Below are 115,076 nucleotides of genomic sequence, written 5' to 3' on the forward strand. Positions count from 1 at the left end.
GTCCTGGTCACACCGGCCTATTTAAGCTATCCTGTGATAGGATGGCGCGCTCCTACTTAGCTAGACCAGCTAGCCACACGTTAAGCGTCATGTTTGTGGCTTTGTGATCACCATTGTGCTGCGTTAAACTCATTATGGGATCTGCTGCTTCTCCACAGGTGAATGTGCCGCGGACACCCTATTATAGGACACTTGTGAAGCTTCTGAAAATAATCAGGTTGCCGCCTTTCCCTGCTATATAATTGTTGTTCTTGGGGGAAATAAAGAAGACTCGAAAACAAAACCTTTTAAGCCTTTATTTACAAAAGCTCTAAAAACAAATATCCTTTGTTTGCAAACATTTTGTCTTTTATGCATTAAAAAGGATCACGCCGTTACACCATTGTAACTTATCTGGAAAAACAAAATCATGATATTACAAAGTATAAAGGTAAGTAGGTCAGAATGACAGATTTCCTCACACTTTACAGAGGTTATGTGACTAAAAAAATGCTAATCAGCCATTAACCCCCCACAAAATCATAACCCTATGTCTATGCACTTCCGGGATGACTGAGAAGTACTTCTGGATCTATACTGACAATATAAAATTATATGTCAAAAGTAACAGCATCAACAAGAGCTGCAATATTGTTCAAATACCTTAAGGATGGGAGACATTGGATGGAATCACATCATGGTGTATTACATGCACAGCTGGTGCGCTGATAAATGCCCGTCCTCAAGCTAACACTTTCTTTTTTGTTGTCGCAACAAATAATTCGACTTCTGTGGCAAATACAAAAGAAAGTTGCATTTGTCCAGTGTCTAATCCAATGCAGACTTTTGATTTGTTGAGCGATTGTATTTTATTTTTGCATTTTATTTTTTTCTTGCACGAGGCCTTGTTTTTTTCCAACAATTTATTATAGGTATCCAAAAATTGAGCACCAAATAAATATAATATCATAAAAATAAAAAAAGTGACTGAATAAGTAAACATTGAATTAGGAATAAAAAGTTCAGGGTTCAAATTCATTAGAGTGCAAAAAAGCAACAAAAACAATTGAATGGGGCAGCCAGCCACCTAAAGCCCTGTGCTCACCCAGACAGGAGATGTTCTGCATGAGTCAGTGTGTTGAGGTTCAGAACAGGACATGGTCTTAGAGGCACTGTAGACATACATTTTATAGCAGTTAATAATGAAAAAAAATCACAGCCCCTCAAACCAATGTGTGGATTTGCTCTTTAAGGCCCAAAGAGAGGAAGGGGGAAGGTATCAAGACGCATAAAGTAGAAATCTGAAACCAATGCCTGTACATAAGTGCCATCAATTTGTTGGTAAATGTCTCAAGAGGAACGCAGTTGGTGACTTTTTGCAGAGCTACAAACAGCAGCCAATCATAAACTAAACATCTCTCAATACCCAATAATTTATAAATATTTACAATGACAGACGAGGCAAACGTTGGGCTGAATGGTTAGCATAGATGAGATCTACTATAGCTAAGGCAAATGGGAAACACCAATCTGTTTCAAGGCTAAGTATTTCCATATTGGTGCAGCAAGGCAAAACAATGGTTTTGAGTCGATGCCCAAGTAATATGGCCGGAGATAAAACATGTAGTAACTGACTGAGCTTGGCAATAAAAAGTGCTAGCTGTCTCTTCTAGGTAATCATGACGGCGTGCTGGCTTCCTCTTCATAGGCATTCCCTGTGCCGTTTTGTACATAGGATGACCCAGATCCAAGCCCGTACAAATGGCCACAATATTTAGCATCGTCTATATGATCTTCAAAGAACATCTGGCAGAGGGAATAGAATACAGCAGGTTAGAATGAGCCAAAATTCTGGATGCTTTGCCACATGGAAACATCAGTAGGAGAGAGATCATAGACATTTGGTTATACAGCCCCCGCACCTTTAAAGGAACAAGATCACCAAAATAATGAATAATAACTGTCAACATTCCACACCGCACTTAGGGCCTGATTCAGCAAGGATCGCTATTGCGCTTATGTATACAATGGTCCGATGGTTGCGTTCTGCGCATGCATATGCATCACAGTGCGAAGACGCCACTGCAATTGTAGTAACTATACAGACCTATAGCAGAGTGATTGACAGGAAGCGCCGTTTGGGGGGGGAGGGAAGCGGCGAAACGCAGGCGTGCCAGTGCAGGGGCGTGCGTAAATAAGCCACTGTGATGCCATACGCAGCTTTGGCTCTCGCTGCGTGTGATGAGGTTAGCAATTCCTGAGTAAGGTCAGACCTTGTGCAAGTGTGCGTGAGGCTGCGATTGTACTCCATGTTACCGATGGTTTCACAGTCTTGCCAAGTATTACAGATGTGTGTAATGTAAAGTGGGCGTCCTTATGTTAGGCTGCGTATGGCATTGTGATTGCAATCATTAGCATCTCTTCGCAATGATACTGCGAGCGTAATCACTATTGCGATGGTAGTAGCGATCCTTGCTGAATCAGGCCCCAAGTGTGGCTTAGCTACATCTGTATACCTATTTGATTAAATGTGTTTATTGATATATTCTTTCTAGAAGACTTTACATATCATAGTTATAACTGTTACTCTTCCCACATACATTTTCTCTGCAACAAGTTCTCTACTTTATAACACTTAGAATTAGAATGAAGACCACCATGTTTGCTATGGATTCTAGGGGGGCGAGTGATCAGCCGGCAGCTATTTATTTGAGTGGCCTGACTAAACAATTCAATTATTGCTCTGTCTGAGAGTGATAGGCGCCGGCATTTCTGCTCACACTCTCACAAGGGTGCGAGAAACCTGTAGTTAGGGCGTTTTATGCGGCTAAACCCAGTCTAAAAAGGCGTGAAGAGGGCGATAATTAATGAGCACCCAGATTGAATTGCAAAACTAGGAGCTCACTAATTATCACCACCCACTCAACAATTGAAATGGCCCCCTAGGTGTACTCGAGCTGTCTGTGTGTGAGAACAATATGGAGGTGATGAGACTAAAGCACTAGATTAGGATTGCCCACATGAGCAGAACATGATGGCAGTACCACTGGGGTAAATACTGTCTGTAAGCGAGTTATGCAGATAGCATTTGCTTGTAATCACTTCTGTACTGATTATATCATTGCATCCAAGTGTACTAAATTAAATCAATATCTGGTGGTATACTTTGACATATCACCCATAGATATTTATATAGGGAGAAGTCCATTAGTACCCCACTCAAACACTATATGGGTGGAATTGGGCTATATGGGTGGACTTCATTTGAACCAATTTGTATATTCTAATAATAGGGAGTATCAACTCCTGCTGTCATAATTATCCCCATACATTTGGGTTTGGTGAATATCAATACAATTTGGTTAATAATAATGTGGCAGTGTAATAATTAGCCACTAGGTATCTCACTTATACCCCTTTTCCACTGCTGCAATTACCCAGGATTTCGCGGGTCTACCCAGGTAGCAGCTCAGTGGAGAAGGGTCCCTGAAAAATTACCCGTGTCAAGTAGCTACCAGGGTCAGACCCAGGATGGAGCCTGTAATGGTGCAGTGTAAATAGCACGACCCAGGTTAACTGACCTGGGTATTGCCTAAAATTAGCTGATTCGTGGTTGTGGAGCAGTCACCTCCCACTTTTTATGACGTCACAAGTTTAGCAGGGCAGACTCGGGTTCCGTATGAATGGGGTCGGCCTGGGTCTTCTTGGTGGAAAAGGGGTATTAGAGAGAAAAAAGTCCCATAATACCCTACTTCGTATGGGTGGACTTATCAAACTTACCATTTATTATCATAACATGGAGTCTTAACTCCTGCTGTCAGACTTCTCTCCATAAGCTGAAGAATATCAGTACATATCAATTATCATAGATGTGTCAATTTGAACTAATTAGCCACTACATCAGGCATGCCAAACTCAAAATACCAACAGGGCTGAATATTCAAGGTCTTAAGATTGTGTGGGCCGCAAAAAAATAATATTAATAAAAAAACAATGCAGTGCCCCCTTTAGTAGTGCCCCTTATGCAATGCCCCATGAATTTGTGCCCATTATGCAATGCCCCAGTAATGCCCCCAGTAATATCCCTAGTAGTGCCCCTTATGCAGAGCCCCCAGTAATGTTCCTAGTAGTGCCTCCAGTAATGCCCCTTATGCAGAGCCCCCAGTAATGTCCCTAGTAGTGCCCCTTATGCAGAGCCCCCAGTAATGTTCCTAGTAGTGCCCATTATACAGAGCCCCCAGTAATGTCCCTAGTAGTGCCCATTATACAGAGCCCCCCAATAAAGTCCCTAGTAGTGCCCATTATACAGAGCCCCCAGTAATGCCCCTAGTAGTGCCCATTATAGAGCCCCCAGTAATATCCCTAGTAGTACCCCTTATGCAGAGCCCCCAGTAATGCCCCTTATGCAGAGCCTCCACTAATGCAGCGCCCCCAGTTGTGCCCCTAATGCAGCGCCCCCAGTTGTGCCCCTAATGCAGCGCCCCCAGTTATGCCCCTTATGCAGAGCCCCCAATAATGCCCCTAATGCAGAGCCCCTTATGTTGTGCCCCTAGTAATGCCCCTTATGCTGTGCCTCCTCCCAGTATAGAACAGACCCCACTCACCCGTGCAGTACTTACCTTTCTTCACAATGGTCGCTGGGCACCGCTCCAGTCCACGCCGTCTTCACTCCCACTGTCCCGCGTAGATTCTGCCTAGATCCAATTAGATCCAGAACGGCAGACGCAGGCTCCTCTCATCGCAGGAGACGTCATGACGTTACCCGCGCGCTGCATCACTGGCATCTGAAGAGATCAGAGGCTTCTGCTCGCCTCAGAGACCAGCGTTGCCAGCTTTAAATAGAGTAAACACTGCCCAATCTGAGCTTCGATCGTGGCAGGGGTGTGGGCCGCATAATATATATATATATATATATATATATATATATATATATATATATATATATATATATATATATATATATATTATAGGCCCACACTGTCGGGCCTCATAAAATGTTTATTCGGGCCGCATGTGTGACATGCCTGCACTAGTTGTTTCTCCATCTAATGTGAGATTTACCACAGTGTCTAAGTATGAAAATCTGAAGAGGACAATTATGATTAGTGTTCAATGGTCCTTACGCTCCTAAAAATAGTGAATAAAAGTTTCTTTATAGATGAATCATTTTGTTGATCACATATTATTAAGGATTAATCCCCATGTGCACTACCAACAAGCATATTATATTCTGTCATTATACAGAACACATAGTAGTAAGAGTAATATGTTCTCTTATATGAATCACTGGTAGAAACTGTGAATCATGGGTAGAGGGTTATGTAAATTGTTCCTAGGCCTGGTTTTAATAATTTGTTATATTAATAAAGATATAATAAAAGTTATGTTTTAAATTACAAATGTGAATCACACACGACACATTCTTTTCCTTCTGTGCACTATAATATGTCATAGCTGTCCGTGGTAGCACCGTCCTATTAATACTAATCAAAAGAGGACTATATTGATATATAAAGAGGCATTCTTCAGTACATTCTAAGACAAACCTATATCCTCTGCGATTGGTCAAAACAATACTATATAGAGTTGATTACTGAACGAGCGAAGCACTGAAGTCAATGGGTGACCTTTTAAATTGAGCAGTTTGGCAGCACCCTCTAATATGTTATTATATTTGTTGCACTTTTATAATAATGGTGCTTATAAACACCAACCCCGAGAACAGATTTCTTATACTGGACTTTACAAAGTTGTTAGCATAAAGAATCACTGTAATGCAGGCACCTCTGGGCAGCGAGTTTCTCCCAGACCACTAGGGTCTACTAGCTGGAAGAAGGGATGTAGGATGGAGTTTTGTCTAATTATTTTCCTTTATTTACTTATGCAATCAGGATAGAACTGGCCACAGGGGTAAAGGGAAAATCCTGGTGAAGCCCACTTCTTGAGGGACCAACCCGTCCTCTAGGGGCCCCCTATCATATGTACAGTACATGGTATATATAGACAGGGTCACCATCATGTGCTTTATTATTATTATACATATGTTACATTATCCTGCATTCCCAGGACTATGGTGTATTCACTACAGTGTACTGCGGTTATCAATCTGGTACATTATCCTGCCTGCACCATCAGTATTTACTATATATATTTATAACGGGGCTCAGACCACGCACTGTCTAACGATTAGCCACGCCTCTGTGCTAGATGACCACACCCCTTAAGCATGGGTCCTTACTGCTGCATTTCCCCCGGTAGGCTCTTCACGCCCCAGTGTGACACAGGTTGTAATTTATACCTCTCAGTGTTAACCTCATCTATGAACGCAAAAGCCTGTTCCATGAAATGCGTTGGGTCCTAGGTAGCCTTTCATGGTGGGACAGCCATTAAATGTCTAAAGCTTCTATAATCTGCCAAAAATTGTAAACATCTTTTGTCTTTTACAGTAAAACAACATTGCTTCATCTGTGAGGCTTCATTAATCTAGCACTCTCCATATTGTTACACATTTGTCCATTTATAACACGTTAATAACTTACTTCTCTCATCTTGAAGAACGCCATTCCCGTCAGTAAAGAATCAGAGCCTGCTTGATGCGGAGGTCCTATCCGCTCCAACTCCAGCTGGTCAGCAACTTCTTGCAATCCACCCTGACAAGAGATACAAAGATTTGCTTCATAGAAAAAACAGACGCAGACCCCTATTGAAATGCCATCATTTCATTATATACACAGATTGCACGCTGACAATGAGAAGCATCCCGCTTTGAGAAATATACAGTTGTTTTTAAACAACAGCAGGAAGACCAACAAGTAGTCAGCTGTGCGGACTCGCTATACAGCTTACTCAGCCGGGGGTGGATTCTTCTACTGGATCCATTTTACTATCGTGTGACTGCCACCAGCACCAGCCGGGCACAGGGAGCCAAGCAGTAAATGATGGCTATACTGAAAACGAGATTAGTTCCCTGCAGAGTAAGTGAATGGTTGAAGATTTATCATTACAACCAATATATATGCTTCTCATTGTGAGTATATTGATAGAAGTGCACTAGGGACCTCATTCAGACCCGCTCGCAAGCGGGTTGATGGTGAGACCCTGCGCACGCGCAGCGGCCGCAGTGTGCATGCGCTAGCTCCGAAGCGAATGGCAAATTAATTTGCTCCGGGGCTCGCTACAAAAGGGGCATCTGTCGATGATGATCAACAGCTCGCCCTGTTTTGTAGGCGGGGAGGGGGGGGTGGGGCTCTGTTAGAGCAGGAAGCTACCTGGGGCTTGCGACAGACGAGACCCAACCCCAAGGGTCTCGTCGCAAGCCCTGATAGTCACGATGGTCTCAACCATCGCGACCATCACCTGGTCACTCGCTAAAGCTGTGGGTGGTCACCCACAGCTTAGCGAGCGGCCAGGAGGCCAGATTTTAAAGAGGAAATGGCCACCCTCATTCAGAGCGAGCACTCGCATTTTGCGAGCGACTCTGAATGAGGCCCTAGGTTTGTTTGCACTTGGTGTACTGCATCCTCATACAGTCACTAGTAAACCTGGATATTTTACAAGAACAAAAGTACACAGCAACAACTACTGCAACAAACCACAGACAAGTGCTGTAGGTGGAGCACAGACTTCTAAAATTCAAATAACTCAGTGAAAATCTCTGAAACACGTGGCCCATCAGTCTTGTCTAGGAATACTGGTAGACATGGATTCTATTTAAGTAGCAGAAGTGTCATCCAATCAGGTGATGTTATTCATTTTCACACCTGGTTTGGAACTCCTGCCTCACCACCCAGAGAACGTATAGTACTGTTCACCCTTGAATGGTGAAGAATGATGGGAGGACCACAACTAGCAATCTGTAAGTAAGTAAGGGACGGAGATTTATAGTAGTCCCTTTATGGGTCAACTGGGCAGCGCTGGGAAAAAAAATACATCTATACATACCTTTAAATTTTTGCAGCTTTTCATAAGATATTTGACATCATATATTACTGGGAAAAACAGTCGAAGAATTTCAAAGAAGTCCAACTCAACCTCGGGCAAGTTTGAATTAGTCAGTATCTTTATTAGATAGCCAAAGTCATACCCACTGTAATTAAACCAGTAAAATACATTAGTCCATCAAGAGAAATCTCCTTTTTAATCAGAAGATACAACAATAAAAACACATTAGTTTGAGGTAAACATGTTTTTACGCCATTGCTTAACTCTTTAGCAGCCATAGATAACAGAATGGCATTTCTGGCCCCACCACCACTTTCTGCCATGACTTCACCGGGACTGAATTTTCTGCTGTATCCAAATGAATATTCTATAATTTTGTAGACTGAAAAGGCTTTAGTTCGGCAACAAAGTCATATAAATGTGTTACCTATTTATTGTAATTCTTCTTTAAATTACTTTCAGGAACCCCTTATTTTATTTTGTGACTTATAACGTTTACAGTTATACCAAATATATGTACTTTATTAGAGGTTTGGCTTGCATTTTGGGCATCAACAATATACTGTATATGTAAATATTATAATGTACATCTTGAAAAATTTGCTGAATTATAAATAACTAACAATTTATGAGCCTTTAGTAAAACACTTGTGAATTATGGTGTTATTCTATTTTTTTTTTTTTTTTTAAATATCAGCTTGTAACTTAAGTTACCCCTCTCATTCAGTTTACTGAGTCCTTCAAATTTCTTTGCGACTGCTCAAATATAAATGTAAATAAAACATGGTGTAATTTTCGTGCTTAGATCTATAAACAAAAAAATGAATACTAAAATTAAAACTCACCTAAAAAAACGGTGAGAAATGTGCTTCATATAATGAGATTCCAATCAATCTTCACAATGGACAAACTGTTCCCATATTCATGCAGAATTGTGTACAGAAAAGACAAAATTCCGAAATCCTTCCTGAAGAAGTGAGGAGATCCTCATGAAACGCGTTGAAAGGAAAGGAAAGCACTGGATCATAAGGAGAAATTTATTAGACATTGTTTTACTTGTTATCATAGGTGCAGTAATTCTTCATATGAATTTGTATTATTAAACAGTACTATGCTATGGTTATTTGAATAGCTTAGAAGTGGTCATTTATTTGGCACTTTGATGTCTTCCTAGACATTTTGATAGGAGGCTTCTCAATCATAGCTCAGTGCATTTGTTTGTGTCCATTATGAAGATTACTTGGAATCTCGTTGTTATCTGAAGCACATTTCTCACCTTTTGTAGGGAAGTTTAAATCTAGTATTCACATTTACTTTTTATATATAAGCACGTAGAGAGCACAATGTTGTTGTTTTTTTATATTTGAGCACAGTCGCATGGAACTTTGGTAGCTTCAAGATCACATTAAATGAGAGATCACTTCATAAGCCACAAGATGATCTCTTTGAAAAAAAGAAGGAAAATACTAATATACTGTGTGTGTATATATATATATATATATATATATATATATATATATATATATATATATATAGATATATACATACAAGATTCTGCACAAGTGAACAAATGCCAGTTCTCAGAGTGCTATTATGATGCATGTGCATAGTGATATCTCTGATCCTCTATGTATCTAGGTAGGGATTAAATAAACAAAAGGATACCCAATCAGTAATTACTTGTGAGTCAGTGGGAGCTAGTGCTGGCCAAGGTAGGCTATGTGCCAGTGGCCTACTAATTGTTGAGCAGGCTCTAATGTGGATTGTATAGCAGTGGCACATGTATAGTACTTCTGAAAGATCACACATCAATAGTACAGCCAGAATGAAAGTATTATTATAATGTACTACTATGGGCACATACACAAGTCTAGAGAATAGGGTGGATTCTGAGTCGCACACAAGTCAGTGGCTGTAATTGTGGAAAGCTGCGGGAGCCAGATTCACTACTTTATGCTCCTGCGAATTTCCGTTCATCTAAAGTGGAGGATAATGTGTGTGCAGGTGGAAACTTGTGCTTCCCATTGGCTTTACACCGGCTGCTGCAACCATCACTGGTATCGGCAATTGCACATGCCCCATGTCAGGAGAGAGCCGTGCAACGCAGTAGTTCACACAAAAAGCTTATAGCAGTGTTTCTCAAACCGGACCTCATGGAACCCTAATGCTAGGTACACACTGGGATGATGTTGTTACAATTTGGCGATCTGAACAAACTAACGACATATCATGTATATCGTGCAGTGTGAATGCTCGATATGCACGCTCCCACGGTCGCATACGACGTTGTCAGGTCTGATGTGCTGCATATCAAATCTGACGATATCGCATGCGGGCCCATTGATGTTAATGAAGGACGGAACGAATGATCGTTCCGTTGTTCGTTACGTCGTTCTGATGTGTACCCGCTGTACGATATGTCAGGCCGACATATCTTCCCCGGTATGCATCGTCCAGTGCGTACCCACCTTAACAGTGCTTGGTTTCCAGATCATCTAACTGGAGCACGGGTGTGTTAATTGACGCCTACAGGTGCTACTAATTATGCCTGCGGATACCTTGAAAACATGCACTGTTATGTTCCATGAGGTCAGAGTTCAAAGCAGTGTATAGAAATTATACACTGTAAAAGTAATATAATTGTTTATATGTTGTCTAGTCAGATATCTGATTAATGTACAGTTATGTGAAAGTTGGTTATTTCACACCAATCTGCCACATACAGATACACATATTCTTGCAAAAGTATTCCCACCCCGTGGCTTTTTACCTTTTTTGTTACATTGCAACCTGTAATTTATTTTATTTTTTTAATCTGAATTTTATGTGATGGATCTGCACAAAATAGTCTAATTTGGTGAAGTTAAATGTCAAAAATATATATAAAAAAAGAATCTTTATAAATAAAATTCTGAAATTGGCATGTGCATATGTAATCCCTTCCTTTGCTATGAAGGCCCTTAAAAGTTCTGGTGCATCCAATTACCTTCAGAAGTCACATAATTAGTGAAATGAAGTCCACCTGTGTGAAATCTAAGTGTCACATGATCTGTCAGTATAAACACACCTTTTCTGAAAGGCCCCAGAGGCTACAACACCACTAAGCAAGAGGCATCACACCATGAAGACCAAGGAGCTCTCCAAACAAGTCGGGGACAAAGCTGTTGAGAAGTCCAATTCTGGGTTGGGTTATAATAAAATATCCAAATCTTTGATGATCCCCCGGAGCACCATCAAATCTATCATCAAATGGAAAAAACATGGTACCACAACAAACCTGCCAAGAGAGCCACCCCCACCAATACTCATAGACCGGGCATGGAGGGCATTAATCAGAGAGGCAGCACACAGACCAAAGGTAACCCTGAAGGAGCTGCAGAGTTCCACAGCAGAGACTGGTGTATCTGTGCATGAGACCACAATAAGCCGTACACTCCATAGAGCTGGGCTTTATGGAAGAGTGTCCAGAAAAAAGCCATTACTTAGTGATAAAAATAAGAAGACACTATTTGAGTTTGCCAAAAGGCATGTGGGCGACTCCCCAAATGTATGGAGGAAGGTGCTCTGGTCAGATGAGACTAAAATTGTACTTTTCATCCGTCAAGGAAAATGCTATGCCTGGCGCAAACCCAACACATCCCATCACCCCAAGAACACCATCCCCACAGTGAAACATGGTGGTGGCAGCATCATGCTGTGGGAATGTTTTTCAGAAGCAGGGACTGGGAAACTGATACGAGACGAAGGAAAGATGGATGGTGCTAAATACAGGGATATTCTTGAGCAAAACCTGTTTCAGTCTGCCTGTGATTTGAGACTGGGACGTAGGTTCACCTTCCAGCAGGACAATGACCCGAAGCATACTGCTAAAGCAACACTCGAGTGGTTTAAGGAGAAACATTTAAATGTGTTGGAACACCCTAGTCAAAGCCCAGATCTCAATCCAATTGAGAATCTGTGGTCAGACTTGAAGATTGCTGTTCACAAGCGGAAACCATCCAACATAAACGAGTTGGAACAGTTTTGCCTTGAGGAATGGGCAAAAATCCCAGGGGCAAGATGTGGCAAGCTCATAGAGGCTTATCCAAAGCAACTTGCAGCTGTAATTGCCGCAAAAGGTGGCTCGACAAAGTACTGACTTTAGGGGGGTGAATAGTTATGCACGCTGAAGTTTTCTGTTATGTTGTCCTAAATGTTGTTTGATTCACAACATATAAACAAAAACACAACTTCACAGTTGTAGGCATGTTCTGTGAATGAAACGATGCACACCTTCAAACGGTATGCAGTCGGGAAGCAGGCAAACCTAATCCAGACAGCCGGCTTCCTGACTGCTTAATCCCGGCGAGGGATAAATGACAGGCGTCTAAATATAGACGCCTGACATTTTACCGACGCCGGGAGACCGGCGCCCGGTATCCCGATCGAAGGGTTGCCGGGCACGGATAGCCGTGTGGGGGGGGGGGGGGTTTCGGGTCCTGGGGGGACCTTAGGGTTAGGCACCCCCCCGGGAGGTTAGGTTTAGACTAGGGGAAGGGGGGTTTAGGGTTAGGCACCCCGGTGGGGGACTTAGGTTTAGGCACTTAGAGGGTGGATTAGGGTTAGGCACCCCTAAGGGAAGGTTAGGGGAGGGAATTAGGTTAGTCAATACTTACCTTAGGGACGATCAGGATTTTCACCCATGTCGGGCAGCCGCTGTGAGGATTCCAACCGCAGAAATCATACCGATTCCCCTTCAAACAATCCATTTTAATTCCAGGTTGTGAGGCAACAAAACATGAAAAATGCAAAAGGGGGTGAACACTTTTGCAAGGCACTGTAGGTTTTATTAAGGGCATGTGGACAGACAGACCAATTATGTGCAAATGAATACGTCTTTCAGCTTTGTCTGCACAAACCAGGAAATACGATCACTAAACAAACTTCCACCAATTTTTATTTGGATTTTTTTTTTTTGAATGACACACAATTGTGAATTGCTCTATGTAAGCTAGAATGTGTATATTCTATATAACTTTTGTGCACACTGCAGTTCTAATGCAAAGACCAAGTTGCAGGTTTAGTGTTTACTCTCTGTAGCCATGTGCCATAAATGCCCACGTGTAAATCGGAAGGATTACAGATTTTTGGCTTTGTAATCCGTCTGATGATCCCGTTCAGTCAAAGAAGATTAAACTGAAGTAATTTAACAAGACTGGAAGCACATGGAAAAGGGGACAGCAGGGAGAAAACAACCAGCCTCAGAGAGCTAAGAAATAATGCTGAATATTAGGCCGGTCACACAGCACTACATGGAAATCAATGGTAAAAGATACAAAATATGCTCTTCACTTCTCATGTGGGTTAAAGGATTATTACCGGATTTCCATTTGTCGGTTACCTTCTCTTGGACATGGCAGCACAGCTATTCACCTATTCACCATCCCATGGCCTGGGGAAAGTCTGATCAGGGTCAGTAAGAGATTACAGAACACCCCCAGGTACTTCCAATACAGCGCTCTCTGCCGCTGTAACCAGCACATCTCTAGCAGCTGATTAATGGAGCGGCCTGACATGCAAACCTTCCTGAAGCCAAACTGCAATGCCAGGCACACCAATAAGGTGACATTACATGGGGCCTGGTAGGCTTATTATAACATGTGTATGGGGGAGGGGTAAGACACCAAATGTAGCAAACAGGTTTAGTGAATAAAGAGCACCAGAGAGTAATAAAACAAGACCACATTGTGCAATTATATTGTAAGAGTATGAGAGAAATGAGCACTCAAATAAGTTAGGATGTCACCTATGACTTATACACAATGGGGGAAATGAATCAAACCTGTTACACAAAGGAAGGCAATGCAATCCCTGGCACGCATAGTAACTAATTGTCATTTCAAAATGAATACATAGCAGTGAATTAAATGTATTATTGCACTTGTAGAATAAATCATGACAGTTCTGGAAAGTGTCTACAGCCATGGTGAGGTGCATGACAGGGTTCCCAAGCTGTCAGTGGTGCAGAGACTGCAGACAGGGTTCCCAAGCTGTCAGTGGTGCACATACTACAGACAGGGTTCCCAAGCTGTCAGTGGTGCAGAGACTGCAGACAGGGTTCCCAAGCTGTCAGTGGTGCAGAGACTGCAGACAGGGTTCCCAAGCTGTCAGTGGTGCAGAGACTGCAGACAGGGGATCCAAGCTGTCAGTGGTGCAGAGACTGCAGACAGGGTTCCCAAGCTGTCAGTGGTGCACAGACTGCAGACAGGGGATCCAAGCTGTCAGTGGTGCAGAGACTGCAGACAGGGTATCCAAGCTGTCAGTGGTGCAGAGACTGCAGACAGGGTATCCAAGCTGTCAGTGGTGCAGAGACTGCAGACAGGGTATCCAAGCTGTCAGTGGTGCAGAGACTGCAGACAGGGTATCCAAGCTGTCAGTGGTGCAGAGACTGCAGACAGGGTTCCCAAGCTGTCAGTGGTGCAGAGACTGCAGACGAGCCCAATAAGTTATAATATTAGGGCCATGTCTGAATGGAAAATGGTGCAGTACTGAGGTCATGCACAATACCTAGCTGAGCATATCAGTACTTACCTGTGGAAAGAAAGCCACTTTACTCCTTCACAAAGCACCACTCCAGAGGTCATAAACAACTCTGCAAAATATTGAGTTTCAATGCCCTCGTCCTCATGTTTCTTAAACTGGATGCCAGATGAGGTGAGCAGCTCTATGGAGTCCTGCGCATACATGTCTTCCCTGGACAGAAAAGCATGCAATAAACCATGGGGACAAGAAATGCCCCCACCCTTTATAGACTATACCTCCTATGCATTACATGCAGTCACATAACCTGTACTGTACATAGAAACAAAGTGAAAAAGCTACAAAACATATTTACTAAAGTGAGAGTTTTTAGAAGTGGAGATGTTGCCCATAGCAACCAATCAGATTCTAGCTATTATCTTTTTGAAGGTGCTAGATAAATGTTAAGTAGAATCTGACTGGTTGCTATGGGAAACATCTCCACTTCTAAAAACTCTCACTTTTGTAAATACACCCCAAACTGTCAAAATACTAACAGGACTTGCTGTCGTTAACCAGTATATTACGCAGTGCTTTATAAATCATTGACATAAGTCCCTACCCCAGGGGTTTTCAGTCTATATTCTTGTCACACAAACATTAACCTACAAGTATGTTTTTAGACTATGGGAGAACATCTATTTTTTATAACAGAGAAGCAAACTGATCTGCTTTTTGACTAACGTGAAGCAGTATTGTAAGAATAGCAGATAAAAGTATTTATTATAGTCATATAGTATAAAATATCTATACACACACCCATACATATGTACACACATGCACAACATGGGCAAAAGTATATAGATGCCCCTAATATTTAGCATATTTGGCCATTTCAGCCATACCCATTGCTAACAAGTGCATAAACTCATGCAGACAGTCATAGATATAGTTACGATTAGCAGTCAAATGGGTCATACTGAAGAGCTCAGTGACTTCCACCATGTTCCTGACACAGGATGCCACCTTCCAAACAAGTCAGTCCAGAAAATGTCTCCATGCTAGAGCAGCCCCAGGCAGCTGCAAGTGTTGTTATTGTGTAGTGGAAACATCTATGAGTAACAAGAGTTGAGCCACGAAGCAGTAGGCCACACAAACTCACAGAACAGAACTGCCAAGTGCTGAGGCAAATAAAATCATCTGTGGTTATTCTTTGCAACACTCACTACTGAGTTCCAAACTGCACTCACTACTGGAGTTCCAAACTGCACTCACTACTGGAGTTCCAAACTGCACTCACTACTGGAGTTCCAAACTGCACTCACTACTGGAGTTCCAAACTGCACTCACTACTGGAGTTCCAAACTGCACTCACTACTGGAGTTCCAAACTGCACTCACTACTGGAGTTCCAAACTGCACTCACTACTGGAGTTCCAAACTGCACTCACTACTGGAGTTCCAAACTGCACTCACTACTGGAGTTCCAAACTGCACTCACTACTGGAGTTCCAAACTGCACTCACTACTGGAGTTCCAAACTGCACTCACTACTGGAGTTCCAAACTGCACTCACTACTGGAGTTCCAAACTGCACTCACTACTGGAGTTCCAAACTGCACTCACTACTGGAGTTCCAAACTGCACTCACTACTGGAGTTCCAAACTGCACTCACTACTGGAGTTCCAAACTGCACTCACTACTGGAGTTCCAAACTGCACTCACTACTGGAGTTCCAAACTGCACTCACTACTGGAGTTCCAAACTGCACTCACTACTGGAGTTCCAAACTGCACTCACTACTGGAGTTCCAAACTGCACTCACTACTGGAGTTCCAAATTGCACTCACTACTGGAGTTCCAAACTGCACTCACTACTGGAGTTCCAAACTGCACTCACTACTGGAGTTCCAAACTGCACTCACTACTGAGTTCCAAACTGCCTCTGGAAGCAACATCAGCATAAGTTTAATAGATTGTGTTTCCATGGCCCAGCAGCCAATCAGGAGTCTCAGATCACCATGCGTAATGCCAAACATCGTCTGGAGCAGTGTAAAGCACGCCACTGTTGTACTATTGAGCAGTGGTGAAACATCCTCTCTAGTGATCAATCACGCTTTGGTTGACGCCAAACAAAGTTTGCTGGAGGAGGAATAATGGTTTGGGCTGGGCCCTTTAGTTCCAATAAAGGGAAACATTATTCTTAGAGCATACAATGACATTCTAGAGAATTGTCTAATTCCAACTTGGCAAGAAGACCTGTGGTAACGAGATTGGTGAATGCCCTTTCCTGTTTCAGCATGACAATGGTTTGCCTAGTTTGGTGCTGATGACCACGAATGGCCTGCAGAACCCCTTTGGGATGAATTGGAATGCTGACTGCGAGACAGCCTTTTCTAATGCTCTTGTGGCTGAATGGATGCAAAGCCACACAGTTATGCTCCAAAACTAGTGAGGAGCCTTCCCAGAGGAGTGGATTCTGTTATAGCAGCAAAGGGAGGCTAACTCCAGATTTAACGCCTATGATTTTGGAATGAGATATTTAACAAGCACATATGACCATGATGTTAGGGTGTAAACATTTTTGGCTTTGCATGATGATTTCATTTTCTTTTTTAATAACTCCACTACAGCCCTGACTTAAAAGGTTAATCTGCCATCTGGTGTTGACCTATTAACTGTCTATCTAGACACTGTGGATCTTCCATCCCTGTACCCTGCGAACCATAAGGGGCAAAGCCAAAATGGAAGCAACTTCTGCTACTTATTTTTAGGGTTCTTGCAGAACTTGAGGGAGTGAGAATGTTGTGGCGCAAGTGGTATGTGGTAAGGCATGCAATAGTTTTGTTCCTTATTCTATCGCCCTGAAGGAGGAACATACAAAAATGTTTTATCTGTCTGCAACCCACCAGGAATTTTGGAGGCTTCGATATTCCTTGAAAATCTACCCTCTCTTTTTGGAACGGACTGCCAGAACGGTAACTTCTGACACTTGAACTGTTGCCTCAAATTATATTTTTATTTACCAACTGTGACTGATGTCATCTACAGTATTTTCAGTACCATCTTCAAAGGAGAGTCATGAATGCAGCCATAGGGTTCTCCTAGCCACCAATGTGGATGGTATACCTTATAGCTGCATGTATCATAGTATTCATTGAGGCTTGACAGAGGAAGTCATCTCCTTTCCTTAAAATCTCACATATTTTTTAGAAGGTCTTGTCTACTTCCTTTCTTTTGAGTATATTAAATTGTCTGGAGACTGAAGCCATAGCTAACACTGGGTTTAATGGTCATACCTATGGAAACATGCCACTTGGTAAAACATGTATCCATCTTTCTACACATAGCCCCAACTTGGGTTCTCAGTGAAACAACTAATAATCAGTTTGTTCTTACTAAAACCATTTACTGCCTTAGCCAGCAAATGCGAGTTGAATGTAGAAAGTGAATCTTGTATACCCATTATTTTATTAATGTATTTAATTAATAAATATAGTATTTTGGGGTTAAATGTTCAGGGTTCTTCTTCCTTTATTTCCCCTTAATCATCAGATGAGCCTCCACATGACTCAGTAGACCCTTCTGAGGGAATCATCTTGTACATTAGCCAGATCTATGCCTAGCTGCGATCTTGTCCTTTGAATTCTTTCAGTTGTCTACAACTCTTCTCAGCTATAAAAGGCATTTAATATTACAGTAAATTATTTACATTGTTCTGGAGCTCGTACATGATGACCATACAGTCCACACATAATGCTTCTTTGAAATCCTTATCACAAGCATGGTTATGTGCCTTGTTGGTTTTCTTTCCATCTACAGGTACTGTAAGCATAATAAAAATGGAGACAGAAACACAAAAAAAAAAACTGCACCTAACAAGCAAACAGCCTTTAGTAGAGGCTTGCCTGAAACTGGTTTCCATGGGCTGCTTGCGGTCAGACAGTTGTAATACTAAGCAATATAGCAGACCAGAAGCAAGTCCAGCTGCGCCTTTTTGTGCACGGGCTTGTACGTATGACACAGCTGCACAAGTCACGTTCTGCGCCGGAGAATGGGCTTTTTAAAATGAGAAGGTACCTAATTACAGTGTCTACTCTTGGTGTTTTCAGGGGTGGGCAGGGGTCAGCCTTGGCACTCTGACCGGTTTGCAGCTACGAAGCACCATACGTAAACAGCTGCAATGCACTGTGTATTCTGACAACTCTTTATCATAGCCATCATTACCTTGTTCAGCAGTTTGCACTACAGTAGATCTTCTGTGGGATTTAACTAGACAGGCTAACCTTCGCTACCTACGCGCATCAATGAGTCTTGGGCGCCCATGATCCTGTCACCGATTCACTGGTTGTCCTTCATTAAATTACTTTTGGCAGGTACTAACCACTGCATACCAGGAACACCCCACACAAGACCTGCGGTTCTGGAGATGCTCTCACCCAGTCACCTAGTCATCACAATTTCTCCCTTGTCAATGTCGCGCAGAGCATCACACTTGCCCATTTTTACTGCTTTCAGCACATTAACTTCAAAAATTGAGTGTGCACTTACTGCATGATATATCTCACCCCTTGTCAGGTGCCATTAAAGCTCGAAGAATAAAGGGGGTGCCACGCAATGCATTATGTGGTGAACAGAGACTGTTAAATGGCATCAATAACTGTTTTGTGAGTGTGCCTATAAAATATATATATATATACACACACACACATACATACATACATACATATATATATATATACACACACACACACACACACACACACACATATACAAACACACACTGGTGGCCAAGATTGCGGACACGTTTTGAAATTTGAATGTTTTTCAACTTTGAATGCTTCTAAAAACTGTTTCACGTCACGCAGTGCAATGATTCATATAACAAATTAAAGGAAATTTAATGCTGAATTCAACACAATAAACAGAGGTCAAATATTTGCATTACAAGGGAAGTTATGCTACTTTCAGTCAGACAAAGAAGCACAGATGTGTTAGATTCAAGAAGCGGATTGTAGTAACAGCTACTACCAGCCAATCGGAATCGTCATTCTGAGGACCAATCAGCTGTCGTTTATGAGTAGATGCAAGGTCATGTTCAAAGGTGGGAAAGGTCAGTTTGGCTGTTTCATTTTGCAGAATAAAGTTGGTTACTGAAGTGCAATTATGGTTGGATGTTTGTGTGTATTGTTTAGTGCTAACAAAGGTGTAAAAAAATAAATACAACAATCTCGTCCAGGCAAAGTGGTGACTGGTCACCCAGGAAGAGATCCAGGATTGTGGTGTTACGTGAAAATGGTCTTTCGTATGCAGCAATTGCGAGAGAAGTTGGTGGGAATCATCAGGAGTACGAAAGTTTTGTTTACGCTATCAGGAAACACAATCTATACAAAACAAAGAAAGAAAAGTCCGGAAAAAGTGCACAACAGCTGTTGATGATAGGAGAATAAAACAAGTTTGTGTCAGAGACAGATGGATGTCATCTGCAGCCATTAGCAGTGAACTGAGTGCAACTAGTATTTTGTCAATGCAAGAACGGAACGGAGAAGACTAACGGAGGTTGGCCTAAAAGGTAGGATTCCCTGAAAAAAGCCATTGCTGAATAAAAAGCAGCTGCAGAAACAAATACAGTGGGCAAAAGAACACATTGTATGGACAGAAGGTCAATGGAAACAAGTGATATGGAGTGACGAAACTAAGATATCAATATTTGGTAGTGATGGGAGAAAATATGTGAGACGCCGCATCAGGGAAGAGGTACATCCAGATTGCATTCAAGCAACAACAAAGAATCCTACAAGTGTTATGATCTGGGCATGTATGACAGCAGATGCTGTAGGCTGCCTTTATATCATAGATGGCACACTGAACAGCAGAAAGTACATTGACACCATCCTACAACCAAAACTTCTACCTTCTATCAGGGATCTTTTTCAAGATAATGCCCCATTTTTTTTTCCAGCAGGATTCAGCCCCCTGCCACACTGCACGGATATGCAAACAGTGGTTCATGGAGAATGACATACAGGTGCTGGGATGGCCAGGAAACAGCTAGTATATAGGGGATGTGAGCTCCTAAATAAGACAATAATAGAAAAAGAAGAAATACCAGCTCTAGTCTATGTATCTAAATAAAAAGAGGACAGTTGATTAAAAATAAAAAGATATCATTTAATAATCAACAATCAATAAAACTTCATAAATGCATGAAAAATAAAAAAAATAAATAATGAATAATAAAGGAAAATAAAATAAAATCAATATTGGTGTTATACACCTGGGGTGAATTCCTGAATAAGCACTCCCTCCAAAAACATAAGCTTGATTGATGGAAATGTCTTATAAATGTCCCTTAGGCGATAGTATTACCGGTATACATCAGGGAATAGTCTCAGTCCTGGGCAGCATGCAGCCGCCATAATGGTAATTTTCAGGACTGAATGTTTCCACCGGGAGATCGTGATACCGCCAAAGTAAACAGGGATGAATGGATCCAATAGATAAGTAATACCAGCAAAATGGAAGGAGTGAAGTCAGTTCTGAAAGCTCAACGCATTTCGCTGGCTATGGATACGTCCAGCTTCCTCAGGAGCATGTCCATAAGTGATCCAAAGTGGCATTTATATATGCTTCTTAATTAAGGCAACGAGTGGCACATGTATCAATCAGCAATCATATTAATTCTAATACATAAATAAACAATAATCAACTGTCCCCAATTGAATATGTATATAAAAATAGATCTAATCCTACATGTTACATCATATAAACCTAAAAACTTAGTAAAATACCTTAGACGTATATATGCTTACTGCATTGACTGAGCCCCGCGTCACATGACAAATCACGTGACGCGGATGTCCGTTCGGAATATAGAAGCGTATAAAACAAGATTCATACTGAGTTCTCACAACAAACGCTACTCAATGTTCCATTCTAAGTGGACCTTAATAAGTAGAGATTAAGCTTAAGGAGCTCAACTCCATCGGAACATCAAACATTTCGCTTCTAAGTATGAGACTACATATCCCATAAGTCTCTAAGCTGGTCATGTGAGATATGAAAAACAGCTGATTGAGACTAAACAGAAGAAATTCAGGAGACTTGACAGGTTATGATAGTAATTCGGTCAGAACTTATAGATCCAAACCCAAAGAGAAACAAATGTGAAACGATAGAATGTAGCAGGACAAAACTCAAACGGAATTAGATAGACAGTCTAATTTCAGTTAGGAGTAGGAAGTATAGCTCTGAATTTAGCCAGTTTGTTCACCATAATAATAGGTATAGTCCATTGATAACCAGAAAGAAAGATTCTCCTAAATATAAATATTCTAAATATACTCGACAGCAGGTCAAACTTAATACCCATCCTATGGAACTATCAGGAATACATTCCACTAAGGAAAGTCAATCCTGGAACTTTTTTAGGAGCCAGACCAAAACACAACAGAGACAGGATATACCATCTAAATTCATATCATTCGGGCCTCCGAAAAAGGAGAAGAGATTCAAGTCCAGAGGCAGGAGAGGAGGGAAGATTAATAAGGGACAACGTAAAAAGACCGGATTAAATACACGATCAGATGTCATCCCTAAATCCACTCAGAATGAAAAGAACAGTATTTTTAATATTTCTTCTATTCAACTGATTCACAACTATTATTACTTACTTAAAAAAGGTCTTAAATTTTCACCCACCAGTGAACCTAATATATTTGATTTGTATGTGGATCTTAATCGCTATGTTCATACCTTGTGTCGCAAAAGATACTTTGCTAATAAAGAGCTTATTCGATCTAGAGATGCCGCAGTACCAATTACATTAAATGAGACAGATAACCAATCCTTGTCCATGTTGGAGGAATTATGGTTAGAGGGTAATGTTGTTGATGTGGATGAAGACATGAATAAAGAGGTTAAAGTTTTTGATAATACTAGGTTGAGAGACCCATTTAAGAGAAAATCGGAATTTTTCCCGATGAGTGCAAGGAGTAATCATATTGACATGTTCTACAAGATCACATTAGAGGATCTCAAAACCCTTTGTAGCGTAAAACAGGGAAGCTCTAGGTATATTTCAAATCTAACTAGGGAGGAGAAAAGAGCAATAAAAAAAGCTAACCAAAGACACATCGATTATTATTAAAGAGGCCGATAAAGGCAGTGGCCTAGTTATAATGGATCGTCTGTATTATGAAACCGAGGCTCTCAGACAACTACAAGATATCAACTTTTATTCTGTTATCTAGAAGGACCCTACTAGTGATTTTTTACTTGCCTTTAAGAGTTTGTTGGATTCAGCCAAGACTTTAGGAGTTATTTCCAAGGATATTAATAGTTTTTTGTTACCGTCTTTTCCTGTCACTCCGACTTTTTATTTTTTACCTAAAATTCACAAGTCCCTCACCTCACCTCCTGGTCGCCCTATTGTGTCAGGTATTAATTCTCTCATGTCTAATTTGTCATTTTACGTTGATTCTTTTCTTCGACCACGGGTGAGCACCTTAAAATCACATCTGGCTGACACAACACATTTTCTGAATAAAATAAAGGATATTGAGTGGCATGATTCGTATACCTTTCGAACCCTGGATGTAGCTGCATTGTATACACACATTCCACACTTTAAATTGGCTGAAGTCATTAGGGAAAGATTGATGAATGATGGAGATCTCTCTGTAGAACATGAGCACTTTCTTTTGGATCGTATTAATTTTATATTATCACATAATTATTTTTTGTTTCTTAACACTTTCTATTTGCAAGTCACAGGCACGGCCATGGGGACCAGGTTTGCACCTAGCTATGCCAACCTATACATGGTTGCTTTTGAGGAGACCCATGTGTGGGGAGGTGGCTGGGAGGCGAACATGGTCTTCTATGGCCGGTATATAAATGATTTATTTTTCATTTGGAATCGGGACATTACTTCTGCCACTCTTTGTGTTGATTCACTGAACATCAATGTATTTAATTTATCCTTCACGTTTAATAAATATAAGATAGATTTTTTAGACATCTCCTTGGAGATTAAAGAAAATAAGATTTGTAATTCCAACTTCAATAAGTCTGTCAATACCCACTCTTATTTGCATTTTCAGAGTGCTCATTTTGCCCCTTGGAAAGTCAACATTCCCAAGAGTCAATTGATGCGACTTCGTCGCAATTGCAGTAGTTCGGATGTTTTTTTCCAAACAAGCATCAGATATGATCGTAGCGTTCAAAGAACGTGGATATCCCAACTCATTATTAATTAATTCCTATAAGGAAGTTTTGGATGTGGACAGTAATGCTCTTTTAGATAAAAAAAATTTACCAGACAAGAAAGGTTTAACATCAAAGAAAATAGAGAAATAGCTTTTATATGTAAATACACCAACAGTTTCAGGGAAATCAGAAATATAATTTCACGGAACTATCAATTATTGAGGCAGGATAATATCCTGAAGGATATTCTGCCCGACAAACCAGGTGTTATCTTTAGGAAATATAAGACTCTCAAAACCATTTTAGCACCCAGCCATTTTAGGATGCAGAAAAATCATGATCAGAAGGGTTCAGATTGGCTGATTGTAAAACCATCTGGTGTTTTTAGGTGTGGGAAAACACGTTGCACTATGTACACTCATATCCCTAGATGTATGAAAGAGGTTATTTTACCCAAGTGTGATGATACATATAAAATTGTCTCATTAATAAACTGTGACTCTAAATATATTATCTATGTACTATTTTGTCCATGTAAGATATATTATATTGGGAGAACGACATGATCTTTAAAAACTCGGTTAATGGAACACCGTAGAAACATTATTAATGAAAATTCCCTTCATAGTGTTTCACGTAATTTCATGGACAAACATTTAAGCGATCCTACCCAATTATCGATTGTCGGATTGGAATATATCCCCCATTCAGATCGGGGGGGGGGGGGTAATAGATATAATAAGTTATGTTGCAGAGAGATTTTCTGCATGCTGAAATATAATTCACTTTTCCCTGATGGCCTCAATGAGGCAATATAACTTAATGTAGTGATTTGATATGCATTAATCTTTTTTATTATTACCATTTTCATCTCTCTCTTAGTTGAAGTAATCATAGCTTGTTTATGTTTTTATTATTATTTTTTTTTTTTTGGGTGTCTGATAGATATTTATTGATACAATATTAATTTATTGTCAGGTAATATCCATTATGGACAAGGTATCAATTTATCATTTTTGAATGGTCACGCGACCAGAGACGAGTACTCAGATCTCTGGGATATGTAGTTTGATTGTATATATATATATATATATATATACACACATACACATACATATGCATATACATACATATGCATATACATACATACACACTACTGTTAAGGTGTTATAATAACATACCTTTGGTATTTAATTATATATATATATATATATATATATACACACACACACACACACACACACATACATACATACATACCTATATACATACATGTAGAGGGGCACTCGCATTATCATGTTCAAATGCCGGGGTGCCATCCATGAAGTTAAGTATACACCAGAAGACCCCTATACCCCAGGGACCAGGCGGCACTCAGCGGACTTCCAAAGTAACAAACAGATTTTAATCCATAGATCGACGTTTCAAGACCTATGCGGTCTTTTCATCAGGATATACATTACATGAATAAAGTAAAACTAAACTCACCTATATACCCAAGTGTATCAAAGAAACAACTAACACCAGCTGCTTTCCGTGACCAGCGTCGTCTCGTGGAGCACAGGGTCCGTGACCTCATCACACTGCGTCTAGACCGGCAGGGGATCCCAGCGTTGTCTGGGAAACAGTAACTAGGCAATGGTAAACAACTTGACTCCAAAACAGAGTATGCGATGCCCAGGACCGCAGACCACTGTTGCTCACCGCAGTGGGATGAAACGTCGATCTATGGATTAAAATCTGTTTGTTACTTTGGAAGTCCGCTGAGTGCCGCCTGGTCCCTGGGGTATAGGGGTCTTCTGGTTATATATATATATATATATATATATAAATATATATATATATATATATATGTATGAGGTTTCATATTGGAATCTATGACAGGGACTGAATTGAGATCATACACTTGGTTTTATATTTTAAATTGAATCCTTTAAGTTTCTGAGCTATGCATTCCCACACTGTCGTAGAGATTCATGGGATATGTGGTCTCGCAGACAGCATTTAGATATAAACAGAGACAAATTGGTTTCTTCATTCATACAGTCCCGGTCATGTGACAAGAAAATATCTCACGTGACCAGCTTAAAGACTTATGGGATATGTAGTCTCATACTTAGAAGCAAAATTTTGATGTTCCGATGGAGTTGAGCACCTTAAGATTAATCTCTACTTATTAAGGTCCACTTAGAATGGAACATTGAGTAGCATTTCTTGTGAGAACTAAGTATGAATCATATTTTATACGCTTCTATATTCCGAACAGACTTCTGCGTCACGTGATTTGTCATGTGACGCGGGGCTCCGTCGGAGCAATAAGCATATACATCTAAGGTATTTTACTCATTTTTTAGGTTTATATGATGTGACATGTAGGATTAGATTTATTTTTATATACATATTCAATTGGGGACAGTTGATTATTGTTTATTTATGTATTAGAATTAATATGATTGATTGCTGATTGATACATGTACCACTTGTTGCTTTAATTAAGAAGCATATATAAATACCACTTTGGATCACTTATGGATATGCTCCTGGAGGAAGCTGGACAAATCCATAGCCGGCGAAACGCTTTGAGCTTTCAGAACTGACTTCACTCCTTCCATTTTGCTGGTATTACTTACCTATTGGATCCATTCATCCCTGTTTACTCTGGCGGTATCACGATCTCCCGGTGGAAACATTCAGCCCTGAAAATTACCATTATGGCGGCTGCATGCTGCCCAGGACTGTGACTATTCCCTGATGTATACCGGTAATACCATCGCCTAAGGGACATTTATAAGACATTTCCATCAATCAAGCTTATGTTATTGGAGGGAGTGCTTATTCAGGAATTCACCCCAGGTGTATAACACCAATATTTGTGGCTTATTGATTTTATTTTCCTTTATTATTCATTATTATTTTTTTTTTTTTAATGCATTTATGATGTTTTATTGATTGTTGATTATTAAATTATATCTTCTTATTTTTAATCAACTGTCCTCTTTATATTTAGATACATAGACTAGCGCTGGTATTTCTTCTTTTCTGAACCCCATAGAACATTTGTGGTTCCGTTTGAAAAAACTGGTACATCTGAGGCGTCCATCCAATAAAAGACAATTAATGGAGGCTATAATTGTCTCATGGCACCACATAATAAAGAAGGAAGAGCTGAAAACATTGGTTGGCTCAATGCTACGTCACTGTGCAGCTGTCTTGAACAATAAAGGATACCCAACAAAATAATGATAGGACAGTAACATCATAAGTACACAGGGATTTTCACCCTAAGTGATGTTTTCACAGCATAACTTCCCTTGTAATGCAAATATTTGACCTCTGTTTATTGTGTTGAATTCAGAATTAAATGTACTTTCAATTGATATATGAATCATTGCACTGCATGAAGTGTAACAGTTTTTATAAGCATTTGAAGCTGAAAAACATAAAAATTAAAAAAAAGTGTCCGCAATTTTGGCCACACGTGTGTGTGTATATATATATATATATATATATATATATATATATATAAATAAATACAGAAAACCCAGCACTCACCATGTTTAAACACTCACAATGATGTATAAATATATATATATATATATATATATATATATATATTTATGCGGTTAATTTTTATTAACCTTTTGTGATCATAGCTTTCTCATGCACCCCATGTGCAAACTCGTTTATATTAACCAGTGTCAGCTGTCTTTTTGGTAGTGTGATAGAAGCTATGTCAGGTGACTGCCTTACCTTTAAAAGCCATTAGCTGTTAAAAGCCATTAGCTGTTAAACCAGGTAACATTAGCTGTTAAAAGCCATTAGCTGTTAAACCAGGTAACATTTTTTCAGTCTAAACTATGTGTTAGCAGCTAACAGGTTTCCATCAGTGTGTGACGGATAGTGTAGGACCTGCAGAAAGTGGGGTCCCGTGATGTGGGCTGCGGGCTTAAATGCATTGATCAATCCATGAACTAAATCCCCATTATTTATTTACTTATTTATACATCATTGTGAGTGTTTAAACATGGTGAGTGCTGGGTTTTCTGTTCTTATTTATTTAAGCAATGTGGTCACAGGCCACTTGCACCCCAGTCCTGGGAATGGCGAGTGCAGGTCTGCACCCCAAATCTGGGAATGGCGAGTGCAGGTCTGCACCCCAAATCTAGGAGTGGCGAGTGCAGTGGATTTCTGAAAAAAAAAAAAAAAAAAATATATATATATATATATATATATATATATATATATATATATACACACACACACACACACACACACATATACATACACACACAGTCAGGTGCATAAATATTGGGACATTGACAGAATTTTCATATTTTGGCCTCTATTCACCACCACAATGGCTTTTAAATGAAACAAACAAGATGTGCTTTAACTTCAGACTTTCAGATTTAATTTGAGGGTAATTACATCCAAATCAGGTGAACGGTGTGGGAATTACAACAGTTTCTATATGTGCCTCCCACTTTTTAAGGGGCCAAAAGTAATGTATCAACTCAAAAGCTATTTCATGTATCAACTCAAAAGCTATTTCATGGACAGGTGTGGGCTATTCCCTCGCTATTTCATTATCAATTAAGCAGGTAAAAGGTCTGGAGTTGATTCTAGGTGTGACATTTGCATTTGGAATCAGCTGCTGTCGACTCTCAATATGAGATCCAAAAAGCTGTCACTATCAGTGAAGCAAGCCATCATTAGGCTGAAAAATTAAAACAAACCCATCAGAGAGATAGCAAAAACATTAGGTGTGGCCAAATCAACTGTTTGGAACATTCTTAAAAAGAAAGAACGTACCAGAGAGCTCAGCAACACCAAAAGACCCGGAAGACCACGGAAAACAACTGTGGTGGATGACAGAAGAATTATTTCCCTGGTGAAGAAAAACCCCTTCACAACAGTTGGCCAAATCAAGAACACTCTCCAGGAGGTAGGTGTATATGTGTCAAAGTCAACAATCAAGAGAAGACTTCACAAGAGTGAATACAGAGGGCTCACCACAAGAAGTAAACCATTGGTGAGCCACAAAAACAGGAAGACCAGATTAGAGTTTGCCAAACAACATCTAAAAAAGCCATTACAGTTCTAGAACAACATCCTATGAACAGAGGAGACAAATATCAACTTGTACCAGAGTGATGGGAAGAGAAGAGTATGGAGAACGAAAGGAACTGCTCATGATCCAAAACATACCATCTCATCAGTGAAGCATGGTGGTGGTAGTGTCATGGCGTGGGCATGTATGGCTGCCAATGGAACTGGTTCCCTTGTATTTATTGATGATGTGACTGCTGACAAAAGCAGCAGAATGAATTCTGAAGTGTTTCGGGCAATATTATATGCTCATATTCAGTCAAATGCTTCAGAACTCATTGGACGGCGCTTCACAGTGCAGATGGACAATGACCCGAAGCAACCTGCAAAAGCAACCAAAGAGTTTTTTAAGGCTAAAAAGTGGAATGTTATGCAATGGCCAAGTCAATCCCCTGACCTGAATTTGATTGAGCATGCTTTTCACTTGATGAAGACAAAACTGAAGGGAAAATGCCCCAAGAACAAGCAGGAACTGAAGACATTTGCAGTAGAGGCCTGGCAGAGCATCACCAGGGATGAAACCCAGCGTCTGGAAATGTCTATGCGTTCCAGACTTCATCCTGTAATTGCCTGCAAAGGATTTGCAACAAAATATTAAAAGGTGAAAGTTAGATTTAGGATTGTTTAGTTTGTCCCATTACTTTTGGCCCCTTAAAAAGTGGGAGGCACATATAGAAACCGTTGTAATTCCTACACCGTTCACCTGATTTGGATGCAATTACCCTCAAATTAAATCTGAAAGTCTGCAGTTAAAGCACATCTTGTTTGTTTCATTTCAAATCCATTGTGGTGGTGAATAGAGGCCAAAATCTGAAAATTATGTCAATGTCCCAATATTTATGCACCTGACTGTATGTGTATGTATATATATATATATATATATATATATATATATATATACATATACACACACACACACACACAGCATATAGATAGATACTGTATATTTACAAAAATACATACACACACACGCAAAAGGATTACCAGAAGCGCCAAACCTTGAAGGCAAAATTAGTTTCCATAATAAGAGTTGATATAGATAGGTATCAAAACATACCAATATCAATACGGGCTCATCAAAACTACTGTACGTATGACTTCAGAGTATGATCCAGCAAGTAATCTTCCAAGGGACACTATTTAAACTAGGGATGTGCAGGCTCGGATAGGTTCGAGTTTGCACGTTGAGTTCGGATTTTTCCCTCCAAAAAAATGGAACTCAGAAAGAGGCTAAACGTCATCTTACATGGACGAACATCATCATTCCTGGACAAAAGTCCAGGAATGATGATGTTTGTCCATGTAAGATGACGTTTAGCCTCTTTCTGAGTTCCGTTTTTTTGGAGGGAAAAATCCGAACTCAACGTGCAAACTCGAACCTATCCGAGCCTGCACATCCCTAATTTAAACATACAATATGCCCATAAAGAAATAAAAACATATATAAGCAGGTCTGAAATGCGTGTGTTACAGTATAAGGCCAGTATAGAGGGCAATGGCCAGAAAGAGCATGCTGGCTGGGGTGTGCAGCATGATGATTAATAAACACAATACTAGATCTGCCAGCTTCTACAGGTAATACAGAAATAGTATCCAAAATTAACCAAAGCACTTACGTTAAATTAAATTTAAAATTAAATTGCCACGTTGAGGTTCCTGGTGGGTATTCTCCTTGTTCATTCATAAATGTTAGCCCAAGTTGAATTATCTTTAGTAAGTCCACATTACAGCGTAGGAGTTGGTACTGATAGTCAGCGTTGCTCCTGAACTCGCCTATGGGTCTCGCAACTACCCCTGGAAACTCTGTGTCCTGGAGGATGGAAATATAAAAAAAAGGAAGGCAAAATATGAAGATGCTTAATAATAAATCAAATACAACCATATGGCCACTGCATGTATGTATAACACAATCTACACAAGAATGGTGCCTTATAAAGGATCTGACCACAGTGGTTTTGTGCTTTTCTTACTAATGTTCAAGTATGTTTGCTTCTTCAGTCTCTGGGAATGTGTAAAACTGATGCAGATATCATTAGTAAGCAATGCTGTGCACATTTGTTTGGGTGCATGCTCTTTTGTTTCCATAAAATTCCATGGGGTACAAGCAGGGCCGGACTGACCATCGGGGCACTTCTGGCAAATGCCAGAAGGGCCGATCTGTCCGTCTACATGGATACAATACTATTGAAATTGTCTCTCCCAAAATGGCCGCCACCTCATAGGAGACATAGTAGCACATTGACATTTGAGAGGTCTTCATTTGCCATGTTCTGCTGCCAGATGCTAGAGGACCAGCTGTACCTCTAGTAACAGGGAACAGCTAGTTCAGCAAAATCCCGGGCAAGACCTGCATGCTGCCTCCCCCCCTGCCTTTCAGTTAAGTGTTTTTTTGTTTTTTTTTCCATTATGTGTGTCTGTCTACTGGGGGGTGGAACTACTGTGGGGGATTACTACTAGGGGGACTACTACTACAAGGAGGGGGACAACTACTAGGGACACTGCATCAGGGGTGCTACTACTGTTGGTGGATTACTACTAGGGGGACTACTACTACAAGGGGGGGGACAACTACTAGGGGTACTACTGTGGGGGGATTACTACTAGGGGGACTACTACTACAAGGGAGGGGACAACTACTAGGGGTACTACTGTGGGGGGATTACTACTAGGGGGACTACTACTACAAGGGGGGCTACTAGTAGGGGCACTGCATCGGGGGACCACTACTGGGGGTACCGCATATGGGGGCACTACAAGGGGGGGACTTCTACTAGGGGCACCACAAGGGCTACAAGGGGGGACTACTACTAGGGGCACTACAAGGGGAGGGGACTACTACTAGTGGCACTACAAGGGGAGGGGACTACTACTAGAGGCACTGCATAGGGGGGAGACTACCACTGGGATTACTGCACCACTACTGGGAGCTCTATATAAAGGGCAATACTGGGGGCACTACATCGGGGGATCACTACTGGGGGCTCTATATAAAAGGCAATACTGGGGGTACTGCATCGTGGGACCACTACTGGGGGCTCTATATAAAGGGCAATACTGGGGATACTGCATGGGGGGGGGGAGGGAGAATACAACTGGGGCCACTATTTAAAGGGCACTGCATAGAGTGTACCACTACTGGGGGCACTACTACTGGGGACACTATATAAAGGGCTTACTACTGGGGGCACAAGGGGCACTGCACAGGGGGGGACCACTACTGGGGCACTGTATAAGGGGCACTGCATAGGGGGGATCACTACTGGGGGCACTACTGGAGGCCTGCATAAGGGGGACCTCTCCTGGTGCACAAGGGGCACTGAATAGGGAGGACCACTACAGGGGGTGCTGTATGAAGGGTACTGCATAGGGGGGACCACTACTGGGGGCACTGCATAGGGACAGACTTCTACTGGGAGACTGCATAAGGGGGACCACTCCTGGGGCACTGCATTGCACGGGGGGGGGGGGGGACACACAACTACTGGGAGCACAGTATAACGGGGATCACTACTGGGGGCCTGCATAGGGTGACCACTACTGGGGGCATTGCATACTGGGAGTACTGTATAACGGGAACTACTGGGGGGACTGCATTAAGGTACATATGGAAAGGACTGTTCCCAGAGTGACGAGAAAGGGGTATGTGTAATGATTATGGCTTTTTCCATGAGACCACGGCCCCTTAATTTGTTTGGGCACGCGCAATAATATGCCTGGGGGCACCAAAAAATATATTTGCTTACCAAAAAATGTGGGCTTTGGCCGCCCCTGTCTATATGACTGGGATTCTACAAGCTCCTGGTGACTGGGCAGGATAGAGGAGGAGGCTTGTGTACTGTACCATATGCTTATTTATATATGCACAACATGTTCTATTGGATTGCAGCAATAGCCCTCTCTGAGTGTTGTTTACTGTGTGCCTTGGACACATTACAGCTAGTGTGAACTATATATACACATATTGTTTCCCATATTTTTCTCACTTTTCATCAACTTTGTTTGTTAAAAACTGATCTTTTCATACTTACCCTCCCCCCTTCTCCCACTAACCCTCCCCATTAGTGCCTAAACCTAACCCCCCCCCCTTTGTGCCTAGACCTAACCCTCCACCCTTCGTACCTAAACCTAACCCTCCCCCTATTTCTGTACTCATTCTGCTCTCCAGCTCCATTATGCCCCGTTCCCCTCTCCCCATGTCTGTACATGTTCTGCTCTCCCCTCCCACCTGTGCCCCGTTCCCCTCTCCTCATGTCTGTACCCCTTCTGCTTTTCTGTGTACTAAGTGCCCCCTATTCTCCTCATGTCTGTACCCCTTCTGCTGTTCTGTGCTTTTTTATGCGCTACAAGCAGTGAGGCATAAATTGTCATAGGACCCAGACACTATGGAGTAGGACCCCATTTTTTTTAAAGTGAGGGGTCCCTGGGACCCACACTTTTTTTCATTTAGCGCGATCACTAGGTGTAAGGGGCATTACTGTGTGTAACTTGAATGAGGGGCACTACTCTGCAGTGTAATGTGACAAAGGGGCACTATGGTATAGAATAATTTGAATTGGGGGTACTATTGTGTGCTCACGCCCCTTCTCAGCGAACACACAACTGTTTATTTCAACGCGCGCCTACTACCATATTATTTTGTGTCGGGGGAAACCAAAGCTCTTTATGTCTACAGGGCATCAAAATGTGTAGTAACAGCTCTGCTTTGGTGGCACAGACGTGTCCTCCTCTGCCCTAAAAAATTCCTACAGTGAACACCATCTAATCCTCTACAACTGCTAGGGTAGGCCTTGGTCAATTGGGAAAATGCCTTTCCTTTACTTTGTGCGTGACATATACCAATGTAGTGCCAGCTTTACCCAACAGAACCAACCAAATACCAAATGTTTAAATATGGCACATGTTTAAATCCCCTGCAGGATGTACTCTTTTGTGTGTATTTTAATACAGAGAATGATGTACACTTTTATGTTCTAATATTAATTATATGTTTAAGCGCATAGACTAAAATGTGGGAGGAGTCAGTATTAGTAAGGGGAGGAGTCTATGCAAGGAGCCAGGTGCTGATGCGAGGTGGGCCTGTGTGCTTTAAAATGCCAGGGCCTATTTTTAGTCCCAGTCCGGCCCTGGGTACAAGTGTCATTAGCACTTTACTGACATAAAAACACTATGTAACTCATGGGAAAAAGACAGTCATAAGACTCATGGAGCGTACACACGGTCAGATTTGTCAGACTTGTCAGATGAACGACTGAACGATTAAACGATTTGAACGATTTGGACGATTTGACCAAAGTTTTGAACGATTTGAACGATTTGAACGATTGAACGATTTTTGACTGCATTAAAATGAATGGAATCGTCCAAGTCTGACTGCAAACCCATCAGATGTCAGATATCGTTATCTGACAAACGGGAACGCGCATCGTTGATCGTCCATCGTTCAGGCATGTCAGATATGAACGATTTTCCTTCAGATATGAACGACTGAACGATTTTTAAATCGTTATCGTCCATATCTGAAGAAAAAATCTGATCGTGTGTATGCACCATCATTCTCCAAGCTGCTGTGAAATTGGCAACCTCTCAGTGAGAATAGAAACAGGAGACCTTGTACACACAACAGTCACATGAAAATGTTCCGTGTTCTACAGTATGTGCCACCCCTATATTGTACAATAGAAAGATAGTAACAAAGTAAAGAAAGGAAACTAAGTTGTGGATATAGATATTATTTATTTATTTATTACCAGTTATTTATATAGCGCACACATATTCCGCAGCGCTTTTACAGAGAATATTTGGCCATTCACATCGGTCCCTGCCCCAGTGGAGCTTACAATCTATATTCCCTACCACATGCACACGCACATACACACAATAGGGGTAATTTTGTTAGGAGCCAATTAACCTACCAGTATATTTTTGGAGTGTGGGAGGAAACCGGAGAACCCGGAGGAAACCCACGCAAGAACAGGGAGAATATACAAACTCCACACAGTTAGGGCCGTAGTGGGTATCGAACCAACGACCTCAGTGCTGTGAGGCAGTAATGCTACCATTACACCATCTGTGCTGCCCTATATATATATATATATATATATATATATATACACATACATACATACACACACACACATATAAATAAATAATGCGGTCGATTGTTGTAGGTTCATGAAAGGTAAGATCATGGGAGCGCCATCATTTTACCTTCCATGACCCTACCTCATACTGTATTGAGATAAGCACCTTGCACTCAGCACTTTGTTTTTATCTTTGCATTTTTTATGAAAATATTTTATAAAATGCTTTGGAGTACAACAATTAGGTTGCCAGTATTTTTAAAATTATTTAGCTGTAATTTGTTTTGGTGTTTAAATGAAATTAGTTTAAATAAATTTATTTTTAACTGTTCAATTTCTTGCATTGTTGTTGGTACCGAATAGATGAGCTATGAAGTCATTTTACATTTTTATAGGTTGTTTACATGCACCGACCACATCAGCTGACACACGTTATTGCACAGGCACTTGATGCACTTTACATACTTGGCTCGCTTCTCACTTGAAGGGATTTATATCTACATCAGCAGTTTCGGATTGTAGACCCCTTTCTAGCACTGACACTTCAAATATCTTGCAAATGAGACCTTATTGAACATAACGTTATTCTTATATTATCTTGATTTGAAGCACTGTTTGACGCTGGATATCACTGTTCACTATTATGCAAATTACAGATCACCACTGCTTTAAATCTCTTGATTCGGCTGACACCCATAACCCCTGTGTAGTGCACTTTTAAATCTCTTTTAGCTACTACATTATTATCGTAAAACAGAGGTATAACTAGACTCAGGTGGCGCTCATAATCCTCTACACACACACATACATACAAAAGTTCCTGCACTTTCATCTCAATAAATCAGCATTGGGGTGCAATCTCCAAAACAAAGGTTATGGTTCTAATGTAGATTAAAATTCACTATCCTTAGGGATTTGGTTGATTAACTGCTTAGGCAACAGGGGAAACCACGTGACTCGTCGCACGCCTGATGACGTCACTGGACCAGCGTCCCCATGGACATGGTATGCTGCTGGCGTGGGTGAGACGGGGGGGGGGGGGCGACCTGACACAGGTGAGACTAGTTAATTGGTTTGATAGAGGAGTGGTGATGTATATATTAGCTATATGATGATTGCTATATTGTCCTTGATAACCGGCGGACGCCCGAAACTTCTGAAATATAACAACAGTTTTTTCTATTGGAAGACGCTGAGTGCCACCATTCTGGTCAATTTTAGCTTGGATGCACTTAAATATAATACATCAGTGTTCTTCCCAGGCTGTTTTTTGCGGGTGCACCACCCGGCAAGAATCAGCCTACCACCCGGCACTTTGGGAACTTGCAAGCGGGGACAGTATCTGGGAGCTGTATAAAAAGACTTTGCAGCTTTTTCATAATTAGACGACTGGGCCTCTAATAAGAAGAGAATTGATATATAAAATGCTATTTCAAGTTTAAATCATTATAAGGTAAGAGTTTAAAACATTGTAGTATTGCGAAGGCCCCCACCCGGCTACTTCTTGGTGCCACCGGCTGAAAAAAATTTCTGGGGAGAACACTGTACATGAATGAGTGCCGGGGACTTGGAATATACATATAAACACACATAATGGCTTAATGAAGCTAAAGAGAAAAGAGATAGATTATCTCCTTCATGGGAGCACCCTCTCGGATAACTTTCGATGAAAGATGATACCACGGGGGTTCAGGGTAAAAAATTGCCCTACAATAGGCAGAAATAATGCTGATTTCTGCAGGCGCTGGATAGTGATTTTAAATAAGTGCAGTCTGGATTTAATGATCCTTGTAATTGAACAAGCAGGTAAAGAATTGCAAAGTGTCAGGTCTAAGATTGAGGCATACACTATAACTCACAAAACTATGTTAGAGGATACAACCTATCAACAGTATTGGAACAAAATTTCTAATCAATGCGAACAATATAAAAAAGATCTGTTAAAATTCAAGAAAACAAATTAGACAAAAGTTAACAATGACTATGAGACCAACACAGTTTATAGATGGTTGAGTGGCGCAGAGGGGAACAGCACCCAGCCAATAAGATCCCAGAGACCAACTTGGAGAAGTAGGAGATATCGCCCTCCTAAGGAGGGATCTAACTCTAATAGTGATAGTGATTTCCAAGTTGTGGAATCAGATGACCCCTCTTCTAGAAGACAAGTCCCTTTAGGGGTTGCCACCAGAGCTCATTTGGATACCCCACCTGTAGACCTACAAGATGCGAGGGCCAAAACAAAAGGAACAAAGGCAAACAAAAAGAAAACTTAGTCTATAATTTATCTTCTAAACTATTAACAGACTCTGAATTGGCTATTTTAAACAAAGGACTATCATTCATTCCTACAAATAAACACAAAGAGTTTGAGTGGAAAGTAGAAAATTATAAGTTTGCTAGATAATTAAGATTAAAGGAATTTTTTCAACACAAAACAATGGCCAGTGCCTTAGATCCTATATTGCTACCCCCAAAGATTGGATCTTCATCAACATTTGATCCTCCATCAGTGAATTCATCCATAAAAATGTTTTCCCGTCTCATGGACGATTCAGTACATAGGTACAATCAGGCACAAACGAAGATATTCCACAACTTGCTTCCCAAAGAACATATTTCTCTTATCTAAATGCACGGATATAATCATCCGCCCCGCCGACAAAGGCAGAGGAGTAGTAGTACAAGACATTTTAGATTACAAAGAAGAACTTGACAGACAATTATCAGATGATATTTCCACATATGAGAAACTAACTGAGGACCCAAACAGGAGATATATATAAAAAAAAAAAAAGAATTAGATGATACATTGAATAGAATGGAATTAAATAAACATTTGGATGCAAAAACATCAAAGGCACTTCGCACAGAGCATCCTAGAGTTCCTCTTATATATACACAGTACCGAAAGTACATAAAGACCAAAAAAAGCCCCCTGGAAGGCCAATCATCTCTGCCAGGGGCTCCCTGTTCCAACCAGTTTCCCAGTTTTTAAACTTCTTAATCCAGCCATATGTGATGAATAAAATCATATTTTTAATGGACACTACGTCCGTTTACTAAAGCTTAGAAACCTTACTGAGATTCCGCATCAAGCACTTCTATGCACTTTAGACGTCAAAAGCTTATAACCGGTGATTCCTCAACAAGAAGGTCTTCAAACAGTGGAACGCTTTCTTGTAGCTAACTTGTTCCATGAGTGTGACAGAGATACTTTTGTGCAGCTATTACGTCTTACACTTATCCGTAACTATTTCTATTACAATGGGTCATTCTATAGACAACGAACGAGATGCGTGACGGGCTTCAATGTAGCCCCGAGCTTTGCAAACATTTATATGTTTGATCAAGAGCAAACATTTTTCTTTTTAGATCCTAAAATTAAACAACACATCCTAATATATACTCGTTATATAGATGACATTTTTCTGATATGGACAGGCGATGAAGCCCTCCTCAACTCAAGAATTGGCAATATCAACCAAATGGATTCCCCAATTAAGCTGACTTCTAAATATAGCTCGGAGGAAATACACTGTTTGGACGTCAGAGTTACGCTTAAAGAAGGTAAAATTAACACCTCTAAGTATTCAAAGTAAACCGATCGAAACACTCTACTTGCTTCCAACAGTTTCCATCCCCCAGCTCTAAAGAGGAGTCTAGCAAAATCACAAATGATGAGAGCTGCCCACATTACAAGTACACCAGAGGAAGTAGACAAAGCTTTGGACTCTATCATTACTAAATTTTTACAACGGGGATATAATAAACAGGCATTGTTAAAACAAAAACAAGAGGTATTACAAATACCAAGGGAACATCTTCTTGCCTCAAAACCAAAAGGGAACATGGATCTTAGGATTCCCTTCGTTACGGAATACACATTGGCTAGTCCAGTAGTATCTAAAGCTGCTAAAGCTCTGTGGCCCATTATCCGGACTGATAAGGACCTACCAATACTCCAGGATAAATCCCCCCTTATTAGTTATAAACGGGGTAGGAATCTAAAGAATATATTAATGAAGACGGATATCACTCCCATGCTCCAACATCAAACAGGAACTATTTATAAAAAACCGGGATGTTATAGATGTGCATCTTGTGTGACATGCGGATACCTGGACCCAGGTTCACATTTTTATCCTCACATAGGCAAGGAATTTAACATCAGACATGTATTGACCTGCACTTCTAGATACGTGATATATATTTTGACATGTCCATGCGGTTTAAGCTATGTTGGACAAATAACCAGGATGTTCAAAGAGCGTATGGCTGTCCATCGCTCCTCTAAAAAACTAGCACTCCAAGGAATAGAATCTGATCAACCCGTGGCGAGGCACTTCAAAGATGCAAATCATCAACTTCATAGCCTGAGGTACAAGATCATAGACCACGCACCTCCCCTGACGATTGGAAGGGATCGAGCCAAGAAACTTCTTCGTATGGAATCCAAATGGATCTCTATCTTAGAGACCACTTATCCGAAAGGTCTTAAATGACAAAATTACATGGTCTGCCTTCTTGTGATCTACACGTACTTGAATTATTAGTGATAATCTTTTTATAGTCTGTATATTTCTTTAGTGTTATAGATTGAAGTTGCCTATTTCTGAGGTGCCAGAGATAATAGATACTTTAGGCTGTTCCACAAAACTGTTTATAACATAGTTTGCATTTATGGGCCCTTTTTGAGGGATATAAGCGTGACATATATGTGTGATTCATTTAGGTATTGCTTAATTTTTTTTATTATTGTCACCGCTATTTGTGTATACAGTATTATGTTTTAGTCACACTTATATTTATTACATCTCTTGTTCCACAGCCGTGGCGTTGGCCAGTGTTGCTATGCAGCAGTGGTAGTATCGGGAAACGACAGCGTCCCTGGCAACCATCCCAGAGTGCCTTGTGCTAGGTCCCGGGTGATGACGTCGGAGTCCCGCGCCGCCCGGACTGAGGGAACACGAGAATCACCGCACCTTATCCTTGTTGATAACCTATATAAGGTAAGCACTTTTCACTGCACGCTGTTACATTTTACACCCTGATGACAAAGCCATTCCGGCTATGAAACGTCGGCCTCTTAAATATGCACCCTACTTCTTAAATGAGTCCGGATGAGTGCCGCCTCCTTCTGTTCTTGGAAGATTTGCATGTCATAATATATATGTACATACATACACAGTTGACAAGAATGGCTCTGTTGGGATATTAAATGCTTGAATGATTACACTTGTCAACGATGTATGGGGGCTGCGTCCTGAAGCTGTGGAAGGTCACATGTCTTGACTTATACCCGGGTGACGCGGTACTGAGGGCGTCACTACCGGCATTGTTGTTCTGATAGGATTCGGCTAGGTTGTTGTTTTTGGAGGTAAGGTGATTTTTTATATATATATATATATATATATATATATATATATATATATATATAGCGTTCCCGCTAAGCTGTTTTACCGTGAGGGCAAAAAGCGAGAGAGAGAGAGTTTTCAAAGATGGTGCGGCACTCACGGACAGAATGTGCAGACAATAATGGTCATATATATATATATATATATATATATATATATATATATATAGTAGTTGACACACGGCGGTCAGACTAGCTGATGACGTTATAGGTTGGCAATTTGATTGTTATGCTGAAGTCTTCACATAGGTCCTTCTAGACTGAAACGTAGATGACAATTACGATTCTGCTTGGATTATGTTGCTGACATTAGATGAATAAGCGTACTGCTTTTGGTGAGTACCCTCTCCATATTTGTGGATAATATCCTGGATCTATCTATTTAATATGATAGATAGATCTATCTATCTATCTCAACATTTTTATAGAAACTAGAAAAAGAAAGTGGTCAGTTGCATTTTGCAAAACTATTAAAGGATACGGCTTTATTTTTTGTCATTAAAAGGTAAGACAGAAAAAACACTATTTACTTTGCCTAATGCACGTACTTCAGTGCCTGGAGGAGACATAGAAAACACTTCACACATCGGAGGTTCCCAATGTATTTAAGAGTTTTGGTAAAAGGACAAGTTTTGCTGCATCACACACTCGCCATATAAGGCAATTAGGTGGTAATGGGTGGTGGGGTTCTTATGATCTCTATGAGAGAGGCACTCACCCTCCAGATACACAGCAAAATCGCCTTCAGGGAATGGTAAAAGTTGAGGCTGTCCTGATAAGAGGAGCTCCAACAGATTACACGACACTGGACCAAAAGTAGACTTCTCCTTTAAAATATCACCAGCTCAATTGGAGCCAAAGCAATGTTTCCAGCAATGCAACATTACATCATTCTATAACCGGGATGTAGCTATTATGCCGGCTGTTGGGAAGCCGGCGCTGGAATCCTGACACCAGCCACAATTCCGGCGACAGCATCCTAACCACTGACATCCCAATGGAAAGTGTTGGGGTTAGGGTTAGAATTAGGGTACTTACCGGTAGTTGTCCGTATCCTAACCATGTCGGGATGCTGGCATTGGGATTCTGACTGCCGGCATCAAGGACCCAACCCCTATAACCTTTTCATTTGCATAAAGCCATGTACACAAGAATAAATTGAGGAGGATATAAAGATTGGTCCAGTGTTAGTCCCAAAGTAACATACCTGATGCGTGTTGATGTGGTATAACCCATAACTTCATTAGATGAAGCTGTAGATTATTCCATACGAAACGCGTCAGAACACAACCTTGGGAATTCCAATCTGTACAACATCCTCATTTTACACATTAACTATCTTCCTTTTACTAAGTACAAGACCCATTCAGGCATAAAGACTCCATAGATTACCAATGACAATGCACATGAAACATTTAATTTGAAATGTAAACAGAATAATGGTGAGATTTGAGTAGTCACTTAAGAAGTACAATCCCTAAACATACCATTGCAACATAATTATACTTGCGTATAACTTGACGGATTCTCTTCATCTGTTCATCCAGGTTGCAAGCCCAGACTTCGCAGATCCGCTGGCTGTGGTCCACTGTAGCTGCTGGCATAGTGGCTATGGGGGAGGGGCTCAGAGGCAGGCATCAATAAGTTGCACGTGGCCGCTGAAAAATTTCATAGGTGGACGGATGGACTATTTGCGAAGCTGGAATAAGAAATAAAAAATAAATAAATTATTTTTAAGCATGTGAGGAAAACCCTTAGAAAAAAACCCCCACAATTATGTAATTCAAGCTGTTTACCATAAATGATCAAACAAATACCCATAATGCCTGTTGGATCAAATATGCAAATAATTTAGGTTTCATTTTGTCAAAAGATCTAACAAACACTTCAATTTCCAAACATCAGAATTTTCTGCCTGTTATTTGATGTGTCAGCATAAAAACGCATTAGTGAAATATACATTATATAGCATGCACATACAAGGTGTTCAGCCTGCAAGTCACTACATGACTAGGTTACCAGCTTGCTCAGTTTATTATGTAAAGTATATTAAAACAAGGGAGGGTTAGATGATGATAATCGTAACAAGAATAATAATTGCAAAGTTGCACTAATTCATAGCCATCAGAGATTAGCTTACATTGTCTAACTAAAGGTGCCCATCCACTACTAGACATGAAAACAACTGGACGATAAAGACATTGTAATCGTGCTGTCGTTTGTCAGTCTGTGATGAGTCTACCCTGAACGAGAGGTCATTCAGTGCAGGCTCATCACTCATCTGCAAACATGCTCAACCTGACATTATCGTCAGGCTGACCAGCATGTTTGCACGATGACAGATGTCTAAGCGACATCGCTGGTCGTTTAAGAAATGTTTGCAAACGATTGAACGATCGTTATCGTTCAACTCAATTGTCTAGTGGATGGGCACCTTTACTCTAGATAGGTAAAAGCTAAATGTATTATATTATTACCTATCCTCCAACATGATCCCTTCCATCAGATACAAAATGCTCTGCTCCTGGACTTCCCACCTAATGTATGATTGCAGTCACCTGTGATGAACTAGTTAATTGTTGAGAAGGGTGTTCCAACACAAGTGACTGCAATCATAAATTACCACGACCACCCAGACTGATCTTTAATGCACATGGTCGCATCTGATGTGCCCAGCCAGAAACAACCACTAGTCGACTGCTGAAAGATAATCTTCCAGCAGCCGGCTATATCAGAGGGACCTGCTGGTCTCTCTGCACCCTCGGCTCCCCCTCCAGTGTCCTGAAACTGCTGGCCACAGTGATCGGGACCCAGCAGCAACACCCTCCCAGCGCGGCTGCAAGGGCAGCAGTGACTTACATAGAAGCGGCTCTTGTGTCCCGATCACTGCGCCCAGCCGGCATCCTTCCGCGCGGCTGTAGGGCAGCCGTCACCTCCATGGAAAGCAGCAGCCGCAGCTCCTGGAAACCGGCAGCTGCTGCTGTCAGGCTGATTCTGCTCCCATAGCTATATCCTCCCGGCCGGGGGCGACCCCACCCCATCCTCTGTCCTTCAGTGTGCCTGATCACTGCTGGCCACAGTGATCGGGTAGTACAGACAAAGTATATACATTTTGTCAGATGTTACTATGGTATACTGAAGTACAATTACAAGCATTTCATAAGTATCAAAAGGCTTTTATTGACAATTACATTAAGTTTATGCAAAGAGTCAATATTTGCAGTGTTGACCCTTCTTTTTCAAGACCTCTGCAATTCGCCCTGGCATGCTGTCAATCAACTTCTGGGCCACATACCGACTGATGGCCCCCCATTCTTGCCTAGTCAATGCTTGGAGTTTGTCAGAATTTGTGGGTTTTTGTTTGTATACCCCTCTCTTGAGGATTGACCATGACCACAGTTCTCTATGGGATTAAGGTCTGGGGAGTTTCCTGGCCATGGACCCAACATTTTGATGTTTTGTTCCCCGAGCCACTTAGTTATCACTTTTGCATTATGGCAAGGTGCTCCATCATGCTGGAAAAGGCATGGTCACCAAACTGTTCTTGGATGGTTGGGAGAAGTTGCTCTTGGAGGATGTTTTGGTCTCATTCTTTATTCATGGCTGTGTTCTTAGGCAAAATTGTGAGTGAGCCCACTACCTTGACTGAGAAGTAACCCCACACATGAATGGTCTCATGATGCTTTACTGTTGGACTTTGACCAACCAGTGACTCGCAACTTCAGAGATCTGAGGCATCTACTAGCGACACTTACCTACAAGATTATTGATCATGTACCTGCTTCAAAGAGAGGAGGAGACAGGGACAAACAACTATTACAGTTGGAAGCACGGTGGATACATAAAATGAAAACTGTAGCCATGTTTGGGCTCAATAAGACATTATCTTTTGCTTGTTTTTTTTTCTAAGTACCCATTTTTTTATTCCATTTCCCGATTCCCCCCTATTCTGTTCTAGGCTTTTGGTATCACTGACTTTCTCTTGATCTTAAACTGTTAATTTTCCCTAACAAGATATAGTAAAAAGTTTGGTTCTATTTTGTAGATTACCACTGCAGGGTACATGTTGCACCCCACCCCGCCCGTTGGGCACCTGTTTAGGTGTTGTGACCAGCCCCATTCCTGGGAGTCATATTTTGTCCTCTTCATTATGAACATCTGGTGGGGGCCTTTGAATATTCCCCTATATGTCAACAGTGTATGAGTTGACTGGTGCTGTGCTACAATCATAAACATGTGGATCTCTTAAGCCTCCTATACCAGTGTTGGGAGAGACACTCCCCCCCTGTAGGAGATGTATCTCCCTATTTTTTGATTAACTATATTTATCATTTTTCACTTACAATATGTGGACAATAGTTGCTCCTTAAATTCTGCTCACGCGTATAGCTAGATTAGGGCTTTCATGACCGTATAAACACTTTACTACATACTGGCAATCACAGTTTTTATGATGTCCAGTCATTATTTTTGCTTATAGCAGTTTTGCTAGCTTCTGCAGATTTATTTTTTTTTGTTGTTTTTAGTTTTTCAACCCTCTGCACCCTTTCCTCTCTTATGGAGGTGACCAATCCTTTTGGACCATGGGTATCACTCTTTTTCTCTTTATTACACAGAATTTTGTCCTTATGTTTCTTGAGTTATGGGTCAGTTTGTTTATTTACTTTGTAAATTGTATGTAACAGGTCTCCCATAGTCTGCCTGTTTATATACATAGCACCAACCTCTTTTCTTTACCTACACCTTTAGGTTGCTCTATGCACACTACCACCCTCACCCTCCCTTCTGACACCTGGGTGCGGATATTTATCATCCAGCGCCATACCTCGGATGTCATGACGTGCACAATGACGGGCTGTGCGTTCGCCGATTAGGTCATCCGCTCGCCGGCAGGAGCGACATACGCGCACATCGCATTATGAACCATGTTCTATAAAATGTATGTACACAATGGGCCTGATTCAGACTTGGGAATAGAGAGAGATCTCTCTCAACTGATCATCTTGGTAAAACCATGCTGCACCGCAGGGGGGGCAGATTTAAAATGTGCAGAGAGATTTAGATTTGGGAGGGAGGTGTCCAAAGTGACATCTAAATTGTAGAGTAATAATAATAAAGCTGTGCAGTATTTGTGGGCTACATGTAAAAGCAGCCAGTATTTACCCCACATGTAAAAACATGTATGTATTTACACCCCTTGCATTGCAATATGGTTTGTTCAGTTTCACAGTTGAGAGAGATATCTCACTCTATTCCCAAGTCTGAATCAGGCCCAATGTTTCTTCTATGTTCTTGATAAAAGTATTTGCTGACTTGAACGTTGAACAAACGCACACTGTTATGAAGTCATTCCTTTTGTTAAAAGTCCTGTCAGTGCCGCCACTTCTTATATATATCTCCATCCACTTCTTGAACACAAGATAGGAACTTAGCCAGCACACCATTTAAATAGCGAAAAACATTTAATAATATATTTCAAATCCAGGGTGAAAAGCTCTCTCATAGAACACTGCTAGGAAGCAACATGCCATACTTAACGTATACAATCCAATGTATTCTCTGGGGAGTCATGCTCCAAACCAAGAAGATATCATCCCAACAGCTGTTTCGGTTCCTCCTTCCTCAGGGGACTGCTGAACTATACTACTACCAGAGCTGGCTTAAATCCCCCCACCAATTAGCCAATAATGATACTCACCTGTGTAACCATCACCTGCGCCACTCCATGATCCAGGCACCCCGCCTCCCATCCCTGTACAGCCGCACCACCCGCCGGCAAGCGGAACAAACGCACGCACATATCTATATATATATATATATATATATATATATACATACACACACACACACACACACACACACACACACAAGTTGGCTCCCATTGCCTAAATTGGTTGCTATGGGCAACATCTCCACTTCTTTAAACTCTCACTTTAGTAAGTTAGTATACACCTAGAGTAATTTTTTTCAAATATGTCCAAAAATGTTAAATAAAAAACTCACATTATGTAATTAATAGCTATTTAAACTTGCTTAACATTTTAAAAAAAAATTATGTTGAATCAGGTATAAATAACTCTTATTTATATAATTTGCTAATAAATAAATATCAACAATTTTGGGGATGCTTTTTTGAAAAATATTAGCCGGTTAAGAAGGAAGTCCAGGAGTAGAGCATTTTGTACCTAACGGAACTGGTCATGTTGGTGTATTATTATATGGGGATATAGTAAACTACAATACTGTAAGACAGAAGAACCTTTAGGGGACAGAAACCAGAGACAACACTGGGCCTGATTCAGAGATGTATGCAAACCCGATGGTTTGTCAATCTGTGCAAATCTCTGTCTGCGACGACGGTGGCAGTGCCCCCTAAGTCTTTTGGGGGTGAGGAAGGGGCAGCGATGGTCAGCGTTACAGATAACAGGGGCGTGTCAGCCCCATTCTCTGGCCATACCCGGCAGCGTGAATTACACAGCCATTCTGAGTAACCCGAAGAGTACTCAGATGACCGATGTTCATGCAGCTGATCCGATGGCTGCTCCTCCGGACGGATCAGAGAAGCCGGTAGTGGGCAGTTAATTACTTAAGATGCCTCCTGTGGCTTTTTCATATAGCAACACAGTAACTATGATGCAGCAGATGTGCTCCAGCGTACATCTCTGAACCAAGCCATCTAAATGGTACAGCACAGCAGCACACATTTACAAGCCCGGACCAGTACCTTACACATGAAAATCACATGTTTATTAGACACTACACTGAGTCGGAAAGCACAGTCAATACCTAAAGGTTTACAGCAAATGCAAGTCAGACATTAAATACACATAGGGCCGAATTCAATTCAGTGCGATGTTGAATAGCCGCGGGAGGGAGCTCCTGAATCTATTCAATACACCGCGGTGTTTGGACGGCTAAAGGATTTGTTCTTGTATTTCCAGGCCTCCAATAGAATTACGAATACTTTTGTCTCCACGCATTCTACCTTCTTAGGACATGATTTATGGGGGTATTTATGAAGCAGAGATGTGTGTGTGAATATGCAGGAGAAAGGCTCGATCACCACGAACCAAGGGCTATGCATTCTCCATAGATAGCCATGGAGCTGGATGGTCTAGGAATTGTGAGAGACTCCAGTGTGTCACTGACAGCTGTTCTCAACTTGTGTGGAAGAAAGAGCACATAGAGGGCCTGATTCAGAGGCGCTCGCAAAAAGAGAGTGCTCGCTCTGAATCAGGGCAGGCGCTGGTGTTTTTTAGGAGCGGCCTCCTGGCTGCTCGCATAGCTGTGGGTAACCACCCACAGCTATAGCTAGCGGCCATGATGATGGTCACAATGGTCAAGACCATCGCGACCATCGGGCTTTCGACGAGACCCTTGTGGTAGGGTCTCATGGCCGCAAGCCTCAGAGAGCTTCTGGCTCAAATAGAGCTGGAAGCTCTCCCACTGACATCAATGGTGATGTCAGTGGGGCCGCCCACAAATGGCAGGCATTCGCATGGGAACGCCTCCGTTTGTGAAGCCACCTCCCCGCCACACCTACAAAATGGGGCGAGCTGTCGATCGACATCAACAGCCGCCCCTTTTGAAGTGAGTCCCCGAGCGAGCGCTTTTTGCGCTCGCTCCGGGCCACCATCGACCCGCTTGAGAGCGGGTCTAATCAGGCCCAGAGTTTTGTCTTGTAAACTGAAGTATTAGATTCCTTCATATAGCGTTTGTATTTAGGTCACATACTCCATGAGATGTATCTGCTTACTGGAATAACACACATAAGTCACCACAGCTTCTTTTCTGAAGGTAATAAATGGTACAGAGTGCTCACACCTTTTCTTTTCCAAAATCTGAATATCTTCTTCCAACTTGTATACCCAGAATAGCCCATTCCTCCTACTTTATGGACCAGGGAGAAACTTTCCTCTTCCCAGGAACTTCAGCAGTTTATGTACCTTTATTATAGATACATTGAGAGGAGAGCTGTAAAGTACAGTCAGAAGCCTTATTGTTATAGGATAAGCTGGAGGTACAGTACTTGAATTATAGACAGACTACAGCAGAGGTTCCAAAACTTTTTTGAATCACGGCGTCATAAAATATCAGCATTGTTATCACGGCACCCCAAGCCAAAAGTGTGTTATTGAGAAATTCAGATAAAATGTAGTGAAGTAGTTAAGTGAATTGTGCTTATCTTGTCATCCTTAGGTTCAGTTATGTGATGGGGACAGGTTTGCGCTTCTGTTTGTCCACATATTATTTACATTACATTGACCATAAAGAATTGGTGCTGGACCACCAATCTGAGGCACCCCTGCAAGTGTCCCGAGGCACCCCAGGGTGCTGCGGCGCACAGTTTGGGAACCACTGGACTACAGTATTCCACCACTAGACTGTAGGTTTTTTTTTTTATAAAACACACTGGATTTAGCAATAAATTCTAGGTTCATTGTGAGGTTTCAGATCACTAAATTATCCCATTACCATTCCAAACAATATGCTGGTTACTTCAAGATACAAATGCTTAGTAAATAAAGAGACATGTATGAAAACTGTTGCACCGTACATTGTAGTGCTGTCAACAACCAGTATGCAGGTTGTCATCTACGTTCCAGGTATATATTCTTGTAAAAGTAAGTCGCAGAGGGTTATCAAGCACTTTGCAATCATGTATCTTATGAAATGGGAGCTCTGAAGTTTTTGGGGAGATGTGGGTATGAACTGACTGTACTCGCTGGTGATATATATATATATATATATATATATATATATATATATATATATATATATATAGAAAGTGTACATCTGTCTGTCTGTCCTTTATGCACAGTCAGAGTTTTGTACCTAGCTTCACCAAATTTGGCATGGTGATGTAGTTTAGCCAGGATTAGATTTTTGATCTTTGTCAGGGCCACACACTGTCACACAATCCCATAAAACTGAAACACTCTGGCAGGCTCATGAGCAGCTCAGCACTCAATACATTCAGACTGTGGCAAACAGCATCATCAATCCCCAATCTTTGATCCTGACAAAGCTTAGCAAATGAAGATAATAGCAGGGGAGATTGATCACAGCCACAGTGTGTTACTGTGAACGGACCCCCTTCTGTCCAGGAACGGCATTGCCCCCCTGATGGCAGCCCTGCTAGACATGGTCTTCAGTGTTGGCATGCAAAGGGATTCCAGGGGGTGATTCAGTGTTAGGAATCACGCAAATTCCTGATAGTCGGGAATCTGGGCATGCGCCTGTACCATACTATACATGTGCAGTATGGGTCTGCGATCCTGCACACAGTACGGCAGCAGACTGTTTCTGGCCGAGGAGCGGGCTGTGGCGGCCTTAGTTTCCCAAAATGGTGGCGTGTCGCCACTGATGGGGGAGGGAGTGGAGAGGCCAGGATTTCCGTCGGCTGATGGAGATTTCCTGGCGCCTATTACTCATCTGAGGCGGCCGGCTTGCGTGACCCCAACCGAATGTTTGCAGATGATCTGCTCCTGCTGCATTACCATATCGCAGCTGCTAACATGTCTGTAATCAGATGGATCTCTGCATACGCATCAGTCAGCATAGCCCGCAATAACAGCTACACGCTGTCATTCAACATAGCCTGTGTGTGAACATCCCATTGCCTCTCAGTTATGCCCTTTCAGCCGCAAGTGAGGATGCAAATGAGATGTATACGCATTGGAATTGCCGGTGAATGAGCCTGTGAGCTGCGGGGCATGCACAGTCAGCAACACGCAATTGTGCTCAGCTCTGAAACGGTCCCACTAGGTTTTATTTTTACAAGATTGATGTAGAGTTCCAATAATGGAATCTCCAAATGATAATTTAAAGTTGCTAGATTGGAGCGCTCACTATTTTTTTCTTTATTTTGTACAACACATCGCTAGTTTCAAGGCAGAAGTGTCTGAAGAATAGGAAACAGTGGTGAGAATCAGCGGACTACTTTCAGTATCTCTATCCCATAAGTAGACCCTATACCAGACCTATGATAGCTATACTTACTTTGCAGAGAGTCACGCTCTACTTTGAAGCACAACCAATTGTTCAACCATGCTTAGAAGCAAAGTACTAAAAATACATGTGGGTCATTTCATGTCAAGTGGACCAGGGGCACCCACTTGACCATCTCCAATTTTGATAAAATATTATATGAAGGCTGACATATAAGTCAGACTAACTTTGGGAACATTGTAGGTCATAATATGCAATAGAAGCAAAACTATGGCCCTCAAAGTGGGGATGGGTGCAGCGGTCACTAACTCTGCAGTGCCCAATCAGCAGGCGAGGACAATCTTCAAAATTGGTCAACTTGACATGGAATGTCCCATGTGCCTTGTAGAATAAAACAATGACACCCACATAAGGGAACACCATTTTGTGCAAATGTTAAGTGGTAAAACAAAGCATTTATTTCACCTTTAATGATTAACTATCTTCTCTAGGAAGAACTCCCAGCAATATCTAAAGTTGGTACAGCTATTTTTGTTTTTGCTGACAAAATGACCCATAATTTGTTATTTAAAAATATAGATATCTATTATATAAGGTGTATGCATGTAAACAGCACCACTTTATTACAGGCCAAAAGAAAAAACAAATGTATGTTGTATATAGCATAATAATTCAGAACAGCTGTACTGCCCTTCCCCCCACTGCGATGGACGGACCAGTGCGCCATACTACAGTTTGTGGCCGGTACAGGAGACAAGTGGAGAGAGTGAGAGACTAGTGACGCAGCAAATAACCTGGGACAAAAATGCTAGCGATAGATAGATAGATAGATAGATAGATAGATAGATAGATAGATAGATAGATAGATAGATAGTAAAAAAAAGAAAGAAAAAAGCACGGTTTTAAATGGCTGTTTGTTTTGTTAGGACATTCCCTGTCTTCAGCATAAAAGTTTTAGAGTGCAGAGAACTGTTGGAATCTCCATATTGCAGACCTCCTGTGATATCTTAATATCATTGATTTACGAATCGCTGCGCTGCTTTACAGTGCCGTACAGTGAATAAAACAGACACAGATAAAATAATAAGGTTATACAGCGTATGCAAAGTACAGTAAATGCATATGTACATTAAGTGCACACAAATGGTATGGAGGTCTTGATTACGACAGAGCTTACACTCTAGTGACATTAGGTGAAAGTGTGCTTCAGAGTGGAGAATGGGACAGTAACAAGGGCGTACACCAGTATGACTAGTGTAAGTGGAACAGGGTAGACTGTAGTAAAAAGAAGGGTTTTTAATGAACAATAAAAGATTGGAAGGCTGGGGGGGAATCTGATCAGGCATTGAAGGGAATTCCAGAGGTGGGTAGCTGCATATGGGAATTGGTGCTGTTAACAGAAAGGCAGCAAAATGCAAGTCAGAGGCAGATCTGATTATGTATAGACTAGCCGATGCCAGCGGATTTGCCCACGATGAAATCACTTCTGCCAACATTTTTATTTTTTTATTTGAGGTGTTCTAGTTGTGCTGCTTTGCATAAGGTCCCTGTCACGGGAACGGCCCATGTAACCAGCAGCGCTATACAGACTGGTAGCACCTTCACCCACACCAATGTCACTTGGATACGGGATGACGGCACCCCGACATAGTTAGGATATCAATACCCGTCTAAAAGTATCCTAATCCTACCCCTAACAATTCCCACACCCTTAACCTAACCCTCCCGCCCTAGTGCCTAACCCCCCTATTTGCCATCGGGATGCTAGCACCAGGATTCTGACCGGTGTCGGGATTCCAGTGCCAGCATCCGGACAGCCAGGATTTCAACCACCTCCCTGCTATGCAGCCTATCCTGTTCAAGTGGGGTGTGATATAACAGACCGACAATGTAAAGGTCGACATTCAATGGCCTGTGCTGTCAGACGCAGATCCCCCACCAACGGCTGTAAGTCACAGAAGAAACCCCCCAATCACTATGGCACAGACACCCCCCCAAAAGACAGTGGCTGTCAGTCACAGACACCCAACCACCTGTGCTGTCAGTCATAGACCCCCCACCACCATCCCCCACCCTGCCGTAGTTGTCAGTCATAGACCCCCCCAGCCGCTGATCACAGACCCTCCAGCCACCGGTGCTGTCAGTCGCAAACATCCCCTCAACCGCCAAACCTTTAATCACAGTCTCCCCCGAGCCCCCAGTGGTGTCAGTATGGGAGAGGGAAGCAGTGTGGATGTTGGCAGGAGCCCTGCCAGGGATGGCGGGTGTAGTGAGCGCTGATTACCCCTCCTCGCCCCTCACCTGCTGCTCTCTTTCCCCCGGTGTCTATGAGGTCACGGGCCGGTATCTTCTGCTCATCGTGAGTCACAGGCGCGACACCCAGCAATGGCTGCACACACACACTGACCCCGCCCTCTCCGTCCGGCGCAGGTTGATGACGTCCGCTGTCACACAGGGGCCGGTGCAGGCGAGGCTCCGCCCACCGGCCTTCTGTTGTCATGATGACGGAGGGGAATCGTCGCACGGTGCGACTTCAAGGCGACAGTTCGCTGAGCAACAACAGAGAGATTATCTAATCTATATACACTGTGCTGGCAGTGCTCGCCCCAGCTGCCGGTGTGCCCTGTACTGTGCCCGCCCCAGCTGCCGGTGTCACTGTGTGCCCCTAACTCTGCTCAAACCCCACAGTCTGGCCGTGATGTGCCCGGGACGCTGAGGAGGAGGGGGGACGCTGTCCTACCAGTTTCGGGGCTAATCCCCGGTCCCCTACGTTTTGCATTGTGAGCCCGGATTACTGGCACCATGAGCTGGCTCTTCTCCAAGGGCTCCAGACCCCTGCCACCTCTCACCAGTTTGCAGCAGCAGAAGCAGCGACAGATCGAGTCCCTGAAGGCATGCCATAGCAGGTGAGTGACCCGCTGTTGACACGTGGGGGGGTCCCACTAGGGTCTGTGTTGACACCTGGGAAGATCCCAATAGGGTCTGTGTTGACACGTGGGGGGTCCCACTAGGGTCTGTGTTGACACGTTGGGAGATCCCAATAGGGTCTGTGTTGACACCTGGGAAGATCCCAATAGGGTATGTGTTGACACGTGGGGGGTCCCACTAGGGTCTGTGTTGACACGTTGGGAGATCCCAATAGTGTCTGTGTTGACACCTGGGAAGATCCCAATAGGGTATGTGTTGACACGTGGGGGGTCCCACTAGGGTCTGTGTTGACACGTCGGGAGATCCCAATAGGGTCTGTGTTGACACCTGGGAAGATCCCAATAGGGCCGGGTTGACACGTGGGGGGTCCCAATAGGGTCTGTGTTGACACCTGGGAAGATCCCACTAGGGTCTGTGTTGACACCTGGGAAGATCCCAATAGGGTCTGTGTTGACACGTGGGCGGTCCCACTAGGGTCTGTGTTGACACGTCGAGAGATCCCACTAGGGTCTGTGTTGACACGTGGGAAGATCCCAATAGGGTCGTGTTGACACGTGGGGGGTCCCACTAGGGTCTGTGTTGACACCTGGGAAGATCCCAATAGGGTCTGTGTTGACACGTGGGGGGTCCCACTAGGGTCTGTGTTGACACGTCGGGAGATCCCAATAGGGTCTGTGCTGACACCTGGGAAGATCCCAATAGGGTCTGTGTTGACACGTGGGGGGTCCCACTAGGGTCTGTGTTGACACGTCGGGAGATCCCAATAGGGTCTGTGTTGACACCTGGGAAGATCCCAATAGGGTCTGTGTTGACACGTGGGGGGTCCCACTAGGGTCTGTGTTGACACGTCGGGAGATCCCAATAGGGTCTGTGTTGACACCTGAGAAGATCCCAATAGGGTCTGTGTTGACACGTGGGGGGTCCCACTAGGGTCTGTGTTGACACGTCGGGAGATCCCAATAGGGTCTGTGTTGACACCTGGGAAGATCCCAATAGGGTCTGTGTTGACACGTGGGGGGTCCCACTAGGGTCTGTGTTGACACGTCGGGAGATCCCAATACGGTCTGTGTTGACACCTGGGAAGATCCCAATAGGGTCTGTGTTGACACGTGGGGGGTCCCACTAGGGTCTGTGTTGACACCTGGGAAGATCCCAATAGGGTCTGTGTTGACACGTGGGCGGTCTCACTAGGGTCTGTGTTGACACGTCGAGAGATCCCACTAGGGTCTGTGTTGACACGTGGGGGCTTCCTCTAGGGTCTGTGTTGACACGTGGGGGGTCCCACTAGGGTCTGTGTTGACACGTGGGGGGGTCCCACTAGGGTCTGTGTTGACACGTGGGGAGATCACAATAGGGTCTGTGTTGACACGTGGGGGCTTCCTCTAGGGTCTGTGTTGACATGTGTGGGGGCCCCACTAGGGTCTGCGTGGTGTCCTATTAGGGTCTGTGCGGACACGTGTGGGGGCCCCACTAGGGTCTGTGGGAGAGTGGATGGGCCCCCTGGGGTCTGTGGACACATCGGGGGTACTTAATATTTGTAGTCTACTAACATAGAAATGTTACATTGAAGTCCCTGCCTCATTGGATCTTAGTACATTTTAAAAAAGTACACATTTAAAGCCGACGTCATTGTGGTGGAAAGTTATTACACGGACGTTGAGGTGGGTCATTATGACCTGGGTATATTTTATGACTGATTTTGAAAATTTAAGGATGATTTTAGAAGATTATTAGTATATTTTGAATAAGAAACTATTGAATGTAGTATTTTGTCATAGAGAATGGAGAATTAACTTTTTTTTATTATTATTATTTCTACGTAGTCTTGAAAAAAAATTGATGACTTCTGTGTTATTGCTTTATATCTTAACAAAAAATAAACTTTTCATCTAAAATTTAAACTTTTTCATTGACTTAAGTATGAGATGTTTGAAAATGAAAACAATGCAAAAACAAAATCAGTCTTACAACAGCTTATCGCTACAGTCACTGCACTATGCAATCAGGTGTTCCGGGCTTATAGACATGTATGAGTGGTCGTACGATCTTTTTTTAGCGGGTCACACGTAACATTTTTTTCGAACTCCTGGTACTTTTACTGAAACATCACATACTAACATGGCACAAAATTGTTATACCGACATTGAGGTTGGATCATAATAACCTTTTCGGAGATGGATGGCGTCTGTCTAGTTCTCTGCGCTGACGCCTGCTGACTGAGTGGTCGCGGGAAACTGGTAGGGAGGGGTCTTAACGCCAGCTACTGAGAGGTTTGGCAACGGTGCATAACTAAGTAAAAATTACACGTAATTTAAAACGCCTCGGGTTATTATGGCCCAACCTCAATGACGCCAGGTTAATAAAACATTATGGGTTAGGAACACTAAATAATTATTATTTGTATTCTGAATATTTGAGATCAGAGTACCCACCTTGTTGTCTGCTGCTGTTTGTCCTGTTTGGCAGATAACCAACTGATTGTCCAAATCAGAATACCAGCTTGTCACTTGTTTCTGCGTTCTTCACAGCTGTATTTCACCAATGTGACACAATGTGGCAATCATTTGGCCTATTCCTATGTATAAGTGTGAGAGGCCCTGTGTGCCCGTTATGTCTGGGTAAAAGTTATATTTTTGATCTTGAAAATGGCATTTACTTTGTTTTTTGTGTTTGTTCTCATGTGGTTCTGTTACTTTACAAAAAAAAAAAGAGAGTTCTACACAGGTTACAAAAGCACATGTATTGATACAAACAAACATGTTTTGCCAAATGCACCATGCTATACACTTGCTTTTAGTTGTACTGTATAGGAACTGTAATTAGGTGAGTTTGAGTGTATTATATTGTTTTATAAAGTAACTGGTGTGCATTTGAAGCTTGCTAACACTACTGGAGGATTTCCCAGCATGAAAGACTATCTATCCCTTATTGTGGGATACAGCACAGTGTGAGTCCTTCATGTGATACATTAGTCATTGTGAGGGGCAGGGCAGGGCTGTACTTGTCACTTTCCATCTGCTGATTAGAAGGACATTTCAACATATTCCACTTTCTGTATTGCTCTATTCCTCTTTTAAAAATATTCAAAACCAAATCTATTATTAAAATCACTAGAAAAGGCATTGACAAAGGCGTAACTAGGATTGATGGAGCCCAGGGCAAATAAAGAAAAATGTTGCTCCTTGAAATCTATACTTCAAAATTATTTTATTGGTATTCAAACACAATGGGCCTGATTCAGAGCCAACAAGTGATTATTTGTTAAGCCGCACCATTTGCAAAGTGAGTGACAGGTACTGTAGTCATCGTTTGGAGGGTGGTAACGTGAGGTGATGGTTAGAAAAACACAGATGTGTCTGACCGTTTTATGGGCGTGCATAAATCAGCCATTCCGATCGCCTTCGGCGTATGAGAGCTCTCTGCGTGTCAGGAGAGCTGCAGTGTTTGCGGCTGGTCAGACTTACCTTACATGCTGCGTGACTGCCCGATGTGCGTCAATAGTACCGATGTTTACACTGCTGTATGTCGTCGGACAGATGTGAGACGGCAGCGGTGGGCGTCCCTGTGCTTGGGAAAGCTTTGGCGACATTAGCATATTTTCGCAGCTGTGTTCTGTCCAGTGTCGCAGCTGCGATTCTATTAGCGTAAATCTCTGAATGAGGCCCAATGTGCACATACAATGTTGTGTAATGGCAATTTGCAGTGAATGGCCGGCAGCTCCGTAAACTTTAGGGACTTTGAACACTGCCACCAGCTGAGACACAAATGTTAGGCCCATGGGTGTATTTATAATGGGTGCCCAGGGGCCCCCCACACCATACACCCATTCAAAATACATCCAGAGCCGTAATAAGGCATGTCCCCACCTGTCATGCGGACGACGACATTACATTGCGCTGAAGGGGGCGTGACCGGCAGCTCCGATAAGTGCAGCACTGACCAGGCGTCAGGATGCCCAAACGGCTGTATATACTGTGGAGGGTGCCCGTCTGTGCAGTACCAGGCACCCTGCTAGCCAGGAGCAAGGCTTGGAGGGGGACGACGGTGCCGCCACAGAGCCTCTGCGCTCTATGCAAAGGCACTAGTCGCCCCCTAGCTAGTTATGGCCCTGTATTCGTCCAGTCTGTGATATATGGTATTTGTATAATGTATAGCTCTTAATGATATACTGAGTACATACTCAGGGGGACAAGCTTATCATGTAAGTAGCAACATATGTTAAAATAAAATAGATGTATATCTACTACTGTTTCATACAGGCACGTATTAGTTCCACAAAAACAAAGGTTCCCATATGACTGAGCTGTAATAATCGTGAGCGCACAAAGCCAGCCCTTATATCTATTGGTGACTCACATACTTAATAGATTCACATAGGGACCTGTACTGTCGCTCTCGGCAGCATTAGATAATCTGACACAGCTAGGCAGGAACAATGTGTGCTATTTGGTAATCAGAGTTATTTTTTATAAAATTCCTTTAAGTAAAAAGATAATTTTTCTGTTTTATACAGTCAGGTGCATAAATATTGGGACATTGACAGAATTTTCATATTTTGGCCTCTATTCACCACCACAATGGTTTTGAAATGAAACAAACAAGATGTGATTTAACTGCAGACTTTCACATTTAATTTGAGGGTAATTACATCCAAATCAGGTGAACGGTGTAGGAATTACAACGGTTTCTATATGTGCCTCTCACTTTTTAAGGGGCCAAAAGTAATGGGACTATCAACTCAAAAGCTATTTCATGGACAGGTGTGGGCTATTCCCTCGTTATTTCATTATCAATTAAGCAGGTAAAGGGTCTGGAGTTGATTCTAGGTGTGACATTTGCATTTGGAATCAGTTGCTGTCGACTATCAATATGAGATCCAAAGAGCTGTCACTATCAGTGAAGCAAGCCATCATTAGGCTGAAAAATCAAAACAAACCCATCAGAGAGATAGCAATAAACATTAGATGTGGCCAAATCAACTGTTTGGAACATTCTTAAAAAGAAAGAACGCATCGGAGAGCTCAGCAACACCAAAAGACCCGGAAGACCACGGAAAACAACTGTGGTGGATGACAGAAGAATTATTTCCCTGGTGAAGAAAAACCCCCTTCACAACAGTTGGCCAAATCAAGAACACTCTCTAGGAGGTAGGTGTATATGTGTCAAAGTCAACAATCAAGAGAAGACTTCACAAGAGTGAATATAGAGGGTTCACCACAAGATTTAAACCATTGGTGAGCCTCAAAAACAGATAGACCAGATTAGAGTTTGCCAAACAACATCTAAAAAAGCCATTACAGTTCTGGAACAACATCCTATGGACAGAAAATACAAAGATCAACTTGTACCAGAGTGATGGGAAGAGAAGAGTACGGAGAAGGAAAGGAACTGCTCATGGTCCAAAACATACCACCTCATCAGTGAAGCATGGTGGTGGTAGTGTCATGGTGTGGGCATGTATGGCTGCCAATGGAACTGGTTTCCTTGTATTTATTGATGATGTGACTGCTGACAAAAGCAGCAGAATGAATTCTGAAGTGTTTCGGGCAATATTATATGCTCATATTCAGTCAAATGCTTCAGAACTCATTGGACGGCACTTCACAGTGCAGATGGACAATGACCCGAAGCATACTGCAAATGCAACCAAAGAGTTTTTTAAGGCTAAAAAGTGGAATGTTATGCAATGGCCAAGTCAATCCCCTGACCTGAATTTGATTGAGCATGCATTTCACTTGATGAAGACAAAACTGAAGGGAAAATGCCCCAAGAACAAGCAGGAACTGAAGACATTTGCAGTAGAGGCCTGGCAGAGCATCACCAGGTATGAAACCAAGCGTCTGGTGATGTCTATGCGTTCCAGACTTCAGGCTGTTATTGCCTGCAAAGGATTTGCAACAAAGTATTCAAAAGTGAAAGTTAGATTTAGGATTGTTTAGTTTGTCCCATTACTTTTGGCCCCTTAAAAAGTGGGAGGCACATATAGAAACCGTTGTAATTCCTATACCGTTCACCTGATTTGGATGTAATTTCCCTCAAATTAAATGTGAAAGTCTGCAGTTAAAGCACATCTTGTTTGTTTCATTTCAAAGCCATTGTGGTGGTGAACAGAGGCCAAAATATGAAAATTCTGTCAATGTTCCAATATTTATGCACCTGACTGTAGGATTAAAGTAATGGACTGATTAGTTATGAAGACGTTTTTAGAGCTTGATTGCTGGATCTGATACCATCTTCATATGTCATGGGTTCCCTGGAGTCTCGGTCACTACTATGGGAACGAAATCTTGGTTATAAAGAGGGATCCGTTCGGATCCATCCGGCCCTATGCATCAGTGAACATAGGGCCTGATTCTGAGTTGGGAGTAAAGCCAAAAAAAAATTACGTAACGATGCATCTTGGCAAAACCATGTTGCACTGCAGGTTGGGCAGATCTAAAATGTGCGAAGAGATTTAGATTTTGGAGGGGTGTCCAAACAATTTGCTGTGTAAAAATAAAGATTTCCTTCATTTGTGGGCTACATGTGCAAGCAGTCAGTATTTACCCTGCATGCAAAATTAATAAATGTATTTGCACCCCTTGTATTGCAACATGGTTTGCACCTGTATTTACTCTTCTTTGCTTTACTCCCATCTCAGAATCCAGCCCATACTTCACGCATGCAAAGTACTATTGTCAGGTCAAACTCGGCAATGTAAAATTCTGCTACTTCTAATAGCGGCAGAATCAGCAGTGATAGGGCTGGAAATATTGAATTGCTCCAGTAGTTTTGGATTTGCCACCACAGCTCACGCTGTGTCAGGTCCATAAATTGCATGGGACAATCACAATTTTTAATGCAATGACCTAAGCTGCATATGTTACAAGCTAGCCAATTCAAACAAAAACACTCTATCAGAAAGTGCTAAAGAAAAAAAAAGCACATGCCACTCAGACCACCCTATGTCCATTAACATGCCGCTCAAATCACCCCACGTGCCTCCACCTACAAGCCACTCATATAACTTGTCGTGCCTTCGTATGCCAATCAGACCATCCCATCTACCTCCACATGCCATTTGGATTAGAAAACATGCCTCCACGTGCCAAACAGACCAACCCATATGCCAATTAGATCACCCCGTGGGCCTCTAAAGGCCACTCAATCTTCCCCATGTTCTTCCACATTCCACACAAACCTCCCTACATGGCTCCACATGCCACTCAGCCCACCCCACATGCCAGTCAAACAAGCCGTGTCTCCACATTCCACTCAGACCACCCCACATGCCAGTCAAACAAGCCGTGTCTCCACATTCCACTCAGCCCACCCCACATGCCAGTCAAACAAGCCGTGTCTCCACATGCCACTCAGAACACCCTACTTGCCCCCACATACCACCCAACATGACACTCAGACCACAATATGCAACTATAACCTCCTCATATGCTACAACAAATGCCACACGGACCTCCTCATATGCCTCCACAAACCACTCAGACCACAATTTGTAACTATGACCTCTCCATATGTCACACTGACCTCGCCACATGCCTCCACATACCCCTATATTTGTCCCCAATCACTTTTTTTTTTTTTTTTTTTTTTTTTTAGAAAGATAAACTTTTTATGACTGGAGATGAGAATTGTACTCTGTTGGCTCTCATCTCCAAGGGGGTCTCTGTAGATCATGTAGATCCTGGGGCTAGATGGCTGCTTCTGCTCTCTGGGCTCTGGGCTAACAGGACGACCTCCTCAGCTCCTGCTGTAGTGCTGCACCGCCCCCGCTTTCCCCATGTACTCAGCATGGCCAGTGCTACACACTGAGCCTGCCCTGCAGTAAGAAGTCTGTGTTTGCAGTGGAGGGGGAAGGGGGATTGGGGAGCACGGCTATTTTGTGAGCCGAGGAGCCGCAGTCCTGGCTGTCGAATGTGCGGACTGCGGATCATCACTCACTCCCACTGCACCAACTATGGAGGGGTAAAGCTGATTGCGGATGGACAGTCCCTCCACACTTACTGTCGAACAACATGTGCCCCCATGCCAGCGCCCCCTATGTACCGGCGCCCAGGACACCTACATTGCTTACACATTCTCGTTACGCCTTTGGGCCTTTTCCTTAAGAATTTTTTCTTTTTTGTATTTTGGAAAGATTTTTTTGTCATTGTTGTTTTCAATGTCTGATGCATTATTTTTGCTGTGTAGCTTTATCCATGTTTGTGACTAAGAGGTGTACTGTGTGTTTTGGGGATATGATTATTGGCTGTGTTTTACTACAGTATACAGTTTTAAGAATGCAAGAATTAACATCTTTCATATTGATAGGAAACATTTATGGTGAGTACACACAGTATGATTAAAATGGACGATATGAACGATAGCGATATCCATAATATCGTTAGCGTTCATATCGTACATTTTTCATTGACCAAAGACCTGCGATGCGCGGCCACGTATGGAAGAGAACGATATCGTCCATTGCCCATGCATGCAGGCCAACCTTGTCAATATCGACTAGGTTACTATATCGTTGGTGGGTTCGTGGTGTGCTGGATGATCGATATCGATCATCCAGCACACCCGGGAGATCGTTCAGCGATATCTTTATCGTTGACGATCGTCCCGTGTGTATGCACCATAAGGCCATACTGTGTCGAGCTGAACTTTGTAACCAGTTCTGTAGCTAAAGGCACATAAGCTCTGCTACAAAACATTTTCTAGGTTGCCTCTTACCTGCCTGCACCTCTCTTACCTTACTGCATTTGGAAATATAGGCACTATTGGGGGCTGATGATGCTGAACTAATCTTCATTCTGGCACCCTGCACCTGTCACAACCCGTGCAGTTCCTCTTTGCTGTATGGGCTGTCGCTCTCTGCTCTGGTGCTACTAGCACACTCATCTAATGCATCAAACTGGTGAGTAACAGAGCAAAGTGTGCTAGAAGCACCAGAGCAGAGAGCTACACCCCAGGCAGAAAAGAGGAACTGCATGGGTTGTGACAGGTGCAGGGTGCTAGAATTCACACTACTAACCAGAGGGGAAGTTGTGATGGTTCATATTGCCAAGCAATTCATAAGTTATTAGGGAACAAATATATTAGTAATTGGGGTCAATCATTGTACTGAAAAGACTCTCAACCCTGACCCATTTCCTAGTCTACTGTAATGAGGAACTAGCAATGAGGGTACAAAACGAAGACTGCATTGGCTTCTGTTCCTTTCAGTTGTGTCTTTATATGATCAGGAAGGGTGATCTGTGTGCTGACCAATACCAATTCTCTAAATCAGGTTTAGGCGGCATGTGGCACTCCAGCTGCCTTGGAACTACACATCCCAGCATGCCCTAACAGTAAAACCGTGGCAGCTCTAAACCATAGTGCTGAAAAATAAAACAAGGATGTAAAAAAACTTATTTTTCACTCAGTCTGCAACTTATAATTGTGTATGCGCTGAGTATTATTATTTTTACTAATTGTGGCATGTTGCGATTTATTTCATTTCTTGCTTATGTACAGATGTGTCCATATATATCCTGCCTCCTTGCGCGTTAAACAGTCTTTCTAATCGCGTCATGCCGTAGCACAACTCGGTAGTGCCGAGCGTCCTTCCATGCAGCCACTGACACTGTAACATAGCTTTCCGCGTGCACCCGTGACCGCACACACAATATAGGCATGCCGCATACCATTGTAATCGGCAGAAGCGGCTTGTGCGTCCGATGCGCAACGCTTTGTGACTAAGACGCATTTTAAGGGAAAAAGTCACACAAAAAGATGTTCGGTGCTACAGAGTCACGCGGCGCTCACGTTATGGGTAACGTGACCTGTAGTGTACAGAGGAGAGATGTATGTGGACACATCTGTATTGTCTTGTTTTATAGCTCGCTTTCACTTTTTAATTACTTCTAATTGCTCTTAATTCCTAAGCACTTTCTGCAGCAAGGCTGTCTTCCAACATTCGTCTTACATTTATTGTAAGTTCTCAATAATATTCATTTAACACATCCATTTCCAGTTGTAGTCTTTCCCTGTATCTTATGGAAGGTGCTGTGGACCTTTTGTGGTACATAATACAATTATACATATTTCTCCTCTTTATATTACTTAGTTCATACACTTGTCATTAATTGTTTTTTGTCTTCTTGCACAGTATTTCTGAAATTCAGAAAGATGTGGAATATAGACTTCCGGTTACAGTAAAAAATCTGACCATAAACATCAATATGTAAGTGCTTGTTCTCAATCCTCTTCTTTTGGAATGTTCTGTACTGTTGGGGGGTTTGAATGAACTGATTGCGTGCACATGTTTATTGTGATCATTGCTCCAACAGGTTTAGTAATAATATTGATCTGACATTGCCAAAGATGGAACCTTAGTTCTGGAAACTTGTGGCATATTTAGGAAAACAGTGGAGTTAAATATTATAGGGGGCGATTCAAATCAACGCGAATCGAATAGCGCCCGGAGCGTGCTTCTGGAGCTATTCAATTCAGTGCGCTGTGTGGTCGGAGAATGCCGGTTATGGCGCCTTAACAAGGGTGTTAAGGCGCGTTAACCGGCAATCTCTGACCAAAGTGCCGGGCACGCGTCTGTTAGCGCCGCGCTAAGCAGAAAACCAGCTGCGCACCCGGCACTTTGGTCGGATTTCTCCTCGCATCCCGGGGATGGGGGGTGCGAGAAAAAATCCTTAGCCCGCCCAAACAGCGCACTGAATTGAATAGCTCCGGGAGCTCGCTCCCGGCGCTATTCAATTCGCGTTGAATTGAATCGCCCCCATATAGTCATGATTATAGGATGTCTGATTGGTCCATAAATTTTGATAATTGCGCTTCCTTTCTCTCATACATTTTGTTTTTATTGCAGTTTGCTTCCTCAGCAATTTCCTCAAGACAAACCTATCATCACCGTTTATCCACCAATTAGACATCATCTAGTGGACAAACAAGGCACTAGTATCACATGTCCGCTAGTAAATAATGTACGTTTGTTTATGTTTTTATATTTAAAGCTTTAAGTTAATTTATGTAGATAAAATGATTCTGTCTTAGTGTCACATTTTAGTTTATCCTACATGTTAAAAAAAATATAGGTGCAGGAGGAGGTGGTAATAATATGGTTATTCAGGTGATCGCTGAGATGCATTTGGCAGGAGTTTCAGTGATCGGGAACTCTCAGCTCAATCGTTTTTCACGAGCAGCCATGCCTAGGGTCTTATAACTAACCCGCCCTCATTGATTTCACATATCTCCACTGCCACTAGGCCATGAGAACATGCTAATACATTTTACATTCATTCCTAATATTTACATTAGCCAAGTACCAAGGGATACATATGGCTTATAGACATGCATGATGGGGACACCGGAATGTACTGTGATGTATACAAATTCTACTTACAGCATTTTATGTGCAGTACAACTGGCAACAGGATGGTAATTAATCATGCTGGTAGTTGTACTGCCGGCTGGCATTAACTACTGTAAGTAACTTGGCGACATCACTCTGTGTTCCGGTGGCGACTTCTGATTGTCAACAAGGCAACTACTTCCCAATATGAAGGGGATTTATTACATTTTTGGTTAGAGTAACTGTAAACAGTAAGCTGCTCAGCATCAATATAAAAAGTTCTGCTGATGGCTTGGTACTGTTTTCTGGTGCAGTTCTCCTTAGCTGAGTATTGGGTAGCATTGTGAAAGTGGTGTTTTTTTTTATATAGGGTGGGAAAAAAAATGTTTTCCATTACAAAATTCCAAATATCCTAATGATGTTGTCATTCCTTAGTTCACTATGCACTCTGATCTTGGTAAAATAGTACAGAATTTGTTAGAAGAGTTTTGGAAGAATCCTCCAACGCTGGCTCCGACGTCTGGCTCATTTCCTTAGTAAGTTCTTGTGGTGCAAGGTCACTTGTGTCTGTGCTAACACACTGGAAATGTGGACAGATTTGATGACCAATGCTATCAAATAATTTATGTTTTTCTCCTAATGAAAGCAACACTGTCACATTACTGTCTACAGCCATGGCCAAAAGTTTTGAGAAGGACACAAATTTTGGTTTTCACTAAGTTTTCTGCGTCAGTATTTTTAGACCTTTTTGTCAGATGTTACTATGGTATACTGAAGTAACATTACAAGCATTTCATAAGTGTCAAAGGCTTTTATTGACAATTACATTAAGTTTATGCAAAGAGTCAATATTTGCAGTGTTGGCCCTTCTTTTTCAAGACCTCTGCAATTCACCCTGGCATTCTGTCAATCAAGTTCTGGGCCACATACTGACTGCTAGCTGCCCATTCTTGCCTAATCAATGCTTGGAGTTAGAAGCAACCCCACACATGAATGGTCTCAGGATGCTTTACTGTTGGCATGACACAGGACTGATTGTATCGCTCACCTTTCCTTCTCCAGACAAGCGTTCTTCCAGATGCCCCAAACAATCTGAAAGGGTATTCATCAGAGAAAATAACTTTACCCTAGTTCTCAGCAGTCTAATCCCTGTACCTTTTGCAGAATATCAGTCTGTCCCTGATGTTTTTTCTGGAAAAAAGTGGCTTCTTTGCTGCCCTTCTTGACACCAGGCCATTCTCCAAAAGTCTTTGTCCTGTTTCATGCCAACAGTAAAGCATTCTGAGACCATTCATGTGTGGGGTTGCTTCTCAGCCAAGGGAGGGGCTCACTCACAATTTTTCCTAAGAACACAGCCGTGAATAAAGAATGAGACCAAAACATCCTCCAAGAGCAACTTCTCCCAACCATCCAAGAACAGTTTGGTGACGAACAATGCCTTTTTCAGCATGATGGAGCACCTTGCCATAAGGCAAAAGTGATAACTAAGTGGCTCAAGGAACAAAACATCGAAATTTTGAGTCTCTGGCCAGGAAACTCCCCAGACCTTAATCCCATTGAGAACTTGTGGTCAATCCTCAAGAGGCGGATGGACAAACAAAAACCCACAAATTCTGACAAACTCCAAGCATTGATTAGGCAAGAATGTGCGGCCATCAGTCAGTATGTGGCCCAGAATTTGGTGAATTGCAGAGGTCTTGAAAAAGAAGGGTCAAAACTGCAAATATTGACTCTTTGCATAAACTTAATGAAATTGTCAATAAAAGCTTTTGACACTTATGAAATGCTTGTAATTGTACTTCAGTATACCATAGTAAATTCTGACAAAAAGGTCTAAAAACACTGAAGCAGCAAACTTTGTGAAAACCAATACTTGTATCATTCTCCAAACTTTTGGCCACGGCTGTACACATACACATACTGTCTACCAGGATGATGGGAGATACCCTACGCAAACAACATGGGGGAGAACTTACAAACTTGTCAGAATTTAACCCATGGCCCCTGTACTTTGAGCATACAATGCTAACTCTTAGTAACTTACAAATGTAAGTTTGTGTTGAGATTGATGAGATCAACAAAGGAACACTTACCTGCTCTTTACACCCCGCTTGCCTGACTGACCAGTGTCCCCAATGAGTATAACAGTCCCATGCCGCTCTCCTCTTTCTATTCTGCTTTTCTGAAAGGTATCATTGCCGAACAGCAGGAGTAGATTGGATTATGAGAGCATGTAGCACTATAGTATTGATTATAAGTAGGAACTTGTATTTAAAGTTATTGATTTTTTTTCTTTCTTCATTTTGAATGTTTAGTTAATTGGGTGAAAAGTGGCTGGAGCTCATTAGTCCTCCTCCCATTACCCATCTTGTGCCATATATGTGACCTATATATATATTTCTGTAGTTTCATCTATTCACTTTACTTTGGCTCCAGCCATATATTTTTCATGGGGTAAATAAAATTTATTTTTAATGTAAACTGTCCTTTAAATTTATCTGTTCGGTAACCAATACCGCAGTGATTATATCTTGATCGATTGATGTTAGCTACACTAGGAGTGGAAGATTGATGTGTATCCTATGCACCATGTGGAGTAGGAAGCTGTATTACATCTCTGCTTAGCCTGTCTATAACCTTATCTGCAGATTAACATCTTTCCTAGGCTAATAGGATTTTAGGGTAACTGTGTGTTAAACGTGTGTACCTTTCTCCTGAGACTGCATGGGACGTTGCTGTACCTGTGGAGACGAAACACACAGTCACAAAGAATAAATATATTTTATTATGGCCCACACATTTATTTTGAGCCTGTAGTAAAGCATTTGGTATCCCAAATGTAGTTAGTATATCTGTTTGGTTGAAGAAACTCATTTTATCCCTATTTTTGCAGATTTTGACATATGCAATCCCGGTAAAATAAAAATATATGAATTCCACAATGCTAAGATAAGACACTATTAACCTCTTACGCCCTTAATACCCTGATATTTCCTTATTTTTGTACCTATTTTTGTTTATTTTTGGATACTGTTACACCCAACATATTGAAAATCTTTAATAAAAACATATTGAATAAAAGAAATAAATCACACATTACATGAACATAAGGTCTGATCTGACCACCTGAGGTCCTATATTGGCAGAGACCGGGAGTGTTGTCTTTGGCATTAGGGTTATGGTTTGCTTTGGAATAAGGCCCTAGGCCTAGAGCATTAATAATATTATTTAAAACTGTCATTTTTATGCTCATGCAAAGAACCTGCAAGAGAGGAGACTGATAATCTGTTGGAAGCAGCAAAGATTTAGACTTCATCAGAGAAAGCTTGGGCTAGTTGTGACCGCTCTGTATATTAGGTGTTGCTGAGTTTGCTGAGCAGACTGGTAAGCAGGGTGACAATGGTAGAGTATACATGATAGTGATCCCACAATTCTAATAGTAATTGAGAATTGGAATCACTTTTTGTTTCTTTTACAGCTTGTACAGCAATCCCGCAGGGCAGCCTCCTTACCCTCATTCGGGGTTCCCTTTCCTTCCATCGTTTCCCACACAAGAAACCAATAGGTCGGGATCAGTTTCTGAAAATGTCCCTTCAAGCTACAACACTGCCAAAGCCGCTGCCCCGTCCTACGGGCTGATAACTGATTTGCCTCTACCGGTCCCCACCTCTGAAGTGAGTATGACGTGATGTACAGACACATTCAGTGTCGACTGTCTGTTATTATTATTATTATCCTTTTATTTATATGGTGCCACAAGGGTTCTGCAGCACCTCCCAAAGTACATTAACAAATGAGCAAACTCGTAAAACAGCGACTTACAGTACAAGACAATACAGAATAAGAACATGGTTTATAAACATTGCTGCAGCGATCATAACACTCAAAAAGGCAGCAGGGCGTGGAGAGATTTGAGTAGATGATCGTATGAGTGAGGGAAGGAAAAGCACATAAGGGAAGAGGGCCCTGCTCGTGAGAGCTTACATTCTATAGGGGGGGGGGACAGACAGGGGTGACACAGATAGGGTAGACAGTGAGGAAGAAGCATGTAAGCAGCAGGTTAGGATGAGAGTCTGTGGCCTGTTCATGTTGGTTTAGGATGTATTGAGCAGTTGTTTGTATTACCCCGAATCTCTGACCTATTTCGCACAAATGAAATCACTGTAACACATTTGCCTCCTTGGTTTTATATGGAATTGCTGGGTCATTCCTTGGCAGCTCACGTTACAAAGTGACATAGCATGGCTATCAACAGCAAAAGGGATTTATGTGAAATTCATTTTATTTACTGAGAAATTAGAAAGACAGGTCATGCTTTAAAAAACTGTATTCAGGAATTGCTAATTGTTTGCTATGTCACTTTTCAACGTGAGCTACCGTGGAATAACCCTGCTTACCCATCAGATGGTATGCAGTTTTTGTTGCTTTAAACACTGTATTGTAAGCTTGCAGGCAGGGCCCTCTTACCTCTTTGTCTGTCTTTTATTACCTAGTCTTGTTTTATTATTGTTATGTTCCCAAGTGTAAAGTGCATCGGAATATACTGGTGCTATATAAGTAATTGTTAATAAAGAAATAAACACTGGTAACTAGTGGCATGTATTTCTGTATTTAGGTGGGCATAAACGGCTTCACATACAAGATGCCTGATCTCCCGGATACCTTTCCTGAGCTCTCAGAATTAAGGTAACTACACACGTGTAACTTGTCTGTAGTTGGGAGTGTGTTTATTAATGTATGTTGTGTGGATGCCAGCAGCGTTTTGATAGATGCAGTGTGACTGGAAATGCTGGGTGGCACTAGGAGAACGTGTCCGGTCACGCAGCTGTAAGCACCCTTGTGACACAGCCTTAGGGCTAGTATCAGATGACCTTTCATTTCAGCAGGAAGATTTTATTTGTGAAATAAACAAGTCCTCACTGAAATGCTTTTTGGGGGTAAAGACTCCCTGCATTAGATCCCACACATGCTGTGCCATTACCATGGACAGAGCCACACTCGCAGATTTGTTGGTAACACCAGTGACCTGATATCTGGCATTTCAATGTAGAACGCAACTCCAGTTACAGGGTGGAAAAGGATTACAGGCGCATATAATGGTGTGGTGCTAGTGTGCCAGTCTGTGCCCTCACAGTGACGTTACCCACCAGCTTGTCCCATCACATCACACTACAAAAACCCTGATGCCAGCTGCATTGCAGACATTGGCCCTCATTCAGAGCCGTTCGCTATTTGCGTTCGTTCGTTCAAAAACAAGGGGTGGCTATGCAAATGATCCGTTCGCACATTGCAGTCTGTTCACACCTCTAAGTCTGAACGAGCGAGCAAAACATACGCTCGTTTATTTGATAAAAACGCCCCCTGGCCGCTCGCACCATACGTCATGTCCGCTATTTATTAGATTAATCGAGTACATCGAACAGGATATGAACTGCTCGCTATTCTTGTGGTTGGTTTTTTCAACCGCTATTTTGCGAGCAGTTCTGAGTTAAAAAAAACCAAGTGACGTGGTCAATGACGCTGCTGTATTAATTATGCACACCCATAAAACGCCCGTTTTGACCTTTAAGCACGCCTGCGTTCGAATTCCACTCCCCCGTTTTCAAGCACCTTCCCCTGTTACCACCCACATACGCCTCATTCTGTCACTCAAAATAGCAGGCACTCGCTATATAGCGTACAAACGATTTTCGGCCGCACTGACTGGTTCGCGCATGCGTACTAAAAACCGTACGCATGCGCAGATGTGCGAACATCGCTCGGAACGAGCGTACTGCCGCTAGCGAGCGGCTCTGAATGAGGGCCAATGTCTGCAACGTAATCGCACTATATGGACTGTGACATTGGGCAGACACCATTGGCAGCCATATTGCGCACACACATCCTTTAGCAGACGGTCTGTAAGGGCAAGGTGTTTTAGGAGGCCATCCATAGCTGGTGGAATTCAATAGGCAACTCGCAAGATGCTGGAGCTTAGCAAGACATCTGTGAAACTTGGATAGGGAAGCAGGGACGACTTGTAGGGAGGCTACATTCAAAAGGACAGGATATTGTGTACCTATAAAAGTGGCGACTGGCGGGTGAAAAGAGCAGACATTGGTAAATTATTGTCATATATGTGTATACTGTCTAATTTTTCCCAAGCACGGTCCTCAGAGCTTCCTAACAGTCAAAGTTTTATAGGTAACCATGTTTGAGCACAGGTGTCTTATTTAACCATCAGTTATTTTGATTTAACCATCTGTGCTAAGTCATGGATATCCTTAAAATCTGGACTGTTGGGGTGCTTTGAGGACAGCGTTTAAGAACCACTGTCTTAGACAATTAATGAATATCCTGACGCATGACCTGTATTTGAGCCACTATTTTATTATGAATTTATTGGCTGCAATTTTGCTTCAGCCTAAAATGATGGCTGCTGCCTTCTCTATGTGTAGGTGAGAATTACACTGTGTGGTTATCCTACCAGCATAAGAATTCTTACTTTTTACATCTTTTACGATCTCGGCACTTGTTTTATTGCCAAATATGTTGAAACTCCCCTTGTCTCCATGTTAGATTGTGTAAGTACTAGTTTTGTAGTAAGAATATATTATCAATGTATTTCCTCTTTGAAGTGCGTAATTTGTTGTTTGTTCAGAAGCTGTGTGCACGTGTGTGTTCGTGCCTGTGTGTGCGCGCGTGCAATATCTGACTAATTCCTGTGTTACATTGCAGCATGCAACAGCTCACAGATATGATGGAACAAGAGGACGTTCTTCTGGAACAGTTTGTGAATCTACCACAATTAAAACAGGTCATTGCAGATAAAGAGGACCTGGTCATAAATATTGCAGCCATAGCAAGTAAGACATAACGTATAGGTAGGCTTGCCATATCATCCCTTTAATTCTGGGGACACATGAATTACACAGATTCTGTGGGTGGCTGACTTTAAGGGGTACATTTCCTAAAGTGAGAGTTTTTAGAAAGGAGTTTTAGAAGAGATGTTGCCCATAGCAACCAATCAGATTCTAGCTATTATCTTCTAGAAGGTGCTAGTTAAATGTTAAGTAGAATATGATTGGTTGCTATGGGCAACAACTCTTCTAAAACTCCCTTCTAAAAACTCTCACTTTAGTAAATTTACCCCTAAGTCTCCATTTATTAACAAGTCAATAAACAAAATTTTTGCTTAATTCAATCACCAGGTGCTATACCAGGTTAATAATTTAGACATGTCCTGAAAGTGATAATTCAAAATAACTAGCTATGTTCAAACATGATGTATGTCTGGCCCAAGTTTATAATTCCTTTGAGTATTAATGATTCAGCTATATTGAATCAGACATTATAAAAATGCATGCAATATTCTGGTGGTCACAATTTTAAAAGTACCTCAGGTGATTTTATCATCTCCAGGGCTAATAAATGCTGATTAATAGATCACTGCACTCTTACTGTTGAAGTGATGATATGGCAAGCCTATGCATAGAGTTATATATGTTACACTGCTGTACACTGTGCATGATCAGTGTGGTGAGACCTGTTGGTTTTCTTCAGAAAAGAACCTGCAACTGGAGCCCATTCTAGAATCAAAGCGACAGACATTGTTAGACAAAGTAAGTATGCCGAAGCTGCCGTTTCAGGCATTGTATGCTTGGTTCTTTTGTTTAATTCATGTGTGTGTGTTCTCTTACAGTATGAACTTCTCACACAAATGAAAACCGTGTTTGAAAAGAAGTTACAAAGACAGCATGAGCTGAGTGAGGTATATTGTGTGCTGCTTACGTTGTGGTGTTCGTACCAATCACAGATGTAGAAAGAGATGCACAAATGAGTGTTTGATCGCTGATTGGCCATGTGTCAGTATAAAAGGACAAACTCATGAATGTTTCTCAAAATGGGGGACATGTGAACTGTGCATTAGTACTGTAACCCATAGCAACCACAATGAATTGTGTTAGCAGGTGTCCATAAATAAAGCAATGTAACCTGTGGCTTATAACGTTATTACACTTTTGAATGCCACCACCAAAGAAATTGAGGTGATTGCTATATCACACATTCTCAGTCAATCTATTTCGCCTACAGAAAGTGATCATTGGGCCTGATTCAGAGCCGGACGCTCTGCCCAGAGCGCTCGCTCTGAATCAGGGCCCTCCTCCATGAAAATGGTGCGGCCTCCTGGCCGCTCGCATAGCTGTGGGTGACCACCCACAGCATATGCGAGTGGCCAAAAAGATGGGAGACCTCCCTGCCACAAGCCCTGGAGTGATTTTGGCTCTATCAGAGCCAAAATCACTCCCACTGACTAGTGATGTTAGTGGGGCCGTCTTCAGACGGTAGACGTTCCCATGGGAACACCTCCGTCTGGCAGGTACGCCCACCAAAGGGGGCGTGCTGTCAATCAACATCGACAGCACGCCCCCTTTGGTGCGAGACCCGGAGCGATGGGAAGCCCATCGCTCCCCGGGTCTCGCGCATGTGCACGACGGAGCTCCCTCCGTCGTGCGCATGCGCAGTGGGGAACATCGACCCACTTGCGAGCGTACTGCCGCTCGTGAGTGGGTCTGAATGACCCCCATTGTTAGGATTGATGCGCGCTGTGAAAAACATTGAGCCACTAGAAAATTAGAATCTGAGTTACCAAAGCACCATGGCGATTTTGTGTACTAAGGAAGATTAGGCAATCCTAGAGGTTACACTCCTGAGAAGTACTCTGAGGCCTATACATTAGCACATACCTCTGCACCCGTGTCACGTCTTCTCCAAGCAGTCCACAGAAAATGCCACCCTGGTGCCCATAGCCTCTCGAGGGGAGATTATGAAGTTAGTATATGCTGTACAAGTATAGATTTATTAGGGCTTATTATGTCTAGGTTTGCTCCTTGTAAGGTGCAAACATATTATTTTCGCAATAATATTGAATATATTATCATAAATTATAAATATTACATTTATTATTATTGCTATTTTAAATCATGTGGGCAAAACTGACATAAAACATTTTCTGTTTTTTCTTTCTGAAAACCCACTGCTTAGTAAATTATACCTCATAGAACAGGGGTATTCAACATGTGGCCTTCCAGATGCTGTGGAACTACACATCCCAGCATGCCCTGGTTTTAGCATGCGCTAATAGCAAAACTGTGGCAGGGCATTCTGGGATATGGGAGGGCCGCATATTGAATACCTCTGTATAAACTCTGTTCTCTTGGTCATCCATGTGCTGCTGTGGATTGATCATTGGGGGGTAACTGTAATAGGCAGCGGCTTTAAGTTCCGAGCGAGACTGCCCTATGTTTTACAGTACTGTAGCAGTCTTTTAGTAGGCAAAACCAGGTTGATTTTGCCTATAAAAAAATAGCTACTTTAAAACATTGGGCAGTCTCACACGGGACTCGCCGGTGTCTCAGAGCCACGGTTAAGGTTGCACATAAGATGTCTGCTACTTATATAAATGTGGAAACACATCTTTGAATTCAGCTGTAAATCCATCACTATGGCCTGTGTACAGCCTTTTGTCTGATTACTCTTTGCTCTACTTACTTGTGATCTGACAAAACTGGTTTCATCTGTTACAGACCGCGCTGAAACAATCGCCAGGTCTGATGTAGCCCATGCAGATGGGTATATAAAGCTATGTTCTGTGTCTTCCCCTCAGAGTTGTAGTCTGAGTGCTCTGCAGGCCAGGCTGAAAGTTGCAGCACACGAAGCGGAAGAGGAGTCTGACAGTATTGCAGAAAACTTCCTTGAGGGGAAAACAGAAATAGACGATTTTCTAAATATGTTCATGGAAAAGAGAACAGTAAGTATTTGAACATGGTGTATGAGTATATATATGATGTATTGTAAGCATCCATTTATCCGCCTTTGTTAGGTACACCTGCTGTGTAATGCACATATCTAATCAGCCAATCATGTGGCAGCAATTCATTGCTTAAAAGCATGCAGATATGGTTAAGAGGTTTAGTTGTTGTACAGACTAAAAAACAGCATAGGAAAGAAAAGTGATTTATGTGACTTTGTTGAATGAAAGTTGTTGCTAGATGGGATAGTGTGAATATGAGAGACTGCTGATCTCCTGGGTCTTTCTCAGGAGTTTACAGACAATGCTGACAGGAAGGTGACTGTAACTGAAATAACCATGTATTACAACATTGGTATGTAGGAGCTTCTATGAATGCACAACACAGCTCCGGAGCAGTGCACTGTGCCGGCCCGGCCCCTGTGATGTCACATAAGGGGCTGGGCGCCGACAGGAGAAGTGTGTAGAGCTGACCGGACGCTCCAGGCTGCTCTGCACACTGCGAGGTGCGTGCACCCTGTTAGTCAGATGCAGGGCCTGTGGGCAGCAACAGTGCCTCCCCGGCCCTGTGCCCTGGGTGACGGCATCACTCACACACCCCTCCATACGGCCCTGGCACAGCATGCGGACCCTTAAGGTGGGTGGGCTACAGCAGCAGAACACTACACCAGATCCACTCATATCAGATAACATGTAGTGGGTGCAAGTTCTCCAAGACTGGACCATTGAAGGCTGGAAAAACGTTGCCTGATCTAACAAATCTCTATTATTGCTGTGGCATACAGATGGTGGGGTCAGAATTTGGTGTAAACAACATGCATCCATGTATTCATTCTGCCTTATGTCAGCTGTTCAGGCTGGTGGTGTGGTGATGACGTGGGCAGTGTTTAAACCAATTAAGCATTTTTTTTTTTAACTTAGAAAGCATTTTCAGAAAATACAACCATCAATGGCTAAAATACAATGACCAATAAGCAGTAAATCGTTACAGAAAAATAAACACAGAGACATCAGTACTATAACATATCAACCACAGTACATAATAAAAAGAACATTAGGACAAATGGAGAAGAAAAGGGAAGGGGGGATTATCCAGAGACAGTGTTGCTACCTATGCACGTAATGAAAAACAAGAAAATAAACATATAAAATACAATCTGGGGGAAGAGAAGTTAAAGTCAACCAAATGGGAGCCAAGAATACATCTCCAACTAAACTGTAACCTCCTATCATTATGAAGACACAGTCCCAGCAGTTAAACGCTGTCGTGGTTTACATGTGGTGAAATAATCAAACCACAACCTCCATTTAACCAGAGGAGAGGAAGCGGAAATGAAACACTTATATCCAAGGGTTTCCATATCATAACTTTTTTTAATATATTGTGGCAGTATCACCAGAGATGGCGCTGGTGAGCAGCAGATTCTGTGTGGGGCAGGAGAGATCCGCCCACACAGAGAAGAAAAGGATTGTGGGAAGAGGTGTAAGGAGGCCCAGTGAATTCAGTCCAGGGAGGACTGAGGCAGACCAGTCAAGCAGAGCTCACTGTGCTAGCAAGCCATTGAGGGCCAGGAGGCCTGAGCCTAGGCCTGTGGGAAACAGGGAAGGCTATCAAACTCTGGGACTGAGCTACGGTACCTGCAAGGAAGTAGGCCAGACTGTGAGGCTGTGGCAGCCAGCCAACTAAAGACCAGGCCGGAGCCTGTGTTAACCTGCATGAAGCAGGGCTAACCTGACTTTGGACTTTTATTTACAGACTAGCTGCACTTTAATAGAGAGGGCTCAAGAAGTGAGCTAGTGCCCTAAACAAGGGCTAAGTTGTTTATTATTTTTCTGTTTCCTGATTTCACATGCTGGAAGTAAAGCACCATTTATGTTTATTTAAACTGGAATGCTATGTGTGGACTCTAATTCTGCACCTACTCACTGCACCACTGACTGTAGTCTTCCGAGCTAATTAACCCCCAAGTTATCACAATATGTTTTAATCTTGGAGGGGGTCCGATGGGGGGATTTTTCATGATTGGGCAATCTAGTAGCAATAAAAATGTGACCCGTCACGTATCTGCAGTGTGACTGGTGAGAGGCTGGATAATGGGGGAGTAAAGTAGTCTTAGGTCGTAGTGGGAGCGTAATCCCTGTAATTTGAGAAATAAGGTTAAAGACTTCCATCCAGAGCTTCTGAATTTTAGGGCAAGACCAAAGGATATGAAGCAAATCAATTGAGCATTTTTTTAAATGCCATGACCTACCTGATTATTGTAATTGACCATGTACATCCCTTTATGGCCCAGTCTACCAATCTTTTAAAGCATGCACTATTTCACACACGTTCCATGGACATGGCAATGAGTTCAGTGCAGTCCAGTGACCTCCGCAGTAACCAGATCTCTATTGATTAGATCGCTTCCAGCACCATGTTGGATCCATGCCACGAATAACTCAGGGTGTTGTGGGGGCAGACGGATCCTACCCACTACTAGTAAGGTGTACCTAATAATGTGGGCGCTGAATGTATGTAGTAGTACACATCTTGCTGCATAAGGGGAGACAGGAGAAATTCCGCAACGTTTATGGGCTATATGGGCTAGGTACAAGGCACACACAGCTACACATTAGAATGACTAGGATGGCACACAGGATATCCATGGAAATGATGCCATTCATCTATGCAGCATTTACATAAAGCTGTCACCTCATACTGGGATTTACATCTCTGGGATTGTGGAATTGATTCCGGTGGGGAATTATACAGCTGTACAGTTTATATTGAGCATTGTTTTATTTGCTTTAAATATAAAAGTTTGTCAATATTCCAAACTGTTTGACACCATTATTTTACTGACTGTTTTTAATGAGTCCTTTAGTTATAGATTAATGGTGTGTTACTTCCTCTCTCCCACAGTGCTGCCACAGTAGAAGAGCCAAAGAAGAGAAACTGCAACAGTCCATAACTTTGCACAGTCAATATCATGCACCGCTATAGGTACAGTAATACAATGCCATGCACGGCTATAGGTACAGTAATACAATACCATGCACCGCTATAGGTACAGTAATACCATACCATGCACGGCTATAGGTACAGTAATGCAATACCATGCACCGCTATAGGTACAGTAATACAGTACCATGCACCGCTATAGGTACAGTAATACCGTACCATGCACCGCTATAGGTACAGTAATACCGTACCATGCACCGCTATAGGTACAGTAATACCGTACCATGCACCGCTATAGGTACAGTAATACCGTACCATGCACCGCTATAGGTACAGTAATACCGTACCATGCACCGCTATAGGTACAGTAATACAGTACCATGCACCGCTATAGGTACAGTAATACCGTACCATGCACCGCTATAGGTACAGTAATACCGTACCATGCACCGCTATAGGTACAGTAATACAATACCATGCACCGCTATAGATACAGTAATACAATACCATGCACCGCTATAGGTACAGTAATACAATACCATGCACCGCTATAGGTACAGTAATACAATACCATGCACCGCTATAGGTACAGTAATACAATACCATGCACCGCTATAGGTACAGTAATACAATACCATGCATGGCTACATGTACAGTAATAAAATACCAAGCACTGCTATAGGTACAGTAATATATTCCCATGCATGGCTGCAAGTACAGTAATACAATACCATGCACCGCTATAGGTACAGTAATACAATATCATGCACCGCTATAGGTACAGTAATACAATACCATGCATGGCTACACGTACAGTAATACAATACCATGCACCGCTATAGGTACAGTAATACAATACCATGCATGGCTACACGTACAGTAATACAATACCATGCACCGCTATAGGTACAGTAATACAATATCATGCACCGCTATAGGTACAGTAATACAATACCATGCATGGCTACACGTACAGTAATACAATACCATGCATGGCTACACGTACAGTAATACAATACCATGCATGGCTACACGTACAGTAATACAATACCATGCACCGCTACACGTACAGTAATACAATATCATGCGCCGCTATAGGTACAGTAATATACCATGCATGGCTACACGTACAGTAATACCATACCATGCACCACTATAGGTACAGTAATACCATACCATGCACCACTATAGGTACAGTAATACAATACCATGCACCGTTATAGGTACAGTAATACAATACCATGCATGGCTATAGGTACAGTAATACCATACCATGCACCGCTATAGGTACAGTAATACCATACCATGCACCGCTATAGGTACAGTAATACAATACCATGCACGACTACAAGTACAGTAATACAATACCATGCATGGCTATAAGTACAGTAATACAATACCATGCACTGTTATAGGTGTAGTCATAAACTACTATGTGCTGTTCTACTTCTTTATCCAATGCATGCAACTGGCTATATAGAAAGATGCTAATGTTGTCATGACAACTTATACCTTCTTTTTCACCAAAGTCCTGGGTCTGACCTGGGATCTGGAACTCTGGGCCTGATTCTGACCCGCTCGCAAGCGGGTCGATGGTGCCCAAGTGCGCATGCGCACGACGGAGGCGCTCCCGTTGTGCGCATGCGCGAGACCCGAATAACGACAGCCAAGCCGTCGTTAAGGGTCTCGCTCCAAAGGGGGCGTGCTGTCGATGTTGATTGACAGCACGCCCCCTTTGGTGGGCGTGCCGGGGCGTGGCTGCCCAGACGGAGGCGTTCCCATGGGAACGCCTACCGTCTGGGGCCGGCCCCATTGACATCACTAGTGATGTCAGTGAGAGTGCTTTTGGCTCTGATAGAGCCAAAAGCACTCCTGGGCTTGCGGCAGCGAGACCCTACCGCAGGGTCTCGTCGCAAGCCCGATGGTCGCGATGGTCTTGACCATCGCGGCCATCATCATGGCCGCTCACTATAGCTGTGGGTGGTCATCCACAGCTATGCGAGCGGCCAGGAGGCCGCTCCAAAAAGGAGCAGGGACGGCCCTGATTCAGAGCGAGCGCTCTGTCAGAGCATCCGGCTCTGAATCAGGGCCTCTGTGCATTACTGTAGGGGTGGTGATACGCTACTGTGAACCACGGTAGGGATGGTGATACGCTACTGTGCACCATTGTAGGGATGGTGATACGCTACTGTGCACCATCGTCGGGATGGTGATACGCTACTGTGCACCACTGTAGGGATGGTGATACGCTACTGTGCACCACTGTAGGGATGGTGATACGCTACTGTGCACCATCGTCGGGATGGTGATACGCTACTGTGCACCACTGTAGGGATGGTGATACGCTACTGTGCACCACTGTAGGGATGGTGATATGCTACTGTGCACCACTGTAGGGATGGTGATACGCTACTGTGCGCCACTGTAGGGATGGTGATACGCTACTGTGCGCCACTGTAGGGATGGTGATACGCTACTGTGCGCCACTGTAGGGATGGTGATACGCTACTGTGCGCCACTGTAGGGATGGTGATACACTACTGTGCGCCACTGTAGGGATGGTGATACGCTACTGTGCACCACTGTAGGGATGGTGATACGCTACTGTGCGCCACTGTAGGGATGGTGATACACTACTGTGCGCCACTGTAGGGATGGTGATACGCTACTGTGCACCACTGTAGGGATGGTGATACGCTACTGTGCACCACTGTAGGGATGGTGATACGCTACTGTGAACCACTGTAGGGATGGTGATACGCTACTGTGCGCCACTGTAGGGATGGCGGTACGTTACCATGACTTAGTGTTACATTACCATGAGCAGCGTGGACAGGAACCCTATAAAAAAAAGTGCAGATATATTCTTAAGTTATTGTTCCATGCAGGGGTGTTTCATGTTCACAAACAACCCAGGGTCAGACCTCCAACTAAACTCAATACAGTTCTAGTCTTACCAGCTATATGTGTGTAGTAAATGGTATAAAGAGTGCAATGGGGATTGTGAGGATTGCATACATTAGAGTGTTGGGTGACTTTTATAGGAGATTTAAGGTCTGTTAGCTAACTTTTGTAAGTAAATTTTGGGGAAGGTGGTATTAATATAAGAGGAGTAGGGTAATGCCTATCAATGCAGGTTTGTGGTGTTTATTTTTTTTATTACTTCTTTGTTATTAAATTCATACACCTCTTTATCGTCTGTGATATACAGTATATTACTGCTAATACAACATATTCTTCCATGTGACATGTTCATGCTCTGTTGCCAGCTTGTCTCAGGAGATCTGTCTCTAGCACCAGTAATGAGCAGTATGCCAACTAATACGTATCCTCACTTGACCGGTCCTCTACCAAGATAGAGCTGCTGAGACCTATTGTTCCATGATGATTGACTGCGTCCCTGTCCCCTCCCTGTGCAGTCACATGGTGACATGGTGCATCTATTAGGACACAGAAGCTTGTTAGAAGCATTTATGTTTGTATGACTCATACGCTGCCAGCACATCTCGGCTTGTGACACAGTGCATTCTAGGATCAGCGTCGAGATAATCTGCAGATTTAAATAGTTGCCAAAAGAAACATGTGGGGGCACGTTCTGCATCCAGAATAATCCCCCTAAACTGCTTCCTCTTTTTACTCTATCTGTACTAATAAATTATTTTACTGTATGTACAGAGCTTTATATTGTACTTGCTCAATTAATTGCAGCCACAAAAGTGTTCAGCAACTGCACAGACAGCTGAATATAGGCGATGGGATAAACCTTCATTTTGCGTAATAAATACAGAACAATAATTCTGTTTCACAGTGTAAACTGAAGCTGGTCACACACTGAGCAGCTTTTCGTCCATCTAGCCAACTGGACAATTATCTGAATGTTATCTGAACGACTAAATGATATCTAAGTTGGCTTTCTGAACAAACGTTTTCATCATAGCTGGCTGATATTCAGTCTCACTAAAGTTTGCCACAAATAGTATCTCCCCATACGCTCATTGGCTATTCCATTAACAAACACTAGGGTTTGCCATCCTCGGCTGGTGGAACCATACAGATTAGACCAGCAGTGTGGCAGTCCCCAACCAGGGTTCCAACCTGCCCCAGGTCAGTTGGCACCAATGCAGATTTCCCTAGGGTGACCGGCCTGCAAAAACTCATTCAGCCCCTACCTTCTAGTTTTAAATAACCCTAGTACTAATAGTGCTTGCGCTATTCTCCACACACCAGGTCTGTGGGTACTGAGTAAATAAGGTTATTAAAAATGGAAATAAAACACAAGTTCCTTAGCAAACAACAAGTCCCAGCAAGGCACAGTTGCCTGTCATGGCTGCCGAGGCATGCTGATACTTGAAGAATAATAAGTGCCAGCTTCCCCTGGCACCAGACCTAACTGGAACCTGTAGTTCGCCAAGGTAATATATTGCAGCCGCTAAAGCCCTATACTTAACATTGAGTGTATACTTTAGCATTGAAGGTTACCTGGGGTAACATCATGAGGACTTTAAAGTATAGGTCTATGTTAAGTATATGGAAGTAGTCCCAGCCAGATTATTCTGGGCACTGCAAGACATGCAGTTGCGTTTTTTTTTTTTCACTAATTCACTCTAAAGGTGCGTACACACGGGGCGATAAAGTGGACGACTGAACGATAACGATATCGTTATCGCTCAGTCGTCCACTTTATCGTCCATTTTTAACACCAAAAAGATGAACGATATTGACGGTGCGCGTTCCCGCAGGTCGTTCGTCGTTATCATTCATCGGGCTGACATGCAGGCCAACCTGACGATCTCGTCAGGTTGCTGCATGTCAGGGAATGGTGGAGAGAGCCCGGCGCTGAACGATATTGTTAATGATATCGTTCAGCGGCTGTGCTCAATGTCATGAACGACATTGAGCACAGCCTGCCGGGGACAACACTACACGATATCGGTCAGGGAGCATATCGTGTAGTGTGTACCCACCATTAGACTACTTAAGGACCTCTGGAATAAGTATGTAATAAAATAAGGCTGAAATTATATTTTGTTTGTGTTTTTATTAAAGTGTGTTTTTTTTTCCCTTGAAACTTGTGTATTGTATTTAAATTTTTCGTTTGCGTTCTTTGGAATCCCAGCTATCAATGCTCCAAGTCCCAGCATGCCATGACCATGCAGGAACTTGTTGTTCACCAAGTACAAAGTTAATCCCATTTCTAATACCTCATTAAATCCACACCCACCGCCCTGGGGTGTGGAAAATAGCCATAGTGACACTTGTGGAAACTGTTGACAACTGCCTCAGACTAACTTGAATCATGGTGGATGAACCTCTTCCCCAGCCCCCCCCCCACCATCAGACTGAAAGCTCCAGTGTTAGTGAAAACGTAAGAATGACCTCCACGGTATCTGTGTCCCCCTACTTCTGCGACATGGTAATCGCGCACTTACACTGGCACGATTTGAACAAAATAAGTCGGTTGGAGGTTTGTTGTTAAATCCGACATGTTGGATTTAGCTAATCCGTATGAACGACCGATTTTTGCTGTTGTGTGTTTTTTTTGTTTTTTGTTTCTTTTTTAGTTCTAATGGCCGATCATCAGTTGCCACCATACACTGCACGATTATCGTGCAGTTTATGGTCAGCTTTAGTTAAAAAGATTGTGAAGATACAGAAGAGAACTAATGTCTCGTAAATGGGTTTTCAGAAACTGCTTTGTACATCCTGTATGACCTGCGTAGCAGCGTTATTTGAAAAGTAAATTTTGGTTATTATTACTACTATCCTATGTTAGGACCTGTTTTGACAGCTTTTTGTTTCCTCACTAATTGACACTTTAGTGTAACATCATCTCTGTATTCTTTTACCTTGTCCTCTGCAAGGGCGCAGACTCTTACATGGAAATACCCCTACAAAAGGACAAGGAGACACGGATGGGGCAACCAATCTAATTACTAATTCCAACAACAGGACATTGTAGCCATTTGTACAGCTCTATTGTTTGTTATAGTATCACTTTAAGAAGGTTCTTTAGTGGAAAAACTTTGAATACACAGCAAATTATGTTTGAGAAAAATAACTTATGTGACTGTTCTGCGAATACACCAGTCCCGGCCTCCTTTCTGTGCCCCTACACCTTATGTGACTGTTCTGCGAATACACCAGTCCCGGCCTCCTTTCTGTGCCCCCACACCTTATGTGACCGTTCTGCAAATACACCAGTGCCGGCCTCCTTTCTGTGCCCCCACACCTTATGTGACTGTTCTGCAAATACAAGAGTGCCAGGCCTCCTTTCTGTGCTCCCACACCTTATGTGACTGTTCTACAAATACAAGAGTGCCGGCCTCCTTTCTGTGCCCCTACACCTTATGTTACTGTTCTGCGAATACACCAGTCCCGGCCTCCTTTCTTTGCCCCCAGCTTATGTGACTGTTCTGCAGACACCAGTCCCGGCCTCCTTTCTGTGCCCCCACACCTTATGTGACTGTTCTGCAGACACCAGTCCCGGCCTCCTTTCTGTGCAACCACACCTTATGTGACTGTTCTGCGAATACACCAGTGCCGGCCTCCTTTCTGTGCCCCTACACCTTATGTGACTGTTCTGCGAATACACCAGTGCCGGCCTCCTTTCTGTGCCCCCACACCTTATGTGACTGTTCTACGAATACACCAGTGCCGGCCTCCTTTCTGTGCCCCTACACCTTATGTGACTGTTCTGCAGACACCAGTCCCGGCCTCCTTTCTGTGCCCCCACACCTTATGTGACCGTTCTGCAAATACACCAGTGCGGGCCTCCTTTCTGTGCCCCCACACCTTATGTGACTGTTCTGTGAATACACCAGTGCCGGCCTCCTTTCTGTGCCCCCACACCTTATGTGACTGTTCTACGAATACACCAGTGCCGGCCTCCTTTCTGTGCCCCCACACCTTATGTGACCGTTCTGCAAATACACCAGTGCCAGCCTCCTTTCTGTGCCCCTACACCTTTTGTGACTGTTCTGCAAATACACCAGTGCCGGCCTCCTTTCTGTGCCCCCACACCTTATGTGACTGTTCTGCGTAAACACCAGTGCCGGCCTCCTTTCTGTGCCCCCACACCTTATGTGACTATTCTGCGACTACACCAGTGCCGGCCTCCTTTCTGTGCCCCTACACCTTATGTGACTGTTCTGCGAATACACCAGTCCCGGCCTCCTTTCTGTGCCCCCACACCTTATGTGACTGTTCTGCGAATACACCAGTCCCGGCCTCCTTTCTGTGCCACCACACCTTATGTGACTGTTCTGCGAATACACCAGTGCCGGCCTCCTTTCTGTGCCCCCACACCTTATGTGACTGTTCTGCGAATACACCAGTGCCGGCCTCCTTTCTGTGCCCCCACACCTTATGTGACTGTTCTACGAATACACCAGTGCCGGCCTCCTTTCTGTGCCCCTACACCTTATGTGACTGTTCTGCAGACACCAGTCCCGGCCTCCTTTCTGTGCCCCCACACCTTATGTGACCGTTCTGCAAATACACCAGTGCGGGCCTCCTTTCTGTGCCCCCACACCTTATGTGACTGTTCTGTGAATACACCAGTGCCGGCCTCCTTTCTGTGCCCCCACACCTTATGTGACTGTTCTACGAATACACCAGTGCCGGCCTCCTTTCTGTGCCCCCACACCTTATGTGACCGTTCTGCAAATACACCAGTGCCAGCCTCCTTTCTGTGCCCCTACACCTTTTGTGACTGTTCTGCAAATACACCAGTGCCGGCCTCCTTTCTGTGCCCCCACACCTTATGTGACTGTTCTGCGTAAACACCAGTGCCGGCCTCCTTTCTGTGCCCCCACACCTTATGTGACTATTCTGCGACTACACCAGTGCCGGCCTCCTTTCTGTGCCCCTACACCTTATGTGACTGTTCTGCGAATACACCAGTCCCGGCCTCCTTTCTGTGCCCCCACACCTTATGTGACTGTTCTGCGAATACACCAGTCCCGGCCTCCTTTCTGTGCCACCACACCTTATGTGACTGTTCTGCGAATACACCAGTGCCGGCCTCCTTTCTATGCCCCCAGCTTACGTGAGCGTTACAGGCTTGTAGTCCGGGATTCCAATTTCCCCTAAAATACTGGTCATTGGAGACTCAGGTATATCTTCATTTATTTAGTAAGGGGTAATTGGTCCTGCTCTTATTTCATGAACCGGGCATGTGCTTTTTAATGGCCCTTATTTGCACACACATAAATGCGCTTTAAACATAGATACATAGAATTTGACAGCAGATAAGAACCACTTGGCCCATCTAATCTGCTCCATTTTTAAACATATTGTTACCTCAATCGTTATTGATCCTTACTTCTTCTGAAGGATATCCTTATGTCTATCCCATGCTTGTTCAAATTGCACTACTGTCTTAGCCTCTACCACCTCTGATGGGAGGCTATACCACTTGTCCACTACCCTTTCTGTGAAGTAATTTTTCCTCAAATTTCCCCTGAGCCTACCTCCCTCCAGTGTCAGAACATGTCCTCGTGTTCTAATACTTCTCTTTCTTTGAAGAATGTCTCCTTCCTTTACCTTGTTAAAACCATATATATATATATATATATATATGTATATGTGTATATATATATATATATATATATATATATAAATTTGAACATTGCTATCATGTTCCCCCTTTCTCTTCCCTGCTCCACAATATAAATATTAAGATCTTTTAGTCTTTCCTGGTACGTTTTGTGGTGTAGACCTTGCACCATTTTAGTTGCTCTTCTTTTGCATAAGAGTAATTGGATGGTGCAGAAAGTATCTCCAATAAATGCAGTGACTGACACACTGAGGACTAGTAACAATGATGTCGTCTAAAGGTGCCTACACACTTAGCGATATTTTACATGATTTGCCCGATTCTGACGTATCGTGACAACAAATCGTGTAAAATATGCCCAAATCGTGAGTGTCCACTCACGATCACGATGTCGATGCACGTCCCCGCAGGTCGTACATCGCATCTTCAGATCTGCCGTGCTGTAGGGCAGATCTGACAACCTCATACACGATGCACTGGAATAGCTAGGAGGCACGATAGATCGTTTGTCTCATTGGACAGTTTTTAACACCAAATCATGCCCACGACTGCCGGGTAGCTGCTGGGGAGAGTTCAAGGGGAAATCGGACACCATGTCGGATCGTGAGCACATCGCCAAGTGTGTTAGGCACCTTTAAGGGTCCCATAAATCTGCGATATAATGCCCCAATTCCCTGTTCTGAAAATGCCGGGGTCGGGTAATCATGGAAATTCATCATGTTGGAAAACCTCGATTTGCCAATTCAGAACAAAAAAGATCGGGATCAGCAAGTTGGGGATTTTTAACATGCAGTTTTTCCCCAATCCGCCGACGGATAATCGCCGATTGGCAGAACGGGGAAACAAGGCCATAGCTGTATGCCCCACAATAGAAGAGTCAAGTCGCTAGACCCAAGAAATAATTTCAATTCATGGTTTCCAACCCTTGAATCTCTACATATTTTTTTTTTTCATATGAGCCCAATCTAAGACAAACTTGCTCCCCCAGCAGCCAGCTTGAAGCACTAATCTATGACTAGGCCTGTGCTAATGGCCAGAACGCTGAGAATATAGCCACATGACATTTTGCTGCTTGTTTGACTTTTTCCCAGGTTTTACATAATATTTCACTTAGTGGATGACATGTACCATAAATCAGATTTTAATCATTTCTCTCCAGGAGTGAAAGATAAGCTGTATAAATGTCTGCAAATCTGTACCTAGTAATCATGGATTGTTCCTTTCTCCCTTTTAGGTAGTATGAAAAGGATGTAAGTAAAGAGAGCATTGGGGACAGGTCTCCGGAAAGCACATTTTTGTATTTATGATTGGAAAATGGAGATTAACATTTCTTGATTGTATTATGTTCTATTGATAGACTATTGCTAGTCTGTTTTTGTACAATTTAATTATCATTTATTTACTACATGTTTATTTCACATCAACCTGAGGATCTGTATAAGCTGTAATTATACTTCTAATATATATTTTTTACTTTCTGTTACCCATATTGGAATGATTTCTATTAAATACTTATTTACTGTGACATAAGCATTTTATTTTATAAAGTTACAGCAACGTTAACGGTCATTAAAAATGGGGTTGCTGTCATTTCACCATTTTCCATGTCAAAACGTGCAGTGCCTTTGAGAGATGGCATTTGCGCAGTGCAATTGAAGCATGCTTTTATATCCAGCTGTACATGTACCAAACATAAGTAATAAACATTTTTTAACACTAATTGTTTAGTGAAATTATAGTACTCTAACAGGAGAACTGTTTTGGTCTTCAGTTTGTATAGCGTAACATCTGCTTTAAAAAGAAGTACTTTTGATAAGGAAGTAAATGATTTTATCCTGAGTCCAGTGCAGGCACCGGATACACTGGGGTGTAGAATGCGGTGTCAGAACAATTTCAACTTACCTACAAAAGCTCACGCTCCTCTCCCTCTGTACTCCCATCGGCTCCTTGGGAACGATGTATTTTACGAACACTTCCACAAAGGACAGAACCAGGAGTACAGATCAAGAGAGCGGAAAGAACAACAATCCTAACCATGATAAAGAGAAATGAAAACAAAACCATGAACGAGCAAAGAGCGTAGAGGGAAAGGTACACAGATTGTAAGCGCCACTGCAGCAGGGACTGTATGTATGACTAAATATTCTCTGTTTTATATGTAAGCACTATATAAAAAAATGTTTAATAAATAATAATGAAGCTGGGGCGTTTTAAGAAAGGATGGGGCCTGTATTCTGTCTCGGTGTGCGCCCGCATCCCAGAATCAGGCTAGGTAGTTTTTTAGTTCTTGTGTTTTACTAGCAGGGGGTGATACAAAGCTCCACTCCTGATTCCCCAGTGGCTGTACCTCCAGGAATACGAGCTAGGGATAGATGATGGAAAACATTCATGGTACAGAGCAATATAGCTTTCTGGGGACAAGCACGTCATGCACACCAGCGAGTCTGAGGCGCGTCAATTCCTGTAGCACAGTCATCAAGAATTGGAACTCCGTCACCCCAGCATTGACAGTGAGTGGATTGTTGCCACCTGCACACTCTTCACCAGAGATGCCACAGGTCAGATATGTATGTCTACAACAGAAAGTCAGGGTGAGCTAATTTTTAGCAATAGAGGTTTTTTTTTATTTTAATAAATAATTTGGAGCCTACAAATAAACAAAGCGTTTAATGCTGCATATGAAATCAGCACAGTAAAATCAGTGTAGAAGGCTGAATTTATCAAATCAGGTAAAGTGGTTTTAGACAATAAACTAGTTATTACAGTAAGTGTAGCTTGTGCCAGTTAAGGACCAAAAGAACCTGTCGTCTAATTACTCTGGTGAAGCTCAAAGTGTTGAGTCTGATAGCTCAGCATTGAGGCAGAAGAGCGCAACTTTCTGCAAGCTTGGTCTATGGTCTATTAAAGCCTACGTGTAAAGGGGCCCATACACCAGTGATGGATTGCCGCGTTCCTGCAATGCAGAGATGCCGGGTTGCAGGATCGGTTAAATCCAACAAGTTGGATTTCACTGATTTGCCGATCACGATCAAAATACAGTGAAATTTAACATGAAGAATTACACAGATCCGACGGATTGCGGAACATCGATGGCTGGAGGTCGGCATTTCCGATCCCATTGTAGGATCCGGCAATCCGTCGGTAGGCCTTTAGGAGTGGTGATCTCAGGCCAGGTGACAGTAATTGGCCACCTGTTCAGGCCAATGTAGATTTTTCCTCTACAAGATTGAGAACAGTTCACACCTAGCAGTTGCCAAGCAGACAAACCGCCGTGAAGGAGGAAATCCCAGCAAGTTATATTATTTCGGGATTTTAAGCCACTTCAACTAAATAAGGGCTGGCAAGTAAAAGTCTGCACATATAATGTGACATTTCAACAGTTGTACACTTGGATGCCTTGCGCTGGAAACCAGTAATTGCCATGCAGCTTCCACACAAGCCCGGGGAAGTTAAGTGACAAAGTTTGTTGTGAAGTGTTAAAAATGTAAATCTGTATGAATAAGAATTGCAAGTGATAGTTCTCTGCAAAGAGATGTTTACTGTGGCACATGATATTTCAGGGCTGTGGCTAATAGTTCAGTACAATTGTTTGCAGTATGGAACATGCTCATGAAGATAAACAAACCATTAAGGGATAAAACTGCCTGGGTATATTTAATTTTGTTCTGATAAAACATGGGAAATATATGCAATCTTTTTGTTTCATAATTTTTTATATATGTGCCTCAGGCGCTCAATGTGAAGGCCTACCAGACCAAGACTGGAGACTGCAGTTTGGAAATAAAGCAAATACAATATATGGTCACAAGTATGTGGACAGTCGAACATGACAACTATAAAACAATAGGCAGTAATGTGGAATTGTTTCTCTCTTTGCTGCTGTAATGACATCCACTCTCCTTTGAAGGCCTTACACTAGACTTTGAAACATGGCTGTGGGGATTTGCATCCATTCACCGTTTAGTGAAGTCGGAAACTGATATTGGGCGGTAAGGCCTGGTTTGCAGTCTCTGTTCTAATTCATCCCAAAGGTGTTCGATAAGGTGAAGAACAGATCCCTGTGCTGGCCAATCAATTTCTTTCACACCAAACTTGACAAACCATTTTCTTGATGTATTGTTCACTTCCCCAGGCTGTTGCCATAGATTTAGAAGTACATAATTCTCTAGAATGTCTGTGTGTTGTAAAAGGGCTGGCAGTCTGAGAGGGAGGAAACTCCTTCCCCGTTGGGACTGGCAGTCTGGAATAAGATTGCTGCAGAGTGTTCCAGAGGAATCCTCTTCTGTTAAATTTTACAAAGTGTAGTCCATAGTCTACAGTAGCACAACGCCATCTTCAGATGGCGTTAGCGGCAGGGGCCAGACTCCGGACTGATACAAATTCAAAAACTTGATAAATCCGACAGCATTGGGGATTGGCCAGGAAAGTTCTCTTCTCCCTCTGCACAACTGCTGTTGTCTCATCCCGTCTCTCACCCCCGGGGGTGTCACAATCTGCGGCGGGAGGAAATAACGCAGAGCTCTCACCCGCAGTGCCCACAGCAGCACCTGTCAAGGAACTGTGTTATGGGGTCAGCACCCTGATCAAGACTCGATTGAGTTTCTTTTAATTATAGTATTGAGACAAAAAAATTTACATCTTTATTGTCACAAAGAAGGATTGAAAAAGCAATGAGTTGCCTGTGTATCAGCATTATACTAAGTAGAGACCATGTTGTGCAGGCTGTCTATAACAATATGTTTGTTTAAATTTACCAATTTTACCTGTTCCCTAATGATGTCAGAATATTGCTGGTAGTAGTATTTTAGAGAATGCTGCACTGTATTACTTTGTGTTCAGGTTGGCAGGAATTGCACCTTTTTTTATCCAGTCCTTTAACTAATACATGTATGTATGTCCAGTAACTAATACATGTGTGTGTATCTGTACACACTATAAAATAATTTTGGCATATTCATTTCCTACAATTTGCTGCCTCAAAAAATTAATTTTGCCTCATCTCATCTCCCTGCCTCATCTCTCTGCCTTATCTCCCTGCCTCATCTCTCTGCCTTATCTCCTTGCCTCATCTCAATGCCTTACCTCCCTTCCTCATTTCCTTGCCTCATCTCTCTGCGGTATCTCCCTGTCTCATCTCTGCCGTATCTCCCTTCCTCATTTCATTGCCTCATCTCTCTGCCGTATCTCTTTGCCTCATCTCCCTGCCTCATCTCATCTCTCTGCCTTATCTCCCTATCCTCATTTCCTTGCCTCATCTCTCTGCCGTATCTCCCTATCTCATCTCCCTGCCTCGTCTCATCTTCTTGCCTCATCTGTCTGCCGTATCTCATCTCTGCCTCATCGCCTTGCCTCATCTCTCTGCCATATCTCATCTCTCTGCTGTATCTCCCTTCCTTATTTCCGTGCCTCATCTCAGCTCCTTGCCTCATCTCTCCGCCGTATCTCCCTGCCTCATCTCATCTCCTTGCCTCATCTCTCTGCCGTATCTCCCTGTCTCATCTTCTTGCTTCATCTGTCTGCCATATCTCATCTCTTTGCCTCATCTTTCTGCCTCATTTCATCTCTCTGCCTCATTTCCTTGCCTCATCTCATCTCCTTGCTTCATCTCCTTGATTCATCTAATCTGCTTGTCATCTCTCTGCAGTATCTTCCTGCCTCATCTCATCTCTTTGCCATATCACTGCCTCATCTCATCTCTCTGCTCATATCTCTCCTTGCCTCATCTCTATGCCGTATCTCCCTGCCCCATCTCCTCTCCTTGCCTCATCTCCTTGCTTAATCTCTCTGCCTCATTTACTTACCTCATATCATCTGTCTGCCTCATCTCCTTGCTTCATCTACCTGCCTCATCTCATCTACTTGCCTCATTTCTCTGTCGTATCTCCCTGCCTCATCTCCTCATCTCATCTCCCTGCTGTCAGAATGCAGCCTGGGATCGGCCGTTACTCACATCTGCGATTTCTTCGGGGCCCTAAGCGTCCGGATGTCAGCCGTGGAGACAGGTAGTGGCTGAGTATTCTGCCCAGGGACTGCTAGAGCATCCTGTGTGCTGCAGGAGCCATCCTGGGCGCCGCCATGTTGCTTCATGTCATCTGATCAGTATCCTCCTATGGTAGTTCTGTGATCGGTAAGCTGATGTCTCTGGCCAATGACCAGCTACCAAGGGGTATTTTAGGGCACTCTTGCAGCAGGAAGTTGCCTGTACAGCTTTGCTCCTATAGCTGTATCTACTGTGACGTCTCAGACTCCACAATGTTCCTTCCCAATGAACCCTCCTCGTGACTACCATCGCTGTTCAGTGTTTCATACCAAGTACTGACTACCATCGCTTCCCAGTGTTTCATATCAAGTGCTGGCTACCATCGCCACTCAGCATCTCATACCAACTATCGATCACCATCAATTCTCAGTGTTTCATTCCAAGTGCTGACTACCATTGATTCTCAGTGTCTCATTCCAAGTGTTGACTACTATCGTCACTCAGCATCTCATACCAACTATCGACTGCCATTGTCACTCAGCGTCTTATACCAAGTCCTGATTACCATCACTATTCAGCATCCCATACTAAGTGCCGATTACCAGTGCAACTCACATATCAGTCTTCGGAGCATCATTCTTGCTCATCATTGCTTCTATAGTCCTCCCATATATATCTCTGTGTTTTCTACAGGTACCTGCCTCAGGGCCGCGACCTGTTCACTTGGTGCAGCGAAACCCAAATCCTGCTTGGAGGGGTCAATGGTGAATACCATAGAGTGGACTAGACTCTGCGCCCTGGAATAGGTCTCGCCAACACCTGGGAGAGACGTATGAAGGGGACGTATATATTGCTTTCCCGTTTTCACTCACCCGCTACCCTTAGCCCCCTGGCCCAAGTTCCAGCAGTTGGAGCCTATATGCATCCGAGCATGACAGTTTGTACAGGCCAAATGGAAGCCGCTGGTGACTGAGGCCTTCAGAGTGTTCTCTCTCGCTTGGAGGCACAGGAGACCGCACAGCAACAAATGGGGGACATCTCCAGGAAGTCTCTGACCAACTTTCTTCCATTCTTTTAGTTCTGTCTGTCCTCCAGTGGTCACTGCTGTTTCTAAGTCTCGCCACCAATTGGTTCCTCCCAACCGCTTTGACAGTACCCAAAAAAAATTGTAGGGGTTTTGTCAAACAATGCGAGATCCATTTTGAATGGTTACCCCAGAATTTTCCCACCTCCAGATCCAGGGTTGCGTTTGTTATCTCTCTACTGTCTGGAACAGCCCTGGATTGGGTCTCACCCCTGTGGGAATGAGCTGACCCATTGGTCTTTAATTATGAGTTCATTAAAGCCTTTAGGCAAATTTTTTATGAACCTAGAAGGTCTATTTCAGCATCTTCTAATCTTCTGCAACTCTGGCAGGGTTCTCGTTCAATGGGTCAATATGTAATCTCATTTCAGACTATAGCATCTGAACTGCAATGGAACAACGCCGCTCTCAAGGCAGCTTTCCTACACGGGCTTTCGGAAAGAATGAAGGATGATCTAGCTTCCTGGGACTTGCCAGAAACTCATGCTGATCTCATCTCTTTGTGTATTAAGATCAACCTACGACACCAAGAAAGGTAGGCTAATCGAGGACGTGAAGTTCGGGCTCATATTCGATCCTCCATTGTAACCACCAGTCAATGTCAATCTTCACCTCGACAGGACAAACCCATGCAGGTTAACAAGGTTCGTTTAACCCCAACTGAATGGAGTCGTGCTCAATCAACTCTGCCTTTATTGTGCTAATTCTGGTAATTTCCTGGTCTTTCCCGCTGTTGTCGTTGTTGGGAAACGCCAAACCTTAATCATTCCAGGAGGGGTTCGGTTATGGGTTGTGTCCATACCCTCTCATTTAATTGATCCACTATTACCAGTTGTGCTTTCAGTAGGATGTCATTCCGAAGACTTTCTAGCTCTGATTGACTCAGGAGCTGCTAGGAACATTTTATCCAGTTCTGTCGTCCAAAAACTAAGAATCCCAGTCAGTTCCCTTCCAAACAATTTAATCCTCTCTGACGTGGATGATAGTACTCTTCAAACCAGTAATGTCTCTTTGAATTCTGCCCCGGTACATCTCCTAGTAGTAGTCACGATATTGTTCTCGGGTTACCCTGGTTAAAGATTCACAACCCCACTATTGACTGGCCTTCTATGCATATAATGGCATGGGGTTCACAGTGTCAAAATAGATGTGTTTCCAAGGTAACTCCTATCCAGTCTCTTCCAGTTTGTAAAGCTACAGCAGTAACTACTTTGACATCTCTAATTCAACTCTTATTCCTGAACCCTATGTGGATTTTTTTTTTTTACATCTATTTTTTTACTGAAACATAAGAATTAGTATCTACTATTTGTAATGTTTATAACTATGTAACAGGTTGACATGTGCACAGCCATTACAATTGGCACAATGTTGTTACAAATCATACAAAAAAATATATAGATAAAAGAAAAAAAAAATATTGTATATAGCTATATATATATATATATATATATATATATAGAAATAATATAAGAAAATTCACTAAAAAAAATACAAAATACTCAATGCACATAATGCTCAGCCCTCACCACTACTTTTTCTAATTTTTCCAACCAAAATATAATGTGGGAAGTAACTGCTGGGCAGCAGTCTCCATCCTTGAACCCTTACACTAAACATTGTAATATATATATATAACTAGCAGGAGACAATATTATAGATAGATAATACTATAAGTATTTAGGCTGCATTCTGTTGCAATATAGTAAAGCTGCAATATATGCAAAAATAAATACTGCTTAAAAGTAATAAAAATGGTACCAAAAAATACTAGACCAATAATCTAAATAGAACTTGCTATTATATTTAAAGAATAACAAAGCCAGAATAATTCTGTAATATACAAAAAAAATAATTTCAGTTAAACAATAACATTTATGGAATAGGAAAAATATAACTACTCGTCAGACCGAATCAGACTATTTAAATGAGAAATGCAACAGAAATAATCTGTGGAACACAGGAGCAATACATTTAAATCATAGGATCATTGGAGGAATCTTGCAGAGGACGTTCACCGGTAGACAGGCCGATAAAACAAAGTCAACGGTGCTCAAAAACAATAATGAAATGTACAATGGGGGGCTTGGGGCAACAAGAGGGCTGAATATCAAGACAGAATGTGGAGGCAGATTAACAGTGTGGGGCAGAGGGAACCAATATAAAAACGAAGTAAATAGTTGTAGCCTTGGAGCAGTTTTCTTCATAATAAACAGATACAACAACCCACTGTCCACATGTAAATGGGGTAAGCAGTGTGTAGCATATGTTGATACATAACTCCCCTCATGATGTAGGTCTGGAACTGTAAAAGAACAAGAAGCATGGCTACCCTCAAAACTACTAAATACTAAATGTTGTGAGGATAGCAGGGCAAAATTAGCACCGGTATCCTCAAAAAGGTATGAAGGCATGGTTACAGACTCAAAGTTCAAGCTAAGTGGAAAAACTCGGAGTTACCTTGAAACTGAATTGGAATAGCTGGACAACGGGCTTGGGCATTCAATGGGACTGGGCCACGGTCTATAAGAGACGACAAATAATTAAACCAGTTATCTAGGTAGGGTATCGGGATCTTCGATAATTCCAACGCCAATTGAGTACCGAGTGTTGTAGCATCAAATGCTGAAAATGTGACCTCCATTGCTGGTAAAGCGAAGGAGATGGGGGGGGAGGATTGATCCCACAAAGTGCTAGGCAATGGGGCTACAGCAGAATACAACAATATATTCACATAAGGGAATTCTAGTCAATACATCCAGAAAAGGTGCACAGTTACAGAGACCTTCAATCAAATACTATGTAGTAATATTGGTGAATTACCACTTGTGTTGCAGCAGAATTTAGCAGTGTAATCACAGTGAAACAAACATACACAATATGTAATCTGAATAGTGAATCACACTAAATTAAATAAAAATAAAACACAACTCTGCTGTCTCCAGATGCAAAATGAGCTTAATTTGTCAATAAATTTTTATTTTATTTTTTCAAAGAGGAAAAAAAGGAGACAAGGAGAAAGACAGGTAGGGCAAAGGTGGGACAAAGAAATTAGAAGAGAGGTGAAAAGGAAAAAGTGAGCAAGAGAGTGGGAACTTAGCGTGGGGGAAAGAGGAAAACACCAGGAAAAAGAAGGGAGGTAGGGTGCAGTGTGGGAACAAAGAACAAACGGGAGAGATGCAAACAAAGCCACCAGTCCCTAAAGAGTCAATGGAGGAAGTCTGGCAGGCAGACCACTCAGCAGGGTAATGGCAGGTGTTCCCAAGGGAGAGAGCAGCAGCAAGGCTTCAGCAAACAGTGCAGGGACACAGGCACACTCAGCCGTGGTGCTCTCTTTGATGAGGCTACGGGCAACTGCAGATCACACCTGAAGACCAACCATAGAGCCCGAGGTGTCATGATCCCCCGACCGCAGGCTGCAGGATATGTTCAGGTAAGCAGAAGGGCTGTGTCGCACTTCACTCCTGGATCTCTGCGAGGATGACAGGCACCACGGAGAGTGACCACAGCAGGAGGTAGAGGCAGGGAAACCGGCACTCTGGAGACAGTCACAGGGCAGGTAGTTCAGCAGCCCCGGAGCGCCAGACAAACGGGAGTGACCAACGGTATAGAAGTCACTATTCATTGGCAGTGTAAGGTGAGTCAAAGTTCCACAGGAATGAGAGCTCCAGAAGACACCTTATCGATGATAGCAGCGTTCCCAGATGCAGGAGGCACGGCCACACGGTATGTATACCAGGTGCAGGGGGGACAGATCTTTTGCGGGCAGCACCGCCGGTAACCAGTTCCAGGAGGAGGATCGAAACCCAGACAGTCCAGCGGAGATTCTAGCCGGCCCCCACCGGTAGGAAAAGGCAACCTGATGAGTGTGATCTGGCAGCGAGAGCTGCACAGAGGTAGTACTCTCGATCACCAGGACCACCGATCACACCAGCTCATAGCTAGAAGCAGAGGAGTGAAAGGGAGAAACTCTCAGTTGAGAAGCAGAGGAGTGAAAGGGAGAAACTCTCAGTTGATCCCAGTTATCGCGCCCAAAGATAGGCTTGACTCCGGTGCATAGAGAGTGAATCCAGACCTACGAATAGAGTCAAAATTCTTACTAAAGTATAAATATAGCTGAGGCATTCAACTAAAGGTATTCTTTTAGGGTAGAAGCCCGAGTTTATATAAATTAAAACTAGCAAGGTCTGGAACCCATATAAAAAGAGGCCACTCTAGGTGCTCCGCCCACCAGAAGTCCCCTATGTGGATTTTTTTGTTTTGTTTTTTTTTTGTGAAAAAGCTACGGACCAGTAGCCGCCTCACCGCAAATGGGATTGTAGCATAGATTTAATCCATGGGAAAACCCCTCAGAGAGGTCTTATATATCCTTTTCAGTACCATGTCCGACTATATTCAAGAGAACTTAAGGGGTTTAATAGACCATCCTCGTCTCCGGCTGATGCAGGGTTTTTTTTGATGAAAAAATAAATGTTGGTCTTAGGCCCTGCATTGACTATAGAGGTCTCAATGATATTACGATTAAAAACAGATACCCGCTCCCTCTCATCATAGTTATTTGACAGAGTTTGTGGGGCCTCTATTTTTTACAAAGCTTGATCTACGGATGCATATAACCTCATCCGCATACGTGAAGGGGATGAATGGAAGACTGCTTTCAATACTAGAGACGGACACTTTGAATATCTTGTGATGCCTTTTGGCTTGTGTAACGCCCCAGCAGTCTTCCAAGGGTATGTTAATGAGATCTTTAGAGACATCCTTTACTTTTTCGATGTTGAACATTGGGTGATATTTTAATCTTTTCCAAAGATCTACACACACACACACACACACACACACACACACACACTCAACAGGTTAGAGAAGTCCTCTCTTGCCTCAGGGAACATCACTTATATGGGAAAGCTTCCAAGTGTATCTTTGAGAAGCCATCAATGCCCTTTCTTGGAAAATTGAATGCCATTCGGGACTGGCCTCAACCAACTACTTTAAAAGGGATACAACGATTTTTAAGGCTCTCCAATTATTACCGGAGGTTTATTTTTAATTTCTCATTTGTTGTCTACCCTATTTCTACGATTACTAGGAAGGAACTAACCCTGCAATTTGGCCTTCCTCTGCTATAAGAGCATTTCAGGCTCTTAAGGAGGCTTTTTCTTCCGCACCATCCTGAACCAACCCGATTTGGAAAAGCCTTTTACTGTAGAGGTTGATGCATCTTCTTCTGGTGTTGGAGCAGTCCTTTCCCAATTGGCCACAGACGGCCGGAATCATTCCTGTGGTTTCTTCTAGACAAAATTCTCTCCGGCACAAAAGAATTACACTATCGGGGATCAGGAGCTGCTGGTCATGAAGTAGGCTTTAGAGGAGTGGAGACACCTTGAGGGGTCCAAATTCCCATTCACCGTAATTTCAGATCATAAAAACATATTATATTTGAAAACAGCACAAAGGCTCAACCCCAGACAAGCTCATTGGTCACTTTTTTTTCCCACTTTGACTTTAAGGTTGTCTTCTGGCCAGGTAACCTTAATAAAAATGCAGATGCCTTATCTCGTTTGTTTTTATCCCACGAAGAGTACGAAAAGGATTCTAAAACACAACCAATTCTGCAAATCACAGTCTTTGCTCAGACTCATCTCAACTCTCCACCTCCAGGGAAGATTTTTGTTACTCACAGCCTTCGTATGCAACTGTTAACTTGGGCCCATACTTCCTTGTTTGCAGGTCATTCTGGAGTTCTCAAGACCCTTAAAGTTCTTCAGTGTTCTTATTGGTGGTGATCAATATCTTCTGACATGAAGGAATTAATTGCTTCCTGTACCCAGTGTGCGCAACATAAAACACCTCGGAGGAAAATACAAGGACTTCTTCGGCCTTTACCTATTCCCACCGGACCCTGGTCCCACCTATCCATGGATTTTATTAACGGATCTGCCTGCATCTAAAAGCTTTAACACCATCTGGATAGTGGTTGACCGTTTTTCCAAATTGGCACACTTTGTTCCACTCATTGGACTTCCATCTGCCCCTCAGTTGGCCAAAATCTTCATTTAAGAAGTCTTCCGGTTGCATGGCCTCCCATCCAAAAATGTGTCCGATAGAGGAGTCCAATTCGTGGCAAGGTTTTGGCGAGCACTCTGTTCTTCTTATCACCCGCAGACTAATGGGCAAACAGAACGAATAAATCAAGAACATGAGACCTTCATCAGACTGTTTGTATCCTCCTCTCAGAATGATTGGTTAGACCTTCTGCCGTTACCACAGGTCTACCAATTCCACTCCTTTTGTCAGTTTATAGGAGACATCCTAGGGTGACAGAATTTCAAAGTTTGCCACTGTTGGAGGTACCAGCAGTCTCTAATCTTCTGGCATCATACTCAGACATCATCACATTCCTTTAAAAAAAGACCTCGAGTAATTACAAACGATTTGCAGACCAGAATCGCACAGCTGTGCCTTTACTGAAACCTGGTGACAGTGTTTGGCTTTCCACCAAAAATATCAGAATGAGGGTGCCAAGCATGAAATTTGCTCCACGATTTATTGGACCTTATCATATTTTGAAAGTCATTAACCCAGTGGTCTACCTCCACATTTAAAATTATCCAATTCTTTTCATGTTTCTTTGCTTTGACCTCTAATCTTAAATCGCTTTCAACAATTCCCACCCAAAACTCCACAGGTTCACACTCAGCGTGGAGTTGAATTTGAGGTTAAGGAAGTTCTGGATTCTCATCTTCATCTGGGACAGCTCCAATATTTGACTGATTGCTACGGCCCTGAAGAATGCTCCTGGGTCTATGCTCCTCAACTCAGTCTAGCTCTTCATAAGAAGTTTCCCAATAAACCATGTAGGTGTTCGGAATCCACCCTAAAAGAAAGGGGTACTGTCGGAATGCAGCCTGGGTTTGCCGTTACTCACGTCTGCGATGGTGTCTTTGGGCTCCTAAGCATCCTGACGGCAGCCATGGAGACAGGTAGTGGCTGAGTATTCTGCTCAGGGACTGCTAGAGCTTTCATGTGTGCATCCTGGTTGCTGCAAGTGCAGTCCTTGGTGTCGCCATGTTGGTCATGTCATCTGATCAGTATCCTCCTATGGTAATTCTGTGGTCGGTCAGCTGTCTCTGGCCAATGACCAGCTTCCAATAGGTATTTTAGGGCACTTACTGCAGCAAGAAGTTGCCTGTACAGCTTCGCTCCTATAGTGGTTTCTACTGTGACTGCATCTCAGGCTCTGCAATGTTCCTTCCCAGTGAACCCTCCTCGTGACTACCATCGATTCTCAGTATTTTATACCAAGTGCTGGCTACCATCGCCACTCAGCATCTTATACCAACTATCGATTACCATCGCCACTCAGAATCTCATACCAAATATTGATTACCAATGATTCTCAGTGTCTCATTCCAAGTGCTGACTACCATCGTCACTCAGCATCTCATGACAACTATCGATTACTATCGTCACTCAGTGTCTCATATCAAGTCCTGATTACCATCGGTATTCAGCATCCCATACCAGTGAAACTCACATATCAGTCTTTGGAGCATCATCCTTGCTCATCAGTGTTTATATAGTCCTTCTGTCTGGACTTTGACTATTTCAGTACATAAAGGTAAACTACACTTGCCGAAGTCCACTGTGGTCGTTGGAGGATCTATCCTGGTTGCTGGCGTTCATCACATGCAGTGTGGAGAGAGTTAAAGTGATCATCTGTTTCTTAGGTGTCGTCAGGTTGTTGGATTCCTTGATTGCTTATTATTCCAAACCTGATTCTATTTGGGTTACATGTTCTGAACTTCCTATGGATCACAGACCTCTAGTATAAAGCCTGTTACTAACTATGCCTCATTGTCTGTGCAACGTTACTTTCAGGTCTTTCTTGGACTCCTGCCAGATCCCCGCTGTGCCTGGTGTATGCTGTGCCGAGAAGACGATCAAACTTGACTATCTAGAGGAAGTAAAAGTCGTAACAAGGTTTCGTGGTCCGGTTCAAGTTCTGATACAGGTTATCAGCTGCACTATAGAGCTCAGCATTGCCATTGTCTTTCCGTTGTTATCCTGCTCTATTACTGCTATTCCATTTAATGCTACACTATTTGGTTTACTTGTTATAATTGACTCATACGGACACTGGGGTTACTTCTTCTACAGTTGTCAACTGCACCGTTACAGTCTATCTTCATCGGAACCCCATCACATCGCAGGGCTCAACCCTGCGCCGGACCTTCATCCCGCCGCAGGGCTCAACCCTGCTCCGGACCTTCATCCTGCCGCAGAGCTCAACCCTGCTCCGGACCTTCATTACATCGCAGGGCTCAACCCTGCTCCGGACCTTCATTACGCCGCAGGGCTCAACCCCGCTCTGGACCTTCATCACATCGCAGGGCTCAACCCTCACGTCTCAGGGCTCAACGATCCTACGGACCCTCATCACGTCTCAGGGCTCAACCCTGTTCTGGATCTTCATTACATCTCAGGGCTTAACCTCGTTTTGGATCTTGTTACATCTCAGGGCTTAACCCTGTTCCAGACCTCCATCACGTTACAGGGCTCAACCCTGTTATTGACCTCCATTCTATCCTGAGGCCCTAGCCTCGTGTCGAACTCGGGGTTTAACCCCACATCAGTTCAGTGTGTACTTCGAACTTTGTTTCTCACAGGGGCATACCCCTGCACCTGTTAGTGCATGTCATGAACTTTGAGATTTAATGTGGAACTTTTCCATACAGTTTTTGTTCTTGAATAAATTATATTTACTTTTATTTCGTGCTAGTGCTATTTCATGAAAAGGTAATTCCTAAAACCACCTCAGTTCATACTACCTAGTAAGCCTGACTCTTCCCAGGAGTCTCAAGTGTCTGTAGCCATGACAGTTTGTATAGACCCAAAAATGAACCCGGATCTGGAACAGGCTACTAGGGTACAGGTGCTCCAGGGTTTGACCGCCCATCTGGAAGTACAGGAAAATACACAAGTTCAAGTTTTGCAATGTTTACAGGATCTTTCTACATGTTTGGATACATTTAAGATACCTGCTACGAATGAATCAGTGGTTTCTGCTTCTCATTTACGTCTACCGACTCCAACCTCTTATGACGGTAATCCAAAAACCTGCAGAGGATTTCTCAACCAATGTGAGATTCATTTTGAGTTATTACCACAAAGTTTTTCCACCCCTCGTATTAAAGTGGCTTATATAATGTCATTATTGTCTGGTATTACTCTTGAATGGGTCTCTCCTTTATGGGAGAGAAATTATGCTTTAATGTCTAATTACCAAGCTTTTGTTTCAACTTTTAAGAGGAAATTTGATGAACCTGGAAGATCAGTGGCCGCGTCTGTGGACATTTTACGATTGAAACATCTCCAGTTGGTCAGTATGTGGTTCGTTTTCAAACTATAGCGGCAGAACTTAAGTGGAATAATGAAGCATTAAGAGCAGCTTATTGGAATGGTCTTTCTGATAAACTTAAAGATGAGTTAGTGACTTGGGATCTTCCTGAAGAATTTGGATGAGTTGATTTCATTGACTATTAAAATTGATTTGCAGATGCGAGAATGAGGGGTTCAGAGGAGTCATACTGAGCATACTAAAATTTCTCTTCCCCAGTCTCATTCCTCTCATGGTACAACTGATGAATCTATTCAAATTAATAAATCTAAGTTATCTGAAGTAGAGAAGCAACGTGGGAGGCGTTCTAATTTGTGTTTGTACTGTGCGTCGTCTGAACATTTTTTGGCTAAATGTCCAATAAGGCCGGGAAACGGTCGTCCCTAGTTGATGGTCGTCCCTAGTCAAACTAGGGATTTTCGCAAAGAATTTCCCCAAAAAGGATTGTTTAATCTCTGTATTCCTGATTTTGGTTCTTCATGTCAAGTATTTTTCTACCTTGGTAGATTCTGGAGCAGCTGGCAACTTTATTTCGTCTTCATTGGTTCAAGAGTTGCAGATTCCTGTTGTCAGATTATCCCGTCCTCTTTCCCTCTCTGCAGTGAATGGGACTGGAATTTCTAAATGGATATGTTACGCATCAAACAAAGTCTATGAAGCTGAGGGTTGGAGCTTTGCATGAAGAAAGTTCAGAGTTGTTGGTATTACCTACTTCTATGTATGATATAGTTCTTGGTTTACCATGGTTAACTCTTCATAACCCTCATATTGATTGGACTTGTTCTCAAATCCTTTCTTGGAGTCCTAAATTTGGAGACAGGTACATAAGTGTCTTAGGAAAGCCTCTCATAATTCTAACATTTTTGCTGATAGAAAACATTTTATCTGTTCCTAAATATTCTGTTGGTGATTGTGTCTGGTTGTCCACTAGAAATCTTCGACTTAAAGTACCCACTCTGAAATTTGCCCCCCGGTAAATTGGTCCTTTCCATATTGTAAATATTATCAATCCAGTGGCATGTAAGTTACAGTTACCTCCAACTATGCATGTACCCAACTCCTTTCATGTCTCCTTGCTTAGACCATTGATTCTTAATCGGTTTCATGACAGCTTGCCTAAAGTACCTCCTATAACAACTTCTCGAGGAGTGGAGTTTGAGATTGTTAAGATTCTGGATTCATGTAAGCATCAAAATCAGTTGCAATATCTGGTAGACTGGAAGGGCTACAACCCTGAGGGGAGATCTTGGATTAAAGACTCTGATGTCCATGCTCCAAAGTTGATACATCATTTTCATGTTAAATTTCCTTTTAAACCTGGTGGGTGTTCGGAGACCACCCAAAAAGGGGGGGTACTGTCAGGACTTTGACTATTTCAGTACATAAAGATAAACTACACTTGCCGAAGTTCCATTGTGGTCATTGGAGGATCTATCCTGGTTGCTGGCGTTCATCACATGCAGTGTGCAGAGAGTTAAAGTGATAATCTGTTTCTTAGGTGTCGTCAGGTTGTTGGATTCCTTGATTGCTTATTATTCCAAACCTGATTCTATTTGAGTCACATGTTCTGAACTTCCTATGGATCACAGACCTCTAGTATAAAGCCTGTTACTAACTATGCCTCATTGTCTATGCAACGTTACTTTTAGGTCTTCCTTGGACTCCTGCCAGATCCCTGCTGTGCCTGGTGTATGCTGTGGACCCCGCTACATTCCTGCTCGTGTTCCGGTTCAAGTTCTGATACAGGTTATCAGCTGCACTACAGAGCTCAGCATTGCCATTTTCTTTCCATTGTTATCCTGCTCTATTACTGCAATTTCATTCTACGCTACACTATTTGGATTGTTATAATTGACTCATACGGACACTGGGGTTACTTCTTCTACAGTTGTCAACTGCACCGTTACAGTCTATCCTCATCGGAACCCCATCACATCGCAGGGCTCAACCCTGCTCCGGATCTTCATTACGCCGCAGGGCTCAACCCTGCTCCGGACCTTCATCCTGCCGCAGGGCTCAACACTGCTCCGGACCTTCATTACATAATAGGGCTCAACGCTGCTCCGGACCTTCATTACGCCACAAGGCTCAACCATGTTCTGGACCTTCATCACGTCTCAGGGCTGAACCACATTCCGGACCCTCATCACGTCTCAGGGATCCATCCGGTTCTGGACGCTCATCACGTCTCAGGGCTTAACCTTGTTTCTGGATCTTCATTACGTCTCAGGACTTAACCTTGTTCCGGATCTTGTTACATCTCAGGGCTCAACCCTGTTCCGGACCTCCGTCACGATACAGGGCTCAACCCTGTTATTGACCTCCATTCTATCCTGAGGCCCTAGCCTCGTGTTGGACTCAGAGTTTCACCCCACACCAGTTCAGTGTGTAATTCGAACTTTGTTTCTCACAGGGACATACCCCTGCACCTGTTAGTGCATGTCATGAACTTTGTGTAATTGAGATTTAATATGGAACTTTGCCATACAGTTTTTGTTCTTGAATATATTCTATTTACTTTTATTTCGTGCTAGTGATATTTCATGAAAAGGTCATTCCTAAAACCACCTCAGTTCATACTACCTAGTAAGCCTGACTCTTCCCAGGAGTCTCAAGTGTCTGTAGCCGTGACACCTCCCATATCTATCTCTGTGTTTTCTCCAGGTACCAGCCTCAGGGGCCGCGACCTGTTCATTTGTGCAGCGAAACACACATCCCGCTTGGAGGGGTCAATGGTAAATACCATTGAGTGGACTAGACTCCGCGCCCTGTGGTAGGTCTCGCCAACACCTGGGAGAAACTTATGAAGAGGACGTATATATTGCCTTCCCATTTCCACTCACCCGCTACCCTTAGTCCACCGGCCCAAGTTCCAGCAGTTGTAGCCTATATACATCCGGGCATGACACCTGCCTCATCTCTCTGCTGTATCTCCCTGCCTCATCGCTCTGCCTCATCTCATCTCCTTGCCTTATCTCTCTGCATCATCTCCTTGCCTCATCTCTCTGCTGTATCTCATCTCTTTGCCATATCTTCCTGCCTAATCTCTCTGCCATATCTCATCTCCCTGCCTCATCTCATCTCCTTGCCTCATCTCCCTGTCATATTTCATCTCTCGGCCTCATTTCCTTGCCTCATCTCATCTCTCTGCCTCATTTCTTTGCCTCATCTCTCTGCCTCATCTCAAATCCTTGAGTAATTTTTTTGCCTCATCTCTCTGCCGTATCTCATCTCTGCCTCATTTCCTTGCCTCATCTTATCTCCCTCCCTTAAATCTCTGCCTCTTCTCATCTCCTTGCCTCATCCCCCTGCCTTTTGGAATACTTTTTTCAAAACAAATAAGAATGCTCTGCGTGTACAGATGCCAGAGGCTCATGTGATGTGACCTATGCCCAGAAAAAACCTTGGTCTTCTTCTAATTGAATTCCCATGTATAAGTAAACTTACTATTGCCATCGGAATATGCAATTTGTACTCATTTTATGTTCTGTGCAAATGGACCTAGAGACTGATTCAGCCGTGCTGATAGCAAATTCCTGATTATCGTGAACCTGTGCATTGCGCAGGACCCATTCTGCAAGTGTGCAGAATGGGTCCTGCGTAATCGCACACTGCCCCTTTGATTCCTCTGCCTGATTGACAGGCAGAGGCACATTTAAGGGGATTTTCAGGGCGGCATTCGTCCAGCGTTCCCGGAAATGGGGGCGTGTTCGCCCCGTTTTCCGGTAGAGGCAAGGCCAAGGACTGCATCAATGCAGTGTCCTGGCCTCGCAAGCTGGCCAGCCTGAGTAAGCTGAGGCTTACTCAGCTGGCTGGCGGTCCGGCTCCATCCACCATCGCCCACCATGAATCACAAATGCAGCAGGGGGTGTCATACACCTCCTGCTGCCTTTGCATATTAGCAGGGGCGTAATTGCAAAGCAGCTTTGCAATTGTGATTCTTGCTGAATCACCCACCTAGTCCACATTGCTACATATTGTGCCTGGAAGCAAACCTAAGGTAACATTTGACAATGGGCTGAGATTATTTGGTGGGTAAGTGTTCGTACTCGTGGGCATTGAAAAATGCTAGTTAAGAGCATAAATAATCATCTAGTACTCATACTTAACTAGTTAGAAGCAAAATCTCAAGATGTATTAAACTTTCTAAAGGGGACAAGTGGAGAAGTTTCCAATAGCATCCTTTCAGCTTCTACCTATCATTTTGTAGACTGTGCTTGATAAATGATAGCTAGAAGCTGATTTGTTGAAGGGAAACTTCACTACTTGTTCTCTTTAGAATGTTTGATAATATATCCCCCTATGTACTTAATACCTTAATATGATCAGTGTTAAAGAATATTAAATGGTCTTTAAGAACACACACAATTTACGCCTATGTGCACAAACACTAAGGGGCATATTTACTAAAGTGCAGGTTTTTAGAAGTGGAGTTGATGCCCATAGCAGCCAATCTGATTCTAGCTATTATCTTCTAGAAGGTACTAGTTAAGTAGCATCTGATTGGTTGCTATGGGCAACAATTCCACTTCTAAAAATCTGCACTTTAGTAAATTTACCCCTAATAGTAAAATCTCCCTTTACAGCATGGGGCAGTATGAGGTGAAAATGAGGCATGTATGCAGCACACGTGTATAGTTAAATCTCAAACCAACATAGGTAGTGATCCATGGGCTTAAGATGGATGCAGACACAATCATAAATGCTATAGAAATGTGTTTAAATAAAAATATTTTAATTCCACATTACAGATTCATCTACGTTTTGTACTCACTTTGTGTTGATATAGTCACAATTTAGTTAGATTATATTGCTCACTAATATTTTTTTTTATATCTGAAATACAAATCAATTTCTACATATAAATAGACACATTGAAATAAAAAAATAAATTGTGACATTAAATGTTCCTCACAAAAAAATAACCAAGGATACAATAAATAATGCACAGTAGCAATTTTTGTATAAACACTTCCTCAAAAGTGGTGTCGCAAAGGCGCTATCCGCGTTAACACTTTTCCTGCGTCAGATGTGCTCATGCCTAATTTATTTTCATTGCAGCTGGAAAAGGGCCTCACTATTTTACATCTAAGATTATAATGAGCGCTTATGTATAATGTCAGCATTTTAACAACTTGACCGATAAAAGTGTATGATTTCAAAATGGAACTTTTAAGCATTTTGTGTAAAGCGTCTGCGTGACACTACCGTGACTGCCACATCCGCACACTGGTATCATAACCCAATGCTGACACTCCTCAGCTGAGAGTCCTTCATTTTACATTGACCTTCAGATTACAAGTACTAGCTGTTTTTTGCTGTGCTTCATAGTGGCACTATAAGAGAGTGCAAATGTTCATATACCAGCCAGTCAGAACTATTAAAGCATTGGTCAGAGCAGCAAAGACAAAGGAGTCCAATTTGGTAACAGTATGCTTCATGCAGCTTATAAAATAATAGCAGCTTAGTTAAACAGTGAAAATAGCAAGGACACCTCTTCTCTATGCACAGCGAGTACACAAACAGATCGTTCAATATAGGAGCATTTTACAGCCAACATCATACAAATTTATTTTACAATAATTCGCTCACTGCAGAATCCGATCTAATGTAATGTGACATTATATAACCTACATGTACCGATACCACGGAGAACTGCCAACATTGCAAAGTGTTCAGTGTACGGTACAACCTGAAAATGATTGCGTCGGAAGCACATCAGAGGTAAACTATGGCTCTTGGACCCGACTTGCATGCGTTGTACACAGCTCCCAGAGAACAGAAAATCTGACGTGTGGATGACGAATTCCCAAGGAAATACAATGTTCACGTAGTTTATATCCTGAATAGATTACATCCTTTATACACTACTATATTTTATAGTAGTTTACAATTATTCTCTAATTTGAACACAATAAAATGTTACTCTACAAATATAGTGTTAAAATAAATAAACATACCCATGGAAACATACCATTCAAACAATTGCTATCAATGCAGCATCAAAGTGGAATTTCTGAAGACTAGGGGGTACATTTACTAGAGTGAGAGTTTTTAGAAGTGAGTTTTAGAAGAGATATTGCCCGTAGCAACCAATCAGATTCTAGCTATTATCTTCTAGAAGGTGCTAGTTAAATGCTAAGTGGAATCTGATTGGTTGCTATGGGCAACATCTCTTCTAAAAACGCTCACTTTAGTAAATTTACCCCTAGAGATTGCCTGACCACTAGGCAAATACATTGGAAGGCAATTATAAAAAAACTCTATACTAAGCAGGTATTAGGTAAAAAAAATGTTGTTACACCTTATCAACCAATCAGATACTGTAATTTATCTAATACAGTTTAGTAAATTAATGCAATCTTGTGATGGTCGATTTGGGTTCTAGCGGCTTTTTAAGGGTTACCTGTGCACTCTCTCTCTCGCAATGTTTTATAGGCAGGAGTAAATAGCAAAACACGTCTCCAAGTGTAGAATTAGATTACACAAAAAAACAAATGTCATTGTAACGTGATTAAATACAAGTAATCTTGCTTAGTAAATACACCTGAATATCTGTTACCATCATGCACTTTAATCACATTGATTTTTCTTTAAAGCGATATTACATTTAATAGGTAGGAGAATTTCCATAGATTATTTGTTTCTCTTCCATTGTAGTTTTGGGCTGCTTTAATGTCAAAGCTCCCTTTATGTGCATTCCAGTCTCAGACAAACGGATGAAAACAGCTTCATGCTCCAATGAGATCAGAGAGCCCAAAATCATGTCTCTGTAACTACCAGCTAAGAAAGCAACACAACAGCCCCCATAGTTGTCATTACACAGAAATTTGCAAATGAATTAGGTTTTGTATGAAAAAAACTTTATAAACATAAACCCCACCTAACAATATGAATATGGTACATTTCCATGAACTTCTGGTATGATTGAACCAGTCCACAATATCATCCTCTTGCATCTATCTATCTATCTATCATTACCAGATAGTTATGATTTCTGCTGTTGTAATTTACTCACAAATACGGGGGATGACCATTGGTGGGATATTGTAACGTACAGTATATTACACTTCCCAAACACAGGCAATGTTATATAACTAAACCCAGTGTGTTTTATCAGTTCAGGAAATTCATTATGTATCATGCTAAGCCCTAGATACAATAAGTGGTATTACTTCCTTTGATAGAAATCTTGCCTCAGTTCAGTATTACACTGTCAAACTCTCCTCATGAGATGGTCCCACTTATGGCGATCACAAGCTAGTGTCTCCCTGTCACAACGCTCATCCACTCTGTACAGTTCACAGATAGCAGGGCTTTAACAGAAACGTATCATCAGTGGATAAGTGTCAAATGCGCTAGATCCTGCACAATTTGTATCAATCATCAAAATGTATTAAGGCAGATACCTTAGAGAAAATCACTTTTCTCTAGGGTCTCTGCAATGCATGCAACAATAGTTGTATGGCGGCGGTAACCAGCAGATCTTAATAAAAAATTAGAAGCGCACTTTTGTGAGATCACATGCATGTGCATTGGGGTCGGCCAGGCGCGGCGTAGCGCATTAGGATTTCGGCTGAGGCACTATGGGACTTGCAGAATTCTCCTCCACTCCAGCAGAGGAGATGTTAATACATATGCCCCCCCATGTCACTTTTTGTTAAAGGGTGATTTTCTGTGTGACACATGGGACATGGAAGTACTCATCTCTAGTCTGAACATGCCTCACTATACTCTACCAATGCTTGCACTCCCTCTACCCCGTTTCACCTCTTCGAGCATCATAAGCACAAAAAGGAGAGTTATGGTAAAACTTACCTTTGTTAACTGTCTTTCTTTGAAGTCCATATGGTCCACAGGGAGACAATGGGGTGTAGGTGGGACCTTGGAGGACCGGACAACAACAGCAAAGCTTTTCAATCCCAGGATGCTGAGGGCAACTCAGTTTTGTTAACAAGCCCAAGGCAGGAGCAGGAGAGGAAAGAAGGAAAACTGGCACACTGAAGAATCACACTCTCACACAGAGAAGGAAACAAGTGACCAAGAGAAGAAACCCATAGAAGCTAGGAGCGTCAGGGCGGGTGCCCTGTGGACCCTATGGACTTCGAAGAAAGAGTTAACAAAAGGTAAATTTTACCATAACTCTCTCCTTTACTTCTTCAGGGTCCACAGGGAGACAATGGGGATGTCCCAAAGCAGTTGTTCAAGGGCGGGAATGCTCCTGAGCGGATAGGAGAACCCTACGCCCGAAGGAAGCATCCTGAGAGGCAAAAGTATCAAAGACATAAAACCTAAGAAAAATGTGGACAGACTACCAGGTGGCCACCCTGCATAGCTGTTCAGTTGAGGTGCTACGCCGGGCTGCCCACGTGGGACCCACAGAGCGAGTAGAATGAGCAGATACTGTAGCTGGCACAGGAAGGCCAGACTGCGTGTAAGCCTGTGAGATAGTCATGCGAATCCATCTGGCCAGAGTCTGTTTGTTAGCTGGCCATCCCTTCTTGTGGAATCCATATAGGATGAAGAGGGAGTTCGATTTCCTGATGGAAGTAGTACAGTCCACGTAGATCTTTAGAGCACGGACCACATCCAAAGAGGCCACACCTACCGAGAGGTCTGGTGATTGAAAGGCCAGAACCACAATTTCCTCATTTAGGTGGAAACGATAGACCACCTTGGGAAGGAAGCCCGGGTGTGTTCTAAGAACCGCCCTGTCCCGATGAAAGATTAAAAAGGGGGAGAGTCATGAAAGCGCCCCTAAATCCGATACCCTACGGGCAGATGCGATAAGCCAGAAGAAACAGAGGGCCTCATTCAGACCCGGTCGCAAGCGCTGAGCGCTCGCAACCGGGTCGATGTTTGCGCAATGGGCATGCGCACGTCGGAGCCTGCTCCGACGTGCGCATGCACGAGACCCGACTAGCGACGGGCGCTCCGTCGCTCCGGGTCTCGCACCAAAGGGGGCGAGCTGTCGATGTTGATTGACAGCTCGCCCCGTTTGGAAGGCGGGCCGGAGGGGTGGCCGGCCAAACAGAGGCGTTCCTGACGGAACGCTTGCCGTTTGGGGGCGGCCCCACTGACATCAGCAGTGATGTCAGTGGGGAGCTTCCTGGTCGATCAGAGCAGGAAGCTCCCTGGGGCTTGCGAGTGCCGAGACCCAACCTTAGGGTCTCGTCGCAAGCCCCGATGGTCGCGATGGTCCTTACCATCATGACCATCACCCTGGTCGGTCGCTAAGCTGTGAGTGGTAACCCACAGCTTAGCTAGCGACCAGGAGGCCGCACTTCAAGATGCTAGCGGCCGCCCTAATTCAGAGCGACCGCTTGCATCAAACGACCGGGTCTGAATGAGACCCTGAGTCTTCGAGGTGAGCTACTTGACATCCACTGATTCCAGGGGTTCAAATGGAGGTTCTTGAAGTGCTTGGAGCACCACTGCCAAATCCCATGGAGCCACAGTAGGGACATAGGGAGGCTCTATACGGAGAACACCTTGCAGGAAGGTGTGAACATCTGGTAGAGGAGCCAGTCTGCGCTGGAACCAGATGGATAAGGCAGAGACCTGCACTTTCAGAGATGCTAGGCGGAGGCCTAGGTTCAATCCAGCCTGAAGAAAGGTAAGAATTCTAGACACCTTAAAAACTTGGGGGTCATAGTTTCTTGGAGCACACCATTGGAAATATGTATGCCATATTCTGTGATAAATCCTGGCTGAGGCCGGTTTATGGGCCCTGAGCATGGTCTGGACAACAGAGCTTTAAAATGCTTTAGCCTTTAGGAGGGATGTCTCAAGAGCCAAGCCGTTAAAGTCAAACGGGCCAGGTCCAGCAAGTAGACATGGATCCTGAGACAACAGGTCTATTCGTAGAGGAAGTTGAAGAGGAACGTCTATGGAGAGACTCTGAAGTTCGGAGTACCAATGGCGTCTGGGCCAAGCTGGAGCTATCAGCAGGACTGTGCCCCCTTCCTGCTTGAACTTACAAAGAACTCGAGGAAGCATGGATATTGGGGGAAAGAGGTATGCCAAATGGAAGGTCCATTTCACTGACAAAGCGTCCACGAAGGCTGCGTCGGGGTCCCTTGTCCTGGTTCCATATACTGGAAGTTTGTTGTTGTGTCTTGAGGCTATGCGATCCACATCCGACAAACCCCATTTGTCCACCAGGAGCTGAAAGACTTCTGGATGTAGAAACCAATCTCCTGCATGTACGTCGTGACGGCTGAGGAAATCTGCTTCCCAATTGAGAACTCCCGGAATGAATACCGTGGAGATGGCTGGGAGATGGCGTTCAGTCCATGTGAGACAGTTCTGCCATTGCTGCCCAACTCTGAGTGCCTCCTTGGTGATTGAGGTAGGACTCTGCCGTGGCGTTGTCACACTGTACTTGTACTGGCCTGCCTTGAAGAATATCCTAAGTCAGAGTGAGAGCTCTGTAGATGGCTCGAAGTTCCAAAACATTGATTAGTAACTTTGCCTCGACTGGGTCCCAGCAGCCCTGGAAGGAGTGCTAGCTGTCACTGCGCCCCACCCTCGGAGACTTGTGTCTGTGGTGAGGAGAGCCAAATCCGGGATCCAAAAGGGGCGACCCTTGTCTAAATGGAATGTCTGTAGCCACCAGGCTAGGGACAGGGGAACCTCCGGGGGGAGGCCCATCGTCTGGGATCAAAGTAGATGGGGTAGGCTGCTCCACCTGGAGAGGACCAGGTGTTGTAGGGGTCTGGAGTGAAAAGGAGCGAACACCATGTCGAAGGTGGACACCATGGATGTCTGCATTACAGCGTGAATTGACACTCGGTGTTGTATTAAGGAGATCTTGTCTATTAGAGAGATCCTCTGAACCTGAGAGTCCAAGAGGGCTCCTAAATGTACCATTCTTTGAGAAGGTGTCAGGGAAGACTTTTTCCAGGTGATCAGCCACCCGTGCATATGTAGGAAGGCAATTGTTACCTGAAGATGGTGGTGAAGAATCTCTGGTGAACAGCAAGAGGTCGTCTAAGTACAGGAGTAGTCTGATCCCTTGACAACGAAGGGAGGCCGCCATAACTACATTGATTTTGGTAAAGACCCAAGGGACCGTTGAGAGGCCAAACGGTAGGGTCTGATATTGGTAATGCTACTGTAGGATAGCAAACTGGAGATAATGTTGAAGAGAAGGCGCTATAGGTACATGTAGGTAAGTGTCCTGAATGTCCAGAGACCCCATAAAATCCCCAGCCTCCATAGCCAGGAAAATAGAGCGGAGGGTTTCCATACGAAACCTGGGCACCCTGATAGACTTGTTCAGAGATTTGAGGTTGAGGATAGGCCGATGAGACCCGTTGGGCTTCTGAACCAGGGAAAGGGTAGAATAATAGCCCTTGCCTCATTGTGAGGAGGGGACCAGAATTATTACTGCTGAATTCAGTAAGGACTGAATGGCTTTTTGGAGCAGCAGGGCCTTGCTTGGCTCCGATGGAGGCCCTGTGCAAAAGAACTGCTGGCAGGGTCGCCTTAGGAAGGATAGAGCATAGCCGTGGGAGACCACTTCTCTTACCCAGGCATCTGATGCCAAAACTGGGTGAATTGAAGTCTGCCTTCCAACCTGGGAGCCCCCAGGGAGAGGCCCGCCCCGTCAGGCTGTAGGCTTGTCCTCAGACTTGGCAGGTGGACGTCTAGTAACCCAGGCTTGTTTGGCCCTAGGCTTGGAGGCCTTGGCTGATGCCTGCTGGCGTGGAAGGACTGACCCTTAGCTTTTCCTTGAAGGTGAAAGGAACGAAAGGATGACATCCGAAGCTTTGTCCAGTCTTGGAAGCTGCCAAAGTAGTCACAATTTTATCTAATTCTGGACCAAATAGGATATCTCCAGAATAAGGAAGGGACTCCAGAGCCCTTTTTGAACCTGAGTCTGCTTTCCAGGAACAGAGCCAAACAATAAGGCGAGCCACTCCCTAAGTGGCAGATATCCTGGAGACCAGGAGATTTGTATCCATTGCTGTTTCTCACAAGTAGGAGGCTGCAGAGATATGTAGGATAGTTGTTCTCTTAAAGCATCAGAGGGGAATGTCTCTTCTAGGGCCTCTCCCCAACTTTCAATGGGTTTTGCCACCCAGGTCGTAGCCCTAGCAGGACGAGTAATAGCTCCTGTAAGAGAGTATATGGATTTGTGACAAGCTTCTATAAGACTATCTGTAGTTTCAGTCAAGGAGGTTGCAGTATGGATGGGTAAGGTAGCATTCTTAACCAGACATGTTACATGAGAATCCACTGCTGGAGGAACTTCCCATTTAGTGCTATCAGTAGCTGGAAGAGGGCAAAAGGAACTGAACCATTTTGGAATTTGAAACCTTTTACCGAACATATTCCAAGCTTCCCTCATGTGATCAGATAACTGATCAGAGTGAGGAAACTCTGGTAAAACTACCTTTTGTCATTTAAAAAGTGGTTGTTTTTTCTTAGGAGCGGGTTCCTCCTCTTCTATTTGTAAAATAGATTTTACAGCTCTCACAAGAGCAGGTATATTTAATTTAGAGGGTGGCTCCTCATCTCCTGAGACAGAGTCAGAGTGAGAGAGGTCCGCGTCTTCTGCCTCCCCAGAAGATATATCAGAATCAGATAACTGGGTGGACTGGGAAGATCACAGCACGTTTAGTAGGTAAAGGCTTTTCCTTTTGCAGCATTTGCTGAAAAACTGTAGAGGTATTAGCCACACTCTGTACTGAGGTAGAGAGTATGTCTACCCATGGGGGAGGCAAAGGATTTGCAGGAAATACCTGCTGTGGCCATCCCACAGGGGGGCTACCACGGGGACTGCTAAGTGGTCCGCAATCTTTGTCAGTACCTGAGAAAAGGCAGCCCAGGGTGGGTCCTGAGGAGTGGACACCGGGGCTGAGGGGCCTGAGTCTGT

General features: G+C 43.0%; 2 protein-coding genes across 5 annotated transcripts; one reads left to right on the forward strand and one right to left on the reverse strand.

Annotated features, from left to right (window-relative positions):
- Positions 1-286: 286 nt before the first annotated feature.
- Positions 287-52,622, reverse strand: CNOT7 (CCR4-NOT transcription complex subunit 7). 4 transcript variants are annotated; one of them, XM_088478748.1, is made up of 7 exons: positions 52,483-52,622; positions 41,718-41,929; positions 30,354-30,547; positions 14,491-14,652; positions 7,921-8,065; positions 6,519-6,629; positions 287-1,785 (listed from the first exon to the last, which is right to left on the reverse strand). In XM_088478748.1, the coding sequence occupies exons 2-7, from the start codon at positions 41,832-41,834 to the stop codon at positions 1,657-1,659; spliced, it is 858 nt and encodes a 285-aa protein (XP_088334874.1). In that variant the 5' UTR covers positions 41,835-41,929; positions 52,483-52,622; the 3' UTR covers positions 287-1,656. The 4 variants fall into 4 exon arrangements, with proteins under 4 accessions (XP_088334874.1, XP_088334877.1, XP_088334875.1 ...); XM_088478751.1 differs by lacking the exon at positions 41,718-41,929 and having other exon boundaries at positions 52,483-52,621; XM_088478749.1 differs by lacking the exon at positions 14,491-14,652 and having other exon boundaries at positions 52,483-52,621.
- VPS37A (VPS37A subunit of ESCRT-I) lies at positions 52,623-87,449 on the forward strand. Its single transcript, XM_088478747.1, has 12 exons — positions 52,623-53,087; positions 63,242-63,316; positions 63,956-64,070; positions 64,874-64,974; positions 67,917-68,112; positions 69,054-69,124; positions 71,156-71,283; positions 71,981-72,039; positions 72,120-72,188; positions 74,085-74,228; positions 77,134-77,214; positions 86,964-87,449. Exons 1-11 carry the CDS (start codon positions 52,984-52,986, stop codon positions 77,212-77,214), a joined length of 1,143 nt encoding a protein of 380 aa, XP_088334873.1. The 5' UTR covers positions 52,623-52,983; the 3' UTR covers positions 86,964-87,449.
- Positions 87,450-115,076: the final 27,627 nt, after the last annotated feature.

Source organism: Taudactylus pleione, unplaced genomic scaffold (assembly GCF_031769625.1).
Source record: "Taudactylus pleione unplaced genomic scaffold, aTauple2 ptg000218l, whole genome shotgun sequence".
In the NCBI taxonomy this organism is placed as follows: Eukaryota; Metazoa; Chordata; class Amphibia; order Anura; family Myobatrachidae; genus Taudactylus; species Taudactylus pleione.

Coding starts and splice junctions, on each gene's coding strand:
- VPS37A (XM_088478747.1), top strand. CDS start 52,984: ATGAGCTGGCTCTTCTCCAAGGGCTCCAGACCCCTGCCACCTCTCACC. Junction 64,071..64,873: donor CATGTCCGCTAGTAAATAAT/GTACGTTTGTTT, acceptor GTCATTCCTTAG/TTCACTATGCACTCTGATCT. Junction 71,284..71,980: donor AAATATTGCAGCCATAGCAA/GTAAGACATAAC, acceptor GGTTTTCTTCAG/AAAAGAACCTGCAACTGGAG.
- CNOT7 (XM_088478748.1), bottom strand. CDS start 41,834: ATGCCAGCAGCTACAGTGGACCACAGCCAGCGGATCTGCGAAGTCTGG. Junction 8,066..14,490: donor AAGTGGCTTTCTTTCCACAG/GTAAGTACTGAT, acceptor GTTTAATTACAG/TGGGTATGACTTTGGCTATC. Junction 1,786..6,518: donor CGTTCTTCAAGATGAGAGAA/GTAAGTTATTAA, acceptor TCCCTCTGCCAG/ATGTTCTTTGAAGATCATAT.